Source organism: Chiloscyllium punctatum, chromosome 22, assembly GCF_047496795.1.
Source record: "Chiloscyllium punctatum isolate Juve2018m chromosome 22, sChiPun1.3, whole genome shotgun sequence".
Taxonomy (NCBI): domain Eukaryota; kingdom Metazoa; phylum Chordata; class Chondrichthyes; order Orectolobiformes; family Hemiscylliidae; genus Chiloscyllium; species Chiloscyllium punctatum.
Window position 1 is genome coordinate 85,332,088 of NC_092760.1, and position 144,179 is coordinate 85,476,266.

The window sequence follows — 144,179 nt, forward strand, 5'->3', positions numbered from 1 at the left end:
AACCTCACACTTGGCAGGGTTGAACTCCATCTGCCACTCCTCAGCCCAGCTCTGCATCATATCTAAGTCCCTCTGCAGCCGACAACAGCCCTCCTCACTGTCCACAACTCCACCTATCTTTGTATCATCTGCAAATTTACTGACCCACCCTTCGACTCCCTCATCTAAGTCATTAATAAAAATTACAAACAGCAGAGGACCCAGAACTGATCCCTGCAGAACTCCACTTGTAACTGGACTCCATGCTGAATATTTACCATCTACCACCACTCTCTGCCTTCGACCGGTTAGCCAGTTTTCTATCCAATTGGCCAAATTTCCCTCTATCCCATGCCTCCTGACTTTCCGCATAAGCCTACCATGGGGAACCTTATCAAATGCCTTACTAAAATCCATGTACACTACATCCACTGCTCTACCCTCATCCACATGCTTGGTCACCTCCTCGAAGAATTCAATAAGACTTGTAAGGCAAGACCTACCCTTCACAAATCCGTGCTGGCTGTCCCTAATCAAGCAGTGTCTTTCCAGATACTCATAAATCCTATCCCTCAGTACCCTTTCCATTACTTTGCCTACCACAGAAGTAAGACTAACTGGCCTGTAATTCCCGGGGTTATCCCTATTCCCTTTTTTGAACAGGGGCACAACATTCGCTACTCTCCAGTCCCCTGGTACCACCCCAGTTGCCAGTGAAGACGAGAAGATCATTGCCAATGGTACTGCAATTTCCTCTCTTGCTTCCCACATAATCCTAGGATATATCCCGTCAGGCCCGGGGGACTTGTCTATCCTCAAGTTGTTCAAAATGTCCAACACATCTTCCTTCCTAACAGGTATCTCTTCTAGCTTATCAGTCCGTTTCACACTCTCCTCTTCAACAATACGGTCCCTCTCGTTCATAAATACTGAAGAGAAGTACTTGTTCAAGACCTCTCCTATCTCTTCCGACTCAATACACAGTCTCCCACCACTGTCCTTGATCGGACCTACCCTCGTTCTCGTCATTCTCAGGTTTCTCACATACGCATAGAATGCCTTGGGGTTATCCTTGATCCTATCCGCCAGGGATTTTTCATGCCCTCTCTTAGCTCTTGTAATCCCTTTCTTCAGAGGGTCTTCGGAGGGTCGGTGTGGACTGGATGGGCCAAAGTGCCTGTTTCCACACTGTAGGGAATCTAATCTAAATTAATACAATATTCCAGTCCACCTTCACCAGTGTTTGGACTTTGAGCTAGCATGGATTTGGGAGAAACTGCCAAATAAACCTCGGAGATGTATTATACTGCATCCTGCCTGATTTGCAATGATAGTTTTGCTCTCCATACAGGATGTCATGCTCATTAATTCTTGAGCTGCCTCACTTCATTAGATTACTTGCGCAAAGAAACTTGCATTACATGTCTAGTTGGCACCTGTGCATGAATCCAATATCACTTCATTTTCCTTTTTAATTAGTCCATGATTTCCCCTTACTGTAATCAAAAGAAGACTGTTATATTTCCATAATCTCTGCGGGGATCTCATCCAGCTTGTTTACTCATGTAGCCAGCCATCTTAATATAAAGTCCTCTAATTAGCATGTAATAAATAATTAATGCTCTATTTAGAAACTCCATAGACCCTTCAGAGTCCATCTCATGTGAATAGGAACCTAATTTTATCATTACAGTGAATTTGATTTTGAGATCCACACTCTGAAAAAGGTATTACTCTAGAAATTTCTTTTTACACATCACTTAGGATTTTAAATCCTGTATTTTAAGCATCAGTTGTTTTGTTGGGTCTTAAAAGATTATGCAAAGTGTTTGCAAGTATTTACTGTTTTCCACAGAACTATAACATACTATTGAGAATGTGACTCCTGAAGAAGGGCTGATGCCCGAAACGTCGATCCTCCTGCTCCTTGGATGCTGCCTGACCTGCTGCTCTTTTCCAGCAACACATTTTCAGCTATTGAGAATGTGAGTCTCACAACACTGTGCAAGTATACTTATATCATAACTAAGCTTTTTTCTTATTTATTCGTTCGTGGGCTGAGGGTGTTGCCTATCCATAATTGCTCTTGAGAAGATAATAGTGAGGCTGCCTTCTTGAATTGCTTCAGCTTATTTGCAGTAAGGAGACCTTGCATTAGGGTGGGAATTCCAGGATTTTGTCCTGGTGACATTAGGAACGGCGTTACATTACAAGTTAGGATGGTGAGTGGCTTGGAGAGGAATTTGCAGGGGGTGGCGTTCCCAAGGAGGATGGAAGTTGTCATGGGTTTGTAGGAGCTTTGGCAAATTGCTGCAGGTGCTGTTTGCACATAGTACACACAGCCACCACAGAGTGTCAGTAGTGGAGGGATTGAACATGAGGTCACATAGAAACATCGAATACTGGAGCAGGAGTAGACCATTCAATACGATTGTGGTTGATCACACAAGTAAAAAGCCTGTTCCTGCCTTTCCCCCAAATCCGTGGATCCCTTTAACCCTAAATGCCAAATCCAATTCTTCTTGAAATCATACAATGTTTTGGCCTCAACTGCTTTCTGTGGTGGTGATTTCCACAGGGTCACCACTCTCAGGATGAAAAATATTTCTTCATCACACGCCAAAATCATACCCCCATACCCTTAGACCTTGACCCTTGGCCCTGGACAAACTCACCATTGGGAACTTCCTTCCTGCATCTGCCCTATCCAGTCTTGTTAGAATTTTACAGGTTTCTGTGAGATTATCTCCTAATTTTCCTGAATTCCAGTGAATATAATCCCAACCGATTTAAACTCTCCTCACATGTTAGATCTGCCATCCCAGGAATCAGTCTGATAAAGTTTTGCTGCACTCCCCTTATAACAAGAATATCCTTCCTCAAGATAAGGAGAACAAAATAGCACAGAATGCATTCTGGCATGCCGTATTACCAATGTCCTGTCCAATTGCAGGAGGGCATCCTTGCTCCTGTAATCAAATGCTCTCACAATGAAGGCCAATGTACCATTTGACTTCTTTACAACCTGCTGCATCTCAATGTTAAATACTAACTTTGTCTGTCTCTGCACAGATGTTTCCTGTCTGCCTGTGTCCTTCCAGCACCTTCGATCATATTTCTAGTGTATATGTGGTATTTTGCTGCTGAGTAGTTTATCTCTTTAAAACTTAAGAATTAATTGAGGTTTTATAGCATTCATCAAATGTCACTTTTGATTCTTAATTTATTCCAGCTCATTCAATCTTGCTTTACAAAGAAAATTGAAACATGTTCAAAATAAGAACATTGTTTTTGCTAGCGAGAATTGACTTGCTAGCTTGACAATTATCATCTGATCTCAAGTTCACCAATAAACAACCACGAAAAGCAGCCACTTTCTCCAAGAGTTTAATGCGTGGAAGCAAGTTGTTTTGTTTGTTTAGCAGCAAATAAAATAATTAACTGTTACATCGAATACTTAAACAACATTTTTCCCCTCAATCTCCACACACACACATGCACGCATATAAACACACAGATACACACACGTACACATGTATGCATATGAACACACACACACACAGATACACACACATATACACACAAATACACACATATACATAAACACACATTCACACACATACATATATACATATACACACATGCCTATCCAATGACCATTTAAATGCCCTTAAAGTTGACGAGTTTACTAATGCTTCAGGCAGTGCATTCCACACCCTACAACTCTCTGTGTAAAGAAACTACCTCTGACATCTGTCCTATATCTATCACCCCTCAATTTAAAGCTATGTTACCTCATGTTAGCCATCTTCATCTGAGGAAAAAGGCTCTCACTGTCCAATCTATCTAACCCTCTGATTATCTTATACGTCTCAATTAAGTCACCTCTCAACCATCTTCTCTCTAATGAAAACAGCCTCAAGTACCTCAGTCTTTCCTAGTAAGACCTTCCCTTCATACCAGGAAAGATCCTAGTAAATCTCCTCTGAATCCTTTCCAAAGCTTCTATATCCTTCCTGTGATGTGGTGACTAGAACTGCACACATTACTCCAAATGTGGCTGTACCCGAGTTGTGTCCAGCTGCAGCATGATCCCATGTTCCAAAACTCAATCTCTCTACCAATAAAAGCTAACACACCACATGCCTTCTTAACAACCCTATCAACCTGGGTGGCAACTTTCAAGGATCATGGCACATAGATGCCGAGATCTCCCTGCTCATTTATACTACCAAGATTCATACTTTTAGCCCAGTACTCTGCATTCCTGTTGCTCCTTCCAAAGTGAATCACCTCACACTTTTCAACATTAAACTCCATTTGCCACCTCTCAGCCCACCTCTGCAGCTTATCTATGTCTCTGTGTAACCTACAATATCCTTGGATACTATCCACAACTCCACGACTTTAATGTCTTCTGCAAATTTATTAACACATCCTTCTATGACCTCATCCAGGTCATTTATAAAAATGGCAAACAGCAGTGGATCCAAAACATATCCTTGCGGTACACCACTAGTAACTGAACTCCAGGATGAATATTTCCCATCAACCAGCACCCTCTCTCTTCTTTCAGCGAGCCAATTTCTGATCCAAACTGCTAAATTACCCTCAATCCCATGCCTCCACATTTTGTGCAATAGTTTACTATGGGGAACCATATATACCACATCAACCACTTTACTTCCATCCACCTGCTTGGTCACCTTCTCAAAGAACTCAGTAAGGTTTGTGAGGCACGACCTACCCTTCACAAAACTGTGTTCCTCTCTAGATGATCATAAATGCTATCACTTATAACACTTCCCAACACTTTACCCACAACTGAAGTAAGGCTCATTGGTCTATAATTACCAGGGTTATCTCTACTCCCCTTCTTGAACAAGGGGTCTACATTTGCAATCCTCCAGTCTTCTGGCACTATTCCTGTAGACAATGACAACATAAAGATCAAAGCTAAAGGTTCTGCAATCTCGTCCCTGGCTTCCCAGAGAATCTGAGGATAAATTCTATCCAGCTCAGGGGATTTACTATTTTTACCCTTTTCAGAATTGCTAACACCTCCTCCTTGTGAACCTCATTCCCATCTAGTCTAGTAGCCAGTATCTCAGTATTGTCCTTGACCACTTTGTCTTTTTCTAAAGTAAATACTGATGAAAAATATTCATTTAGCAATTCCATATCTCTTCTGACTCCATGCAAAACTTCCCAATATTATCCTTGATTGGCCCTAATTTTTGTTTGTCATTCTTTTTGTCTTGATATTCCTATAGAAAGCTTGAGGGTTTTGCCTGATTCTATCTGCCAATGTCCCTTCCTGGCTCTTCTTCGCTCCCTCTTCAGGTCTTTACTGGCTAACTTGTAACTCTTAAGCACCCTAAATGAGCCATCACATCTCATCCGAACATAAGCCTTTTTCTTCCTCTTGACAAGGGATTCAACTTCCTTAGTAAACCACGGCTCCCGCGCTCAACAACTTCCTCCCTGCCTGACAGGTACATATTTATTAAGGACTCGCAGTAACTGGTCCTTGAACAAGCTCCACATTCTAATTGTGCCCATTCCCTGCAGTTGCCTTCCCCATCCCATGCATCCTAATTCTTGCTGAATCGCATCATAATTGCCTTTCCCCCAGCTATAACTCTTGCCCTGTGGTATATACTTATACATTTCCATCACTAAAGTAAATATAACTGAATTGTGGTCACTATAACCAAAGTGCTCACCTACCTCCAAATCTAACACCTGGCCTGGTTCATTACCCAGTACCAAATCTAATGTGGCCTCACCCCATGTTGCCCCTCATACCAACTACCCTGTCACTCTCACTCTTATCAAGGACCATCTTTGCTATCCTTCCCTCTACATCTCTGGAACTATTTGGAGGCCTATAGAAAACTCCCAACAGGGTAACCTCTCCTTTCCTGTTTCTAATCTCAGCCCATAGTACCTCAATAGATGAGTCCTCAAACGTCCTTTCTGCAACTGTAATAATGTCCAACTGTAATAATAGTGTCAAACCATCCCCTCTTTTACCATTTCCTCTGTTCTTACTGAATCATTTAAATCCTGGAACCTGCAACAGCCATTCCTGATTCCGAATTGGCCACAACATTGAAATCCCAGATACCAACCCATGCTGCAAGTCCACCCACCTTATTCTGGATGCTTCTGGTGTTGAAGTAGACACACTTCAAATCAACTTCTTGCTTGCCGGTGCCTTCTTGAGATCTTGAAACCTTCGTTCTGACTTCACTACTCTCAACTTCCATAGATACTCGAACTACAATTTCGGTTCCCATCCCCCTGCTGAATTAACTTAACCTCACCCACTCGCCCAAAAAGCATTAGTGAAATACACCCCAGGATATCGGTATCCTTCTGGTTCAGGGAAGACCATCCTGTTTGTAGAAGACCCATCTACCCCAGAAAGAGCCCCTATCATTCAGGTATCCAAAACTCTCACTCTGCACCATCTCTGTAGCCACATGTTCAGTTCCTTCTCTTTCCCTGTTCCTCACCTTGCTAGCATGTTGGACAGGCAATAAAGCAGAGATAACAACTCTGTTTGTTCTAGCTGTAAGCTTCTACCTGAATTTCTGTCTTACATCCCCATCCCTTTTCCTACCTATGTCGTTGGTGCCTATGTGGACCACGACTTGGTGCTGGTCCCTCTCACCCTCAAGGATCCCAAAAACATGATCGAGACATCACGAACCCTGGCACCTAGGAGGCAACACACCAACCGTGAGTCTCTCCCTTTCCCACAGAACCTCCTGTCTTTCCCTAAACTATGGAGTTCCTAGTGACCAATGCTGTACTCCTCTTCACCTTCCCTGCCGAGAAACAGGAACAGACTCTGTGCCAGAGACCTGTGCCTCATTGCTTACCCCTGGTAAGTTGCCCTCCCAACAGTATCCAAAATGGTATACTTGTTCTTGAGGGGAACAGCCACAGGGAATCCATGTACTGCCTGCCGGTTCCATTTGTGTCCCCTGATGGTAACCCATCTATCTTTCTCTTGTACCTGAGGTGTGACTACCTCCCTGTAATTCCTCTCAATAAACCCTTCCATCTCCCGAATGATCCAAGGTTCATCCAGCTCCAGCTTCAGTTCCCTAACACGGTTTTTGAGGAGTTGGAGTTGGGTGCACTTCCCGCAGATGCAGTCAGCAGGGACACCACTGGTGACCCTTACCTCGCACATTCTGCAGGAGGAACATTCAACTGCCCTAACCTCTATCCCCCTTATTCTAAATTCCCAAACAGACTACTGAAAAACTGAAAAAAAACAGAAACTTGTCACCTTACCAGTCCGGCACCCAGAACCTTATTTTTGGGTTTTTTTTGCAGTCCAATCTCCAGGATATTATATCTCTGGCATTTTGAAGTTGGATTGTGTTCAGACAGAGAAGTAGGTGGAGTCTTTCTCTCTCATGTTAGGATCTCCCAATGTTGTTGACTATTATCGTTGGCTGTATGGATGACTTGAAGCTCCCTCAGTGATTTTCAGTGGAACTCTGTCTACAAGCAGTTTCTAGCTGATCTAAGACCAATAGTAAACATGCTGTTGCATCATATTGGACAAGCAGGAGGCTTGAAGAACACAGCAAACCAGGCAGCATCAGGAGGTGGAGAAGTCAACGTTTCGGGTGTAACCTCTTCCAGCCTCCTGCTTGTCAACCTTGGATTCCAGCAACTGCAGGATTTTTTTGTCTGTTACATCATGTTACCTCTACAGGTTCACACTGGTTTGAGAAATGAAGTGAATGATTGGATTGATTATATACCCTATTTTGTAGTGCTCATATTTTGAGAGTTTGAGACAGCCAGGATTAGATGCTTGTATAGTGATTGTAATGAGGTTAGCTAGGTAGACCTTATAGTATGTGAGTTCCCTGATTGGGGCTGTTAATCTGGTCCAATCAGGTATCTCTGACTACCAGATAAAAAGAGGAGTGTCAGAGATTTTGTTCACTCTGAGAGCTGGCTCTGAGGGAGCTGGATCAGTGTCAAGGACTCTCGACATGTAAATACAGAGTGACTTGGTGATGGGATACTGGCCTCTGTGGAGTTATTGCCCATTTCAATTTGGTAGTACCCTTTTGAATTAGGATTCAGGAAAAGGTACAGACTCAACATCAGTCAGGAATGTTTCTTTTGATTCAGCTTGAAATTGGTGTCAATCCACACAAGTCAGATGATCCTTGGGCAACCATCTTTTTCAACCATTTGCACTAAATTTTGAAACGCAACAATTGACCGCACATTCAGTACATAGAATACACAAGAAAATGTTATAATTTGTATGTTGAATAGACCTTGTGGAATTTGTTCACTTTTTCCTTCTAAATTTAGCATCTTTGAGAATGCAATAAGAAATCAGATGAGCAGATTAAAAATTTGTGCAAAATGAGTTTGCCTTAGTCACCAAACAGATGCCCAGTGGGATACTCATTGATCAGCAAGAGAACATTACAGTCAAAAATGCTTCCGGCTTGGCACTAACCTAATAGTTGTGAGAACTCCCTGTTGTGGCGATATAATCTATATGATTAGGTTGATGGGAAAACTGCAGGATCCCACTGACGGAGGGCTGAGTGATTGAAATGACAAATATTTCACACTTGGGACAATGTACGCAGATCATGATTTAATATTAAGAGGATTCCTGCTGTCACTTGTATGTCAGCAACTTCAAAAAGTGCCAGCATGAGTTCAGTTAAATGTTCCTTCTGCGTCTTCTCACACAATGTGCATCATTGATAGACAAGACATGGCCATGTGGTCTCACTCTCCCACACAAGCTGGGGCGAAGCACCATAATTGGATGTGATCCAGACATTCGAAATGACCTACTTGCAATAATTGATTATAGTTAAAACATCCAGCAGGGAAAGAAAATGCATTAAATTGGCACCTTTCACAACCTCAGAAAGTACCACTGTGCTGCAAAGTGAACAGAGCATATTTCTAGTTTGCTGCTGGTGTAATGTTAGGGACACAACTGCCAATTTGTATACAGTAAGTCTTCCAATTGAAGGTGGTATTGTTAAGATCATTGCTGTATTTGTTAGGGTACTGTAAATATTTGTACCTCATTCATATGACAAGCCAGTAATGATATTATTTAATTGAATGAAATTCTGAAATTTCTATTTGTATAAGAGAGCGAATTTTCATTCCAGTAACTTCCCATTTAGATGTAGATCATTCAGTGTTGTTGCACTTCAGTGACAAAGGAATACTAGGGACTTAGCACCAGGGCAGTAGTGTTAATGTTTGTTTTGAAATCAGTCTGACAGAGCATCCGTGACCCAATTGGTGCCTTTTGGAGCATCCCATCTTACACCCTGACCCTCTCTCCCATTCCTCAGAATACTTTCCCATTCCCGGAGACACTCTCCACTCCTTCAGACTCTTTCTTGTTCACCAGGACTCTATCCTATTCTCTGACGTTTTCTACCACTCTCAGAGACTTTATTCCACTCCCTGAGACTTTCTCCTCTCCCTCTCTCCTGCTCCCACAGAATATTATTTAAATAGAGAAAAACTATAGAAAGTTGCAACACAAAAGGACAGAACACAGGAAGGTAGCAGGGAATCAGGAAGGCTGATAGAATGTTAGCCCTTATTTCAAGAGGGGTGGTGGATAAGAGTAGGGACGTCTTACTGCAATTGTACAAGGTCCTGCTGACCACACCTGGAGTACAGTGAGCAGTTCTGGCCCCTTATTTAAATAAACATCTGGTTTCTTTGGAAGGAGTTCAGAAAATGTTCACTGGGTTGGCTCCTGGTACGGAGGGATTGTCTTACGAGCAAAGGATATACAGGTTGGGACTCCATTCACTAGAGTTTAGAAGAATGAGAGGTGATCTCACTGAAGAATGTAAGATTCTTAATGGATTTGACAGGGTAAATGCTGAGAGGATTGTCATGGGAGGGTATGGAACCAGAGGGCATAGTCTCAGGATAAAAGGGTGCCAATTTAAGACTGAGATGAGGAAGAGTTTCATCTCTCAGAGAGTTGTGAGTCTGTGGAGCTCCTTGCCACGGTGGGCTATAGGGTGCAGGATGCTTTTGTATATTAAAGGCTGAGATCAATAGATTCTTCATCAGTGATGGAATCAATGGTTATGAAGGAAGGGCAGGAAAGCAGATGTGAGGAACATCAGATCAATTATGATCCTATTGAATGGCAGAGCAGGTTTGAAGAGTTGAATGGTTTACTACTGTTCCTATTTCTCATGGACTTCTCATTTCTCATGAGAAAAACTCTTAAATCTGAAGAACAAAGCAGTCTGCTTGATGTGCATCCTATCCACCACCTTCAACATTTACAGTTCTCTGCCCTTGCCCAGTGACAATAGTAAGTACCATCAACAGGATATACAGCTCAATAAGAATCCTTCAACAACACTGTCCAAGCTCACAACACCTACCATATGGATGGATAAGGACAGCAGATATGTGAGAACACCACTCCCTGTAATTTCCCCTCCAAGTCACTCACCATCCTGACTTGGAAATATAGCACCATTCCATCACTGTCACTGGGTCAAAATCCTGAACTCCCTCTGTTGTGCATGTTCCAACAGTGTATGGACTGCAGCTGTTCATACAGACAACTCTGCACAGCCTTCTCAAAGGCAACTGGGGATGAACATGAATGTTAGCCTAATCACTGATGCCCACATCCCATGAATAAATAAAAATTCAGCCAGTTGAGCCCATTTTGCCATCCAATTAAGTATGGGATAATCTTTCTAGGAAGCCATCTCTGCGTTGTAGATTGGTGTTGCGCATCAGGACCCTATGGAATCCCCAATATAGAAGACTCCAAGAGAGTTTCACGAATAATTGAAGATTCCATTGGGCAATTCCCCACATGTAGAAGCCTTGAAAAGTATTCATTTGAATTAGAGAATGTGGAGCATTCTGCAGCAGTTAGGTAAATCACTGGTCATTAAGCATTAGACCATTAAAAACACCACTCTAAATCTGAATGAACCATTAAACTAATATCAACAACCATCCCCTCACTTCCAAACTTGATCCTAGCTTCCCCACCGTTAAATACAACAGCATTCCTGGTACCCAGCACACACCCTGGCATTCTCCAAGACTTGACCCTGTCCTTTTGCACCCCCCCTACCATGGGATCCACATCACACCCTCTTGGCAGACCCAATATTTCCCATCCACTATGCCCTACGTTAATCATTCCATCACTTATTTAGCACAAAGGCCACCTTGCACCTCCCACTTTACCCACCTGGCCCCCTACTTACCTGACACACCAGCACTTCCTACCAGGCACCCTATCACCCTAACCTCACAATACCATCATGTGGATAGCCTTTCATAGGGATGGTGACAGTGATATCAGTGATGCTGGGTCCTTTGCATAAGGTAGCTGAGAACTGAGAAAGGTGTTGTGGTTTGTCTTCCCCTGATGACCCTACCCTAGAGAGGCCCTATCAGAGTGGATCTGCATTTCTAAAGGATCCGTGATGAGAATCTCCTGTTAGAAATGCAGAGCTCTTTCTAAAAAAAAATAGGAGAGTGGCAATCTGTGTACCATTGCCAAGGCTCAGAAAGAAAATGTCAATTCAGCATTTCTTCAACATCAGGTTTTGGTGATGAGCTCCATTTGTAAAGCTGTGTTTAACGGGGCTTGAAGGTGTCAGCATAGCACCTGTGATTAAATAGCATCCTTTTCTTTAAAACATAAATCAAAACATTTATGTGTGCATTTGAATCTTGCCTTTGTATTTAATTGTATCATCAAAATAAGGGTAAGTTCCTTCTTTGATCATGGAAAGTTTAGCAATCAGACCTCAATTGCATGGTAGTAAACTACAAAAACATGATGCAATAATACAAGAAATAATGGAATAACTTAACTCAGTTTAAGTGGAAGAGTAGTATAGTGTTTGTTCTTGTAAAGTGGAGTTTGAACATATTAATCATGATGTCAGTGCTGATGTTAGTCTAATGTTAGCAGTGCAGAGAAACATTATGGGCATATAGAGAGGAGCAGCAAAGGGAATGGAGAGCTGTAATCAATAAAATGTATACCCAAGTGTAAATAAAGAGTTTACAGCACTCCAGAGAGTGAGAGAGCCTTACTCAAGTTAAAGACAAACTAGGGCTACATGGGACTGGGAACAGTGGCAGGGTAATTAGACAGTGAAATCTCAACAGGGTAAGTTTTGTCAGACCCGTCTTAGAAAACCCATGCAGAATAGACTCCATGAAGGGACAATTAGCAGACAAGGGCCTTTGGTGGAAATACGGTCCATAGCCTGATCCAAACAAACTGTGACATGGTTACCTCCGAGTTTTCTCAAAAGCAATCATCAGAGTCATTTCCTTCCAACAAAGGTTGAGAAAACTGTATACTGAGCAGATAGTCTAATCAGATAGATAATACATAAGTCATTATGGCTTCAGTGAACAAACCAAGGCTTGAATAATGCATACAAATACTGATCAAATTCTACTTTATATTCACTAGAGACCATCAATCTTAATGCTTTTGATTGTCCTTTCAAGTCAAAAATCTGACTTGGAAAGATTAAAAAGTACACAACAGTTTGGAGACTGTAACATTAACCAAGGATGACAGCAAGTATTATTTTTCTGACAGAAAACACGATTGCCCCCTTCCCCCCCCCGGGCCAACTATAGTACCACAGGAAAGGGACGGGGCTTAAAATTTCCTCCCTCTCTTTCTCAGGCACAGGAATTCTGATTTGCTCATACCTGGCCTCCTTGTTTAGATGTTTGGAGCATTCAGTCATAGGACAGGCCTTTCGACATCTCCTGTATAAGACTGAGAGATTGCTTGGCTGCAGAATGGGATCAGCTGCAACAGAGAGTGTTGCACCTACCATTGCTAAGAACTTTCAGCTTTTTCCTATCTTACATCCTATCTCATCTTCGTCCTGCCATGTGACATGATGAGCTGATGGAGTGACCCTGTGCTTGTTATTTTTCAACCTATTCATTTAGAGTTATAGAGATGTACAGCATAGAAACAGATCATTCAGTCTGACTTATCTGTGCTGACTAGATATCCTAAATTAATCTAGCCCCATTTGCCAGCATTTAGTCCCTATCCCTCCAAACCCATCCTATTCATATACCCATTCAGATGCCTTTTAAATGTGGTAATTGTACCAGCCTGCAACATTTCCTCTGGCAACTCATTCCATACACACACCACCCTCTGTGTGAAAAGTTGTCCCTTAGGTCCCTTTTAGATCTCTCCACTCTATGCTTTTGTGATGATGCCTTCACTTTAATAAGGTTATTTTGTCCTTTTTTTAAAAAGAGGTCATAAGATTGAGGTGCTGAACTGGCTATGAAAGAACCTAGCTTAACAATGATGTGGAAGTTGGACTGGGTGGGCAAAATTAACCTGGGCAACACCAAGGTATAGTCCAACAGGTTTATTTGGAAGTACAAGCTTTTGGAGCACTGCTGCATTATCAGGTAGCTAGTGGGACAGTGTCATAGGACACAGAACTTATAGTTTTCTATAATTTATAGTTTACTACAAGTTCTGTACCCTATGATCCTGTCCCACTAGCTACCTGACGAAGGGGCAGCACTCTGAAAGCATGCACTTCCGAATAAACCTGTTGGATTATAAGCCGGTGTGGTCTGATTGTTAACTTAGTTGTACAACTGCCAAGGTGTGGGCAGTTCTCCCAGTTCAGGTTATTGTAGTTTGGTTTAGTTTTAGCAGAGAGAAGCTGTTGGTAGTAGGCACAGAAGCTCCTGCAGAGAAAAGATTCCATGCTTCAGCAGATGATTCCTGGCTGACTTTTCTCTCTGAAATCTCTCCTGCCTGTAAGAATCCATGTTTGAATTTACCTTTTGCTGAGGGGTGTGTTTATGGGATATTACAGGAATTGGAACAACTCCTTAGTTATGTTTCGATATCCAATATGTTGAGATTTCAAATAGTTGCTATTCTAAATTCTGTTTTCTTTTGTTCAGATTTCAACTGTAGTGTTTAAATAAATTTTTTTTTGCTTAAAGTTGAGTGGTTTGATGGATCACACCCTGAATATCCACTTCACATCTGTTTTTAAAATAAGGAATGTTAGGGTCTAGACTACCTTCTTGAAATATTTTGAGGGGTATGGCCTGATCCATAACACTCTCTATTTTTAGACTCCCCTACCCTGGGAGGTTGACTATTCACCCCATCCATGCCCCTCTGATTTTATAAACCTTTATAATGTCACCCCTCAGCCTCCAGTACGCCAGGGAAAATAGCTTCAGCTATTCAGCCATTCCTTATATCTCAAACCCTCATTTTAACCCATCCCCTCACCAACTTCCTGCTCTCACATGCCTGAGATCAGCTGCCTATCCAGGAATGGCAAGAACAGGCAGCATCACTTGATGTGACACTCAGGATCACCAGCTCAAGAGGCAACGATTAAAGAGCATTATCGATTAGGAATCTGCACATGGTGCATTGCAGGTACGAGTGGGTTGCAGCCAAACCAGAGGGTCAGGACATTTCATGATACCATGTTTGGCAACAGTTATGGAGAGGGAAACATAGTTATCATTCCTAGTCCAGCATGACATTTCTTAAGAACTGGATCTGAACTTGTCTGAACAAGAGTCACACTGGACACAAAATGTTGTCTCTCTCTTCATAGATACTGCCAGACCTTCTGAGTTTCTCCAGCAACTTCTGGGTTTGTTTCAGCTTTCCAGCAGCTGCAATATTTTATCAGAATGTATTTTCAGCTTGATAGCAGGAGCCTGTTGGTAGTAAACACAACTTGGATGTTCCTCATCTGGACCTCTCTCTGAGCCACAAGCAAAATGACATCTGGAGAAACTGCTGAGGAGTTTCAGTGCATGTTTGAAGTTTATGGATTGTTGAGTTCATTAGCTGCTTTGACATGTTAAGCTTCTTTTAAATGGGAAATGGACTTCCACAGACATCTTCATTGGAAGAGAATGTGAATCTTTTGTGCTATGGTTCTGGTCCAGGTTTGGTTGACTGGGGCTTCAGGGGAATAAGTGAGGAGAACACATCTTGATAGGTTTGCTGTGATATGTATTTGAAATAACGGCTTTGCAGTTTGAGAGCCAGTCACATTCAAACATCCTCCCTGACTGGCACTGACTTGACTGTCGGAAAGGGTAAATATAACTTGCTGCTGGAATAAACCATCATAGCCTTCTCTCTCCGGAGCTATAAAACATAACAATAAAAGCAGGAGGAGGCTATTGGGCTCATCTGGTCATCACCAATATTGATTAAGATCATGCCTGCTCAGATCATTTCACCTTCCTGTCTACCCTTGATAACATTTCAACCCTCGCTTATCAAGAATGTACCAAACTCTGCGTTAAAAATAATCGAAGATTCTGGGCTGAAATTTAGCATAAATTGGCTAAGTGTAATTTTTGGTGGTGTTCATAGAGGCGTTCTCTCTGTTGCCGTGGATGGAAGTAACGGTCACTGTCAAGACCTTCCGGGATTCCTGATTAAAATTCCTTTCATGCATAGGGTCAACAACTGGCAGACTGCATCTGACCTGAAGAGTTTGTCTAATTTGTCCCAGGCACTTCAGACAGAGGGTAATTGGCATCTTGCTGTGCCATTGGGGACCAGATGTCACAGTGGGTTACTGCCTATGGAGCATGCTCTGAGCTGTCGGTGACTGTTGGAGGTCCAGAAGAACAAGTGATACATAGGAGTCAACAGGTCACTGTGTAATTTCAGAAGAGCAGGAAGGAGAATAGAAAGTATTGGGGGAGGTGACACCATAATTAGAAATTAAAACATGTTAATAAATATTAATGTGTGAGAATAGTCTTCTCAACATTCAACACTTGTTTGGAAATTGGGACTTTTCGCTCTCAATGGTGGATGTCTCCTTACTACTGACCTGGCACAACTTTCCCAACAATACCCATATCATAGAAATCCCCACAGTGCGGTAAGAGGCCAATCAGCCCATCGAGTCTGCACCAACTCTCCAACAGCATGCCTCCCAAACCCAGCCTTGACTCCTGTGTTTACCATGGCTAATCCATCTAACCTGCTCTGGACTGTGGGAGGAAACCAGAGCATCAGAAAATACCCACGCAGACATGGGAGTGAGTGCAAATTCCACACAGACAGTCATCCGAGGCTGTATTCAAACTCCGGTCCCTGGCGCTGTGAGGCAGCAGTGCTAATCACTGAGCCATTGTGCCATCATTCAGGAACTGGGAACATTCCACCCTCTGTTTCCACTGCCTTTTTAGGAAGCACTTCATTAAGATTACTGACCTTCAGTGAGAAATGAATTTTCCTCATTTTGATGTTAAACAGTTGACCCCATATTTGTAAACGATGACCCATTGTTCTAATTTCTCATACAAAAGGAAACATCCTCTCCACATCCACCTTGCCAAGACCCCTCGGCATCTTATATGATACAATTAAGTCACCTCTTAGTTGTGTAAACTTATTTGGACACAGGCGTAGACTTTCCTCGTGAAACAACCCTCATCCCTCAATCCAACTGTTAGTCTGATAAACCTTTTCTGACCTGCCTCCAGTGTATATACAGCTTTCCTTACATGAGGTGGCTAATACTTGAGATGTGGTCTCACCGCTGCCCTGTGTGACTGAAGGATAACCACTCTATCCAATTCCTCTTGCAATAAACAGCAATATTTTACCATCAAATTACATGTAGTATTGAAATGGTATCACAGCTCATTGAAGGAACATGAGGATGACCCATTGGCTCAATGGTCAGCATTGCTGCCTCACAGGTCCAAGGACTCAGGCTGAATTCCAGCCCTGGGCAACTGTCTGTGTGGAGTTTACACATTCTCCCCGTGTCTGTGTGGATCCCCTCTGGTTGCTCCGGTTTCCTCCCATAGTCGAAAGATGTGCAGGATAGATGGATGAGCTGTGGGAAGTTATAAGGGAGGGAGGGGTGGTGAGTTGGGGTTGGCCACTCTTTGGAGGGTCAGTGTGGACCTGACGGGTTAAATGGTCTGCTTCCACAATGTAGGAATTCTATGAATATCTAATTTTGTATTTCTTTTACTTATGAACTCTAACTGTTATCAACTCAATCTCTGTATTCTTTGTTCTCTGCTACCTTTCAGTTGGTATTTTGCCTGCTCTTCTGTGTGTATATTTTCATCTTTTCATGGACTGCGTTGTCACTGGCTGGGCCAGTATTTATTGCGGTTGCCCCAAACTGAGTGATGTGCCAGGACCATTTCGAAAGTGGTTCTGGTTTCTCATACAACTCAATCACACTAGAGGTTGGGAGAAGGGACTTCTTTTTATTTACACATTCACGGGAGGGAGATATTGCTGGCTAGACCACCATTTATTTTCCATCCTTAATTGCCCAGAAGGAGAGCTAAGAGTCAATTACATGGAAGCACATGTCGTCCTGACCAAGTAAGGTGAGTCCTGGATCTCTCCAGTGACTGACAATAAATTGACAAGAGACTGACAATAGATTTCCTCATCTAAAGGAAATTAGTGAACCATATGGGTTTTTAACCAATTACTTACAGACTTTTAAAAGTCTTGAATCCAAATTTTAAATTCCCTGCAATGATGCGATTTGAACCTATACCCTCAGAACATTAGCCTGCATCACTTTGGACAATATCACTACACCATCACCCTCCAGGCACATGATTCAGTAGTGCGGATATGACTTTATCTTTCAATGATTTTTTATATCTTGCCTGAGTGAGTTTTCATAATACAGGTAATACTCCCTCCTATTTCACTCAAGGAGTCAATTTGGCTTATATCTTTACACTCAGCTACACTTAATAAAGGACATACTTTAAACATTCAAACTATTAAAACCAGAAGAGACAAAGAGATGAGTCAGTTCACTCCTCCTAATCTTGTCTTAACAGAGTAAAACTGAATATAATGAAAGATGTCAAATCATTTTTGTGAACAGAAGTTATTGAACCACAACATTTGGAAGGATGTCAGATTTGGGCTTTGGAGGACAGAGGGAGAATTCAGTGTGTGATTTATCGCAAAGAAATAGGGTCTCAGAATTGAGTACTTATATAATAGCAGAAGCAAAAGTTCAAAATGAAACAGCACCAGCCATCAATTCTATTTTGAAGTATTTGACCTTGCAGTTTAACAGGACACAGGGATGAGAAATTCAGCTCCATTGAATCGAGGCTTTTGGTGTGCTGGGCCCAAAATGGAGTCCATGCCACATCATGTACAATTCTGATGCAATCTGCACAGGGCACTATTTTGACAAACAAGAAATGTCCTTTGCAAGTCTGACAGCATCTCTGGAGAGAAATCAGAGTTTACATTTCAGGTCCAGTGACCCTTCCTCAGCACTGCTCCAAAAGATTGTGATTTCAAATAAGTCCGTTGGACTTTAACATGGTTTCACATGACTTCCGACTTTGCAGAAGTGGGTACTGCAGATGCTGCAGACTAGAGTCAATTAGAGTGGTGCAGGAATGATTCCTGATGAAGGGCTTTTGCCCAAAATGTCGGTTTTCCTGCTCCTCAGATGCTGCCTGCCCTGCTGTGCTTTTCCAGCACCACTCTAATCTGATTTCTGACTTTGTCTACCCCTGTCCAACAACAACAGCACCTCCACATCATGGTTGTCTAATATCCCAGCATTCACCATTCTACAATTATCATCAAAGTGGGTCTAACGCTGGTCCAATGAAGCATGCTGGAGGGTATGACCACAAAGACACCAGGCATACCTAAAAATGAAGTGCTTTCCTGTGAAGCTACTTGTGTGCTAGATGGAGGAGGTAGCAAGTGATAGATAGGGTTTAGTTATTCACAGTCAATGTTCAGATCCAACCTCCGCAATCTTGCAACATCTAATCTTTAATGACAATTAAATAACTAACACAAAGTGGCAGGTTCATAAATATCCCCATCCTCAGTGATGTGGGAGCCCAAAATATCAGTGTGAAAGATAAGGCTGAAGCATTTGCATCAATCTTCAAATATAAATATCAAGTTGATGACCCATCATACACCAGGTAGACAGGATAGTGAAGAAGGCATTAGGTCAGCTTGTCTTTATCGGTCAGTTCATTGAGCATAGGAATTAAGAGGTTGTATTGTAGCTGTACAGGACATTGGTTAGATCACTTTTGGAATACTGGTTGCAATTCTAGTCTCCCTCCTATTGGAAGGATGTTGTGAAACTTGAAGAGGTTCAGGAAAGATTTACAAGGACATTGCCAGGATGGAAAGGTTTGAGCTAGAGGATAGGCTGAATAGGCTGGGGCTATTTTCCCTGGGGCATTGGAGTCTGAGGGGTGAACTTGTTGCAGTTTATAAAATCATGAGGGACATGGATAGGGTAAATAGACAAGGTCTGTACCCCATTGTAGGGGATTCCTGAACTAGAGGACGTAGGTTTAGGGTGAGAGGAGAAAGATATAAAAGGGACTGAAGGGGCAGCTTTTCCACGCAGAGGGTGGTGCATGTATGGAATGAGCTGGAGGAAGAAATGGTGGAGGCTGGTGCAATTACAACATTTAAAAGGCATCTGGATGGGTACATGAGTAGGAAGGGCTTGGAAGGATATATGCCAAGTGCTGGTAAATGGGACTAGACTAAATTAGGGTATCTGGATGGCATGGATGAGTTGGACTGAAATGTTTGTTTCTGTGTTATACATTCTATGACTTTATGACTTCTCCTGAGGTCAGAGATGCTAATTCTGAGCTAGTATGATTTACTCCACAAAGAATGAATAAAGGTATAGGCCCTGAAAAAACGTTGTCAACAGTATGACAACATATGTCTGAGTTGTTCAAAGACCACGGGGCAGCACAGTGGCTCAGGGGTTAGCACTGCTGCTTCACAGTGCCAGGGACCTTGGTTTGATTCCCACCTCAGACAACTGGCTGTGTGGAGTTTGCACATTCTCCATTTGCCGATATGGGTTTCTTCCAGGTGCTCTGGTTTCCTCCCTCAGTTCAAAGATGTGCAGGTCAGGTGATTGCCCATAACATTAGATGCATTAGTCAGGGGTAAATGTGGGGTGGGAAAATGGGTCTGTGTAGGTTGCTTTTTGGAGGTTGTTGTGGACTTGTTGGGCCAAAGGGCCTGTTTCCATACTGTAGGGAATCTAATCCAATCTAAAAAAAAGACCTACTGATCAGAGTTTAGGACCAGCATGTTCCAATAAGGAGGAAGGATAAGGATGGCAAGGTAAGTGACCGTTGATTAATGAGGGAGGTTAGGAATTTAGTCAAAAGTGAAAAAGAAGCATATTAAGGTTTCGGAAGCTAAATTGGTCAGGGCCCATGAAGAATATAAAGAAAACAGGAAAGAACTCAAGCAGAGAATTAGGAGAGCAGGAAGGGGCCATGAAATGACCTTGGCAAGTAGGGTTAGAGAGAATCCCAAGGCATTTTATACATGCATTAGAAACAAGAGGATAACATGGGAGAAGGTAGGAACACTCAAGGACAAAGGGTGGAGCTTGACAACAGAGGATGTGGGCAAGATTCTAAATGAGTACTTTGTGTAAGTATTCACCCAGGAGAAAGATATAGAGGATAGTGAGATCAGTGTGGAGCATAAGTGGTGTTTGGTCTCTTGAAGAGCATTAAGGTAGATAGGTCCCCAGGGCCTAATAGTATCTACTTAACTGAGAGAAACAAGAGAGGAGATTGCTGGGACCTTGACCAAGATCTTTATATTCTCGCTAGTCACTGGAGAGATCCCGGAGGACTGGCGAGTAGCTAATGTTGTTCTTCATTCAGGAAGGAAAATAGCTAAAATTCAGGAAACTATAGACCGGTGAGTCTCACATCAGTGGTTGGGAAGCTGTCAGAACGAATTCTTATGAAAAGGACTTACCTGCATTTGGAAAAGCATGGCCAAATTAGGGACAGTCAGCGTGGCTTTGTGCAGGGCAGGCCGTGTCTTACTAACCTGATTGAAATTTTTCATGGAGGTGACAAAGGTGATCGATGAGGATAGAATAATTGATGTTGTCTACATGGATTTCAGTAAGGCTTTCAACAAGGTTGCTCATGCTAGGTTCATTCAGAATGATCAGCCATGATCATATTGAATGGCGGTGCAGGCTCGAAGGGCTGAATGGCCTACTCCTGCATCTATTGTCTATTGTCTATTGTCTATAAAGATGCATGGATCCATGTGACTTGGCCGCGTGAATTCAGAATTGGTTTGCCATAGAAGACAAAGAGTAGTAATGGAAAAGTGTTTTTCAGGCTGGAGGTCAGTGACTAGTGGTGTTGCGCAGGGATCCATACTGGGACCTCTGCTGTTTGTGACATATATAAATTATTTGATTAAAAATGTAGATCGGTGGGTTAGTAAGTTTATCGATGATACAAAGATCAGTGGAGTTGTGGATAGTGTAGAAGGTTGTCAAAGGATACAGTGATATATAGATCAATTGCAGATATGGGCAGAGAAATGGCAGATGGAGTTTAATCCGGGTAGGTGTGAGGTGCTGCACTTTGGGAGATTAACTGTGTGGTTTTCCTTAACATTTGATGTCAGGACTCTGAACAGCATTAATGTGCAGAGGGATATCAAGGTCTTCATCCATAGCTCCCTGAAAGTGGCCGTATAAGTAGACAGGGTGTTAAAGAAGGCGTATGGCATGCTTGCCATTATTGGTTGGGGAACTAAGTGCAAGAGTCAGGATGTCATGTTTCAGCTTTATAAGAAATTGGCTAGGTCACACTGAGACTATTGTGTTCAGGTCTGTTCATTGCATTACAGGAAGGATGTGGAGGCTTTGGAGACGATGCAGAAGAGGTTTATCAGGATGCTACCTGGATTAGGGGGTATGAGCTATAAGGAGAGGCTAGAAAAACTTGGATTGTTTTCTCTGGAGTGGAAGAGGCTGAGGGGAGACTTGATAAAAGTCTATAAAGTTATGAGATGCATTGACAGAGTTGACGGTCAGAATCCTTTTTCCCAGAGTTGAAATGTCTAAAACAAGGGGGGCATTTAAGGTGAGAGGGAGTAAGTTCAAAGGAGATGTGAGGGGCAAGGTTTTTACCCAGAGAATGGTAGGAGTCCTGAATGCTCTGCCAGTGTTGGTGGTGGAGTCAGATACAATAGGGGTGTTTTGGGACTTTTAGATAAGCACATGAATAAGCAAGAAATGGGGGGATGTGGACCAAGTACAGGCAGGAGAGTTTAGTTTAATTTAGTGTCATGTTAAAACAGTATTGTGGGCCTAAGGGTCCTTTCTACAGTTCTATCTTCTATATATTATACTAGACTCCTGAACTTGGTCTGTTTTGAGCCAAGCTGTTCCATAACATCGACATCACTGGCGTTGTGGCAAATTACCCAGGCATACCCTGTCGACAGAAGGCAGAATAAATCCCATTCAAAACATTGCCATCTCTCAGCCTAATTTCAAACATTAGCAAAGTAAATTGGTCATTATCAGTGTTTCAAAATGTGGAGGTGCGGGTGTTGGACTGGGATGGACAAAGTCAGAGCTCACACGACACCAGGTTATAGTCCACCAGGTTTATTTGCACTCACAAGCTTTTGGAGAGTGACTCTTTTATCTGGAGCAGCACTCCAAAAGCTTGTGATTTCAAATAAACCTATTGGACTATAACCTGGTGTTGAGTGGCTTTGACTGAGTGTTTCAAAAGGCATTGTTCACATATAGCCTGCTAACGCATGCTCAATTTGATATCTTGGTAGGCTGCTTTCTTGACCCATTGTAGTCCATAGGAATAAGTACAACCGCTGTGCTGGTAAGGAGTGAGTTCCAGGATTTTGACCCAGTGATAGTGCATTGAGTTGTTAGGCCATTTCAGAGGGCATTTAAGGGTCATCCACACTGCTCTAATAGTGAATTCTCATGCAGGCCAGGTAGGTAGGGATGACCAACTTCCATTTAAACATGAACAGATTTGCAACAAATATTGGTCATAGATAATAAACAGCCCATAGCGCAATTCTTTTAGGCAGGCAAACACACGCACATATATAGCTACGTGCATATATACTCACAGACACACGTACACGCACACAGACATACAGACACACATATACACAGACACACAGACACACTCACACATGCACATATAAACACACATGCACATATATATGCACACAGACACTCCCACGCACACACACAGGCACACATAAACATGCACACAGACCCACACACACTCACACAAGCACACACAAACACACCATGTTTAACTCTCAGTGCCATACTGCATTGTAATGGAAGTTGAGAGACTGTCATTTTAATAGCAGTGAGGATGAAAGGGCAACAGTGTTCATAAAACTAAAACTTTGAAGTTTTGAAATACAAAACACATATGATGGTCCCAGAGGAAATTCCCCTAACTTGCTCAGTTGCTAAGCAAATTCCCCAGTTGCCATATCTCTGATTCTCCCAGCTTGGCTGTCATTTCTTTCATATCTTTTTCAGGCTGCTTCAGATAACACCAATCAAATGCTAGAGTCATTGGAGAATAGAATTCATAGGTTCTGAAATTGTGGCTAATAGGTTGCTCTCAGTGTGCTGTGTACAGAAGACTCTCATGTGTAGCTCAGAATCAAACATTGCAATTAACATTCATTTCATATTTTCTATAAAAAAACTTTAAGAAAATACATTTGTGCATGTTGAAAGTTTGAAAGGTTCCTTTAATAAGTTTAAGGTTGACTGAAAAATCAACTGCTCAAGATGAAACTCCTTCCAAGAAACAAAACAATCAAAAAGTCCAGGATAGATTCCAGGCAAGGTTGAAATGTGAAAGCATCTTCTAAGAATTAAGCATTGGCTGTCTGAATTTAATACCAACACTTCACAAAAAATTAGTGATCATGACTTTGTACAGATAATTACAGCAGTACCATCTCAGTGTATTGTGCTGCTTTCTGAACATTTTGTTTAAAACCACATCCTTAGTGAAATTGTATTGGTTGATTTGAACCTGAACTGTGTGGGTTATGGTGAGAACTTTGGGAAAATCAGGTGAGATCTCAACTAAGGCCCTTCTTGATGTTGAGTTCAAAAAGCGACATTTTCCAAGCAAGTCCTGGATGATGAGACAAGATTTTCACTAGGAAACACTAAGAGGTTTATTATCATGGACTATTGCTCATTATCAGCCTCATTTTAATCTCTTTGACTGGCAGTTTCCCAATTTCCCACCTGCCAGACAGAAACGAGACAGTGTCAATTCCTGATGCAAAATTCTGAGTGTGACTCCAGCTCATCGCTTGCTGCATTGGACCAACATCCTGGGCACTGGACACTAATATCTTAGGACACATTCCATGGGCAGCAACTGCACACATAGCCATTAGCAGTTGATGCATACCAGCCTCACTGCATCATCCAAACATAATTCCCATCCACCCACAGAATAGTTCTGCATGTTAGTCCTGTACTTTGGTGTGTACCAGCACCACTCATTGTACTGCTGCTGCAAGGATACTCTGTACACAGGGACACACACCCAGCTCATGGACAGGATTGGGGAGAATTGCAACACTACTCTCCCATCCTCTTAGCTCTCACTCACTTTGTGCCAACATTAACGTTCTCTATATCCTTGCCTCGCCTTTTGGTTGCTTGTTCCCTCAGCTGCGCCTTGAATGCACACAACACTTCTGCATTGCCTTGAAGAAGACTTATCCCTTCTTCAACTGTTGACTTCTCCACCTCCTGATGCTGCCTGGCTTGTTGTGTTCTTCCAGCCCCCTGCTTGTCTACCTTGGATTTCAGCATCTGCAGTTTTTTTGTCATAAAACTTGTTATGGCTGTCAGCAATGATTGGATAAGGGGGAGTAGACATTTTGCTTTACAGTACAGACCCACATCAGTGTTACAGCACCTTCCAGCCACCCAGTAAAAACCAAAGGCACTGCATGTCCTTAGTATCTCAAACTCTAAGGGCATGGTCCTGACACCACACCAGGGAGATACTGTTCAGACAGGGGTTCTGGAACAGCAGCATCCCCTCTGATATCAGTCCAACGTCTTGGGCATGGTCAGATAAACTTTCTAGGCCATCAGGGTCATAAGGTCATCTCATTACAGTCCGAAAGGATGAGTCACAGTCAGCCTTATGAGTCCTGTGTAATCCAGGGAATTGTGGGAAGACGGGCAGCAAGCTGGACAGGTATTAGTCAGAGGTTTGCTTCCTCATCATTCAGTTCTGTTCAGCTAAGTTACTCGAGTAGGGCATCCATTTGATCAGTTGGGAAGTTCACCAATAGACAGAGTCTGAGATTCACTATATGAGGAGGGACTGTGGTTTCCATCCATTATTCTGCCATTAAAATATATGTAATGGAGCTGAAAATGACTGCGGACATACCCAGAGTGATTCAGAAGTACAGATATTACCAATGTGCCATAAGAACCCCAGCATAGCCCCCTCCACTGGTGTGAATACAAGATGATTCATGATGCAATTCAATACATAATGCTGATTTGATGCCATTTTGGAGTTCCACTCTCCAAACTCTAGATAGAACTGAACAAATTGCTAAAAATCATGAAGGCTGCCCTGATCAGTATTATTTAGAGGAATCACGAACCACTTAGAATCACAGAGTCAGTGAGTCAGATAGTATGGAATCAACACTCTTCAGTCCAACTCATCCCTGTCAACCAAGATTCCCAAACTAAACTAGTCCCACTTACTTGCATTTGGCCCATATCCCTCAAAACATTTCCTGAGCATATACCTGTCCAAAAGTATTTTACATGTTAAACCCGAACCATCATCCACCACTTCTTCCGGCAGTTCATTCCTCATATGACCCACCCTCTATATGAAAATTTTACCCCTCAGGACCCTTTCAAATCTTTCTCCTCTTACCTTCAAAATATACCCCCTAGTTTTGAACTCTTCACTCTGGAGAAAAAAACCTTTGCTATTCACCTTATTTATGCCCCTCATGATTTTATGAACCTCTATAAGGTCACCCCTCAGCCTTGTATGCTCCAGTTTCATATTCTTGCTTCTAGCTGTTGTTTCTAACAATTGAGTGATTTTCCATCGATGATAGTGGTGCAGGAAGTGGTTTGCATGGCATGCAGTATGTTCATAGTGTCTTGCTGCTCAATCAGCTGGTTGCACGCAGAAGTAGGATGTCTACCTAGGAGAATGAACAGAAGCCACAATGGAGCAGGACCCACTGTTTGAAAGAAATAAGAAGGGGAAGGAAGAAGGGCTCCCATCGGAAGACTGTATTGACAGAGTATTTGGGCTTTTCCAGATCAGAAGGATGTAAGAACAAGTAGAGGTGGGTGAAATTAATTTAGCAAAACCCAAAAAATGTCAGATAATCACAGAACTAATACGGCACATAAGGATGCCATTTGACCCATTGCGCCTGCATCTGCTTTTCAAATGAACATCATTGCCTTGGTCAACCCCTTGCTCTTCATGCCTTCAGACTGTTTCTATCCAAATAACTACCCAAAGCCCTCTTGAATGTCTTAATTGAATCTGCCTCCACCACATTTTGGTTACTGACAAAAAAAACCTACAAATGCTGGAGTCTAAAGTAGACAAGCAGGAGGCTAGAATGCAGTGATACAGCAATACAGGCAGCAACAGGAGGTGGAGAAGTTGACGTTTTGGGTGTAACCTTTCTCCACTGTCTGATGCTGCCTGACTTGCTGTGTTCTTCCAGCCTTCTACTTGCCCACCACATTCCAGGCAGTACATTCCAGACCCTAACTACTCATTGTGTGAAGTTTAATTTTCTCACATCACCTTTGCTTCTTTTCCACATCATCTCAAATTGATGCCCTCTGGTTCTTGGTCATTTTACGAACAGAACAGCTTCTCCCTGTCTAGGCTATCCAGCCCACTCATGATTTTGAAAACCTGTATGAAATCTCCTCTCATCCTTCTTCTCTCCAAGGTGAGGAATCCCAACATCTTCAGTATATCATCATCACTGAGGTGAACTTCAGTAATTAAGTTCTCTAGCTTCTCCTCCAATGAGATAGAATCTCACCATCTTGAGCAACAGTTGCACAATTCTCTTTTGAATTTCAAAATGCTGCACCCAAAGTAGGAGATGTATTTTTCTATGGGGGGGGGGGGGGGAGGGGGATGGGGAGAGTGTGGAGGAGACAGTTACCATTTAGATCTTCTGACTGACTGAAAGGGTCAGAAGTCCTGAATCCAGTGGATGTAGAGCCAGCACTCCAGTTCTGAAGAAGAGTCACTGGATTTGAAACACAAACTCTGATTCTTTCGCCACAGATGCTGCCAGATCTGCTGAGTTTTTCCAGTAATTTCTGTTTTCATTTGAGAATCAAATGGCAGCTCAGGAAATTCGGCATCTCCTCCAGGACCCTCAGCAACTTTAACAGATGCACCATAGAGAGCATTCTATCTGGATGCAAAATGGTTTGGTATGGTAACTGCTCTGCCAAGATCATAGGAAACTACAGAAGATTGTATGCACAGCCCAGAACATCACCAGGAGCCAACCTTCCATCCATGGACTCCATTTACACTGCTCACTGTGCAGAAAGGCTGCCAACATCATCAAAGACCCCTCCTACCCCAATAATGCTCTCCTACAATTTCTTCCGTCAGGCAGAAAATACAGAAGCTTGAACACGTGCAACAACAGGTTCAAGAACAGCTTCTTCCCTGCTGTTATTAGACTGATGAATGGACTCTCTAACTTCAAATAATGTTGATCTTGTTAATGTTGATCTTGCCTCGCACATGCCCTGTGAGATATAACCTGTGTGCCTCTGTCCAAGTTTTTTATTAACCTTATGATCTGTACACCCTTGCTCACTATGATCTGCCTGTACTGCTCACAAACAAAGCTTTTCACTGTACTTAGGTATGCGTGACAATAAATCAAATCAATTCAAATCAGAATTAGAATCAATGTAACTTCAATTCTGACGCATGTAAAACCTGGCACAGAGTGTTGTTGTTTTGGTGAGTATGTCAGTTAGGTGAGGAAGAGAGGGAGCCGCCCAGTTACTTTCCTTCTTCCAATACTTCACCTACTAGACATTGGTTCTTACTCCACTAGGCTAGTTACCTGGTGAGTATCTGATTAAAAGTCATAGAGTCATAGAGATGTACAGCACGGAAACAGACCCTTCGGTCCAACCTGTCCATGCCGACCAGATATCCCAACCCAATCTAGTCCCACCTGCCAGCACCCGGCCCATATCCCTCCAAACCCTTCCTATTCATATACCCATCCAAATACCTCTTAAATATTGCAATTGTACCAGCCTCGACCATTTCCTCTGGCAACTCATTCCATACACGTACCACCCTCTGCGTGAAAATGTTGCCCCTTAGGTGTCTTTTATATCTTTCCCCCTCACCCTAAACCTATGCCCTTTAGTTCTGGACTCCCGACCCCAGGGAAAAGACTTTGCCTATTTATTCTATCCATGCCCCCCATAAACCTCTATAAGGTTACCCCTCAGCCTCCAACGCTCCAGGGAAAACAGCCCCAGCCTGTTCAGCCTCTCCCTGTAGCTCAGATCCTCCAATCCTGGCAACACCCTTGTAAATCTTTTCTGAATCCTTTCAAGTTTCACAACATCTTTCCGATAGGAAGGAGACCAGAATTGCACGCAACATTCCAACAGTGGCCTGACCAATGTCCTGTACAGCTGCAACATGACCTCCCAACTCCTGTACTCAATACTTTGACCAATAAAGGAAAGCATACCAAACGCCTTCTTCACTATCCTATCTACCTGCGACTCCATTTTCAAGGAGCTATGAACCTCCACTCCAAGGTCTCTTTGTTCAGCTACACTCCCTAGGACATTACCATTAAGTGTATAAGTCATGCTAAGAATTGCTTTCCCAAAATACAGCACCTCGCATTTATCTGAATTAAACTCCATCTGCCACTTCTCAGCCCATTGGCCCATCTGGTCCAGATCCTGTTGTAATCTGAGGTAACCCTCTTCGCTGTCCACTACACCTCCAATTTTAGTGTCATCTGCAAACTTACTAACTGTACCTCTTATGCTCGCATCCAAATTGTTTATGTAAATGACAAAAAGTAGAGGGCCCAGCACCGATCCTTGTGGCACTCCACTGCTCACAGGCCTCCAGTCTGAAAAACAAACCTTCACCACCACCCTCTGTCTTCTACCTTTGAGCCAGTTCTGTATCCAAATGGCTAGTTCTCCCTGTATTCCGTAAGATCTAACCTTGCTGATCAGTCTCCCATGGGGAACCTTGTCGAACGCCTTACTGAAGTCCATATAGATCACATCTACTGCTCTGCCCTCATCAATCTTCTTTGTTACTTCTTTAAAAAACTCAATCAAGTTTGTGAGACATGATTTCCCACACACAAAGCCATGTTGGCTATCCCGAATCAGTCCTTGCCTTTCCAAATACATGTACATCCTGTCCCTCAGGATTCCCTCCAACAACTTGCCCACCACCGACGTCAGGCTCACTGGTCTATAGTTCCCTGGCTTGTCCTTACCACCCTTCTTAAATGGGGGTGGCACCACGTTTGCCAACCTCCAGTCTTCCGGCACTTCACCTGTGACTATCGATGATACAAATATCTCAGCAAGAGGCCCAGCAATCACTTCTCTAGCTTCCCACAGAATTCTAGGGTGCACCTGATCAGGTCCTCGGTATTTATCCACCTTTAACTGTTTCAAGACATCCAGCACTTCCTACTCTGTAATCTGGGCATTTTGCAAGATGTCACCATCTATTTCCCTACAGTCTATATCTTCCATATCCTTTTCCACAGTAAATACTGATGCAAAATATTCATTTAGTATCTCCCCCATTTTCTGTGGCTCCACACAAAGGCCGCCTTGCTGATCTTTGATGGGCCCTATTATCTCCCTAGTTACCCTTTTGTCCTAATATATTTGTAAAAACCCTTTGGAATGTCCTTAATTCTATTTGCCAAAGCTATCTCATGTCCCCATTTTGCCCTCCTGATTTCCCTCTTAAGTATACTCCTACTTCCTTTATACTCTTCTGGGGATTCACTCGATCTATCCTGTCTGCACCTGACATATGCTTCCTTCTTTTTCTTAACCAAACCCTCAATTTCTTTAGTCATCCAGCATTCCCTATACCTACCAGCCTTCCCTTTCACCCTGACAGGAATATACTTTCTCTGGATTCTTGTTATCTCATTTCTGAAGGCTTCCCATTTTCCAGCCGTCCCTTAACCTGCGAACATCTGCCTCTATCAGCTTTTGAAAGTTCTTGCCTAATACCGTCAAAATTGGCCTTTCTCCAATTTAGAACTTCAACTTTTAGATCTGGTCTATCCTTTTACATCACTATTTTAAAACGAACAGAATTATGGTCGCTGGTCCCAAAGTGCTCCCCCACTGACACCTCAGTCACCTGCCCTGCCTTATTTCCCAAGAGTAGGTCAAGTTTTGCACCTTCTCTAGTAGGTACATCCACATACTGAATCAGAAAATTGTCTTGCACACACTTAAGAAATTTCTCTCCATCTAAACCTTTAACACTATGGCAGTCCCAGTCGATGTTTGGAAAGTTAAAATCCCCTACCATAACCACCATATTATTCTTACAGACAGCTGAGATCTCCTTACAAGTTTGTTTCTCAATTTCCCTCTGGCTATTGGGGGGTCTATAATACAATCCCAATACGGTGATCATCCCTTTCTTATTTCTCAGTTCCACCCAAACAACTTCCCTCGATGTATTTCCAGCAATATCCTCCCTCAGCTGTAATGCTATCCCTTATTAAAAATGCCACTCCCCCTCCTCTTTTGCCTCCCTTTCTATCCTTCCTGTAGCATTTGTATCCTGGAACATTCAGCTTCCAGTCGGCCCATCCCTGAGCCATGTTTCTGTAATTGCTATGATATCCCAGTCCCTTGTTCCTAACCATACCCTGAGTTCATCTGCCTAACCTATTAGGCCCCTTGCATTGAAATAAATGCCATTTAATTTATTAGTCCTACCTTTTCCCTGCCTGCCTTGACTGTTTGACTCACGTCTGTTCTCAGCTATACCAGTCTCAGATCGATCTCTTTCCTCACTATCTCCCTGGGTCCTATCCCCCCACCTTACTAGTTTAAATCCTCCCAAGCAGTTCTAGCAAATGTCCCTGCCAGTATATTAGTCCCCTTCCAATTTAGGTGCAATCCGTCCTTCTTGTACAGGTCACTTCTACCCCAAAAGAGATTCCAATGATCCAAAAACATGAATCCTTCTCCCATATACCAGCTCCTCAGCCATGCATTCATCTGCTCTATCCTCCTATTCCTGCCCTCACTAGCTCATAGCACTGGGAGTAATCCAGATATTGCTACCCTTGAGGACCTCCTTTTTAAATTTCTACCTAACTCTCTGTAATCTCCCTTCAGAATCTCAACCTTTTCCTTTCCAATGTCATTGGTTCCAATGTGGACAATGACCTCCTGCTGGACCCTCTCCCCTGGTTATCAATATTTCTAAAGCTTAAAATGCTGCAGAAGCTTGTGGCAGGGTTAATAAAATATGGAACAAAAGACACAAATATTTGAATCAAATAATTAATTCATTAAATGAAACACATTATGGGTGGCTGGATAGGTGATGTATCACAGCTCAGCGTGTGGTAGCTCCTGGATGCCAATATAATCCAGGGCAATCTGCAGTGTTTATGAGTGGAAGCCAGAATCCAGATAACAGCATCATCTTTCCAATAACAGGGTCTGGGCATCTGCTAAAGTCTGGAGACTGGTTGTTACCATTTAGTCTTGAGTCTGTGGCTCTGAGACTCAGAAGGGAAAGGGGGAGAAGAGGAGAGCGCTAGTTATTGGGGACTCTCTAGTTAGAGGGACGGACAGGCGGTTCTGTGGACAGGGGTGAGACTCTCGGATGGTTTGTTGCCTCCCGAGTGCTAGGGTCCGAGACGTCTCGGACCGTGTCTTCAGAATCCTTAAGGGGGAGGGTGTGCAGCCAGAAGTCGTGGTACACATTGGCACCAACGACATAGGTAGGAAGAGGGGTGGGGAGGTCATTCAAGAGCTCAAGGAGTTAGGCTGGAAGCTAAAAGCTAGGACAGACAGAGTCGTCATCTCTGGGTTGTTGCCGGTGCCACGTGACAGAGAGGCAAAGAATAGGGAGAGAGTGCAGTTGAACACGTGGCTGCAAGGATGGTGTAGGAGGGAGGGCTTCCAATATTTGGACAATTGGACTGCATTCTGGGGAAGGTGGGACCTGTATAAACAGGACGGGTTGCACCTGAACCAGAAGGGCACCAATATCCTGGGGGGTAGGTTTGCTAGCACTCTTCGGGGGGGGTTTAAACTAATTTGGCAGGGGGATGGGATCCGGACTTGTAGTCCAGCAAGTAAGCTAGCTGTGTGTCAGGATGCCCAAGACTGTAGGGAGGCTGTGGAGAAGGTAGCACTGACAGGGACTACGCGGACACAGAGATGGGCTCAAGTGCGTATACTTCAACGCAAGGAGTATCAGAAATAAGGTGGGTGAACTTAAGGCGTGGATCGGTACCTGGGACTATGATGTTGTGGCCATCACGGAAACATGGATAGATGAGGGACAGGAATGGCTACTGGAGGTTCCTGGTTACAGATGTTTCAGTAAGATTAGGGAGGGTGGTAAAAAAGGAGGGGGGGTGGCATTGCTAATTAGAAATGGTATAACGGCTGCAGAAAGGAAGTTTGAGGGGGATCTGCCTCTGGAGGTAGTATGGGCTGAAGTCAGAAATAGGAAAGGTGCAGTCACCTTGTTGGGTGTTTATTATAGGCCCCCCAATAGCAGCAGAGATGTGGAGAAACAGATTGGGAAACAGATTTTGGAAAGGTGCAGAAGCCACAGGGTCGTAGTCATGGGTGACTTCAACTTCCCAAATATTGATTGGAAGTTCTTTCGATCAAGTAGATTGGATGGGGCGGTGTTTGTGCAGTATGTCCAGGAAGCTTTTCTAACGCAGTATGTAGAGTGTCCAACCAGAGGGGAGGCCATATTGGATTTGGTACTCGGTAATGAACCAGGACAAGTGGTGGGCTTGTTAGTGGGTGAACATTTTGGTGATGGTGACCACAATTCTGTGACTTTCACCTTGGTTATGGAGAGAGATAGGTGCGCACAACAAGGTAGATTTTACAATTGGGGGAAGGGAAATTACGATACTGTAAGACAGGATTTGAGGAGCATACGTTGGGAGCATAGGCTGTCAGGGAAGGATTTGGTGGAAATGTGGAACTTTTTCAAGGAGCAGATACAACGTGTCCTTGATATGTATGTACCGATCAGGCAGGAAAGAGATGGTCGTGTGAGGGAGCCTTGGTTGACGAGGGAGGTTGAATGTCTAGTAAAGAGGAAGAAGGAGGCTTACATAAGGTTGAGGAAACAGGGTTCAGACAGAGCAGTGGAGGGATACAGGATAGCCAGAAGGGACCTGAAGAAAGGGATTAGGAGAGCTAAGAGAGGGCATGAAAAATCCTTGGCGGATAGGATCAAGGATAACCCCAAGGCATTCTATGCGTATGTGAGAAACCTGAGAATGACGAGAACGAGGGTAGGTCCGATCAAGGACAGTAGTGGGAGACTGTGTATTGAGTCGGAAGAGATAGGAGAGGTCTTGAACAAGTACTTCTCTTCAGTATTTACGAACGAGAGGGACCGTATTGTTGAAGAGGAGAGTGTGAAACGGACTGATAAGCTAGAAGAGATACCTGTTAGGAAGGAAGATGTGTTGGACATTTTGAACAACTTGAGGATAGACAAGTCCCCCGGGCCTGACGGGATATATCCTAGGATTATGTGGGAAGCAAGAGAGGAAATTGCAGTACCGTTGGCAATGATCTTCTCGTCTTCACTGGCAACTGGGGTGGTACCAGGGGACTGGAGAGTAGCGAATGTTGTGCCCCTGTTCAAAAAAGGGAATAGGGATAACCCCGGGAATTACAGGCCAGTTAGTCTTACTTCTGTGGTAGGCAAAGTAATGGAAAGGGTACTGAGGGATAGGATTTATGAGTATCTGGAAAGACACTGCTTGATTAGGGACAGCCAGCACGGATTTGTGAAGGGTAGGTCTTGCCTTACAAGTCTTATTGAATTCTTCGAGGAGGTGACCAAGCATGTGGATGAGGGTAGAGCAGTGGATGTAGTGTACATGGATTTTAGTAAGGCATTTGATAAGGTTCCCCATGGTAGGCTTATGCGGAAAGTCAGGAGGCATGGGATAGAGGGAAATTTGGCCAATTGGATAGAAAACTGGCTAACCGGTCGAAGGCAGAGAGTGGTGGTAGATGGTAAATATTCAGCCTGGAGCCCAGTTACAAGTCGAGTTCCGCAGGGATCAGTTCTGGGTCCTCTGCTGTTTGTAATTTTTATTAATGACTTAGATGAGGGAGTCGAAGGGTGGGTCAGTAAATTTGCAGATGATACGAAGATAGGTGGAGTTGTGGACAGTGAGGAGGGCTGTTGTCGGCTGCAGAGGGACTTAGATATGATGCAGAGCTGGGCTGAGGAGTGGCAGATGGAGTTCAACCCTGCCAAGTGTGAGGTTGTCCATTTTGGAAGAACAAATAAGAATGTGGAATACAGGGCTAATGGTAGGGTTCTTAGTCAGGTGGAGGAACAGAGGGATCTTGGGGTCTATGTACATAGATCTTTGAAGGTTGCCACTCAGGTGGATAGAGTTTGTAAGAAGGCCTATGGAGTATTATCGTTCATTAGCAGAGGGATTGAATTCAAGAGTCGTGAAGTGATGTTGCAGGTGTACAGGACTTTGGTTAGGCCACAGTTGGAGTACTGTGTGCAGTTCTGGTCGCCTCACTTTAGGAAAGATGTGGAAGCTTTGGAGAGGGTGCAGAGAAGATTTACCAGAATGTTGCCTGGAATGGAGAGTAGGTCGTACGAGGATAGGTTGAAAGTTCTCGGCCTTTTCTCGTTGGAACGGCGAAGGATGAGGGGTGACTTGATAGAGGTTTATAAGGTGATCAGAGGAATAGATAGAGTAGACAGTCAGAAACTTTTTCCCCGGGTACAACAGAGTGTTACAAGGAGACATAAATTTAAGGTGAAGGGTGGAAGGTATAGGGGAGATGTCAGGGGTGGGTTCTTTACCCAGAGAGTGGTGGGGGCATGGAATGCGCTGCCCGTGGGAGTGGTAGAGTCAGAATCATTGGCGACCTTTAAGCGGCATTTGGATAGGTACATGGATGGGTGCTTAATCTAGGTTAGAAGTTCAGCACAACATCGTGGGCCGAAGGGCCTGTTCTGTGCTGTATTGTTCTATGTTCTCTGTTCTATGTTCTATGTTCTATGTTCTACCTTTTCTATTTATGCAGTGAAAGATTATTTCACATTTTGAAGCCCATGCAGCACTTTTGAGCATCAATGGTATGCAGTGCTGATATACTAATTTGAATTACTAGCTCAATCACCAATGTAGGACTCAAGGAAGCTGCCTGCAGACATCTGCAATGCAACATTACATCATGGCAAGACCCATCACCATAGCATGAATCAGTATTCACTGATTGGATGAACTGAGTAAAACCCATTGATGAGACATGGGCTTTGCTGGTTGGCTGTTAGCTGTCAGTCATTTTGATTGTTGCATTCTCCATGGCAATACCTCTACTACTCAGTGTCCACTTGCCAACCAATCAGTACTCTTCTTTCATGCTGCCTTAGTATTGGTTTTACCCTTAAATTATGGGTAGAGCTGAGAAATAAGAAGGATGCAGTCACATTGTTGGGGCTGTACTCGAGGCCTCCCAACAGTGAGCGTGAGGTTAAAGAACAAACAGGTAAACAGATTATGGAAAGATGTAGATGCAACAGGGTGGTGGTGATGGGAGATTTTAATTTTCCCAACATTGACTGGGATACACTTAGTGTCAGAGGTCTGTATGGAGCAGAATTTGTAAGGAGTATCCAAGAATATTTTCGAGAACAGTATGCCAATAGTCCAATGAGGGAAGGGGCCATATTGGACCTGGTATTGGGGAATGAGCCAGGCCAGGTTGTAGAAGTTGCGGTGGAGGATTTCTTTGGATGTTGCCTGGTATAGAAGGTGCTAACTTTGAAGAGAGGTTGAGTAGGTTAGGATCGTTTTCATTTCAAAACAGGAAATTAAGGGGGGACCTGATTGAGGTCTACAAAATCATGAAGGGTATAGACAGTGTGTTTAGAGATAAGTTTTTCCCCAGGGTGAAGGATTAAATAATGAGAGGTCATGCTTTCAAGGTGAGAGGTGAAAAGTTTAAGGGGGAATACATGCTTTACACAGAGGTGATAGGTGCTTGGAATGCGTTTCCAGCAGAGATAATAGAGGCAGGCATGGCTTCTGGACAGATGCATGAGTAGGTGGGGAGCAGAGGGATACAGGTCCTTACGAATTGGGTGAAAGCTTTAGGCAGTGGATTTGGATCTGCTCAGGCTTGGAGGGCCGAAGGGCCTGTTCCTGGGCTGTAAATTTTTCTTTGTTTTTTTTTGTTCTCTTTGTTCTTAAATTGGCATTCTTGCAAATTGTTTTGATGATTGCAAGACAAGGAGCTTCAACAAAATGTATCTCTTTTAAGAACATAAGTTGGAGTAGGGAGTTCAGCCCCTTAATCCTGCCCCACCATTTAAAACAATCAGTGCCGATCTCATCTTGTCCTCAACTCCATTTTCTTGTCCACTCTCCATAACCCATCAACCCACTACTCATCAAAAATCTATCTATCTCCTCCTTAAATTTACTCAATGTCCCAGCATCCACCATAGTTTTTCAATAATACTCACGTTCTGAATGACCATATAACATTTTGAACCCCATTTTTGTTGAATCATTACCATCAGCATCATTGAAGGCAAACTTGATATACCTCGATCTTCTTTTGCTTCCAGTTCCTCTATTTCTACCTTCTGCCTGTTATGAAACAGACCTGACTACTTCAAAATATTTTAAGGAGGTAGCCTAAACTCTAACTTTTTCTTATTTTTAATGTCAAATATGAAGTGCGTGTTCCAGATGCAATGTGATTGGCCAAGTTACTCAATGATAAGCAAAACACAATTTATTTAGATACTGTAGTTAAAATACAATCAAAGAAAGAGGAATTTGGAATTACAACTCTGCTGAAGTGCATTACAGATAATAGATACAGTAGCTATTACTAATTAACCGTTCCAATATAGTAACATCCGTTAAACACACTCCTTGGTAAAAAAGGAAAATTCAGACATGGATTCTCACATTCAGTTCTCCTATCCAGGAGGAAATAAACATAAAGAGAAAATTCAGAGACAGTAGCAGCCAGGAGATACAGAAACTTCCAACTCTGTTGAGACCCCAATAGCTTCTAATTTTACTGAAAATCCAAAACCCAGAAATCCTAATCTGTGACAGCTGTCCACACTCATTCAGGCTGTATTAAAAAAAACCAAGACCTCACCAGCTGTTTACTCAAGTGACATTCAGTAGGCAGCTCAGCACCTCTCATTCAATCTCTCTCTTAAAAGAAACCAGGGCAAAAATAACTTCTTAAAGCTACAGCATCAGTACACATGGTATATTTATTATCATAGAATCCCTACAGTGTGGAAGACCATTCAGCCCATCAAGACCACACTGACCCTCCAAATAACATGCCAAGCAGACCCGCCCCATTCTTGTAACTCTGCATTTTCGATGGTTAATCCACCTAGCTTAGACATCTCTGGACACTATGGGCAATTTAGCATGGCCAGTCCATCTAGATTGCAGGAGGGAACTGGAAGACCCAGTGGAAACCCACGCAGACAGGAGGCGAATGCGTAAACTACACGCAGACAGTTGTCTGAGGGTGGAATCAAACTTGGAGGCCCTGGTGCTGTGAGGTAGCAGTGCTAACCACTGAGCCACAATGCTGCCTTTCAGCCACGACTTTAGCTTGAGATTTAGTGCATTTAAAATAGTGGATAAAAAGATTTTTTATGAATGCTTTAGACATTTATACATTAATACCTTAATGTAACTTAACAAACAAATGCTTTACAATAAACATTTCCTTGCAGATTTAATGCTTTCACGTAATGCCCTTACACCAAGTGAATTAGGAGATGAAAAGCAGTTTAGACTTTACTAAATTTATTCAGCCAAATAAAATGCCCTTGACATATTGTGAATGGCTTATTACAGTTTTACAGGAAACAGGAATTAGTTAACTATAACAAGTAGGATTGGAAATTAATAGATAACAAATAATTTCATGAATCAAATTGCCTGATCTTCTTGATGAGATTATTTGCAATATCGAAACGTTAAACAACCAGACAAATTAAATGTTCTTAAATGCTTTCTATCAGAAATAAAATGCATATTTCATCAATACAGCAGCCAAATGCATAATAGCAGTGAAATCACAGAATTGTACACATTAGAAATTAATCCAAATAAATGTTTAAATCCATTGCAACTGAAAACTTAACATAACTTGTCCAATTAGCAAAAGGAAATGGCTGTGTTTAATTGAACCAGCCTTTCCTTCTTGTTATCTCTATAATTCCACAGGAATGTAATATATTAAAGATTTACCAGTGAGGAAGTTTGAGCTGAGCTTTTGAGATCAAATCAGGACAATTTGTAATTACATGTTCTTCTCAGACAGTAATTATTAATCACACATCGAAAAAGTTTACCTCGTTCAATCAGCAATTACTGCTTTGTTTATATGGTTGTGTTCCAGTTTTGGAGACATTCATCTTGCTCACACATGCATATTCTTTATTGTCAGTATACATGGTAGAGCTGGCCCTTCACATCAGTATGCATATGCTGGCTTGAGTGGGAAAATAGGGCAGTTTTTGCTGAATAAGCAAAGGTTTTCTGAACGCACCCACTGCTCGAGAAATGAGGCCTGGATGATTTTTAACTCTTATACCTCATTTAAGACATCACCATTTAACTTCCAAATAGTTCTTTTTTAAATTAATTCATGAGATGTGGACATCGCTGCCTGGGCCCAGCGTTTATTACCCGTCCCTAGTTGCCCCTTGAGAACATGGTGGTGCTTCTTGAACCGCTGCAATCCACCGAGTGTGGTTTGACTCAATACCATTCAAGAGGGAATTACAGCATTTTGAACCAGCAACAGTGAAGGAACAGTGATATATTTTCAAGTCAGGATGGTGAGGGGCTTGGAGGGGAACTTGCAGGTGTTCTGATGTATCTGCTGCCCTTGTCCTTCTAGATGGAAGTGGTTGTGGGTTTGGAAGGTGCTCTCTGAGGATCTTTGGTGAGTATCCACAGTGCATCCTGTAGATAGTACTCACTGCTGCTAGTGAGCGTCAGTGGTGGAGGGAGTGAATGCTAGTGGATGTACTGCCAATCAAGTGGGCTACTTTGTCCTGGATAATGTCGAGCTTCCTAATTGTTGTTAGAGAACATCTAGGCAGGTGGGAGTATTCCATTACACTCCTGACTTGTGCCTTGTAGATGGTGGAGAGGCTTTGGGGAGTCAGGAGGTGAGTAATTTGCCTCAGTATTCCAAACCTCCAACCTGCTCTTGTAAGTACTGAGTTTAGAACATAGAACATAGAACATAGAAGAATACAGCGCAGTACAGGCCCTTCGGCCCTCGATGTTGCGCCGATCAAAGCCCACCTAACCTACACTAACCCACTATCCTCCATATACCTATCCAATGCCCGCTTAAATACCCATAAAGAGGGAGAGTCCACTACTGCTACTGGCAGGGCATTCCATGAACTTACGACTCGCTGAGTGAAGAACCAACCCCTAACATCAGTCCTATATCTACCCCCCCTTAATTTAAAGCTATGCCCCCTTGTAATAGCTGACTCCATACGTGGAAAAAGGTTCTCACTGTCAACCCTATCTAACCCCCTAATCATCTTGTACACCTCTATCAAGTCACCCCTAAACCTTCTTTTCTCCAATGAAAACAACCCCAAGTGCCTCAGCCTTTCCTCATAGGATCTTCCTACCATACCAGGCAACATCCTGGTAAACTTCCTCTGCACCCGTTCCAGTGCCTCCACATCCTTCCTATAGTATGGCGACCAAAACTGCACACAATATTCCAGATGCGGCCGCACCAGAGTCTTATACAACTGCAGCATGACCTCAGGACTCCGGAACTCAATTCCTCTACCAATAAAAGCCTAAAAGTTTATGTTCTGGATTCCGTACAGTTTCTGGTCAATGGTAACTCCAGGATTTTAATAGTGACACTACTGAATGTCAAGGGGCAGTGGTTAGATTGTTTCTTTTTGCTGATGTCCATAGCGACCAGGCAGGAGGCTGGAAGTTATAGTGAGTGGTGCGAATGTTACTTGCCACTTGTCAGCCCAAGCCTGGATATTTTCCAGATCTTGTTGCATTTGAATATGGACTTCTTCAGTGTCTGAGGAGTTGCGAATGGTGCTGACTATCATGCAACCATCAGCGAACATCCCCACTTCTAACCCTATGATGGAGGGGGATGTCACTGAAGCAGCTGAAGATGGTTGGACCGAGGACACTACCCTGAGGAACTCCTGCAGACATGTCCTGGAGCGGAGATGACTGACCTCCAATAACCACAATCATGTTCCTCTGTGCCAACTATGACTTGGACCAGTGGAGAGCCTGGCCTCCAATACCCATTGATTCCAGTTTTGCTAGGGCTCTTTGATGCCATACTCAGTCAAATACAGTCTTCATGGTAAGGGCTGCCACTCTCTCCTCTCCCCTCTATATTCAGCTCTTCTGCCCATGTTTTAACCAAGGCTGTAATGAGGTCAGGAGCTGAGTAGCACTGGTGGAATCCAAACTGGGTGTCACTGAGCAGGTTATTGCTGAGCAGGTACTGCTTGATAGCACTGTTGATGTCACCTTCCATCACTTTACTGATGACCGAGAGGATACTGATGGGACAGTAATTGGCTGGGTTGGAGTTGTCCTGCTTTTTGTGTATAGGATGTACCTGAGCAATTTTCCACATTGTTTCCTTATGGTAAGCAGTTGAAAATTGGTGCGAAAACAATTGAAAAAAATTGGAGAAACTTAACAGGTCTGTCAGCATCTATGGAAAGAGAACAAAAAAAATACTGCAGATGCTAGAATCCAAGGTAGACAAGCAGGAGGCTGGAAGAAAGGGTGGCACGGTGGCTCAGTGGTTAGCACTGCTGCCTCATAGTGCCAGGGACCCAGGTTCAATTCCTGCCTCAGGCAACTGTCTGTGTGGAGTTTGACATTCTCCCCATGTCTGCATGGGTTTCCTCCGGGTGCTCTGGTTTCTACCCACAGTCCAAAAAAGTGCCGGTTAGGTGAATTGGCCTTGCTAAATTGCCTGTAGTGTTAGGTGGGTTAGTCAGGGGTAAATATAGGGGGGGGGGGGGTGGATTTCTCTTCAGAGGGTTAGTGTGGACCTGTTAGATTACTGTAGGTAAACTAATCTCAAATCTAACGCAGCATCAGGAGGTGAAGTCAAAGAGAAACAAAGTTGATGTTTCAAGTCCAAGTTCTGAAAAGTCACTGGACCTGAAACGTTAACTCTGCTTTCTCTCCACAGATGCTGCCAGACCTACAAAGATTTTCCAGCAATTCCTGTTTTTGTTTCTGAAGTAGTTGTTGTTCTGAAGCAGGGTCACTGAGCTGTGCTTCCAACTGCGTTTCAGGAAGAGAGTTTTAATGACTATGGACCCTCTGAGAGAAACATATTCTCCCACTTTCCGCATTAAACAGGTCACAGAGATATAGAGACATTCAGCGTGGAAACAGGGCCATCTGTCCAACTCATCCACGTCGACCAAATTTCCTAAACAAAATGACTCCCACTTGGTTGTGTTTGGCCCATATCCCTTCAAAGCTTTCCTTTGCATGTAGTCATCCAAATGTCCTTTAAATGTTGTAACTGTATCTGCATTTATTACTTCCTCTGGCAGTGTATTCCACACACAGACCACCGTCTGTGTGAAAAAGCTGCCCCTCAGGTCTCTTTTAAAACGTTCTCCTCTCATCTTCAAAATATGCCCCCTAAGTTTGAATTCATCCTTCCTCAGGAAGATACCTTTGTTAGCCACCCTATCCACGCTCCTCATGATCTTATAAACCTCTGTATGGTCACCCTCAGCCTCCTGTGCTCCAATGAAAATGGCCCCAGCCTATCTAGCCTTTTCTTGTAACACAAACTCTTCAGTCCTGGTAAACTCATTCTATTTCTTAAAAATGACTGCTAGTTCTAGATTTGTCTATATAAAAAAAAATTCTTTCCACATTCAACCTCTCAAGATCCCTCAGGACCTTTTATGTTTCAGTCAAAACACCCTTTACTCTTATGAACTCTGTGGATTGAAGTCTCGCCTGTCCAATTTTTTTTCCTCTTAAGGCAATATATAATCTCTCCAGGTATTAGACTGCTAAACCATTTCAGAACTGCATTCCATGTGTTTATATCATTCATTAAAAAGTGTATAAATATTGCACTTGCAACATCAGATGTTGTCTCACCAATGCCCAATATAACTGTGCCTTTGCTGAGTAGCATTGTTGGTGAAATGACTGACCAACACTTATCATAGAATCACAGAATCCTTAAAATGTGTGAACAAGCCATTCAGCCCATCAAGTCCACACCCACCCTCCAAAGTGCATTCCTCCCAAACCCACTCCCCCATTCTATTCCTGTAACCCTATATTTCCCATGGCTAATCCACCTAGCCTACACATTCCTGGACACTATGGTTAATTTGGCATGGCCAATCCACCTGACCTGCACATCTTTGGACTGTGGGAGGAAACCAGAGCACCTGGAGGAAACCAATGCAGATATGAAGACAATGTGCAAATTCCCCAAACCTTGCACTGTGGCACTGTGAGCCATAGAGTCATATAAATGGAATCAGTCCCTTCCATTCAACTCGTCCATGCCCACCAGATATCCTAAACTGCAGTTGCACTGTAAAAAGAGGAGACACAAAGAATGGAAAGTATATCAGCACCAAGAGAAAAGATAAAGCAAAACACAAACAACCATCTGAATATGAAGATTGACTGGGAACTGAAAAGGCACATAAAATGGAACACACAGAGTGATAAAGAAACCATTGAAAGAACTAAAGACTAAGAAAAATCACTAGTCACAAGAAAATAAATCACTACATTTTGTTTTATGGTTAATATGTAAAAAAGCTAGTGTTCAATAATTTAGAAGCTGCAGTGTTTTAATTAAAAAGTGGGGTGAGAACAGTTGGCTGGAAATGCACAAATCTAATTGGTGGAAGTGTGAAATGTTCAATTGCATATTGGTTCAGAGCTCTGATAAAATATTTAGCTGCTGATAAGTTTAAAGAATCAAGCAAGCCTGGTAATCTTGCTCACTTAACCGTCTAACCAGAACAAAAAATGGTTTAAACTCTGAAGTGTAGCAAAAGACTTCCTTCAAGCCTCATCGCATGGCTTTTCGTTTCAATTGCTATTGCTGCACCTTTTCTCAGCATCACAGACGGAATAATATGTGACAGTCCAAGACTTCAGTATGAGCAGATTCAATCATGTATTAATTAAGCACTTTCAAATTGCAGGGATTAAATACCTGACAAAGACTGAAAATACAATCAAACAACAATGCCGGTGTTCTAAAACTAATTCTGATGCCATTGAATTCTACTTGAAGTACTTAAGAGTGCATTCAAATAGGATTTTAAAAGAGAACAATTGGTTCTGCATTGATTCCTGGGATGGCAGGTCTGAAGAGAGGCTGGATTGTTGAGGATTATATTCACTGGAGTTTAGAAGATTGAGGAGAGGTCTCAGAGAAAGCTATAAAATTTGAATAGGTTTAGATAGGGAAATGCAGGAAAGATGTTTCCAATGAGTGGAGAGTCCTGAACCAAGGTCGTAGTCTAAGGAAATGGGGGAGGCCATTTAGGACTGAGATGAGGAGAGATTTCTTCACCCAGAGAATGGTGAATCTCTGCAAATTTCTGCCACAGAAAGGGGTTAAGGTCAAACATTGAATGATTTCAACAAGGAGATAGGCAAAGTTCTCAGGACTAAGTGGATCGAAGGATAAGAGGAGAAAGCAAGAATAAGCAATTGAGTTGGATGATCAGCTGCAATCAAATTTAATTGGGGAACAGGCTCAAAGGGCGGAATGGCCTACTCCTGCTCCTATTTTCTATATTTGGAGATATCAGTGTTGGACTGGGGTGTACAATGTTAAAAATCACATAACATCAGGTTATAGTCCAACAGGTTTATTTGGAAACACTAGCTTTTGGAGCGCTGGTTGTAACCACCTGATGAAGGAGCAGCACTCAGAGCTGAAAGATTTGTTCTCTGACGTTTCGTCACCGTGCTAGGTAACATCATCAGTGAGCCTCTGTTGAAGCCTTGGTGTTCTGTTCTGCTTTCTATTCATTGCCTTGGTCTCTTAAAGTGGGTGATATCATTTCCAGTTCTGTTTTTGGGAAGTTGGTAAATGGGATCCAAATCGATATGTTTGTTAATGGAGTTCCGGTTTGAATGCCAGGATTCAAGGAATTCCTGTGTGTGTCTTTGTATAGCCTGTCCCAGAATGGATGTATTAACCTATTCCTGATGAAGGGCTTTTGCCCGAAACATCGATTTTCCTGCTCCTCGGATGCTGCCTGAACTGCTGTGCTTTTTCAGCACCACTCTAATCCAGAATCTGGTTTCCAGCATCTGCAGTCATTGTTTTTAACCTGTACTATCCCTATCAAACTAATGTCCCTCTTTGTCTGTGTGTATGGATTCTAGTGAGAGTTGGTCGTGTCTTTTGGTGGCTAGTTGGTGCTCATGTATCCTGGCGGCTAGTTTCCTGCCCGTCTGACCAATGTAATTTTATTGCAGTCCTTGCAGGGTATTTTGTATATGACATTTATTCTACTGGTTGTTGGTACAGGTTCTTTTAGATCCTTCATTAGGAGCTCTTTCAGTGTGTTGGTAGGTTTGTGGGCTACCATGATGGATTATAAACTTACCCATAGTGTAGATTAAGTGCAGGGATGTGTAGGTTTTGAGAAGATTTGTAGCTCAGGTTGAGGTTCTGAATGTAGGTTTGCTCGCTGAGCTGGAAGGTTCATTTTCATTCATTTCATCACCATACTAGATAACATCTTCAGTAAGCCTCCAGACGAAGCACTGACGTCATTTCCTATGGTGATGTGATTTCCAGTTCTTTTTCTCAGGGATGGTAAATGGGACCAAGTCAATGTGTTTGTTGATAGAGTTCCAGTTGGAATGCCATGCTTATAGGAATTCTCGTGCATGTCTCTGTTTGGCTTGTCCTAGCATGGATGTGTTGTCCCAGTTGAGTGGTGTCCTTCCTTATCTGTATGTAAGGATACTAGTGAGAGAGGATCATGTCATTTTGTGCCTAGTTGATGTCCATATATCCTGGTGGCTAGTTTTCTGCCTGTTTGTCTAATGTAATGTTTGTTACAGTTCGTGCACGGTATTTTGTAAATGACATTAGTTTTGCTTGTTGTCTGTATAGGGTCTTTCAACTTCATTAGATGCTGTTTTAGTGTGTTGGTGGGTTTGTGGGCTACCGTGATATCAAGGGGTCTAAGTAGTCTGGCAGTCATTTCTGAAATGTCCTCGATGTAGGGGAGATTGGCTCGGGTTTCTGGATGCATTTGTCTGCTTGTTTGGGTTTGTTGCTGAGAAATCAGCAAACAGTGTTTATTGGGTACCGAGTCTTGGAGGTTTGTGTGGTTTAGGTTTGTTAGCTGTGGGAATTGCAGGGTCATAGGTATAGGGTCAGGAGGTGAATCTGGACGGGATGTTCTTTGGAGGGTTAGTCTGGATTTGATGGGCTATATGGCCTGCTTCCACACTGCAGGGATTCTATGAAATAAAATTTTTGTGTGGAGCAGATCTGTGAGTCCTTTTCTATCACAGTAAAGGAAGGAAGTAATCATGGAGGATAAAGGTGAAGGGAAGCAACAGTAAATGACAGCAGCAGCCCAGGCATTCCCGAAAGGACAGAAAACAAAGGAAAATAACACTAAGTGTCTCTTAGTTCATCAAGCTTATGCAGATAGCCAGCTGACTCAAGCCCTCCATATCCAAAGGCACAAACTGACAATGATATATTGAGGAATGTTACATAACAGCATAACGTGGGAAAGGTGGTCATGTCTGAGAAGGGATGTTCGGGATATTGTTCAATCATAGGAAAAGCACACAATTTTGTCAACAAAATCAGCAGATCTAAGGATTGGAAGTTACTTAGATTTCAGTAAAGGACGACAAAGAGATTGATTAAGAAAGGGAAAATACAGTACAAGAGAAAAGTTGTGGGGAATATACAAAGTGATTGTAAAAACCTCTCTAGGTACGTGAAGGCAAATGTAGACCCCCTTATGGTCAGAAACAGGGGGTGTTATAATGGAGAACAAAGAGATGGCAGACCAAATAAGTACATATTTTGGTTCCATCTTCACAAAACAGGACACAGATGACGCTCTGATAATGTTAGAACACAGGATCTATTGACTGGAAGGATTTGAAAGAACTGGGGAGCACAGTCTAAAAATTAGACTTATGTTCAGAAGAGATGTTAGGAAGCTCTTCCACACACAAAAGGTTTTCGTCAGAGTAGTGCTGGAAAAGCCCAGCAGGTCAGGCAGTATCCGAGGAGCAGGAAAATCAATGTTTCGGGCAAGAGCCCTTCATCAGGAATAGAGACAGGAAGCCTCCAGAGTGGGGAGACAAAAAAAGGTGATAGGTGTTTGGAACTCTCTTCCACAACAGCAATGGATGCTAGATCAGTTGTTATGTTTAAATCTGAGATAGATGCATTTTTGTTAATTGAAGGTCTTTAGGAATATGGGAGTCAAGAATGTGGTGCTGGAAAAGCACAGCAGGTCAGGCAGCATCTGAGAAGCAGGAGAAAGGATATGGGCCGAAGGCAGGAGTGTGGAGTTCGGCTTCGGATCAGCCTTGATCTCATTGAGTGGCAGAACAGGATCGAGGGGCTGAATGGCCTACTCCTGCTGCTATGTTTCTAAATGACAGCAGAGAAAAACAAGTTGAGCCAGTCCAGCATTTACAAACCTGTACCCAAACAGGTTCAGCACCACAGGAAGTTTTAAAGACAATGTTGGATTGCGTGTCAGAGAGGGTACAGTCCAGTTAAATGGTATTCCCGGAACGTACAGTTGTTACATGGAAGGAAGACTTAAATGCAATCTGGATAGCATGGAATCATCTGGCATAATTCACTGCACAGATCAGACAGACTAGTGCAGTTCTATTTAACTGAAAGAAGGACAGTTTGCATCTGAAACTCCCAATCTCAATGCAAAGCTCATGCAATACAGAGAGGACTTCAGACACGTAAGTGTCCTCAGCATAAGCTGTTTGCACAAATTCAGCTTAGGAGAACAAAAGCATTACAGAGCATGAAAACAAAAAAAAAGAGAAGCTGTTAAACGAAATGGAGAATAGCTCAGAGGAGATCAGTCAGGAGAACTCTGCCTGATGAGACGCAGACTATGGAGAACAATTCTCGTTAGCAGAGAAAACCATTGGCGAGCTTAAGGACAAAGTGAGGTGGAGAGGTTAACAATTCATCTGCCTGAGCATTTGCTGCAGCAACTGTCAAATGGGTAGAGGTGGAGAAATTAGACATCAGTTTCTCTCCTATTTCAGGTTGTTGACCTTGAGTTGGAAGAAGTGAGAAAGTGAGGACTGCAGATGTTGGAGAATCAGAGATGAAAGTGTGGTGCTGGAAAAGCACAGCCGGTCAGGCAGCATCCGAGGAGCAGGAGAGGTGATATTTTGGGCATAAGCCCTTCATCAGGAATTGAAAGAAGTCAAGTTCAAGAAGGAGACTAACCAAAGACTCCATGCTACTGAAGCCAAGTATGAAAAGGAATGTGAGAATCTATACCACAATGTTGACATATGAGAAACCAAACAGAAACAGCAGAGAAGCAATGCTGCTTCAATACAAATGAGCCAAGTCTGCAGATATTATCACAATAACCACAGGCACATGGCATTGCAGCAATCCAGACACAAGCTGTGTTTGGAGATTATGCTATAATGCTGGTCTTAGTTTGTCTGAGAGTCCCCACCAGGACCTTGAAGTAAAAGGTATCATCACGCCTCATTTGGGTCACATTTAGATAAGACAAGAATACTGGTACAGTTGTCACCTTCCTCTTTAAATACAGAAAACTAATGCTTGTTCTAACGTGGTAGAAGAAAACCACTTCCCCAATCTAACTCCGAGAATCTCTTGTAGTTGACAAAATACAGTGAAATGCACATTAGCAACTAGTTACAGGTTAGATTGACAGTGCTACAGACCCTTTGAAGAAGACCAGATCTCACTAAGCTGTTCTACTCACAAGTCCAGATGAACTCATCATAGTGAATGGTACTTATGGTATTCCTCTGTATTAACCCTTTCAGAACCACATACAACAGGAACGTTATGTATATTAAATACAACTGCTAACTTACACAATAAGAAATATGTTTTTGCAAAGTAAAGTTACCTGAAACAAGTTTCCACCAGTCAGTCCGCAAGGAGCATGGTCAGTGTAAAGAAGATTTAAGCTGAGCATGTCAAAAATTGAGTGAGTGAAATTGGAAATTTGATTGAAAATGGGAATTCGATACAAAAGGGGACAGAGGTGCTGTGACGAGGGTTTATTGCATGCTCCTGATTGACCTACTGATAGAAACTTGGGTCAGATAACTTTATTTTGCGACAGTATAAGGGGTAATACTGAAAGGATTACTACTGAGGAATATCAAGCCAGCATCAAGTGACTGGAAGAGGATAAAAGATATGGATTAAGAGGCTAACTTGCACTGAGATAGCTGCCAGGTCAACAGACTGACAGGAGTGTAAAGACAGGAGCTGATCGGTGAGTAGGATTGATTAATATTTCACGACATTAAAGTAAAAGAACGACCTTCAATTTGCATTTTCTAGTGTTTTTCTTCTCTCTTTTATTAAAAATAGCTGCTTAGATACAAAATTGGTGTTTTTTTTTCTTTTATGGAAGGATATAATCACAGTAAATTTGCTGTTCTGAGGAAGGGACACAGATGCTGACAGACCTGCTGAGTTTTTTCCAGCAATTTCTATTTTTGCTCCTATGCCTCAGGCTAGAGTCCCCAATACTCATTGATTCCAACATTGGTTGGACTCCTTGATGCCACTTTCAAACAAATGTGGCTTTCATGCCAAGAGTTGTCGCTCTACTCACTCTCCCCACACCCCCACCCCCCCCACCACCCCCCAACACCTCTCCTCCAGAATTCAGCTCTTTTGTCCATGTTTGAACCAAGGCTGTAATGAGGTCAGGAGCTGAGTGGCCCTGGTGGAACCCAAACTGGGCATCACTGAGCAGGTTATTGCTGAGCAGGTGCTGCTCAGTAGGATGGTTGATGACACCTTCTATCACTTTACTGACTTTACTACTGATACGATTATGCAAGAATTAGGATGTATAGAATGGGGTAGCAAAATGCAGGGGGTGCAGACAATCGAAATGTGGAGCTGGTTTAAGGAACGGATATTACATGTCCTTCATAGGTATGTCCCTGTCAGGCAGGGAGGAAGCAATAAGATAAGGGAACCGTGGTTTACTACAGAAATTGCATCTCGTGTTAAGAAGAAGAAGGAGGTTATGTGTTGATGAGGCAAGATGGTACAGATGAGCCGATGGAGAGTAAAAGATCAGTTAGGAAAGATTTAAAGAAGAGTTAAGAAGAGCAAAGCGAGGACACGAGCAGTCTTTCACAAATAGAATAAAGGAGAACCCTAAAGCTTTCTATAGGTATATGAGGAATAAAAGGATGATTAGGGTAGGAATAGGGCCAGTCAAAGACAGAAGCGGGAAATTGAGTATGGACCCTGTGGAGATCGGAGAGGTGCTAACTGAATATTTCTCATTGTTGTTCACTCAGAAAAAGGAGACTATTGTAGAGGAGAAGAATGAGGTACGAGATATTAGACTAGAAAGGATCGAGGTTAGTTACAAACAGGTGTTATCAATTCTAGAAGGAGTGAAAGTAGACAAGGCCCCTGGGCCAGATGGGATTTATCTGAGGATTCTCTGGGAAGCTAAGGAGGAGATAGCAGAGCCTTTGGCTTTGATATTTGAGTCATCATTGTCTACAGGTTTAGTACCAGAGGACTGGAGGATTGCAAATGTTGTGCCCTTGTTCAAGAAGGGCAGTAGAGATGACCCAGGTAATTATAGGCCAGTGAGCCTTACTTCTGTTGTAGGAAAGGTTTTGGAAAGGATTATAAGAGATAAGATTTATAATCATTTAGCAAGCAACAATTTGATTTCAGATAGTCAACATGATTTCGTCAAGAGCAGGTTGTGTCTCACAAACCTCATTGAGTTTTTTGAGAAGGTGACCAAGCATGTAGATGAAGGTAGGGCAGTTGACGTGGTATACATGGACTTCAGTAAAGCCTTTGATAAGGTTCCATATGGTAGGCTGTTGGAGACAATGCAGAGGTGTGGAATTGAGGGTGATTTAGCAGTTTGGATTAGAAACTGGCTTTCTGAAAGAAGACAATGAGTGGTGGTTGATGGAAAATATTCAGCCTGGAGTCCAGTTACTAGTGGTGTGGCACAAGGATCTACTACTGGGACCACTACTGTTTGTCATTTTTATAAATGACTTAGACGCAGGCACAGGTGGATGGATTAGTAAATTTGCAGATGACACTAAAGTCGGTGGAGTAGTGGATAGTTTGGAAGCATGTTACAGGTTGCAGGGGGACTTGGATAAACTACAGAATTGGGCTGAGAGGTGGCAAATGGAGTTCAATGCAGCTAAATGTGAGGTGATGCACTTTGGCAAGAATAACAGGAAGGCAGAGTACTGGGTCAATGGAAAGATCTTTGCTAGTGTGGATGTGCAGAGGGTTCTTGGAGTCCATGTACGTAGATCTCTGAAAGTTGCCACCCAGGTGGATAGTGCTGTTAAGAAAGCATACGGTGTGTTAGGTTTCATTGGCAGAGGGATTTAGTTCTGGAGCCGCAATATCATGCTGTAACTATACAAAACACTAGTGCGGCCTCACTTGGAATATTGTGTACAGCTCCTGTCACCCCATTACAGGAAGGATGTGGAAGCATTGGAAAAGGTGCAGAAGAGATTTACCAGGATGTTGCCTGGTCTGGAGGGAAGATCTTATGAGGAAAGGCTGAGAGACTTGGGTCTGTTCTCATTGAAAAGAAGAAGGCTAAGAGGGGATTTGATATAGACATACAAGGTGATCAGAGGATTAGATAGGGTGGACAGTGAAAGACTTTTTCCTGGGGTGATGATGTCAGTCTGTACGAGGGGGCATAACTACAAATTGAGGGGTGATAGATTTAAGACAGATGTCAGAGGCAGAGTGGTAAGGGCGTGGAATGCCCTACCTGCTAATGTAGTCAACTCAGCCACATTAGGAAGATTTAAACAATCCTTAGATAAGCACATGGATGATGATGGGATAGTGTAGGGGGATGAGCTGAGAATAGTTCACAGGTCTGCGCAGCATCGAGGACCGAAGGGCCTGTTCTGCTCTGTATTGTTCTATATTCTATGTTCTATGTTCTATGTTCTATGTTCTATGTTCTAGACTGTTGGGGTGGTAACAGACCAGATTGGATTTGTCATACACAGCATGTATCTGGACAGTTTTCCACATCGTTAGGTAGATGCCAGTTTTATAATGTACTGGAAAAGCTTAACTATGGGAGCAGCAAAGTCTGGAGCACAAGTCTTTAGTACAATTGCTGGAATGTTGCCAGGGCCCCAGCCTTTACGTTGTCCAGTGCTTCCAAACATTTCACAACATCACATAAAGTGAATCCAATTCACTGAAGTTAAAAATCACACAACGCCAGGTTATAATCCAATAGGTTTAATTCGAAGCACTAGCTTTTGGAGCACTGCTCCTTCATCCATTCACTGAAGACTGGGATTTGTGACACTGGTGACCACTAGAAGATGCCGAGATGGATTATCCACTTGACACTTTTGGCTAAAGATTGCTGCAAATACTTCAGCCTTACCTTTTGCACTGATATGCTGGGCTCTTCCATTCTTGAGGATGGGGGTATTTGTGGCTGCTGAAAGGGCATCTTTGGTACAGCATCAGACTGCCCAGAGATGCACATGTTTTCCCAGGAAACAAGTGTTTTTTTTTTGCTGAGCTGAGATGGGATGAGCTCTCAACAAGAACATCTTGATGTTTGCACTTGACAAAGATAGATAATAGAAAAGTATATCTCGATACCTGGGGAAATCACGGTGATGATTTGTGGTTGTAGTTGTTGGTCTGTATTATAAATCAGAAGTTGCATTTTGAATTGGCTCTGCCGTTCAATGAGTAGATGAGGAATTGTGTGGTCTGCAGGGTAAAGTTAACGTGACATTTTTGTCAACGAGGGCAGAAGAAGTACAGTTTGTGAGTGTGGTGACAAGTGTTGGCAGGGAGACTGCAATGGAAGTTTTCTAAGAACAGTATTTTAATGCAAAGTGAATACATTGCCAGTGAGCTCCCTGTGAGGTTTCCTGACGCAAACCAGACCATCAAGTGTTGATAGGAATGAAACTGAGACTTACATTGCTGAATTCTTTCACATTTGAACCAACATTCTCACAAATTCCATTTGTACTCCCTACTGAATTGTTAAATTTGAGGAAGCAGAAATAAAACATTGTGCAAGAGTCGTAAGAATAATACCATGTGCCTTCAAATCAATGGGCTAGAAATTATTTGCATTTCAAACCCTAGCACCATTTAATGACCACTCTAGTTAATTAATGGATCCTGTGTTCTGATACATTGCCCTCAAAATTTAATATTTACACCGATTAAAAATTAATTGCTGTATCTGATTATAGATAATTTGAATAGTGAAGAACTGAGATAAGAACTCATAGAAGAGTCAGAATGTGACTTGTTGTCCCATGTAATCTGGAGAGACCAACAATACCACAAATGAACAGCCCTTCCAGCACTTTGCCCATAGATGTGTGTGCCTTCCATTGCGAGTGTGCTTCTTCAGTGTAATGGGTTTTTTGGCTCTATCACCCTTATAGGCCGGGAGTTTGAAATTCTCACCACTCCCTCGGTGATAAAGGTTTTCCTCATGATTCCTCTAAACCTTCTTCCCCTCACTGCCCCTGGTTTGAGATGGGAGTGAAACTTCCCTTGAATTGAAGATTTATAAACAGTGTTGGAGAGAAGTTGAAACTTCCTTTACGTTAAGACATTTCTAACTGTCACAGAAAATGCTGGAGAAACTCAACAGATATAGCAGCAACAATGGAGACCGAAACAGAGTTAATGTTTTGAGTCCAATGACTCTTCTTCAGAAGAGAAGGAGTTCTGAACTGTCATACTGCACTTGAAACATTAACATTGCTTCTCTCTCCAAAGAATCTGTCAGACCTGCTGAGTTTCTCCAAGCCTTTCTGTTTTTATTTCACATCTCCAGCATCCACAGTATGTTGTTAGTGTGTGTATATATTTATATGTAGATCTGTTTGTTTTTCTTCTCACTCTTTTATGTAGCAAACATCCATTCTGTTGTTACGGAGTATCTGCAGCCTCATATGAATATGTTTCTGTGATTAATCACCATGGTAACAAACTGTGAACAATAAAGTAACATTAGATTTCATTCTGGGATCTGATTTTTCTAATATTGCCATCAACTGAGACTATGTCAAAAGAGTCATAGAGATGTACAGCATGGAAACATCCTTCAGTCCACCTTGTTCATGCCAACCAGATATCCTTAATTAATCTAGGCCCATTTGCCAGCATTTGGCCAAATCCCTCCAAACCCTTCCTATTCATATACCCATCCAGATGCCTTTTGAATATTGCAATTGTACCAGACTCACCACTTCCTCTGGCAGCTCATTCCATACATGCAGAACCCTTTGTGTGAAAACGTTGCCCTTTAAGTTCCTTTTAATTCTTTCCCCTCCCACCTTAAACCTATGCCGTCTAGTTCTGGACTCCCCATCCCAGGGAAAATACCTTGTTTGTTTACCCTCTCCAAGCCCCTCATGATTTTATAAACCCCTATAAGGTCACCCCTCAGCCTCCGATGCTCCAGGAAAACAGCCCCAGCCTGTTCAGCATTTCCCTGTTGTTCAATCCCTTTAACCCTGGCAACATCCTTGTAAATCTTTTCTGACCCTTTTCAAGTTTCACAACATCCTACCGATAGGAAGGAGACCAGAATTGCATGCAATATTCCAAAAGTGGCCTAACCAATGTCCTGGACAGCCGCATCATGACCTCCGAACTCCTATACTCAGTGTACTGACCAATAAAGGAAAGCATACCAAACATCATCTTCACTATCAGGTCCACCTGTGACTCCACTTTCAAGGAACAATGAACCTGGACTCCAAGACTGACAGATAGATATCCTTGAGAATGGTCATACAGTGATGGTGTCAAGGTCTTGCCATTTATACACTTATAGTACTTTTGAATAGAAGGAAACTGTACTTACCAACCATGAGCAGACACTGGTTTCATCCAGGATGGAGGTCACTGTGTGAGAGAGTGTGAAAGCTCACCCAAGTGATTCAGCATGACCTGCATCTCCTTATTCAGCCAAATCATACCTTCAGGTTCCAAATACATTTTTCCCGGAGAAATGTCAGGGCAGGATCAACTCATTTTATTGCAACTTTGATTTCCTTTGTACCATTCTGTTCATCGCCTCCTCATTCTGTATTGGGAGAGCAGAAAGGACATTCCCCAGAGGGAGGTATGCATGGCTCCACAATGAGCTGCTCCCCACAGGTTCCGTCACTCTCGGATTCTGTAATGCTGCCGAAGAGCTCATCAAAGGAGGAAGAATCGCTTCTACGGCAGATCTGAGCAATTGGTAGAGTGTGGACAGTGCTTCAAAAGGGTCACACTCACTGGATAAAACCCTCCAGTTTCAGCAAACTACATGGAGTGAGTTTGAGTTCTCACCGCACCGAGAAAAATAGAAACCTGCGCCCTGCATTCGTATAGCGCCTTTAGTACAGTAAACCATTCCAAGGTGCTTCACAGGGAGGGATTTACAAACAAAACTTGTCACAGTTGTACGTGCAGGTATGAAGAGAAGATATTAGTTGTGAAGAAGCGTCACCGGCCCGATATGTTATCTCTGATTTTTCTTCACAAATGCTGCCAGACCTGCTGAAGAGGTGGGTTTTCTAGAATAAACCTGTTGCACTATAACCTGGTGTTGTGTACTTTTTTACCTTTGCCCCACCCCTGTCCAACACTGGCCCCTCCACATCTTTTAAAGCAGGCCAGAATGGGGAGTGTGGCACAGAGATAAAGGGAGTGCCTTCCAGTGTTTAGGGCCCAGGCAGCTGAGGGCATAGTTGCCAAAGTTGGAGAGCAGTGTGTCAGGGAGGACAGATTGCAGGAGTGCAGAGCTACCTGAGGGTTGCATGGGTGGGAGAGGTTATAATGATAAAGAGAGAGAGAGAGAGGCAAGGTCACTGAAGGATTTGAAAACACACATGAGAATTTTGAAATCAATGCTGAAGTTTGATAAAGTTGGCAATGACTTTAGGGAAGCTAAAGGTTTAAGGTTAATGTCACTGCATTAATACTCTGGTAATATGCTTGGGACATGGATTTGAACCCACTGCAGCAAGTGGTCAAAGTCATATTCACTAAAAATCAGAAATAAGATGCACTCCTAATAGTGACCACGATTAGAGAGTTAGAGTGATGTCCAGAACAGTAATAAACGCTTTGATCCGACTTGTCTATGCTGACTAGCATATCCTAGATTTGTCTACTCCCATTGGTCAATACTTGGCCCATATCCCTCTAAGCCCTTTTTATTTTTATACCCATCCATTTGCCTTTTAAACATTGTAAATGTACCAGCCTCCACCATTTCCTCCAGCAGCTCATTCCATTGATCAGATAAAAACCCACTGATCCATCTTAATCTTTTTTTTATAGTGAAGGAACTCTGACATCCTTACCTGGTTTGGCCAGCATGTGACTTCAGGTGCAGAGCAAAGTGATTTGAATTTTGTCTGCTGTCTGGGCAATTCGGGAAAGGCAATAAGTGCTGGACTAGCCAGTTGCACCTACGTTCCACGTGAATTGCAAAAACACAGGTCAGTGAATGAAGGACTGATGACAGAACAGATCTTCATGTGAGTTAGCATATGGCCTGCAGAGTTCTAGGCAAACCTGCTTTAGCAAAGGGTAATAGGTGTAAGGCAGTGAAGAGAACCTAACAATTCAGTCTGCACTGCAGTGCAATTTGCAGCTCCAGCAACTAACGAGAATATTGATTTGCCAGAGGTTCCTCTCCTGAAACAGAAGCAATTTTGTAAGAGAAGCAAAAGAGCTTTAACTCTCAGCTTACAGATTTTATTTAAATCTTTGTATTTGTTCATGGGCTGTAGTAGTTTCTGGCTAAGCCAGCATTTATTGACCCTCTCTAATTGCCTTGTGGAATGAGGTGATGAGCGATACTCTTGAACTGCTACAGTTGTTGGAGCGTAAGGACACCCCAACAGTGCAGTCATCTTTCCTTCCAACCCCTGCCTCCAAGGACCATACATAGCAGTGACCTCCAGAACTAGAATCAATACCATGATCGACATGTCATCGCTGTGACTGGTGTGGCAACAATGCAGAACGCTAGAGTGTCCATGCGCATGCAATCACAGAGCTTACAGGGAACATTGGAGGGCACATCAGGAATTTTGACTCAGTGAATTTGAAGGAACGGTGATCTAATTCCATACCAGAATGACGTGTGGCTTGAATGGGATGTGTAGGTGGTGGTGTTCCCATAAATCTGTGGCCCTTGTCTTCTTGGTTGAACGTGTGAGGTATTACCCAGTGCAACAGCAACTTGACAGAGTCTGCATTATTGAGGAAACAGAAAAATCAAAGTTGATCTATTGCCTAAACAATTCACATCCTGGAGTGAATTAAAAACACAAGCTCAAGCACTGAAAATTTTTCTTTGCTGTCAGGTTATCAATTTTATATTCACCAGTTCACTGGTGGGTTTATTGAATAGCAAAATATAACTAATTAAATGAAAATGATTTTCTTTTTCCAAGTCATTGCGCAAAATGCTCTCTTCTATGAAGCATGTGTAATTTCTGTGGTGTTCAAAAAATTGAAACGCAGAAAGGTATCCTGCATTTAGCAAGAAACATCATTCTTATACTTGTTTTCAAAGCAAATTTATTCTGTTGATTCCCCATTTAAGATTGTAACAGCACTTAGACCCAGATTACTTTGTTAACCATGTCAGTTTGCATGAAAGATACTGCTAAGGAAATGCTGATAAGGAATTTTCTGTTTTCAGAGGCTAAGCTTTCGCAATCATTCGTAAATATTTTAATGGACATTTTTAAAACAATCTGTTTGTAAATACTACTACACACTTATAGACCTGCAGGACTTGAACATACGTGCTGAAAACAAAGAAACGTTAAAAGTCACAGCAGGTCGGGCAGCATCAGCTAAGCAAGCTAACTACTTGAGTCTAGATGGTGTGAAGTGTGGGGAGTACAGCATTTATGCAATAGTGGTTCGGGGCATGGTGTGCTGGGCTGGAAAGGCTGCTGATAGTTTCTCATCCTGGAAACGTTCTTGCAAATCACTTCTGCACTCTCTCTGATGCTTTCTCTCCTTCCTATCATTTGGCATGCACAACTGTGCACAATATTCCAGCTGATGTCTAACACATTATTCAAATTCAACACCAACTCCTTGATGTTGTGCTCTAGCTGTTAAAATGCTAACACGTACATAGGCATAATTTTTTCCAGTCTTGGAACTGAATATATTTTGCTGCGTCCAATAATTTACAATGATAAATGGGTACAGAGGAGTAACAGTACCTGCTACATGGAAACCCTTTGAGTCCTGTTTTAAGAGGTCTTTCAGAGACATATTAACTGTTACAAGCTGTGACATTTTGCTGTTTTTGACAAGCAATACATTTTGATGGCTGCTAGAATTATGGAGCCATATGGCTTTTTTCTGAAAAGAAAATCCCAAACAATGTTCAGTTGAAAAGAAATCACAATGTTAACTTTGCAGCCAATGAGATTAGTACCCCTGATGATTATAAACCTTTCACAATATTTCATTAATTGTCATCCGTTTAGTTGCTATCAATAAGACAAATCCTGGAGCAGTACATTTTTTTGCTAACAACGCAAATGAAACATAGGTCAGTGTGATCACTATAAATGACTTCTCAAAATATATTGTAAGGCCAACATTTATTGCCTACCCTTAACTGGTTTCGTGAGCTGGTGGTGAGCCACTGCAGTCTATATCGTAGGAGAAAGTGAGGACTGCAAATGCTGGAGATCAGAGTCCAGAATGTGGTGCTGGAAAAGCACAACAGGTCAGGCAGCATCTGAGGAGCAGGAGAATCGACCTTTCGGGCATAAGCCAATCATCAGGAATGTCTATATAGTATCCTAGGCTCAACCATCTTCAGCTGCTTCATCAATGATCTTCCCTCCATTATGACATCAAAAGTGGGGATGTTCACTGATAATTGTACAATGTTCAGCACCATTTGCAAAACTCAGATATTGAACAAGTCCATGTGCAATCGAAGCAAGATCTGAGCAGCATCCAGGGTCAGGCTGACAAGTGGCAAGTAACATTTGTGCCACACAAATGCCAGACGATGACCATCTCTAATGAGAGACAATCTAACCACCATCCCCTGATGTTCGATGGTAATACCATCACTAAATCCTGCACTATCGACATCTTCAGGGTTAACATTGACCAGAAACTGAACTGGACTTAATATATAAATGCTGTGGCTACAAGAGAAGGTCAGAAGCTAGAAATACTGCAGCAAGTAACTCACCTCCTGACTCCCCAACACCTGTCCACCATCTTGAAGGCACACAACATGGAGTGTGAGGGAATATTCCCATCTGCCTGGACAGGGGCAGCCCCAACAACACTCAAGGAGCTTGACATCATCCAGGACAAAGCAGCCCACTTGATTGTTACCAAATCCATAAACATCCACTTCCTCCACCACCGACACTCAGTGCACTGCAGAAATTCACCAAAGATCCTTAGAAAGTACCGTCCAAATCCATGCCCACTCTATCTAGAAGGGTAAGGGCAGCAGATATATAATAATAACACCACACACAAGTTCCCTTCCAAACCACTCACCAAACAGACTTGGAAATATATCACTTATCCTTTACTATAGCTGTCTCAAAATTCTAAAATTCACAGAAAACAGTGGATGTATCAATAGCATATAGACTGCAGCAGTTCAATAAGGCAGCCCAACACCTTCTCAAGAGTAACTAGGGACAGGGAATAAATGTTGGTCAGCCAGTGACACCCAAGTCCCATGAGTGAATAAGAAGAAAATTCCATGTGGTGTAGCACCGCAGTGGTATTGTGGATTTTTCATATCACAGTGATGATGAAGGAACATAAATACAATCACATGTCAGGATGGTCTGTGACTTGAAGGGAAATCTGCAGGTTGTGGGGTTCCCATGAATTTGTTGATATTGTCTTTCAAGCTGTTCAAGATTGTGGTTTTGGAATGTGCTGCCGAAGAAGCTGTGACAAGTTGATGCAATTCATCTTGTGTATAGGAGGCACTTGGTGCCATTGTTGATAGAGGAAGTGAATGTTTACATTAGTGGACAGGATGCTGCTTTGGCCTTGATGATATTGATCTTTTCGAGTGTTGTTGGGGCTGCATACATTCAGGAATCCTGGTACAGTCCTGACCTGTGCCTTGTAGGTGATGGGAAGAGAAGGGTGTATGCTCAAATATAGAATTATACGCCACAGAATACCTAGCCTCTGACTTGTTCTCAGAACAACACTGTTTGGTAAAATGCATTTCTGCTCAATGGTAATCTCCAGAATGTTGATGGTGGAGGCTGCAGCAATTGTAATGCTGTCGAATATCTACAGGATGTGTTTAAACCTAGACATCTGTTATGTTGAAGGTAGTCATTTTATGATACTTTTGCTCAAGGCTGAAATTTGTCGAGGTTTTGTTGTGTCCATGCACTGACTGTTTAACTGAAGAGCTGTGGGTGGAACTGGCTACTGTGCAATCATCAGAAAACATTCCCATTTTGGTCCATTTGAAGAAGCAATTGCAGATAGCTGGGGCTTGGACATTGACATTAGAACCTCCTGCAGTGATGTCTTAGGGCAAAGATGATTCTCCCTCAGGATATGCAATCGTTATCCTTTGTACTAGGTATAACTCTTGCCAATGGAGAGCTTTCCCTCAAACAACATCATTCAGAACAAGCACCTTATTTAATCATTATCATATTACAGTAGTGAGCCCATCTGCTTCATGGCAATTGACTGCATTATTTTAACACAAATAGTTTTTTAAAAAAAAACATTTGCTCAGTACTGCAGGAAGTCCGGACATTATGCAAAGAGCTGTGTATGTGCAAGTTCTTTCTTCATGTAGACTGATAACCACAAAGTAAAGAGCTTGTCTGAATAATGATGAAATATAAAATAAACACCCTGAGCATAATTCATGATGCTTCTCAAAGTCACAGTGAGCTGTTTTTGAACCTGTTCTGTCTACAGTTTCCTCTGTCACTTTCCCTTTTGTATTATCATTTAGAAACATAGAAAACAGGAACAGTAGGCTCCACCTCCTCCAAGACTTCAGTTTCCCCGGCCCCCAACTCCTCATCTTCACCATGGATATCCAATCCCTCTACACCTCCATTGCCATGACCAGGGCCTCCAAGCCCCCATTTCTTCTTCTCCCGACGTCCCTAACAGTACCCTTCCACTGACACTCTCATTCGTTTGGCTGAACTGGTCCTCACCCTTAACAATTTCTACTTCGAATCCTCCCACTTCCACCAGACCAAAGGGGTAGCCATGGGCACACGTGTGGGCCCCAGCTATGCCTGTCTCTTTGTTGGCTATGTAGAGCAGTTGATCTTCTGTAATTACACCGGCACCACTCCCCATCTCTTCCTCCGCTACATTGATGACTGCATTGGCGCCACCTCGTACTCTCGTGAGGAGGTTGAGCAATTTATCAACTTCACCAAAACATTCCACCCTGACCTTAAATGTACCTGGAACCAACTCTGACACCGCCTTCCCCTTCCTAGACCTCTTCATCTCCATTAATGATGACCGACTTGATACTGACATTTTTTACAAACCCACCGACTCCCATAGCTACCTGGATTACACCTCTTCCCAACCTACCTCCTGCAAAAATGCCAACCCGTATTCCCAATTCCTCTGCCTCCACCATATCTGCTCCCAGGAGGACCAGTTCCACCACAGAACACACTAGATGGCCTCCTTCTTTAGAGACCGCAATTTCCCTTCCCACGTGGTTAAAGATGCCCTCCAACGCATCTCGTCCACATCCCGCACCTCCGCCCTCAGACCCCACCCCTCTAACCGTAACAAGGACAGAACATCCTGGTGCTCACCTTCCACCCTACCAACCTTCACATAAACCAAATCATTTGCCGATATTTCTGCCACCTCCAAACAGACCCCACCACCAGGGATATATTTCCCTCCCCACCCCTTTCCACCTTCCACAAAGACCGTTCCCTCCGTGACTACCTGGTCAGGTCTACACCCCCCTACAACCCACCCTCCCATCCTGGCACCTTCCCCTGCCACCGCAGGAACTGCAAAACCTGCACCCAAACCTCCTCCCTCACCTCCATCCAAGGCCCTAAAGGAGCCTTCCACATCCATCAAAGTTTTACCTGCACATCCACCAATATCCTTTATTGTATCCATTGCTCCCGATGCAGTCTCCTCTACACTGGGGAGACTGGACGCCTCCTAGCAGAGCGCTTTAGGGAACATCTCCGGGACACCCGCACCAATCAACCACACTGCCCTGTGGCCCAACATTTCAACTCCCCTTCCCACTCTCCTGGGCCTCCTTCACAGCCACTCCCTCACCACCAGATGCCTGGTGGAAGAACGCCTCATCTTCCGCCTCAGAACACTTCAACCCAAGGGCATCAATGTGGACTTCAACAGTTTCCTCATTTCCCCTTGTCCCACCTCACCCCAGTTCCAAACTTCCAGCTCAGCACTGTCCCCATGACCTGTCCTACCTGCCTATCTTCTTTTCCACCTATCCACTCCACCCTCCCCCCACGACCTATCACCTTCATCCCCACCCCCACTCACCTATTGTACTCTATGCTACTTTCTCCCCACCCCCACCCTCCTCTCACTTATCTCTCTACCCTTCAGGCTATCTGCCTGTATTCCTGATGAAGGGCTTTTGCCCGAAACGTCGATTTTACAGCTCCTCGGATGCTGCCTGAACTGCTGTGCTCTTCCAGCACCACTAATCCGGAATCCATTCAGCCCTTTGAGCCTGCTCTGTTATTCAATATGATCATGGCTGAGCATCCAACTCAGTCTCCTGTTCCCGCTTTCTCCCATATCCTTTGATCCCTTTAACAATAAGAATTATATCTAAATTTGAAAGAGGGCAGAAAAGATTTACAAGGGTGATGCTGAGATTGAAAGCTTTGAGCTGTACAGAGAGGCTGAATAGGCGAAGGCTGGTTTCCCTGGAGCATTGGAGGCTAAGGGGTGACTTTATAGAGGTTTATAAAATCATGAGGGACATGGATAGGATAAATAGACAAGGTCTTTTCTCGAGGTCAGGAGGGTTCAAAACTGGACGGCATAGGTTTAGGGTGAGAGGGAAAAGATTTAATTGAGACTTAAGTGGCAAATTTTTCATGCAGAGGGTGGAGCATTTATGGAATGAGCTGCCAGAGGAAGTGATGAAGGCTGGCACAATTACAACATGTAAAAGACATCTCGATGGGTATATGATTCAGAAGAGTTTAGGGGGACTTGGGCCAATTGCTGGCAAATGGGACTAGATTAATTTAAAATAACTGGTCAGCATGGACGAGTTGGACCGAAGAGTCTGTTTCCACCCAGTTCATCTCTATGACCCTCTGACAACAAGAATTTAATTTTGAACGTCCTGTTGCATTGGTGAGGGCATATATACGGTCAACAAATAACAGGATTTCACAAGTCTTGCCATTAGCGATTTACTGTCTGTAAGCCTCTCTTAAAAACACCACCCTCATTTGTCACGACCTCTTTTCCATCCTGCTCAGGCAGTCAGCAAGTTGTAAGTTGATGAGGTGTGACTGTTAAAGTCAACACAAACTCCCTACTATTATTCCTGGACAGGTCAGGCGCTTGCTTTGCTTAGACTCCATCAAGAAAAAATTAAATGGAGTCTAGTGCTTGTATGGACGAGATGAAGCTGTGACAACCCATTGTAAAGAAATTAAACAAGTTAATGAAAAGCAATTGAAGAGTTAAGCTAATTTAGTTAAAAGTAATTACTTTACATGAAATGCGTTATATCCAGAATTTGATTCAGTGCCAAGAAGCCCGACACAGAAGAGTGTGGTTAGTGACTTGGGAGAGCTACCAAACATCTGGGATAAAGAGAAACAGGAAAACAATATAAACCACAAACCTTCGTGAAAGAAAGGGTATAACCAAATAATTTATAAAAGATTTGCTTTTATAGATACACAATGAACAAGCACATACTGGATTAGTGGTGCTGGAAGAGCACAGCAGTTCAGGCAGCATCCAACGAGCAGCGAAATCAACGTTTCGGGCAAAAGTTCTTCATCAGGAATAAAGGCAGTGAGCCTGAAGCGTGGAGAGATAAGCTAGAGGAGGGTGGGGGTGGGGAGAGAGTAGCATAGAGTACAATGGGTGAGTGGGGGAGGAGATGAAGGTGATAGGTCAAGGAGGAGAGGGTGGAGTGAATAGGTGGAAAAGAAGATAGGCAGGTCGGACAAGTCAAGGTGACAGTAACTGAGCTGCAAGTTTGAAACTAGGATGAGGTGGGGGAAGGGGAAATGAGGAAGCTGTTGAAGTCCACATTGATGCCCTGGGGTTGAAGTGTTCCGAGGCGGAAGATGAGGCGTTCTTCCTCCAGGCGTCGGGTGGTGAGGGAGCGGCGGTGAAGGAGGCCCAGGACCTCCATGTCCTCGGCAGAGTGGGAGGGGGAGTTGAAATGTTGGGCCACGGGGCGGTTTGGTTGATTGGTGCGGGTGTCTCGGAGATGTTCCCTAAAGCGCTCTGCTAGGAGGCGCCCAGTCTCCCCAATGTAGAGGAGACCACATCGGGAGCAACGGATACAATAAATGATATTGGTGGATGTGCAGGTGATACTTTGATGGATGTGGAAGGCTCCTTTAGGGCCTTGGATAGAGGTGAGGGAGGAGGTGTGGGCACAGGTTTTACAGTTCCTGCGATGGCAGGGGAAGGTGCCAGAATGGGAGGGTGGGTCGTAGGGGGGTGTGGACCTGACCAGGTAGTCACGGAGGGAACGGTCTTTGCGGAAGGCGGAAAGGGGTGGGGAGGGAAATATATCCCTGGTGGTGGGGTCTTTTTGGAGGTGGCGGAAATGTCGGTGGATGATTTGGTTGATGCGAAGGTTTGTAGGGTGGAAGGTGAGCACCAGGGGCGTTCTGTCCTTGTTACGGTTGGAGGGGTGGGGTCTGAGGGCGGAGGTGCGGGATGTGGACGAGATGCGTTGGAGGGCATCTGTATCCGTTGCTCCCGATGTGGTCTCCTCTACATTGGGGAGACTGGGCGCCTCCTAGCAGAGCGCTTTAGGGAACATCTCCGAGACACCCGCACCAATCAACCAAACCGCCCCGTGGCCCAACATTTCAACTCCCCCTCCCACTCTGCCGAGGACATGGAGGTCCTGGGCCTCCTTCACCGCCGCTCCCTCACCACCCGACGCCTGGAGGAAGAACGCCTCATCTTCCGCCTCGGAACACTTCAACCCCAGGGCATCAATGTGGACTTCAACAGCTTCCTCATTTCCCCTTCCCCCACCTCATCCTAGTTTCAAACTTGCAGCTCAGTTACTGTCACCTTGACTTGTCCGACCTGCCTATCTTCTTTTCCACCTATTCACTCCACCCTCTCCTCCTTGACCTATCACCTTCATCTCCTCCCCCACTCACCCATTGTACTCTATGCTACTCTCTCCCCACCCCCACCCTCCTCTAGCTTATCTCTCCACGCTTCAGGCTCACTGCCTTTATTCCTGATGAAGGGCTTTTGCCCGAAACGTTGATTTCGCTGCTCGTTGGATGCTGCCTGAACTGCTGTGCTCTTCCAGCACCACTAATCCAGTATTTGATTTTCAGCATCTGCAGTCATTGTTTTTACCTTAATGAACAAGCACAGCCTGTTTCTCTCTGCCACAGAGTTAAATTACAGGGCAACACATATACATCAGACTCACACAAACATAGAACAGCCATATTAAGACAAAATAAAACTGAGCTGAATTGAGATGGAATTCCTGTTTGAGACAAGCCATCCTAAAGCAATTGTACTAGATTGAGAATATGGCTTTCCTTCAATCTATTTGAATGTATGTCCTATGATACAGTGTGCATTATTACAAAGCAATTTAAACTTGATTCTTACATTAAATATTCATATCCATTAGGATGAGGATGAGAAGAAATTTGTTCACTCAGTGCATGGTGAGCCTGTGGAATTCTCTGATACCGAAAACAGTTGAAACATCAATGATTTCAAAAAGGAATTAGATTTGGTTTATGGAGCTAAAGGGATCAACAGGCATGGGCAGAAACCAGGTACTGAAATGGACGATAAGCCACGATCATATTGAATTGGTTGAGTAGACTTAAAGAGCTAAAGGGCTTCAGCCTACTCTTATTTTCTAGGTTTCTAGAAACATGTAAAGAAGTGTTGTGGTCGCATACTTAAAACCTCTTGAGACCAAATCTAGATAACAATATTCTATCATTCTATGTAAGGATTCCAAGTCCTGTCCTTTTATCTAATTCACTGTGGGATGTGGATGTCACTGGCTGGACCCAGCATTTATTGCCCGTCCCTAGTTGCCGCTTGAGAAGCTGGTGGTGAACTGCATTCTTGAACCACTGCAGTCCATGGACTCAAGGTAGATTCACAATGGCCTTAACAGAGACAGTTCCAGGATTTGACCCAGCGATAATGAAGCAACAGCAATATATTTCCAAATCAAGAAAATGGGAGGCTTGGAGGGAAGCTTGGAAGTGGTGACGTTTCCATGTATCTGCTGCCCTTGTCGTTCTGGATGGAAATGGTTGTGGGTTTGGAAGATGCTGTCTGAGGATCTCTGATGAATTGCTGCAGTGCATCTTATAAACGGTATGCACTGATGCTACTAAGTGTCAGTGGTAGAAGGAATGGATACCTATGGATGTTGTGCCAATCAAGCGGGCTGCTTAGTCTTGGATGGTGTCAAGCTTCTTGAATATTGTTGGATCTGCATCCCTTCAGGCGAGTGGGAAGTATTCTTGTGTCTTGTGTCTTGTAGATGGTGTCCATGCTTTGGGGAGTCAGAAGGTCAGTTATTCACTGCATGATGCATCCATTGAAGATATTTGCAAATTCTTAGCCTTATCTTTTGTGCTTAGCTGCTCACATATCATTGAGAATGGGGATTGTGTGGAATCTCCTCCTTCAGTGAGAATTGTCTACAGCCATGCACAGCTAGTTGTGGCAGGACTGCAGAACTAAGATTTTGGCTGTCGGACCACCTAGCTCTGCCTATTACTTGCTGCTGATGCTGCTGGGCACACAAGTAATCCTGCTGGGTAACTTCACCAGGTTAATGCATCATTTTCAAGTTTGCTTCCTGCTGCCCTTAAATTGCTCTTCTGCAGTCTTCATTGAACCAGGGTGGATCTCTGGCTTGATGGTAATAGTACAGTGAGGCATATGCTGGGGCATGAGATTGCAGATTGTGTTGGAGTATGATTCTGTTGCTGCTGATTACTCACAGCCTTAAGATGAGATGAGATAAGATTCCCTACGGTATGGAAACAGGCCCTTTGGTCCAACAAGTCCACACCGACACTTCTGAAGAGTAACCCACCCAAACCCATTCCCCACCCTATATGTACCCCTGACTAATGCACCTAACACTATGGGCAATTTAGCATGGCTAATTCAGCTGACCTGCACATCTTTGGATTGTGGGAGGAAACCGGAGCACCCGGAGGAAACCCACGCAGACACGGGGAGAATGTGCAAGCTCCACACAGACAGTCGCCCGAGGTGGGAATTGAACCCGGGTCCCTGGCGGTGTGAGTCAGCAGTGCCAACCACTGAGAGACTGTGTCGCCCTATTTAGGAAATACATAATATTACCAAAGAGTCTGCGTGGCTCTAATCTCTTTGTCATGCCTGACAAAGAGATTAGAATTTGCTGAAGAGGTATGAAGCTGTTCCATTTTTAAATTTTATGACTAATATTTGTAATTCTAATGGAAGAAGCATGTAACTTTTTATTGGCTATACGTGCAATTTTCCTCTGGACAGCACCTTCCAAACCTATGACAAGTACCATCTACAAGGACAAGAGCAGCAAATACATGGGAACACCACCACTGGCAAGTTCTCCTCCAAACCACTCATAGTCCTAATTTGGAAATATATCACTGTTAAACTGTTAGTGTCGGTGGGTTAAAATCTTTGAATTGCCTCCGTCATGGCATTTCAGGTGCACTACAGTGCAAAGATGAATTGAATTGAATTTATTGTTATGTGTACCGAGGCACAATGAAAAGCTTTGTCTTGCGAGCAATACAGCGAGCGACAGCAATCATTTAAGCAGACAGCTTACCATCACCTTCTCAAGGGGCAACTAGGGACGGGCAATGCATGTTGGCCCAGCCAGTGCATCCCACGTCCTGTGAGTAAATGTTTAAAAAGTGATTGATGCCAGAACATGCTGCTAAACTTAAACCTGGGTTTGACAGAGTGGAGTTCAGTGAAACAACTCAGAGATATAAGTCATATGGCAGAATGACAGTATCCTCACAGAATAGCAGATCAATTTCAGGTGGCTAAAGACCCTCAGGATGACGTGTTGCATGTACCTGCTATCCGTGTCTTTCCAGACAGTGAACATTGTGGAATACTAAACAGTTGCCTAATGAGTGAGACAATGCCTTTGACCCTGAACAACCCAATAGAGTAGTCCACCACCATCATCAATGATGTGTAATGGATCAGAGCTGGACAAATGACTGCTGCTTTCGCTCTGCAGTGGATAAAATAGACAGAAGTGGGTACTGCAGATGCTGGAGGTCAGAGTCAAGATTAGAGTGGTGCTGGAAAAGCACAGCAGGACAGGCAGCATCCGAGGAGCAGGAAAAATCGACGTTTCAGGCAAAATCCCTTCATCAGGAATATGCAAGATATACCATCTTACAATCACAGTGTACAATTTAGGATGAACACACACGTTTTCCCAGCAGTGCGTTGAACCAAATCATTGTATGTGGAGATGTTTTCATACTGGGGACTTTAACTATTTCTTGCCACGCTGTGCCATTTGCATGACTACTTGCAAAGCAAGCAGAGTCTTTTCTCAATTGCCTCTTTTCAGCTTGGCAACTTTATGAAGCTTGAAACAAAAATAGCCCTGGTGTGTAGCTGTTTTTCCACATCCTTTTCCAGGTGATGCCAGAACTAACTTATTGCATTCAGACCATCATGAAAGTTGACGCTAGCTTCCCTTTGGAGCCAATTATTTATTTTTGCTCATCCAGCTCCATTTCACTAGAATTTATCTAAATGATTTGGATGTGAACATCGGAGGTAACATTAGTAAGTTTGCAGATGACACCAAAATTGGAGGTATACTGGACAGTGAAAAAGATTACCTCAGAGTACAACAGGATCTTAATTGGCTGGAGTGGCAAATGGAGCTTAATTTAGATAAATGCAAAGTGCTGCATTTTGGAAAGACAAATCAGGGCAGGACTTATACACTTACTGGTAAAGTCCAAGGGAGTGCTGCTGAACAAAGAGACCTTGGAAGTGGAGTTGCAGGTAAATAGGATAGTGAAGAACGCATTTGGCATGCTTTCCTTTATTGGTCAGAGCATTGAGTACAGGAGTTGGGAGGTGCATAAGACATTGGTTAGGCTACTATTGGAATACTGGTCTCCCTGCTATCAGAACGATGTTGTGAAGCTTGAAAGCATTTAGAAAAGATTTACAAGGATGTTTCCAGGGTTGGAGGGTTTGAGCTATAGGGAGAGGCTGAACAGGCTGAGGCTATTTTCCCTGGAGTGTCAAAGGCTGAGGGGTGACCTTATAGAGGTTTATAAAATCATGAGGGGCAAGGATAGCGTAAATAGACAAGATCTTTTCCCTGGGGTCAGGGAGTTCAAAACTAGAGGGTATAGGTTTAGGGTGAGAGGGAAAAGATTTAAAAGGGACCTGAGGGGCAACTTTATCACTCACAAGGTGGCGCATGTATGGAATGAGCTGCCAGAGGAAGTGGTGGAGGCTGTTACAATTACAACATTTAAAAGGCAACTGGATGCGTATATGAATAGTTAAGATTTAGAGGGAAATGGGCCAAATGCTGGTAAATGGGACTAGATTAATTTAGGATATCTGGTTGGCATGGACAAGTTGAATTTGCACACTGTACATCTCTGTGACTCTATGACTGACTTTCTCCTTGTCACATTCCCTTAAGCACTTGGTGAGCTCTTTACTGTCACCTGCCTTCAAGGCTCCTTTTGCCATCCTGAGAATTAGAGCAGCATTTGCTATCTGGGAAGCAGAATACTGTGAAATGCAACCGCACAGTTGTTATATTATTGGTCTTTTATAAAACATTCTGAAATAACATTTTGGAAAATGAGTACAAATCCTACCACTCTGTTTGAATGATCTGGAGATTAAAGAGAAAGCTGGTTATCGGTAAAGTGACTGTGATTGATTGCCGTTATACACCCACCTGTTTTACTAATGTCCTTGAGAGAAAGGAATCTGCTATACATACATAATTTGACCTAATAATACTCACATATCAGGGACGAAAGGATATGTGGAGCCATTTCAGACAATGTAACCACGGTTACTGTTTCCTGATAGGATAAACAGTAAGATGGTAAGAAGTGGTGAATGGTAATGGAAGTTCCTCATTGGCAGAATGGCTGTAAGAACTGGGACGGCCAGTTCGTGTTTTTCTCCCATCAACCTCCAGAATGTGGAAGACAACATCCACGATATCAAGGTGAAATTATAAAGGATTTTGGAATGGGTTAAAAAGTAGTTTAGAAGTCACAGTTCCTACTGGAACCAGTGGCCAATTAATGTTCAAGGAAATGATGAATTATGCAGTAGAACATCATCTCTAGACTACATCTGGACCCAGATGTTGGAGGCGATGGGGAGGAAATGATTAGAAATCTCAACATGAGGCTCCAAGTTAATATGAAATGGAAGTTCTCAAATGCCTGAGATATTATTTGTAATTGGGATGGTCTTCACAAAAACTAGAGAGTTTTGTGTCCTTGAGAAAAGTGTAAATGGGAAAAAATTGCAGATTACTTAGAAAAGTAGAAAAAAATAGATCATGTTGTGAGGCAAGAACAGTGAGGATAAGACCACTTGGTTAAATGGACCGTGTTACAGTCAGACCTGGGTTGAGGATTCCCAATTTATTATGGTTCCAATGAAAATCCCAGACTGTCAATCTCCCGGGTGAGGGGGGGAATAAACTGACTTTCTTTATCAATCATCCTCTTGGTTAGTTGCAACAAAGTTAGTTTTAAAATGATCCCTTTCTTTGTGAATATGTTTCCCAGACCCGATGAACTTACTTTTAAAAGCGTCAATTTAACCAGGCTTTCTTGAATTAAAAACGATGGAACGTTTCTTGATTTCTTCTGTTGGGTGACTAAAGATGGGAAATAACTGATGGCCTGCCATGCCTCATGGATGAATAAAAAGAAATGAAGTGGAAGAAGCATTAGTCGGAAAATACATACACACAGATTAGAAATAAGGTTGAGTCCTAAAAGATAAATTATAAAAAAAATCTTATTTCAGTTTTTGAATTGTTCATAAAGAACAGGCAGTAAAATATTGCAGCCGTTGGTAATGCAGGTATTAGCGGACTTGATGATGTTGTTTGAAAAGTTGGTTTGATGATCCATAGCTTTGTGGTCTGTTGAGAGTCTACAGTTCTGATCCTTTCTGACACTGAGTAGATTCCAACATTCAAGATCAGAGTCTTCATTTCCTTTTGCCTGAACCAGTTGACTTCTACCACCAATGGTTAGAGAGGATCTTTAGCTGCAACAGAGGGGTGGCTAGACAATAGATCCTTGACCGTGACCCCACAACACACTTGTGTTTGAGCACAGGTTGGCATAAATGAGAAAATTCATCCCTACCAGCACACTTCAACAGAATTAGCATTGGTTTTCAAAGCCATTTGAATACACGCACGAATAAATTCAAGAATAGCTTCTTCCCCCCTTTATCAGACTTTTGAACAAACCTATCAAATGTTAACATTGATTTCTCTCTCTCTCTACATTTTCTCTGCAGCTGTAACACTGCATTCTGCACTCTATTCTGCAACCATAATGCACTTTGTATGGTATGAGCTGCCTGTATAGCCTGCAAAACAATACTTTTCACTGTCTCTTGGTACATGTAACAACAATAAATGAATCAATCAATTCCCCCCCTTTCACTATCACCCCTCCTCCTCTAACTTTCCTGTTTTAAATTTAAGGAAGGTAAGTTTTACGGAGAAAAGAAGTGTTTGACTGCAGCAAATACTAGAGGGAGGAAAAGACAAATATGGGAATGATGTCTAGTTTACTCCTCAAGTGGAAAATCACAAAATCTATTCAGAGCCTGGGACACAATCCTCAGCGGCATGCTCATAACCCAACAGGGAATCACTCGCCTCTCTCCATCCCCACAGCCACATGACATCACAGTCAAGACTGTCCTGAGCTGTCTCTCAAACTCCCATTGGTCAATACTTGGCCCATATCCCTCTAAGCCCTTTTTATTTTTATACCCATCCATTTGCCTTTTAAACATTGTAAATGTACCAGCCTCCACCATTTCCTCCAGCAGCTCATTCCATTGATCAGATAAAAACCCACTGATCCATCTTAATCTTTTTTTTATAGTGAAGGAACTCTGACATCCTTACCTGGTTTGGCCAGCATGTGACTTCAGGTGCAGAGCAAAGTGATTTGAATTTTGTCTGCTGTCTGGGCAATTCGGGAAAGGCAATAAGTGCTGGACTAGCCAGTTGCACCTACGTTCCACGTGAATTGCAAAAACACAGGTCAGTGAATGAAGGACTGATGACAGAACAGATCTTCATGTGAGTTAGCATATGGCCTGCAGAGTTCTAGGCAAACCTGCTTTAGCAAAGGGTAATAGGTGTAAGGCAGTGAAGAGAACCTAACAATTCAGTCTGCACTGCAGTGCAATTTGCAGCTCCAGCAACTAACGAGAATATTGATTTGCCAGAGGTTCCTCTCCTGAAACAGAAGCAATTTTGTAAGAGAAGCAAAAGAGCTTTAACTCTCAGCTTACAGATTTTATTTAAATCTTTGTATTTGTTCATGGGCTGTAGTAGTTTCTGGCTAAGCCAGCATTTATTGACCCTCTCTAATTGCCTTGTGGAATGAGGTGATGAGCGATACTCTTGAACTGCTACAGTTGTTGGAGCGTAAGGACACCCCAACAGTGCAGTCATCTTTCCTTCCAACCCCTGCCTCCAAGGACCATACATAGCAGTGACCTCCAGAACTAGAATCAATACCATGATCGACATGTCATCGCTGTGACTGGTGTGGCAACAATGCAGAACGCTAGAGTGTCCATGCGCATGCAATCACAGAGCTTACAGGGAACATTGGAGGGCACATCAGGAATTTTGACTCAGTGAATTTGAAGGAACGGTGATCTAATTCCATACCAGAATGACGTGTGGCTTGAATGGGATGTGTAGGTGGTGGTGTTCCCATAAATCTGTGGCCCTTGTCTTCTTGGTTGAACGTGTGAGGTATTACCCAGTGCAACAGCAACTTGACAGAGTCTGCATTATTGAGGAAACAGAAAAATCAAAGTTGATCTATTGCCTAAACAATTCACATCCTGGAGTGAATTAAAAACACAAGCTCAAGCACTGAAAATTTTTCTTTGCTGTCAGGTTATCAATTTTATATTCACCAGTTCACTGGTGGGTTTATTGAATAGCAAAATATAACTAATTAAATGAAAATGATTTTCTTTTTCCAAGTCATTGCGCAAAATGCTCTCTTCTATGAAGCATGTGTAATTTCTGTGGTGTTCAAAAAATTGAAACGCAGAAAGGTATCCTGCATTTAGCAAGAAACATCATTCTTATACTTGTTTTCAAAGCAAATTTATTCTGTTGATTCCCCATTTAAGATTGTAACAGCACTTAGACCCAGATTACTTTGTTAACCATGTCAGTTTGCATGAAAGATACTGCTAAGGAAATGCTGATAAGGAATTTTCTGTTTTCAGAGGCTAAGCTTTCGCAATCATTCGTAAATATTTTAATGGACATTTTTAAAACAATCTGTTTGTAAATACTACTACACACTTATAGACCTGCAGGACTTGAACATACGTGCTGAAAACAAAGAAACGTTAAAAGTCACAGCAGGTCGGGCAGCATCAGCTAAGCAAGCTAACTACTTGAGTCTAGATGGTGTGAAGTGTGGGGAGTACAGCATTTATGCAATAGTGGTTCGGGGCATGGTGTGCTGGGCTGGAAAGGCTGCTGATAGTTTCTCATCCTGGAAACGTTCTTGCAAATCACTTCTGCACTCTCTCTGATGCTTTCTCTCCTTCCTATCATTTGGCATGCACAACTGTGCACAATATTCCAGCTGATGTCTAACACATTATTCAAATTCAACACCAACTCCTTGATGTTGTGCTCTAGCTGTTAAAATGCTAACACGTACATAGGCATAATTTTTTCCAGTCTTGGAACTGAATATATTTTGCTGCGTCCAATAATTTACAATGATAAATGGGTACAGAGGAGTAACAGTACCTGCTACATGGAAACCCTTTGAGTCCTGTTTTAAGAGGTCTTTCAGAGACATATTAACTGTTACAAGCTGTGACATTTTGCTGTTTTTGACAAGCAATACATTTTGATGGCTGCTAGAATTATGGAGCCATATGGCTTTTTTCTGAAAAGAAAATCCCAAACAATGTTCAGTTGAAAAGAAATCACAATGTTAACTTTGCAGCCAATGAGATTAGTACCCCTGATGATTATAAACCTTTCACAATATTTCATTAATTGTCATCCGTTTAGTTGCTATCAATAAGACAAATCCTGGAGCAGTACATTTTTTTGCTAACAACGCAAATGAAACATAGGTCAGTGTGATCACTATAAATGACTTCTCAAAATATATTGTAAGGCCAACATTTATTGCCTACCCTTAACTGGTTTCGTGAGCTGGTGGTGAGCCACTGCAGTCTATATCGTAGGAGAAAGTGAGGACTGCAAATGCTGGAGATCAGAGTCCAGAATGTGGTGCTGGAAAAGCACAACAGGTCAGGCAGCATCTGAGGAGCAGGAGAATCGACCTTTCGGGCATAAGCCAATCATCAGGAATGTCTATATAGTATCCTAGGCTCAACCATCTTCAGCTGCTTCATCAATGATCTTCCCTCCATTATGACATCAAAAGTGGGGATGTTCACTGATAATTGTACAATGTTCAGCACCATTTGCAAAACTCAGATATTGAACAAGTCCATGTGCAATCGAAGCAAGATCTGAGCAGCATCCAGGGTCAGGCTGACAAGTGGCAAGTAACATTTGTGCCACACAAATGCCAGACGATGACCATCTCTAATGAGAGACAATCTAACCACCATCCCCTGATGTTCGATGGTAATACCATCACTAAATCCTGCACTATCGACATCTTCAGGGTTAACATTGACCAGAAACTGAACTGGACTTAATATATAAATGCTGTGGCTACAAGAGAAGGTCAGAAGCTAGAAATACTGCAGCAAGTAACTCACCTCCTGACTCCCCAACACCTGTCCACCATCTTGAAGGCACACAACATGGAGTGTGAGGGAATATTCCCATCTGCCTGGACAGGGGCAGCCCCAACAACACTCAAGGAGCTTGACATCATCCAGGACAAAGCAGCCCACTTGATTGTTACCAAATCCATAAACATCCACTTCCTCCACCACCGACACTCAGTGCACTGCAGAAATTCACCAAAGATCCTTAGAAAGTACCGTCCAAATCCATGCCCACTCTATCTAGAAGGGTAAGGGCAGCAGATATATAATAATAACACCACACACAAGTTCCCTTCCAAACCACTCACCAAACAGACTTGGAAATATATCACTTATCCTTTACTATAGCTGTCTCAAAATTCTAAAATTCACAGAAAACAGTGGATGTATCAATAGCATATAGACTGCAGCAGTTCAATAAGGCAGCCCAACACCTTCTCAAGAGTAACTAGGGACAGGGAATAAATGTTGGTCAGCCAGTGACACCCAAGTCCCATGAGTGAATAAGAAGAAAATTCCATGTGGTGTAGCACCGCAGTGGTATTGTGGATTTTTCATATCACAGTGATGATGAAGGAACATAAATACAATCACATGTCAGGATGGTCTGTGACTTGAAGGGAAATCTGCAGGTTGTGGGGTTCCCATGAATTTGTTGATATTGTCTTTCAAGCTGTTCAAGATTGTGGTTTTGGAATGTGCTGCCGAAGAAGCTGTGACAAGTTGATGCAATTCATCTTGTGTATAGGAGGCACTTGGTGCCATTGTTGATAGAGGAAGTGAATGTTTACATTAGTGGACAGGATGCTGCTTTGGCCTTGATGATATTGATCTTTTCGAGTGTTGTTGGGGCTGCATACATTCAGGAATCCTGGTACAGTCCTGACCTGTGCCTTGTAGGTGATGGGAAGAGAAGGGTGTATGCTCAAATATAGAATTATACGCCACAGAATACCTAGCCTCTGACTTGTTCTCAGAACAACACTGTTTGGTAAAATGCATTTCTGCTCAATGGTAATCTCCAGAATGTTGATGGTGGAGGCTGCAGCAATTGTAATGCTGTCGAATATCTACAGGATGTGTTTAAACCTAGACATCTGTTATGTTGAAGGTAGTCATTTTATGATACTTTTGCTCAAGGCTGAAATTTGTCGAGGTTTTGTTGTGTCCATGCACTGACTGTTTAACTGAAGAGCTGTGGGTGGAACTGGCTACTGTGCAATCATCAGAAAACATTCCCATTTTGGTCCATTTGAAGAAGCAATTGCAGATAGCTGGGGCTTGGACATTGACATTAGAACCTCCTGCAGTGATGTCTTAGGGCAAAGATGATTCTCCCTCAGGATATGCAATCGTTATCCTTTGTACTAGGTATAACTCTTGCCAATGGAGAGCTTTCCCTCAAACAACATCATTCAGAACAAGCACCTTATTTAATCATTATCATATTACAGTAGTGAGCCCATCTGCTTCATGGCAATTGACTGCATTATTTTAACACAAATAGTTTTTTAAAAAAAAACATTTGCTCAGTACTGCAGGAAGTCCGGACATTATGCAAAGAGCTGTGTATGTGCAAGTTCTTTCTTCATGTAGACTGATAACCACAAAGTAAAGAGCTTGTCTGAATAATGATGAAATATAAAATAAACACCCTGAGCATAATTCATGATGCTTCTCAAAGTCACAGTGAGCTGTTTTTGAACCTGTTCTGTCTACAGTTTCCTCTGTCACTTTCCCTTTTGTATTATCATTTAGAAACATAGAAAACAGGAACAGTAGGCTCCACCTCCTCCAAGACTTCAGTTTCCCCGGCCCCCAACTCCTCATCTTCACCATGGATATCCAATCCCTCTACACCTCCATTGCCATGACCAGGGCCTCCAAGCCCCCATTTCTTCTTCTCCCGACGTCCCTAACAGTACCCTTCCACTGACACTCTCATTCGTTTGGCTGAACTGGTCCTCACCCTTAACAATTTCTACTTCGAATCCTCCCACTTCCACCAGACCAAAGGGGTAGCCATGGGCACACGTGTGGGCCCCAGCTATGCCTGTCTCTTTGTTGGCTATGTAGAGCAGTTGATCTTCTGTAATTACACCGGCACCACTCCCCATCTCTTCCTCCGCTACATTGATGACTGCATTGGCGCCACCTCGTACTCTCGTGAGGAGGTTGAGCAATTTATCAACTTCACCAAAACATTCCACCCTGACCTTAAATGTACCTGGAACCAACTCTGACACCGCCTTCCCCTTCCTAGACCTCTTCATCTCCATTAATGATGACCGACTTGATACTGACATTTTTTACAAACCCACCGACTCCCATAGCTACCTGGATTACACCTCTTCCCAACCTACCTCCTGCAAAAATGCCAACCCGTATTCCCAATTCCTCTGCCTCCACCATATCTGCTCCCAGGAGGACCAGTTCCACCACAGAACACACTAGATGGCCTCCTTCTTTAGAGACCGCAATTTCCCTTCCCACGTGGTTAAAGATGCCCTCCAACGCATCTCGTCCACATCCCGCACCTCCGCCCTCAGACCCCACCCCTCTAACCGTAACAAGGACAGAACATCCTGGTGCTCACCTTCCACCCTACCAACCTTCACATAAACCAAATCATTTGCCGATATTTCTGCCACCTCCAAACAGACCCCACCACCAGGGATATATTTCCCTCCCCACCCCTTTCCACCTTCCACAAAGACCGTTCCCTCCGTGACTACCTGGTCAGGTCTACACCCCCCTACAACCCACCCTCCCATCCTGGCACCTTCCCCTGCCACCGCAGGAACTGCAAAACCTGCACCCAAACCTCCTCCCTCACCTCCATCCAAGGCCCTAAAGGAGCCTTCCACATCCATCAAAGTTTTACCTGCACATCCACCAATATCCTTTATTGTATCCATTGCTCCCGATGCAGTCTCCTCTACACTGGGGAGACTGGACGCCTCCTAGCAGAGCGCTTTAGGGAACATCTCCGGGACACCCGCACCAATCAACCACACTGCCCTGTGGCCCAACATTTCAACTCCCCTTCCCACTCTCCTGGGCCTCCTTCACAGCCACTCCCTCACCACCAGATGCCTGGTGGAAGAACGCCTCATCTTCCGCCTCAGAACACTTCAACCCAAGGGCATCAATGTGGACTTCAACAGTTTCCTCATTTCCCCTTGTCCCACCTCACCCCAGTTCCAAACTTCCAGCTCAGCACTGTCCCCATGACCTGTCCTACCTGCCTATCTTCTTTTCCACCTATCCACTCCACCCTCCCCCCACGACCTATCACCTTCATCCCCACCCCCACTCACCTATTGTACTCTATGCTACTTTCTCCCCACCCCCACCCTCCTCTCACTTATCTCTCTACCCTTCAGGCTATCTGCCTGTATTCCTGATGAAGGGCTTTTGCCCGAAACGTCGATTTTACAGCTCCTCGGATGCTGCCTGAACTGCTGTGCTCTTCCAGCACCACTAATCCGGAATCCATTCAGCCCTTTGAGCCTGCTCTGTTATTCAATATGATCATGGCTGAGCATCCAACTCAGTCTCCTGTTCCCGCTTTCTCCCATATCCTTTGATCCCTTTAACAATAAGAATTATATCTAAATTTGAAAGAGGGCAGAAAAGATTTACAAGGGTGATGCTGAGATTGAAAGCTTTGAGCTGTACAGAGAGGCTGAATAGGCGAAGGCTGGTTTCCCTGGAGCATTGGAGGCTAAGGGGTGACTTTATAGAGGTTTATAAAATCATGAGGGACATGGATAGGATAAATAGACAAGGTCTTTTCTCGAGGTCAGGAGGGTTCAAAACTGGACGGCATAGGTTTAGGGTGAGAGGGAAAAGATTTAATTGAGACTTAAGTGGCAAATTTTTCATGCAGAGGGTGGAGCATTTATGGAATGAGCTGCCAGAGGAAGTGATGAAGGCTGGCACAATTACAACATGTAAAAGACATCTCGATGGGTATATGATTCAGAAGAGTTTAGGGGGACTTGGGCCAATTGCTGGCAAATGGGACTAGATTAATTTAAAATAACTGGTCAGCATGGACGAGTTGGACCGAAGAGTCTGTTTCCACCCAGTTCATCTCTATGACCCTCTGACAACAAGAATTTAATTTTGAACGTCCTGTTGCATTGGTGAGGGCATATATACGGTCAACAAATAACAGGATTTCACAAGTCTTGCCATTAGCGATTTACTGTCTGTAAGCCTCTCTTAAAAACACCACCCTCATTTGTCACGACCTCTTTTCCATCCTGCTCAGGCAGTCAGCAAGTTGTAAGTTGATGAGGTGTGACTGTTAAAGTCAACACAAACTCCCTACTATTATTCCTGGACAGGTCAGGCGCTTGCTTTGCTTAGACTCCATCAAGAAAAAATTAAATGGAGTCTAGTGCTTGTATGGACGAGATGAAGCTGTGACAACCCATTGTAAAGAAATTAAACAAGTTAATGAAAAGCAATTGAAGAGTTAAGCTAATTTAGTTAAAAGTAATTACTTTACATGAAATGCGTTATATCCAGAATTTGATTCAGTGCCAAGAAGCCCGACACAGAAGAGTGTGGTTAGTGACTTGGGAGAGCTACCAAACATCTGGGATAAAGAGAAACAGGAAAACAATATAAACCACAAACCTTCGTGAAAGAAAGGGTATAACCAAATAATTTATAAAAGATTTGCTTTTATAGATACACAATGAACAAGCACATACTGGATTAGTGGTGCTGGAAGAGCACAGCAGTTCAGGCAGCATCCAACGAGCAGCGAAATCAACGTTTCGGGCAAAAGTTCTTCATCAGGAATAAAGGCAGTGAGCCTGAAGCGTGGAGAGATAAGCTAGAGGAGGGTGGGGGTGGGGAGAGAGTAGCATAGAGTACAATGGGTGAGTGGGGGAGGAGATGAAGGTGATAGGTCAAGGAGGAGAGGGTGGAGTGAATAGGTGGAAAAGAAGATAGGCAGGTCGGACAAGTCAAGGTGACAGTAACTGAGCTGCAAGTTTGAAACTAGGATGAGGTGGGGGAAGGGGAAATGAGGAAGCTGTTGAAGTCCACATTGATGCCCTGGGGTTGAAGTGTTCCGAGGCGGAAGATGAGGCGTTCTTCCTCCAGGCGTCGGGTGGTGAGGGAGCGGCGGTGAAGGAGGCCCAGGACCTCCATGTCCTCGGCAGAGTGGGAGGGGGAGTTGAAATGTTGGGCCACGGGGCGGTTTGGTTGATTGGTGCGGGTGTCTCGGAGATGTTCCCTAAAGCGCTCTGCTAGGAGGCGCCCAGTCTCCCCAATGTAGAGGAGACCACATCGGGAGCAACGGATACAATAAATGATATTGGTGGATGTGCAGGTGATACTTTGATGGATGTGGAAGGCTCCTTTAGGGCCTTGGATAGAGGTGAGGGAGGAGGTGTGGGCACAGGTTTTACAGTTCCTGCGATGGCAGGGGAAGGTGCCAGAATGGGAGGGTGGGTCGTAGGGGGGTGTGGACCTGACCAGGTAGTCACGGAGGGAACGGTCTTTGCGGAAGGCGGAAAGGGGTGGGGAGGGAAATATATCCCTGGTGGTGGGGTCTTTTTGGAGGTGGCGGAAATGTCGGTGGATGATTTGGTTGATGCGAAGGTTTGTAGGGTGGAAGGTGAGCACCAGGGGCGTTCTGTCCTTGTTACGGTTGGAGGGGTGGGGTCTGAGGGCGGAGGTGCGGGATGTGGACGAGATGCGTTGGAGGGCATCTGTATCCGTTGCTCCCGATGTGGTCTCCTCTACATTGGGGAGACTGGGCGCCTCCTAGCAGAGCGCTTTAGGGAACATCTCCGAGACACCCGCACCAATCAACCAAACCGCCCCGTGGCCCAACATTTCAACTCCCCCTCCCACTCTGCCGAGGACATGGAGGTCCTGGGCCTCCTTCACCGCCGCTCCCTCACCACCCGACGCCTGGAGGAAGAACGCCTCATCTTCCGCCTCGGAACACTTCAACCCCAGGGCATCAATGTGGACTTCAACAGCTTCCTCATTTCCCCTTCCCCCACCTCATCCTAGTTTCAAACTTGCAGCTCAGTTACTGTCACCTTGACTTGTCCGACCTGCCTATCTTCTTTTCCACCTATTCACTCCACCCTCTCCTCCTTGACCTATCACCTTCATCTCCTCCCCCACTCACCCATTGTACTCTATGCTACTCTCTCCCCACCCCCACCCTCCTCTAGCTTATCTCTCCACGCTTCAGGCTCACTGCCTTTATTCCTGATGAAGGGCTTTTGCCCGAAACGTTGATTTCGCTGCTCGTTGGATGCTGCCTGAACTGCTGTGCTCTTCCAGCACCACTAATCCAGTATTTGATTTTCAGCATCTGCAGTCATTGTTTTTACCTTAATGAACAAGCACAGCCTGTTTCTCTCTGCCACAGAGTTAAATTACAGGGCAACACATATACATCAGACTCACACAAACATAGAACAGCCATATTAAGACAAAATAAAACTGAGCTGAATTGAGATGGAATTCCTGTTTGAGACAAGCCATCCTAAAGCAATTGTACTAGATTGAGAATATGGCTTTCCTTCAATCTATTTGAATGTATGTCCTATGATACAGTGTGCATTATTACAAAGCAATTTAAACTTGATTCTTACATTAAATATTCATATCCATTAGGATGAGGATGAGAAGAAATTTGTTCACTCAGTGCATGGTGAGCCTGTGGAATTCTCTGATACCGAAAACAGTTGAAACATCAATGATTTCAAAAAGGAATTAGATTTGGTTTATGGAGCTAAAGGGATCAACAGGCATGGGCAGAAACCAGGTACTGAAATGGACGATAAGCCACGATCATATTGAATTGGTTGAGTAGACTTAAAGAGCTAAAGGGCTTCAGCCTACTCTTATTTTCTAGGTTTCTAGAAACATGTAAAGAAGTGTTGTGGTCGCATACTTAAAACCTCTTGAGACCAAATCTAGATAACAATATTCTATCATTCTATGTAAGGATTCCAAGTCCTGTCCTTTTATCTAATTCACTGTGGGATGTGGATGTCACTGGCTGGACCCAGCATTTATTGCCCGTCCCTAGTTGCCGCTTGAGAAGCTGGTGGTGAACTGCATTCTTGAACCACTGCAGTCCATGGACTCAAGGTAGATTCACAATGGCCTTAACAGAGACAGTTCCAGGATTTGACCCAGCGATAATGAAGCAACAGCAATATATTTCCAAATCAAGAAAATGGGAGGCTTGGAGGGAAGCTTGGAAGTGGTGACGTTTCCATGTATCTGCTGCCCTTGTCGTTCTGGATGGAAATGGTTGTGGGTTTGGAAGATGCTGTCTGAGGATCTCTGATGAATTGCTGCAGTGCATCTTATAAACGGTATGCACTGATGCTACTAAGTGTCAGTGGTAGAAGGAATGGATACCTATGGATGTTGTGCCAATCAAGCGGGCTGCTTAGTCTTGGATGGTGTCAAGCTTCTTGAATATTGTTGGATCTGCATCCCTTCAGGCGAGTGGGAAGTATTCTTGTGTCTTGTGTCTTGTAGATGGTGTCCATGCTTTGGGGAGTCAGAAGGTCAGTTATTCACTGCATGATGCATCCATTGAAGATATTTGCAAATTCTTAGCCTTATCTTTTGTGCTTAGCTGCTCACATATCATTGAGAATGGGGATTGTGTGGAATCTCCTCCTTCAGTGAGAATTGTCTACAGCCATGCACAGCTAGTTGTGGCAGGACTGCAGAACTAAGATTTTGGCTGTCGGACCACCTAGCTCTGCCTATTACTTGCTGCTGATGCTGCTGGGCACACAAGTAATCCTGCTGGGTAACTTCACCAGGTTAATGCATCATTTTCAAGTTTGCTTCCTGCTGCCCTTAAATTGCTCTTCTGCAGTCTTCATTGAACCAGGGTGGATCTCTGGCTTGATGGTAATAGTACAGTGAGGCATATGCTGGGGCATGAGATTGCAGATTGTGTTGGAGTATGATTCTGTTGCTGCTGATTACTCACAGCCTTAAGATGAGATGAGATAAGATTCCCTACGGTATGGAAACAGGCCCTTTGGTCCAACAAGTCCACACCGACACTTCTGAAGAGTAACCCACCCAAACCCATTCCCCACCCTATATGTACCCCTGACTAATGCACCTAACACTATGGGCAATTTAGCATGGCTAATTCAGCTGACCTGCACATCTTTGGATTGTGGGAGGAAACCGGAGCACCCGGAGGAAACCCACGCAGACACGGGGAGAATGTGCAAGCTCCACACAGACAGTCGCCCGAGGTGGGAATTGAACCCGGGTCCCTGGCGGTGTGAGTCAGCAGTGCCAACCACTGAGAGACTGTGTCGCCCTATTTAGGAAATACATAATATTACCAAAGAGTCTGCGTGGCTCTAATCTCTTTGTCATGCCTGACAAAGAGATTAGAATTTGCTGAAGAGGTATGAAGCTGTTCCATTTTTAAATTTTATGACTAATATTTGTAATTCTAATGGAAGAAGCATGTAACTTTTTATTGGCTATACGTGCAATTTTCCTCTGGACAGCACCTTCCAAACCTATGACAAGTACCATCTACAAGGACAAGAGCAGCAAATACATGGGAACACCACCACTGGCAAGTTCTCCTCCAAACCACTCATAGTCCTAATTTGGAAATATATCACTGTTAAACTGTTAGTGTCGGTGGGTTAAAATCTTTGAATTGCCTCCGTCATGGCATTTCAGGTGCACTACAGTGCAAAGATGAATTGAATTGAATTTATTGTTATGTGTACCGAGGCACAATGAAAAGCTTTGTCTTGCGAGCAATACAGCGAGCGACAGCAATCATTTAAGCAGACAGCTTACCATCACCTTCTCAAGGGGCAACTAGGGACGGGCAATGCATGTTGGCCCAGCCAGTGCATCCCACGTCCTGTGAGTAAATGTTTAAAAAGTGATTGATGCCAGAACATGCTGCTAAACTTAAACCTGGGTTTGACAGAGTGGAGTTCAGTGAAACAACTCAGAGATATAAGTCATATGGCAGAATGACAGTATCCTCACAGAATAGCAGATCAATTTCAGGTGGCTAAAGACCCTCAGGATGACGTGTTGCATGTACCTGCTATCCGTGTCTTTCCAGACAGTGAACATTGTGGAATACTAAACAGTTGCCTAATGAGTGAGACAATGCCTTTGACCCTGAACAACCCAATAGAGTAGTCCACCACCATCATCAATGATGTGTAATGGATCAGAGCTGGACAAATGACTGCTGCTTTCGCTCTGCAGTGGATAAAATAGACAGAAGTGGGTACTGCAGATGCTGGAGGTCAGAGTCAAGATTAGAGTGGTGCTGGAAAAGCACAGCAGGACAGGCAGCATCCGAGGAGCAGGAAAAATCGACGTTTCAGGCAAAATCCCTTCATCAGGAATATGCAAGATATACCATCTTACAATCACAGTGTACAATTTAGGATGAACACACACGTTTTCCCAGCAGTGCGTTGAACCAAATCATTGTATGTGGAGATGTTTTCATACTGGGGACTTTAACTATTTCTTGCCACGCTGTGCCATTTGCATGACTACTTGCAAAGCAAGCAGAGTCTTTTCTCAATTGCCTCTTTTCAGCTTGGCAACTTTATGAAGCTTGAAACAAAAATAGCCCTGGTGTGTAGCTGTTTTTCCACATCCTTTTCCAGGTGATGCCAGAACTAACTTATTGCATTCAGACCATCATGAAAGTTGACGCTAGCTTCCCTTTGGAGCCAATTATTTATTTTTGCTCATCCAGCTCCATTTCACTAGAATTTATCTAAATGATTTGGATGTGAACATCGGAGGTAACATTAGTAAGTTTGCAGATGACACCAAAATTGGAGGTATACTGGACAGTGAAAAAGATTACCTCAGAGTACAACAGGATCTTAATTGGCTGGAGTGGCAAATGGAGCTTAATTTAGATAAATGCAAAGTGCTGCATTTTGGAAAGACAAATCAGGGCAGGACTTATACACTTACTGGTAAAGTCCAAGGGAGTGCTGCTGAACAAAGAGACCTTGGAAGTGGAGTTGCAGGTAAATAGGATAGTGAAGAACGCATTTGGCATGCTTTCCTTTATTGGTCAGAGCATTGAGTACAGGAGTTGGGAGGTGCATAAGACATTGGTTAGGCTACTATTGGAATACTGGTCTCCCTGCTATCAGAACGATGTTGTGAAGCTTGAAAGCATTTAGAAAAGATTTACAAGGATGTTTCCAGGGTTGGAGGGTTTGAGCTATAGGGAGAGGCTGAACAGGCTGAGGCTATTTTCCCTGGAGTGTCAAAGGCTGAGGGGTGACCTTATAGAGGTTTATAAAATCATGAGGGGCAAGGATAGCGTAAATAGACAAGATCTTTTCCCTGGGGTCAGGGAGTTCAAAACTAGAGGGTATAGGTTTAGGGTGAGAGGGAAAAGATTTAAAAGGGACCTGAGGGGCAACTTTATCACTCACAAGGTGGCGCATGTATGGAATGAGCTGCCAGAGGAAGTGGTGGAGGCTGTTACAATTACAACATTTAAAAGGCAACTGGATGCGTATATGAATAGTTAAGATTTAGAGGGAAATGGGCCAAATGCTGGTAAATGGGACTAGATTAATTTAGGATATCTGGTTGGCATGGACAAGTTGAATTTGCACACTGTACATCTCTGTGACTCTATGACTGACTTTCTCCTTGTCACATTCCCTTAAGCACTTGGTGAGCTCTTTACTGTCACCTGCCTTCAAGGCTCCTTTTGCCATCCTGAGAATTAGAGCAGCATTTGCTATCTGGGAAGCAGAATACTGTGAAATGCAACCGCACAGTTGTTATATTATTGGTCTTTTATAAAACATTCTGAAATAACATTTTGGAAAATGAGTACAAATCCTACCACTCTGTTTGAATGATCTGGAGATTAAAGAGAAAGCTGGTTATCGGTAAAGTGACTGTGATTGATTGCCGTTATACACCCACCTGTTTTACTAATGTCCTTGAGAGAAAGGAATCTGCTATACATACATAATTTGACCTAATAATACTCACATATCAGGGACGAAAGGATATGTGGAGCCATTTCAGACAATGTAACCACGGTTACTGTTTCCTGATAGGATAAACAGTAAGATGGTAAGAAGTGGTGAATGGTAATGGAAGTTCCTCATTGGCAGAATGGCTGTAAGAACTGGGACGGCCAGTTCGTGTTTTTCTCCCATCAACCTCCAGAATGTGGAAGACAACATCCACGATATCAAGGTGAAATTATAAAGGATTTTGGAATGGGTTAAAAAGTAGTTTAGAAGTCACAGTTCCTACTGGAACCAGTGGCCAATTAATGTTCAAGGAAATGATGAATTATGCAGTAGAACATCATCTCTAGACTACATCTGGACCCAGATGTTGGAGGCGATGGGGAGGAAATGATTAGAAATCTCAACATGAGGCTCCAAGTTAATATGAAATGGAAGTTCTCAAATGCCTGAGATATTATTTGTAATTGGGATGGTCTTCACAAAAACTAGAGAGTTTTGTGTCCTTGAGAAAAGTGTAAATGGGAAAAAATTGCAGATTACTTAGAAAAGTAGAAAAAAATAGATCATGTTGTGAGGCAAGAACAGTGAGGATAAGACCACTTGGTTAAATGGACCGTGTTACAGTCAGACCTGGGTTGAGGATTCCCAATTTATTATGGTTCCAATGAAAATCCCAGACTGTCAATCTCCCGGGTGAGGGGGGGAATAAACTGACTTTCTTTATCAATCATCCTCTTGGTTAGTTGCAACAAAGTTAGTTTTAAAATGATCCCTTTCTTTGTGAATATGTTTCCCAGACCCGATGAACTTACTTTTAAAAGCGTCAATTTAACCAGGCTTTCTTGAATTAAAAACGATGGAACGTTTCTTGATTTCTTCTGTTGGGTGACTAAAGATGGGAAATAACTGATGGCCTGCCATGCCTCATGGATGAATAAAAAGAAATGAAGTGGAAGAAGCATTAGTCGGAAAATACATACACACAGATTAGAAATAAGGTTGAGTCCTAAAAGATAAATTATAAAAAAAATCTTATTTCAGTTTTTGAATTGTTCATAAAGAACAGGCAGTAAAATATTGCAGCCGTTGGTAATGCAGGTATTAGCGGACTTGATGATGTTGTTTGAAAAGTTGGTTTGATGATCCATAGCTTTGTGGTCTGTTGAGAGTCTACAGTTCTGATCCTTTCTGACACTGAGTAGATTCCAACATTCAAGATCAGAGTCTTCATTTCCTTTTGCCTGAACCAGTTGACTTCTACCACCAATGGTTAGAGAGGATCTTTAGCTGCAACAGAGGGGTGGCTAGACAATAGATCCTTGACCGTGACCCCACAACACACTTGTGTTTGAGCACAGGTTGGCATAAATGAGAAAATTCATCCCTACCAGCACACTTCAACAGAATTAGCATTGGTTTTCAAAGCCATTTGAATACACGCACGAATAAATTCAAGAATAGCTTCTTCCCCCCTTTATCAGACTTTTGAACAAACCTATCAAATGTTAACATTGATTTCTCTCTCTCTCTACATTTTCTCTGCAGCTGTAACACTGCATTCTGCACTCTATTCTGCAACCATAATGCACTTTGTATGGTATGAGCTGCCTGTATAGCCTGCAAAACAATACTTTTCACTGTCTCTTGGTACATGTAACAACAATAAATGAATCAATCAATTCCCCCCCTTTCACTATCACCCCTCCTCCTCTAACTTTCCTGTTTTAAATTTAAGGAAGGTAAGTTTTACGGAGAAAAGAAGTGTTTGACTGCAGCAAATACTAGAGGGAGGAAAAGACAAATATGGGAATGATGTCTAGTTTACTCCTCAAGTGGAAAATCACAAAATCTATTCAGAGCCTGGGACACAATCCTCAGCGGCATGCTCATAACCCAACAGGGAATCACTCGCCTCTCTCCATCCCCACAGCCACATGACATCACAGTCAAGACTGTCCTGAGCTGTCTCTCAAACAACATACCCCTCTCCGCCTGGAAGAGTTGCTGCCCCATGGGACTCTCTCCCAGACACCCACACAATGCACTTCCGCAGCTATCCCCAACTGCATCTTCCAAAATAAAACACATTTTGGAATTACAAGCCCAACACATCCAGAGTGCTTTGAGGTTCTGACCATGGACATGGCAACAGAACAGAATCAGCAACCGTGATAAGAAATCTGTTTACAAAGCTATATAGCCTAAGAAATACAGCAAATAACTTCTAAGTATGATCTTAGGTGGTATGGTGGCTCAGTGGTTAGCATCACAGCCTCACAGCACCAGGGATCCAGGTTCAATTCCAGCCTCAGGTGGCTGTCTGTGGAATTAGCATATCCTCCCCGCGTCTGTGTGAGGGTTCTTTGGTTTCCTCCCACAATCCAAAGATGTGTAGGTTAGGTGAACTGGCCAAGCTAAATTGCCCATGGTGTTCAGGGTTAGGTGCATTAGTCAGGGGTAAATGTAGAGTAATAGGGTAGGGGAATGGTTCTGGAGCTGTTACTCTTCAGATGGTTGGTGTGGACCTTTTGGGCCGAAGGGCCTATTTCCACAGTGTAGGGATTCTATGATCAGCTGTAAAACAATGTGTTGCCGCAGATGTGGAAGCCTGGCTATACACTGAGATTGATTGTAGGTGAATGTTACAGACCATGGAATCTTTAATAATGTTGAAATTTAAAGGAGAAGCAACATAGATAAGTCACAGGGAAAGCATTAGAAAGACAGTTATTTATAAGGGTGATCAGGCAGAGGAAACAATATGAGGAGAGTCATGGAAAAGTAAAGATGCGAGACTTGTCAGATGCCATCAGTAAATGGATCCATTCAGAGATCAGGAAAGCATGTTGAACAAATAATCTAACCGCGATGGGAGATTTAATTTTTATGAACATGGAATCAGAACAACCCAAGCATTGAAAGCAATGAATTGTTGGAAGACATTTGGCACAGACTTCAAGAACAAAATGTATCTGAATTGATGAGGGAACAGACTATACTGATAAGTAGTAAAGTGGAATTAGTTTAAAATCTGGTGTAAAGGGAACATCCTTTAGATAGTGGTTTTGATTCGATTGATTTTGATACCGAGCCACAGGAAAAGGAGGACAAAGAAGAAAAAGTTTCAAATTTAAAGCAGATTTTAAAGGGAAAAGAACTGAATAACTGAAATAAATGCTGGAATGAGGAAGATGTGATTGGAATATGGAAATGATGTTTAGTTGTCTTGAGTCTTGATCAAACTTGATTTGTTGTGCTGTAGTCAGGTTAGAAAAATCAGGTGGTTTTACTGTCCTTGGAAAGGGTATAGTGCAAATCACCAGAATATTGCAGAAGAGTTTAAAGGTTTAAATGATGAGAACAGGTCTTTACAGACTTGTTCTTACAGGTATGACCCTCTGTGTATGATCCCTTGCACGTATGCCCCTTCATTTTGAGGGGACTTGAATATAAAAGCAGGGATGTATTTCTGAGGCTCTATAAGGCTCTGGTCAGACCACATTTGGAGTATTGTGCATTGTTTTGGCCGCCATATCTCAGGAAGGATGTACTGGCCCTGGAGCATGTCGAGAGAAGCTTCACGAGAATGTCCCAGGAATGAAAAGCTTAACATATGAGGAACGTTTGAGGACTCTGGGTATATACTTGATGGAGTTTAGAAGATTGAGGGAAAATCTGATTAAAATGTACAGAATACTGAATGGCCTGGACAGAGTGGATGGTGGAAAGATGTTTCCATTGGTTGGAGACACTAGAACCCAAGGGCATAGTCTTAGAATAAAGGGAAGACCTTTTAGAATTGAGATAAGGAGAAACCTCTTCAGCCAGGGAGTGGTAAATCTATAGAATTCATTGCCACAGAAGGCTGTGGAGTCCAGGTCATTGAGTATATTTAAGATGGAGATAGATAGGTTCTTGATTGTCAAGGGATCAAGGGTTACAGGGAGAAAGCGGGAGATTGGGGTTGAGAAACGTATCAGCCACGATTGAATGGTGGAGCAGACATATTCAGCTGAATGCCTAATTTCTGTTCCTATGTCTTATGGTCTTATGGTCCCAATGTGTATGATGCTATGTTTACAAAATTGAAAGGGATGTGATTGATGCATTTGAGATAATGCAAATTCAGTAATGAAAAGATAGAGAAACAAACACTCGTGCTGAAAGGATCCAGAACAGGAGTGAATAATTTTGATGTAGTTTTAATTTTCAGCTAGCCCATTTAAGAATAAAATCAGAAAGGACTTTTGGTTCACACAGAGGATAATATAAGTCTGGAGATCACTGACCACAAAGGCAGCAGATGCTGGGTCAATTCAAAATATCAGATCTCAGGTTGACAGATTTTTGTTGGATGAGGTTATAAAAGCATTTGGAACTAAAGCAAATAAATACAGTTAAGGTGGAGAACCTAACCATCTCCCTGAGTCATTCAATAATACATCTTTATATCGATGGTACCCTCCATTGTGTCATTTGGCATATCACCGAGACAGACTTTGAACAGATATGACAACTAAAAACTAGGCTTCCATAAGGTGTTGTAGGCCTTAATCTGCAGCAGAATTGTATTAAACTGCAATCTGTGACCTCAGGAGACGGCATATCCTTGGACATTCCTATTACCATCAAGTCAATGATTGACTTTGGTTCAATGAAGAGCGCAGGAGGGCATACAACATGCTGCTCAATCGTATCCACCAATGCCTGCAGGAAGAACGCTTCATCTTCCGCCTTGGGACCCTCCAAACACATGGCATCAACGTCGATTTCACCAGTTTCCTCTTCTCCCCACTCCCCACCTTATCCCACCTTCCAACTCGGCACAACCCTCTTGAACTTGCCCCACCTGTCCATCTTCCTTCCCACTGATCTGCTCTATCCTCCTCTCTGAACTGCCATCATCACCCACCACCTGCATCCACCTACGCCTTCGTAGCTACCTTCTGCCCCTCCAGTCACACCCCCCCCCCATCCCATTTATCTCCCAGCCACCTTGGGTACCCCCCCTCCCCTCTCCCACAACCCACATTCCTGATGAAGAGTGGATGCCTGAAGCATTGACTCTTCTGTTCAGTTGGTTGGATGGCTAGTTTGTAATACTGAGTGATACTAATAACATGGGTTCAATTCACACACCGGCTGGGATCAGCACGAAGAATTTTCCTTCTGAACCTCTCACCTTACCTGATGTGCAGGATATTCAAGAAGCTTGAAGATGTTAATATGAAGCTTTGGTCAACTGTTTCCAGACTCCTTCTAAAGCTTGTTTGGGTTAACGTTTTTAAAACTTTCCAGAGACAAAAGAAAAACTATCAACATTACTGTGCTCGTACTTTGACTGGGGTGGACAAGGTCAGAAGTTATATGATGGCAGGTAGAAACTCAGCAGGTCTGGCGGCATCAAAGGAGAGAGAAATGGAATTAATGTTTTACGTTGCAACTGGGCAGGTTTGTTTTTAAATCACAAGCTTTCGGGGCGCTGTTCCTTTGTCAGGTGAAGCGGCAGCTCTCTGAAAACTTGTGATTTCAAATAAACCTATTGGATATGGGAGAAAGTGAGGACTGCAGATGCTGGAGATGCTGTTGAATTATAACCTGGTGTTGTGTGACTTCTGACAATAACATTGACATTGCCAGGGGCACTCAGATCCTATGGATGATAAAGCCACACTGTTATGGGCAGCACAGTGGCACAGTAGTTAGCACTGCTACCTCACAGCGCCAGGGACCTGGGTTCAATTCCCACCTCAGGCACCTGTCTGTGTGGAGTTTGCACGTTCTCCCTGTGTCTACGTGGGTTTCCTCCGGGTGCTCCGGTTTCCTCTCACAGTCCAAAGATGTGCAGATTAGGTGAATTGGCCATGCTAAATTGCCCATGGTGTTAGGTAAAAGGGGAATGGGTCTGGGTGGGTTGCTCTTCGGAGCGTCAGTGTGGACTTGTTGGGCTGAAGGGCCTGTTTCTACACTCTAAGTAATCTATTGAATTGCTTGGTGGAATAGATTTGAGGGAGTGAATGACCTATTTCATTTGTGTGTTCCATTGTTTTTGCATGTTCTTACTCTGATGCTGATGTTGTTAATTCTTTCCTGTGTTATGCTGGGAGCTGGAAAGCTATACAGTTGAACTAAATCAACAGAAAAAGGCCTACTGTCACCTTTTTGGGACAGTAAGGCATTCAATAATAGCAGCAAACCCATCCCATCCCTAGGTATGTGCAACAGAGCATGGTTTGAGAAATGACCCTAAGTGCTGATATTGTGTGTGAGCAGCCCCACTGATGATCCATGGGTGATGCCAGCACCATCCCCAACATTGACCCCAGTTCCAGAAGTGGTTGCCATGCAAAACTTCCTGAGGTCAGTGTCGAAGAAAAGAAAACAAGTAGCAGGAACGCTGGTCAGCACAATTGATCGCAACCTCCATTGCTGCTCTGAGTTAGTCTGACCCCACAGCTTAAAGCAGGCTTTCCAAATATTTTTACCAACGTGCAGTACATGGCCCTCCAACCTGTTGTTATGTTTATAATCATATAATTATACACTGCACATACTTATTGATTTTTTTTTCAATCTTTTGTCCTATCTAAAATAAATTACTAAATGTGTGTGAAATTATTTCTTGACATGGGAAAATCCAAATGACAGAAGTGCTAACAGAAACTGCTGGAGAAGCTCAGTAGGTCTGGCAGCATCTGTGGAGAGAAATCAGAGTTAATGTTTTGGGTTAAGTGACCTATCCTCAGCATTTGGAGTTCTTTCATTTTTCTATGTAATTTTAGGCAGTTCAGGGGTGATGTTGAGGAGCAATTCATTCCGTCAAATTTAAAATTTTATCTCAAAGTTTAAGAAATCCTGGTATGTAATTGAAATCACATTATATTTCAGCTAGAATTTAATTGGACAGCGTAAATAGATAATGATCTATTCTAGTACATATTCCTGCTTTCCAGTAGCACTAAACATAAACTGAAGGAAAAGCGATGCACAATGCAATGATTCAAGAGTATAAAGAAAGAAAAGCTGTGGGAGTAGAACAAGAAATAGGAACAGGGGTGGAACAAATGATCCACCAGCCCTGCATTGTCAAGCATTGTCATAACTCATCGTGAGTTTAAATACCACTTTCCTGCCCACTCTCTACCTCCCTCAATTCCCTGAGAAAGCAGTTATGTCACACAAAAGTGTACTTTTAATAACAATATGGAAAGCACACCTCCAGTTTGGGCAAGTGTCAAAGGTAAATGGAACAAGTTATAATATTTTTAGGGACAGAATAGGAAGGTGATGAAAGGATCTTATTGATAGAGGAAAGATACCTGCTGTAATGAGGGCTGATAGCTGTCCTCAGGTAATCTCAGTCAATATGTACAGCACGAGCCAGCATGGTGGTGGTCTCATGTATCTGCTAGCATTGTCCTTCTAGATGAATGTGGTTGTGGGTTTGGAAGGTGCTCTCTCAAGATCTGCAGCGTATCCAGTAAATTTCTGCAGCGTATCCAGTAGATAGTACACACTGCTACTACTGAGTGTTGGAAGTAGAGGGGTGCTTGATTGTGGATGTGGTGGGGGAGGACCCAGAAATGATCATTAGCATGACAGAGGTCATGTTGGGCAAGGTAATTGGGCTAAAGGTAGATGAGTCTCCTGGCCCTGATGGAATGTACTCTATAGGACTAAAAGAGATGGCGGAAGAAATAACAAGTGCACTTGTGGTATTTTTCCAAACTTTGGTGGACTCTAGGGCAGTTTCGGCAGATTGGAAAACAGAAAATGGGATGCCACTGTCTAAAAAAGGGGATGGAGAAAAGATAGGTAACTAATGGCCCTTTAGCTTAACTTCTGTAGGAGGGAAAATGTTTCAATCTATCATCAAGAAAGAAATAGCAGACGTCTGGATAGAAATTATCCCATCAGGCAGATGCAGCATGGGTTCATGAAAGGAAGGTCATGTTTAACTAACTTACTAGAATACTTTGAGAATATATGAGTACAGTGGACAATGGGGGACTGGTGTATCTAGATTTCCAGAAGGCATTTGACAAGGTGCCACGCAAAAGGCTGCTGCAAAAGATAAAGGTGCACAGTGTTACAAGCAATATATTAGCCTGGATAGGGGATTAATTAACATACAGAAAGCAGAGAGTGGGAATAAATGAGTGTTTTTCTGGTTAGCAACCAGTGGCTAGTGGTGTGCCTCAGGGATCAGTTTTGAGACTGCAATTGTTTACAGTTTATACAAATGACTTAGATTTGGGGACCATGTGTAGTGTGTCAAAGTTTGTAGATAACACCAAGATGAGTGGTAGAGCAAAGTGTGCAGAGGACACTGAAAGTCTGCAGAGGAATATAGATAGGTAAGTGAGTGGGCAAGGGTCTGGCAGATGAAGTAAAATGTTGGTAACTTTAAGGTAATCCATTTTGGTAGGAATAACAGCAAAATGGACGTTTATTAAAATGGTGAAAAATTGTAGTATGCTGCTGTGCAGAGGGACCTTGGTGTCCTTGTGCATGAATCACAAAACGTTGGTTTGCAGGTACAACAGGTAATTAAGGTAAAAGGAATATTGTCATCATTGCTGGAGGGATGGAGCTTAAAAGCAGGGAGGTTATGTTGCAGCTGTACAAGGTGCTGGTGAGGCCACACCTGGACTACAGTGTACAGCTTCAGTCTCCTTACTTGAGAAAAGATGTACTAGCACTGGAGGGGATGCAGAGGAGGTTCACTTGGTTGATTCTGGCGTTGAGAGGGTTGGTTGAGGAGGAGAGATTGCATTGACTGGAACTATACTGATTGGAATTTAGAAGAATGAGGGGGGAGTCCTATGGAAACATATCAAATTATGAAGGGAATAAATAAGATAGAAGCAGGGAGGTTGTTTCCACTGGTGGGTGAAACTAGAACTAGGGAGCATACCTTCAAAATAAGGGGGAGCAGATTTAGGACTGAGCTGAGGAGGAACGTCTTCACCCAAAGGGTTGTGAATCTGTGGAATTGCCAGCCCAGTGAAATGGTTGAGGCTACCTCATTGAATGTTTTTAAGGCAAAGCTAGATTTTTGAACAGTAAAGGAATTAAGGGTTATGGTGAGTGGGTGGGCAAGTGGAGCTGAATCCATGAAAAGATCCAACTAGCAACATTTAAAAACATTTGGGTAGGTACATGGATGGGAAAGGTTAAAAGGAAAATGGGCCAAATGTGGGCAATTGGAACTAAATGAGTAGGATCCATGGCATAGACCAGCCTGGGCTGAAGGGCCTGTTTTCACACTGTTTTACTCTATTATTCTATGACTCTATGATCTTATTGAATAGAGGAATAGGGTTCAACGGGCCAGATGGCCTTCTCCTGCTCCTATTTCTTATGCTCTTATGAAATGGACTGCGTTTTCCTGGATAGTGTCAAGTATTTTGAGTTTTGTTGGAGGTGTATTCTATCTTTTAATCTTTAAAAAAATTAATTAGCACATAAAGTTACTTTTGGAAGACCAACACATTAGTCTTCGAAAGTCGCGAACCAGTGAAATATCACAATCGGAAAATCATAGAAACATGACTGTGATCTCACTAATGTTTGCTACATCATCACAAATAAAAATACCGCATTTTTAATTTTCTCAGTTAGGGTCATGAATAAAAGCAATAAGGTATTGCTGTGCTCAAACCAGAGATGAAAGAGATTTTAGTATTGTCTTTGCTGTTGCTGAGTGCACCCATAGCAATATAAAAATGATGATGTGAATTCAAAAGTACCTCTGTCAATTCTGCTCAGTCAGACTACTAATGGGAATTGAAAAAGAAATCACACTGCCATTTGATCTTCTCCATTTCTAAATAATATAAACATGATGATAATGCAGATGGGATTGTCTCCATTTTGCCCAAATATGTTTATTAACTGTGCTGTTAAATTTTTATTCTTTGGTATTCTGTCTTCAATTCAATCCTCTGTCAGATCAATTATTTTTAAATCCTTTAATTATCAATTCTTTATTTACACTTCATTTCAGACATAGTGCTGCGTTTATAGAAGTTACAAAACACCTCCCAGCTTATACATAAACATTTGCTGGAAAGACAGAAACATTAGCAAAGCTTTTGTTTTCTTTTGTACTCATCAGGGAAAATGCAAGAATGCCAAATGTTATGCATCACAACAATTTCTATGATAGTGGGAAGGATACTGGTTTGATTGGCAGGTCAACTTCAATTGGCTAAGGCATCACCATGGAATAGAAAGAGGCTCCCACAGCTTTCTAACTGTTAGAATTAATCAGCAAGTACTGCCAGAAGTAGAATTACTTCTGAGTGATTTTTTTACATTATCCACAGGATGTGGGTGGGACTGGCTGAACTATACTTTATTACCCATCCCAAGATGTCATTGAGAAAGTAATGGTGAACTGTGTTCCATTTGGTGCCGTTAAGAAGGGAATTCCAGGATTTTGACTCAGTGATACTGAAGGATGGACAATATACTTCCGAATCGTGATGGTGAGTGGCTTGGAGGAGTCTTGCAGGTGGTGGGGTTCTGATGTGCTTGCTGCCCTTGTCCTTCTATCTTGGAGGGACCATGGGTTTAGAAGATGCTGTCTAAAGAGCCTTGATGAACTTCTGTCTCTAGTAGACTACATACTGCTCCTACTGAGCATCAGTGATGAAGGGAATGGATGTTTGTGGATGTGCTGCTTTGTCCTGAATGTTGTCAAGTTTCGTGATATGGTCATAAGCTGCGCCGGCAATGAATTTCAAATAATCTCTATGGACCTTGGAAAATGGCTCATTTACATTTTCTAGAAGTGATAACTGTTGTGTCGAAGTTTATCAACTAAAGAGAAGAAAGATTTAAAAAATACATGAGGGGCAAGTTCTTAACACAGAGGGTGGTTCACATGCGGAATATACCTCCTGAGGGAGTGATGGACATGGGTGATGTTGCAACATTTGGGTAAGTACATGAATAGGAAAGGCTTGAAAAGATAGGGGCCAGGAGCAGGCAAGTGGGATTAGTTTAGTTTGGGATTATGTTCATCACGGACTGGTTGGACTGAAGGGTCCGTTTCTGTGCAGTATGATTCCATGTCTCTGTGACAAGGCATAAATATAGCCATCAATCTGATTCCAGTCTCTGTTTATTCCTGATGAGATGTTTTACTTGTGTGTTACAGGAGGATCTATTTCAGAGTGGTGGGGAATAAACTGACAACCTAATTTCCTACGATTGTGCTTTCTAACAGCTCTTTCTAAAGAATGCGTGACAGCACAGACCAGCTCACTCCCATTTGCATGGAGTCTATTTCAAATTCTATCTGATTGTGATCTACAAATGCTTTTTCAAAGTCAGGTTCTTAACCTTGAGTAATGCGTAATATGGTACATTTCCCAAAGCCATATTTGAAAATCTTCTCATAGTGTTGCTTGTCAAAAAAAAAATTCAAGTTAGACAAGGAGAAGATCTATATTCAAGTTCTTACTTTTGTGCACAGTTCCCTTACAAGTTTTCTATTATAGCAGTCATAGGTATATTTACAGCATGGTACATTTCCATAGGTGATTTTCATTTTCAAGTTGGCAATGGACGTTTATAATGGTAATGCAAATGTAGAATGCAGTGCTTTAATGTGGATATTCAACTGCATCTGTAGTCCATTGTCCCTGTGCAGCAACCATACCTTACCTGGAACTATAACTTCTCCCAATGCTCAATGCCACATGAGCTTGGCTAACATTAGACAAAGTCAAGAATGTGTGATGCTGGAAAAGCACAGCAGGTCATGCAGCTTCTGAGGAGCAGGAGGATTGATGTTTCAGGCAGGAGCCCTTCATCAGGAATGAGGCTGGGAGCCTCGGAATGGGGCGGGGGGATGTTGGAGAAATAAATGGGAGTGGGGTGGGATTGGGGAGAAGGTAGTTGAGAGAGGTGCTGGTAAAGCACAGCGGGTCATGCAGCTTCTGAGGAGCAGGAGAATCAACATTTCGGGTGGGAGCCTGTGTCAGGAATGAGGCTGGGAGCCTTGGTGTTGAAGAGATAAATGGGAGGGAGGTATGGTCCTTATTGTAAATGTGACGATGAAGTCCTCAGCCTGCCATCTTCATTTATTTTTGAAATTGGTGGTGCAGTGTATTGGACACCAATGTGACAATGGTTCAAGACAGTTCATGGGAAAGTGACAGGGGAATGGCTCATAACATTTAGTAGGCTGTAAATCATGTTGAGTATTGAGGTCTTTATTCTGAAAGACAGTTTGAAGGAGGCTGTGTTGGTGTAATTCCCTGTAGTACAGCTTGTTTTTTGCGTCCAGGGATGGTTTTAAAAAAAACTCATTCTGGAATGAAGTACACAATGAATCATAATTATTATGACAGAAGAAGTATAATTGAAGTTTGCACCTCGATTAATAATGCAACTTAACGGCTATGAAAAGACCTGTAAAATCAGGAAATTAGCCCAAAGTCCTGCTGCAGTCTTACGATAAGTAAAACATAATGAAAAAAGAGGAGCTGACTACAGCAACAAAGCATGCTGTGAAGCAGAACTGTGCACTGTTACTTCAATGAGGAACAGAAGAAAAGGAAAATATTTTCTCATTGATACAGTTACGATGAGTGTGAAGCAAGATGTACACAAATAAAATACATCTTTTTAATTTTTATTTCTTCATTGACATTTGGCAGATGATACTTACAGTTGGGTGCAAAGAAATGTGTTGGGAAATGCCTGACTTTTCATGGATTATTAACAGTCTTTCATTCCACACAATCCTCACGCCTTGAGCTGGAATATTAAGTCAGTGACTCATCGCTCATGTTTTATTCCAAAAGGAACTGCTCTAAAGAGTAGCACTTACCCTTATGGATACAGTCCTTGAACTGGCACCATAACCATCACCAATTACGAGTCATCCACTACTATCTGCACTTCAATTACATTTTAAATTTGATGTGAAATAAAGTCAGTCACAAAGAGATTGCTATTTCAAATGATTCCATCAAAATAGATTTTCCTCTCAAATTTGTTGGAAGTGACTGTTAACATCCAGACTTTCAGATGACCTAGATTCAATATGGTCAGCATAGATTCCAGGCTTTCTTAAATCTGGATATGAATTACTGCAGCACATTTGCAGGATGTACAAACCTGTTCATTATATTCTTTCCAAGCGTTTTATCCCCATCGTTCTTCCTTCACCTGAGATATGGAAACCACGACTATGGAGATTAAAGCAATTTAATTCACCAGCAGGGAATTAGTCAGTGTACACCAATGTTTAAGTCAGCCATCACTGGTCTTGTCCAAATACAGCTAAAAGACAGAAAATGGTTGATATGCCACTGCAAATGTCAACCACATAAATATATCAAAGGCACCATAAAGTAACTACAATTGCAAAGATCTGACACCACAGGTCAAAGTTTCATGCGGCTGATGGAATCTGATCCTTTGCAAGTGGAATAAGATTGAATGTGTCATTTTCACCTCACCCAAGGAGAAGTCTTGTTCTGGACTGAGATGCGTTACACTGACTGGAAATTCCTGTTATAGCCTCTAAGATTCCATTTTCCCCATGACATATTTAATTCATTTGCACCATTACCACAAGTAACATACTGCAATTCCAACAGTTAAGAATGTTAATTTTAATTGTGTGCAGGTAACTTTGTCAAGCTGTATTTAATTAGATCCTTTACTGGAATACTAATTATTGTCGAAAAAGAATTATTTTCAGACATGTTCTGGAACATTTGTATTTGTGAGATAAAGAAAGCAAAAAAAGCCAAGCAGTCACCCAGAACTGAGCTGTGCAATGACAAAACCAGATAAGAAGAGCTCATCATTGTTTAAGGAACCTATAATGCCACTCTAGGCTTTGTCTTTGTTTGTTTCTTCATGTTGCTAAGTACACGTTACATTTTGGAAACTCTGTTTCAAGATGACATGAGGCTTTAATTAAGGAGTTGAAGTTGCTCTCTGTGATATTGGGGAATCAATGCTCGTGTTTGTTTTCCATTCTTACTATTACAGCCAGCACTGACTGTCCATCTCTAGTTTTCTTCAGAAGGCTGTTGCTGCTGAGCCCATATCTTGACCTTCTGTGGTTAAGGTTTCCACACAGTGTTGCTGGGGAGAGAACCAAAAATTTGACTCAATGTCAATGAAGGAATCACATAATACATGCCCAACTGAGGGAGCTACATATCTCAGAGAGGAATTTGGAGGTAATGATGTTCCCAGATCTTGCCTTCTACTCCCTCTGGAGGAGACCATGATGGGTTTAGGAGTTAAGTTATAGGGGCCTTGCCAAGTTGCTACAGAATATTTTGTAGGCTGCATGGGTGGCACCAGTGGGGGAACAGCGAGTGAAAGTTTCCAGTTAGTAGATGGACTGCTGATTAAGTATACATCTCTGTCTTGAATGGTCTTACACTGGTGTGCTGCTCCTCTGGCTACTGTGATAAATAGGCATTGGTTCAAATGGAGCTCGTTATTATACAAAGCATCAAATGCAAATATCACTTTGCACAATTTCACCCATCAATAACTTACACAATTGCACAATAATTAGCTAACTCAGTCTAAGTCTTAAAGAAATTTCAGTTACATCAGTCTGAATTATTCATATCACTGGAAAATTTATTACAAGTATATTAATTAGGCAGAATGGGTTCTGTGCTTAACTATGCAGTATGTCCTAGTTATATCAAGGATGCTGGATTGAGTATGGTCTACAAACAATGGCTCTTTAGTTACAATGACAGTATTATACTTCTCGTCAGCATTACTCACGACAGTTCTAAAACTCAATGCACATGTCATCTTTAAAAGGAAACAGTGACTTGAATTTCTAAGCTTCATGACCATCAGACATTTCAAAGCACTTTACTGCCAATGATATACTTTTTGAAAGGTGGACTCTGCAGTAATGTAGAAAATACAAGTTAATTTTCACCCAGTCAACTGTGGCCCGATAATGACCAGACCTTTGTGATGCTGATGGAGGAATAAATATCACCCAACAGCCCATGAAAATCTTGCCTGTTCTTAAAAAATAATATCACGTGATCTTTTCCATCCATCTGAGGGAGCACAATTTCTTTTTTATATGAGTGGTGGTTAATGTCCACGTTCTATCCATTCTACCATTGTACACATAGTCTATGGATGGCTAGAAGATGTTCCACTCTAGCTTTTGAAGAGACTAGATGTATCTGCACCACCCTTAATGTCTCAGTAATTTCGAGTGACCAAATGTACTAATTGCTATTATGCATTAAACCATCTTATTGAGCTTGCACAGTGTCTGTCCCTGTAAATACTCCATGATGGTATATCCTATGCTGTACTGATTCTTAGGATATGGGCATCGCTGGCTGAGCCAGCACTTATTGTCTATCCTGAATTGCCCTTGTAAAGGTGGTTTTCAGCTACCTTCTTAAACTGTTACAGTTCACTTGCTGTGGTTGATGCAATGCCTTTAGGAAGACAGCTCCAGTAATTTTTTAACCCAGCAACACTGAAGCAACATTGATATATTTTCTTAGTCAGGATGGTGAGTGGCTTGGAGGGGAACATGAAGATGACGGTCTTTCTATGTTGGTACCAAACTTGTTCTCCTCGATGGAACTGGTGGTAGGTTTAGAAAGTGCTGTCAAAGGACCCTAGAGAATTTCCTCTACAATTAATCACTAAACAGGCTCCAAACAAAACAATGATCAAGGAGGATTAGTGGCAGCGAATAATCCCAGACAATCCTGCTCCAGTGCCACATGCTGGTGGAAGTGGTAAATGTCAGGATGGTCATCTGGCAAAGTATAACAGGGCTTCAGTTTAACATTTCTCGACATTGGAAAGACAACATGTCAAATACAGGGCTGTCCCATAGCACTGACCCTGGGTGTCAGTACAATGCTGCAGTGGAACTCAAAGCCACAACCTTCTGACTTAGAAACGAGAGTGTGATCAGATGCCTCAATCGATGCAAATGCATCAACATGTGAGTGAGAATGGAGAGTAAGAACACAGACTAATATTAATAGAAAGTGTGGTGCTGGAAAACTAGATCAGGTCAGGCAGCATCTGAGGAGCAGGGGAATCGACGTTTTGGGCGTACGCACTTCATCAGGATTGAGGCCCCACCCCTGATGAAGGGCTTATGCCTGTAATGTCGATTTTCCTGCTCCTCGGATGGTGCTTGACCTGCTGTGCATTTCCAGCACCACTCTCTCAACTTTGATCTCCAGCATCTGCAGTCCTCACTTTCCCCTAACATTATTAGAAATCAGCAGAAGAGTGAGACATTTCATTTCTGGGATGTTCGGCTTGCTATTGTGTCAGATTTGTAATCTGTGTGGTCTTGTTTGCACTCTTAATTAGATGCCTCAAATTAATGGTGAGTTTCTAACATTACTGATATAAATTTGGCATTGAAATTTAACATTGCTACAGCAGTATTGTTACTGATATAAAGACACAATCAGTTACTGCTGCAATTATGTTTGTACTGTAGTTTCAGTAAATCTCTGGAGTGTGATTGCTCATCTTAATGTTAATAAATTGATTGTGCATTATGAAATTAGGTGCTTTATGTAGGAATATGAAGCTTCAATTTAATTTAGAATTATCACTCCAATTATGCATTAACTGTTTGCATCCTTCACCGAATCAGATCTAGTTTGGCATGTGGGCTGTTGTGTGTTCAGACAATTATAACAACCAACACTTGACAGATTTTTTTAGCAAGTTGGGATGACATAACCAAACAGCATATTTAATTAGAACACTCAGTAATTGAACCATGATTTATAGCAAAAATAATGCAATGTGTCCCTGAACTGTACGTATTAGAATACAACAGAACTTTTGACCATTATTCCATGAATGAAATTGCTCAAGTTAATGCTTAATGCCAGTAAATGTCAAGTGGTAAAGTGGAATTGCTTTCCTTATTGTAGCTTACTTTAAAAGACCATCTGTATGAAGTTCCCTGAAAACATATAGATGATGCTGGTGAGCTACGATTCAGATTGGTACCTTCAGATAGTTTTGGAAAATTTCTTTGAATTTTTAATTCACTCATGGGATGAGGTTTTCACTGGATGGGCCACTATTTATTGTCCACCTCCTCAATTGCCTGAAGTTGAGAGTCAAAGTTCTGTGGAAATTTGAACCAAAATGTATAAAATGAAAGTAAGATGCCATAATTCCACTTTCTCATAAGTGAGAGGCAACTGTTGGTAGTTTAACCTGAGGGTCACCACACCTCATGCAAGGGATCAGGTTGAGAAGAAGGGTCTTTCACAGTACCCTCACCAGTACAGGAATTGAACCTGCATGACTAGTATCACTCTATTTTGTAAACCAACCAAGCTAACCGACCCTCCATATAGAAGACAATACAACACCTTTGACTAATGGACATTCAAAAATAATCAGAGGGTGGAAATTAGTAGAGACAATCAGCGCTCCATCTGGTTGGAGAGTGGAGAGGAACCTCACATTTTATGGAAGACCCAGGCCTTCCATTATCAGATCCACCCTATTATGTCAAGTTCAACAAACACTAATAACCTGATGAGAAAGCAAAGAGAAGCTTGTATATGAAGCTAAACTACTAGAAGCACATCACACCAAACTGAAAAGAAATTACAAAACTTTTGTCTATATGTAAAGGCGATTAACTCAAATAAAAATAGTTCTCTTAAAAGCAAAGACAGAGATGTTATTGAATGATTTAAAAACCTCATAGGTGCAGGCTCGAATTTTGTGGATTCAGTTAGTCATTTGCTATTACAGAACTTGAGTACGACTGAAAAAGTACACTTTCAGATGAATATTTTAATCTTACACTCATCCAGGTAATTTGCAAGAATATCAATTCAAGGGAAAACTCTATGGGTACATATTTATAGACTGCATGATGGGAAACTACTGATTAGTAGGCAAATGGACTCTTTATGAGGAACATTACATGAAAAATGCACCAATTAATGATGATTAGTAAAAATGCCAGGCTTAATTTAGATTTTAAACAAAGCATGTCGGCTTTGATTGGTCATGACATTGTTTTTGGAAATGAACCAATCAATGACTGTGCCTGCAGACTATCTATTCCTCCTTCTTTCTGACTGCAATGGACAGGGTATGCAGTCATATAGGGAACTGCCAGTACACACAAATGTGTTTTACTGTCAACCAAACTGACAATCCTAAATTGTTTGTTAGCATTATTCTTTGCATACTCAGGATTATCCAGCAAATGGTGTCCAGTTTCAGAATCACATCTAATGTTGAAACACTGGGTTGTGGGGGTTATGTAAGCATGGGTCAGCCAATATGTGTCTTGTTTTAAGCAGCTTAAAGGACATACTGTTTGATATGATTCGCCAATCTTTGGGACGTATGATCTAATAGCTGGCATCACACTGACGCTGAAATTCATTTATTACATTTCTCATTTATGGGATTGTGCACGGAGGTATAGCTAAAGGTGAATGGTGCTTGGTTAGCTGGACAGCTGGATTACAATGCCAAGTGATGCTAATGGCATGGATTCAATTCTTGCACTGGCTGAATTTACCAAAGACAGTCATAGAGTTATACAGCACAGCAACAGATCCTTCAGTTCAACTCATCCTAAACCAATCTCGTCCCATTTTCTCCATATCCCACTAAATACTTCCTGTTCACATACCCATCCCAATGCCTTTTAATGGTATCCACCTCCACCATTCTGTATGGAATAAGCTTCCTCTGGCAGCTTATTCCATACACACACCACTCTCTGCATGCAAAAGTTGCTTCCTAGGTCCCTGTTAAATCTTTCCCTTCTCACCTTAAACCAATGTCCTCTCATTTTGGACTTCCCTACCCTGGGAGAAAAGATCTCATCTATTTATCTGATCCCATACCCCTCATGATTTTATAAACCTCTGAAAGGTCACCCCTCAGCCTCCAATCTCCAGGGAAAACAGCTCCAGACACAGAGCATCTCCCCATAGCTCAAACCCTCCAAACCTGGCATCATCCTTGTCAGACTTTTCAGAATCCTTTCAAGTTTAACAACATTGTTCCTATAGCAGGGAGACCAGAATTGAAAGGAGTATTCTAAAAGTGGTGTCACTTGTACAGCCACAACGTAACGTCCCAACTTCTATATTCAATGCAGTAACCAATAAAGGCAAATGTACCAAAAATCTTTCTCACCACTCTGTCTAACTGTGACTCCACTTTCAAGAAACTGTACACCTAACTCTCTCGAAGGCATAGTTATTAATTTTATAAGTTCTGCCCTGGTTTGCCTTACCAAAATGCAACACTTCACATTTATCCAAATTAAACTCCATCTGCCACTCATTGGCTCATTGGCCTATCTGTTCAAGGTCTGTTGTACTCTCAGATAAGGAGAAAGTGAGGACTGCAGATGCTGGAGATCAGAGCTGAAAATCTGTTGTTGGAAAAGCGCAGCAGGTCAGGCAGCATCCAAGAAGCAGGAGAATCGACGTTTCGGGCATGAGCCCTTCCTGAAGAAGGGCTCATGCCCGAAATGTCGATTCTCCTGCTTCTTGGATGCTGCCTGACCTGCTGCACTTTTCCAGCAACACATTTTCAGCCCTGTACTCTCAGATAACCTTCTTCACAATCTATTACACCATCAATTTTGGAGCCATCTGGAAACTTACTAATTATATCTCCTGGATTCACATCCAAATCATTTATACAGATGACAAAAAGCAATGGACCCAGCACTGATCCCTTTTGCACATGGCTGGTCACAGGCTTTAGTCTGAAAAACAACCCTCTACCACCACCCTCTGTCTCCTACCTTCAAGCCAATTTTGTATCCAGTTGGCTCGTTCGCTGGATTCCATGTGATCTAACCTTGCTTATCAGTCTACCATGCACTACCATGTTTAACACTTTGCTGAAGTCCACAGACAATGTCTACCATTTTACCTTCATCAATCTTCCTTGTTGCCTCTTCAAAAAGCTCAATCAAATTAATGAGACATGATTTACCACACCCAAAGCCATGTTGACTATCCCTCATCACTTGCAATTCCAAAGCATGTAAATCCCATCTCTCAGAATCCCCTCAGACAAATTACTCACCAGCAACCTAAGGCTTATTGGACTATAGTTCCTTGGCTTTTCCTTACAGCCTTTTTAAAATCATGGCACTACATCAACCAACCTCCAGTCTTCCGGTACCTCACCTGTGGCTGTTGGTGATACAAATATCTCTGCAAGGGGTCCAGGATTAACTTCCCTAGCTTCCCACAAAGTTCTGAGATGCACCTGATCAGGTCCCGGAGATTTATCCATCTTTATGCGGTTTAAGATATTCAGCACCTCCTCTTGTGTCATTTGGACACTTTTCAAGACATCACTATTTACTTCCTCAACTAGTCTAGCTTCTATCTCTTACTCCAAAGATAATACTGATGCAAAATATTCACTTTGTATCTCACCCTGTCTTACAGTTTCACACATACTCGGCCTTGTTGATCTTTAAGGAGTCTTATTCTCTCTCTTGGTACTCTTTTGTCCTCTTAATGTATTTGTAGAATCTCTTTGGATTCTCCTTAATCTTATTTGCTAAAGCTATCTCATGTCTCATTTTGCCCTCCTGATTTCCCTCTTATATTCCTCAAAGGATTCACTTAGTCCTGGTTGTCTATACCTGACATGTGCATCCTTCTTTTTCGGAATGACAGCCTCAATTTCTCTCATCATCCAGCATTCCCTACACCTACCAGCCTTGCCATTCGTACTAACAGGAACAGTCTCTGAACTCCCACTTTTGAAGGCCTCTAACTTTCCAACCGTCTCTTTAACTGTGAACAGCCTCCCTCAATCAGATTTTCAAAGTTCCTGCCAAATATGTTCAAAATTCACCTTACTGCAGTTTGGGAGTTCTCAACCTTCTCGACCTTTCACCTCTGCTGAAGCATGGTGCCCCTCAGCTTAATCCACCACAAGTAATCTCTCTCAAATGAGAGAGCAAACAGATGGTCCACTTGTGCTGTTTATTTTATAACCGAGGGAACAGATCATTTGCAATATTATTGTAGAATAGAAAAGGTTTGGGTGACCATGGCACCTCCTCATATTTTAAAGTTCTTTTATAATTTTTTTTTACCTCACTCCACAGATGTCGCTTGACTTGGTGAGTAGGTCCAGAATATTCTTCTTTCAGGTTGCCAACATCAGCGGTATTGATTTTTGGTACACTGAGCAATGGACATGCTGTTTTACTTCATTTCTTAGTTCAAAGATCCCTCTTCAGGATTACATTCCACTCGTGTCTTAATTTTAATTTTAAAATGCATCTGAAAAGCACATACATTTTTAAAGAAAACCACAAAGTCTATTCAGTGTTCAAAGAAAAATCTTTCCTGTCAGGCAGCTCCTTGAGGAAATTGTTTGTTCTATACCAGGGATTTCCCTGTTGATTAGGCATATCTCAGTCAAAAATATGGCATATTCTGGAATTATTTTAGAATTATTTTTCTTTTATGTCGCAAAATGCTTCCCTCAATTCAATTTTATTTTGTTATATTAAACATGAATTTAGGTTCTCAATGCATTTTTATCACGGCTTATTTTCAAACATGTATTAAAGATTGTCTGGATAATCATATACTGAGGTATTTTGTACTACAGAATGTAATATTCAAAGAAGACACAACTTGCTGAAGCTGTTAATCTTGCACTTAGCATAAAATTCTCAATAATTTGAGGGGGAACCCAACACTTATGCTGAATGAGAGGAGAATGATGATTGGTTGGAAATTGGATTCTGATGCGAAGAGGTGCTGCCATGGATAATGATAACTGACAGATACTGACAGATGTTGTTTCAATTTTAAACCAGGCACTGATCAGAGCATTGCTTCGCTATACCCCCACCCCCCAACCCGTCCATCAGAAAAGAACCAGAGAAAGGCACCCAACTGTTCTGTTGAGTTGATGGAGATGCAGCATGCACAAATGTTCTCTCTGTCTGCAAAGAACAAGATCCTGTGCATTAACATGTATATGGCTTCCAGTAATTCCACCAACTCAGGTACTGGCACCTTGGTGGGCATTTTCTCTTGGTTAGAATCAGGAGCACCTGCTGGTGAGTCAAATCTCTGCAGTCGGTCCAGGAAGAAATGCCTAAAATCACTGGCATTTGGAGGAGTGCCAGAGACCAGGGTACCCACTCAACCCCAGAGAGGCCAGCATTCCAGAGTGTAAGCTAGTGATCTGAACACCACCTCTATAGAGTGAAGACCACTGCCCTTCTCTCATCAGCATGGCATTCCATGGAAGATAAGGGTGGCACGGTGGCTCAATGGTTAGCACAGTTGCCTCACAGCGCCAGGGACCTGGGTTCGATTCCCACCTCAGATGACTGTCTGTGTGGAGTTTGCACATTCTCCCTATGTCTGCGTGGATTTCCTCCAGGTGCTCCGAATTCTTCCCACAGTCCAAAGTTGTGCAGGTCAAGGAATTGGTCATGCTGAATTGCCCATAGTGTTAGGTGCATTAGTCAGAGGGAAATGGGTCTGGGCCGGTTACTCTTTGGAGAGTCGGTGTGGACTGGTTGGGCTGAAGGGCCTGATTCCACACTGTAGGGAATCTCATCTAATCTAGAAGCGATAATGACTTTCTGCCACTTAATATGAGCACACTGTACCAGAGTGGGGAAGGTGATAACTGAATGGTATTATTGCTAGACTGTTAATCCAGAGACTCAGGTAATGTTCTAGAGACCTGAGTTCAAATCCTGCCACAACAGAATTTGAAAGCCAATGATTAAAAATAAAACTGGAATGAAGATTCCAATGATGATCACAAATCCATTGTCGAAAATCATCTGGTTCATGAATGTCCTTTTGGGAAGGAAACTTTCATCATTACATGGGCTGGCCCGTGAGATTCCAGACCCTCATCAATGTGGTTGACTCTAGACTCTCTCTGGGTAATTAGAAATGAGCAATAAATGCTCCCTCAGGCAGCGGCACTCTCATCCTGTGAGTGAATAAATAACAAAAACATCGTAGCCAAGGAGATGGTGACAGTTGATGACCTTGCCTCCTACAGTAACCCTTGTCCTCCCATGATCTATTACCTTCCACCCTTATAGGTTCAGTCACCTACTCTTCACTATTATTGTTTCCTTTGAATCCCAGCTTTGAAACTTCCAATCTGTGCGATTGAATTCCCAAGTGATCCAATGGAGCACTGACCCTGATAACCCCTCTTCTTTCAAGGAACAGATCTCCTGAACTGAAATAAAGTTCTGACTGGTGTCTAACCCAAGCACTGACTGATCTCTGTGTAGCTCTCCAACCAACTTACCATAACCTCTGGACTGATGATACTGAAGCTGCGGGGCTGATCATATTCCACTCCCCAGACTGTCATGATGGGAACCCCCAACTCTGATCAACTCAAGCACCCTTGTCAGACAATGCCCTTGATTTACTGTACCTGTATTTCCTGGCTGATGATAATCTCCCTTGACATGATTCAGAACTCCTCCCCTTAGACTTTGAGACATGGCTGTTTACTTGACGCACATGCAATGTGTTTGCTGCATTAGTTGGTACCACATGCTGTAGGTAAAAACAAGGACTGCAGATGCTGGAAACCAGAGTCTAGATTCCAGTGGTGCTGGAAAAGCACAGCAGGTCAGGCAGCATCCGAGGAGCAGGAAAATCGACATTTTGGGCAAAAGCCCTTCATCAGGAATAGAGGCAGGGTGCCTGCAGAGTGGAAAGACCACATGCTGTAGGTCTGACGTGGTGTCACACAGCACCATGTCCATTCACTTGACTGTTCGGCACTCACAGCCATAACATGCTGCCTGACTTTGTGTCTATGCTAAAAGTAAGGCAAGATGGAAGAATGTTGAGCCCTCAAGCTTGGATTGAGGCAGACATACTGAGGGACACAAAATGAATAGGTGATAAGAACACAACCTAAGATCCCTGAGATGGACCTTGGTCCAAACCATGAAATGCGTACCTGCCCCTGTGTTGGCCTGACAGTAGCATTCCAATACAAAGTTGGTGTGCTCCAAAGGGCACTATTGAAGCGCATTGGAAAAGAGTAAGAGATAGAATATGATGATGTGGTGAGGTTGGGTCATGTCTGATGCCAGTCATCTTTGTGGTTGGGGATGTTATGGACAGTCGCTGCCCAGGGAGTGTCAGATATTGGGAACGGCTGGGCAAGATGAAGGGCCAGAGGAGCAAGCAGCGAGCCAGAGCTGCCAGATACCTGTTACAGCTCTCGTGCTGGGAATTCTTGCTGCCTGGATTTTCTCCAGCATGTTGGAAAATAGCAAACTATGCAAATCTTTAAGAGGGAGATAGATAGGTTCTTGAGTATTGAAGGAATCTAGGTTTATAGGAAGAAAGCAGGAGAATGGGGTTGAGAAACTTATCAGCCATGATTGAATGGCAGAGCAGACTCAATGGGCTGAATGGTCTAAGTTCTGCTCATAGAGTCGTAGAGTCAAAGAGATGTACAGCAAGAAAACAGATTCTTCAGGCCAACTCACCCGTGCTGACCAGATATCCAAAGCTAATCTAGTCCCGTTTGCCAGCACTTGACCCATATCCCTCTAAACCCTTCCTATTCATATACCCATATAGCTGCTTTTTAAATGTTGTAATTGTAACAGGCTCCACCACATTGCGTGGCAGCTCATTCTATGCATGCACCAACTTCTGCATGAAAAAGTTACCCTTTAGGCCCCTTTTAAATTTTTTCCCTCTAACCCTAAAATTATGCCTTCTACTTCTGGACTCCCCTACCCCAGGGAAAATACCTATTTATGCTATCCATGCCCACCATGATTTTAATAACGTCTATAAGGTCAACCCCTCGGCCTCTGATGCTCCAGGAAAAATAGCCCCAGCCTATTCAGCGTTTCCCTGTAGCTCAAATCTTCCAGCCCTGGCAATATCCTTGTTAATCTTTTCACAACATTCTTCTGATAGGAGGAAGACCAGAATTGCATACAATATGCTAAAAGTGGCCCAACCAATGTCCTGTACAGCCACAACATGACCTCCCAACACCTGTGCTCATTACTCTGACCAATAAAGGAAAGCATACCAAATGTCGTCTTCACTATCCAATCTACCTGCGACGCCACTTTCAAAGTTTATGGTCTCATGGTCTTATGATAATAATGAGACATTAATGCTCCCAGATTGACCTCTCACTGCTGACTGAACCTTCTCGTGGTTCAAATCTTGGGTGCAAAATCCAACTTTTGCCGCGAATCTAAGGGCATGATGGCTCAATGGCCAGCTCAGCTGCCTCACAGCGCCAGGGACCCAGGTTTGATTCTAGCCTCGGGTGACAGTCTGTGTGGAGTTTGCACATTCTCCCCGTGTCTGTGTGGGTTTCCTCTGTGTGCTCTGCTTCCCTCCCACAATCAAAAGATGTGCAGGTTAGGTGTATTGGCCATAGGAAATTGCCCATAGTGTCCAGAATGTTCAGTCTAAGTACATTAGCCATAAGAAATGCAGGGTTATAGGCTTGGGGTGGGTTTGGCTGGATGCTCTTCAGAGGGTTAGTTTGGACTTGATGGGCTGAATGGCCTGCTTCCCCACTGGACGTTTAATTGCCGTGTCATTGAAGGGCAGAAAAATTTCACCTTACCAATCCAGGCCTCTGACATACTCATCCAGTAAAATAATCAAGGCATTAATGTACCTTATCTTGGTTAATGATACCAAATAGAGATTTTAATTGGTGCCATCAAGCAATAAATACACAGCATGCTAACTATGCTTTCGTTGCAGTAGATGTTTGAGACATTCAAGCAAGTACAATGAACAGTCAGGTAGCTTCAAGTAGTTAGCTTTGCATTTCCAGTAAGCTGATTTGTAAAAGGAACATTTCACTGCTAAATATCCATCAATATCTAAAAGTTGCTGTAATCAAAGGGGAAGAGGTTAACAAAATGTGGTTAATGCATTCTAGTATAATCTGCGCAGAGCTGTAATGTCTGCAGTTATTCCTGGTGATGATGCCTCTGCCCGTTAATGTCGGTATTAAGTTCAGGGATATAAAGATAATTAAACCTAGTTAATTACTTCATCCTTTTCTCCTGAATGAAGGATCCTAGTGTGTGTGTTTCACATCTATCCAAAGAATAAACAACTAAAACAAAATGAATACTTCGTTCTCGCAAAGCTCTGAATCACTCCTGAACTGAAGACGCACAAAAAGACTGGGTACCCAATGAACACAGTCCGCTGATTTCTCAGCAACAGACCCAAACAAGCAGACAAAACACATGCAGAAACCCAAGTCACTCTCCCCTACATCAAAGACAGCTCAGAAATGACTGCCAGACTACTCAGACCCCTTGGCATCATGGTAGCCCACAAACCCACCAACACTCTAAAACAGCAGCTAATGAACTTGAAGGACCCTATACAGACAACGAGCAAAACTAATGTCATTTACAAAATACCGTGCAAGGACTGTAAAAAACACTACATTAGACAAACATGCAGAAAACTAGCCACCAGGATACATGAACACCAACTAGCCACAAAAAAACATGACCCTCTCTCACTAGTATCCTCACATACAGATAAGGAAGGACACCACTCGACTGGGACAACACATCCATCCTCGGACAAGCCAAACAAAGACATGCACAAGAATGCCTAGAAGCATGGCATTCCAGCTGGAACTCTATCAACAAACACATCAAGTTAGACCCCATCTACCACCCCCTGAGAAAAGGAACAGGGAAGTGACTTCACCACAGGAAATGACATCACCAACCCAAAGAAACCCTAACATATAAATAGAAAGCAGGAAGTTTCAGCATTGCTTCACCTGAGGCCTACTGAAGATGCTACCTAGTAGGGTAACAAAATAACTGGCAATGAACCTTCCAGCTCAGCAAGCAAGCCTACATCTAGAACCTCAACCTGAGTGACAAATCTTCTCAAAACTTACTAAGGCACATCTGAATTGAGAAGTACAGTGTTTGCTGTTGTAACAGCTTCAAGACAATAAAGACATTGTTTTCCTTTGTTCATTCATGAGAAAGTGGGTGTCAATGTATGGAGCAGCATTTATTGCCCATCCCTAATTGCCCAGAGCACAGTTGAGCGTCAGCCATATTGCTGTGGGTTAGGAGTCACATGTAGACCAGACCAGGTACAGATGGCAGATTTCCTTCCCTAAAGGACTTGAGTAATCCAGATGACTCTCTACAACAATTGACAGTGGTCACATGGTCAGCAGTGGGCTACCATTTTTGACCAGTTTTTCTTAATTGAGTTTGAATTCTACTTTCAGGTATAGTGGGATTCCAACCCATGTCCTTGCAAGGATTGCCTGGGTGACTGGATTAATTATCCAATGCCATTATCATGACATCACCACCTCCCCATATGCAGACAGAGGCTTCTATGTAAGATTTTATCACAAAGGCATGCCACATGGAAGAGAATGGACACTGAGGTGGAGAGTCAGTTGAAAAGATTGAAGCATAGAGTTGAATGGCACTATGTTCCAGAAACATAATAAATAGGAGCAGGATAGACCATTCAACCACTTGGAGACTGCTGTATGATTCAAAATTATCATAGTTGCTCATCCAACTGTATGCCCTGTTCCTAGTTAGCTCGAAGAACTAGATTTAACCCTTCCTTCGAAATATTCAATGTTTTGGCTTCAACTGCTTTCTGTGGCAAAGAATTCCATAAGTTCCCCACTCTCAAGGTGAAGACATTTTACTTCATCTCAGTTCTAAATGGCCTACCGTGTACCTTTAGGCTGTGACTTGGAGTCCTCAGTCAATGGGAACATCCTTCCTACATTTAGCTTATCTCGTGCTGTTGGAATTTTATAGCTCACTTTGAGATTTCTCCTCATCCTTTCAAATACCATTGAACATGTTCCTAATTGACCCAGCATCTTTTTTTATATCCTGGCATCCAGGAATCAGGTTAGTGCTTTGAAAGGCTGGTCATAGCATTAATCAACTCCAGCCTCCCCACTATTCTTGACCCACTCAAATTTGCCTATTGGACCAACAGATCCATGTCAGATACCATATCAGTTGCCCTTCACTCCTCCCTAGAACATCTTGACACCAAGACCAAGATACATAAGAATCCTACACATTGACTACAGTTCAGCGTTCAACACTATTAGCCCCTCAAGACTGATTACTGAACTTAGCTCCAATCTCTGCACTGGATCCTCAGTTTCCTGACCCACAGGCCACAATTGGTGAAGATTGGGAACAATATTTCATCCTCACTAACACTCAACACTGGAGCCCCCCCAGGGGTGCGTACTCAGCCCCCTACTGTACTCACTGTCTACCCATGACTGCATCGCCAAATACCAGACTAATGCCATTTACAAGTTCACTGATGACACCAACATAGTCGGTCGAATCTCAGATGGCGATGAAACAGACTAGACAGGAGGTGGTAGACCTGGAAAAATGGTGCACTGAGAACAACCTAGCTCCCAATACTAGCAAAACCAAGGAATTCAATATTGACTTTTGACAGGATGTTACTCACGCCCCCTACACATTAACAGCACAGAAGTGGAACGAGTGGAGAGTGTCAAGCTCCTGGGAGTGGTCATCAACAACAAGCTTTCTTGGACTCTTCATGTGGACGCACTAGTTACAAAGGCCCAACAATGTCTCTTCTTCCTCAGGCAGCTGAGAAAATTTGGCATGATGGCAAAACCTTTGCCAACTTTTATAGGTGTGCCATCAAGAGCATTCTGTCTGGATGCACGACTACCTGGTATGGCAACTGTACCATTCAAGATTGGAGATGGTTACAGAGAGTGGTGAACTCAGCCCAGACAATCACAGATGCCAGCCTCCCATCTCCAGAATCCATCTACCAGGCCCACTGTCAAGGAAAGGCCGCAAGCATTCTCAAAGATCCATCCCACCCTGGCAATGTTTTTCTACAACCTCTACCATCGGGGTTGAACACATGCACCAGCCGGTTTCGTAACAGATTCTATCCTACTGTTGTTAGAATACTGAATGGACTCTCAAACTCATAGCATTTGCCTGTACATGTGCTTTTGTTTTTGCTGCTGTTTGCCTATTATTTACCTATCTATGCTATTTAACTATGTGATCTGCCTGTTTTGCTTGCAAGACAACTGTTCTGCCCAGTACCACAAGAAACTACAGAAGGTTGTGCGCACAGCCCAGACCATCACACAAGCCAACTTTCCATCCATGGACTCCATTTGCACAGCTCACTGCCACAGAAAGGCTGCCAACATTATCAAAGACCCATTGCACCCTGGTGGTAATGATGCTCTATAATGTCTTCCATCAGGCAGAAGATGCAGAAGTCTGAACATACACATCTGCAGGTTCAGGAACAGCTTCTTGCTGGCTGTTATTAAACTGATGGACTCTTTAGCCTCAAATAATGCTGACCTTGCTAACCTTTCTAGTGCACACCCTGTGTATTTAACCTGTATGCCCTCTGTCTAAGTCTTTTTACAACCTCTCATCTGTACAGCCTTCCTATGATCTGCCTGCACTGCTCTTAAACAAAGTTTCTCATTGCATTTCTCTTTCTGTGATTCGAACCCGGGACCTCTGGCATCGCGACAGTACAGCAAGCCCGACGTCAGAATCATACCTCTAGACCAATGAGCCACATGCCAGCTTTTCATTGTATTTTGGTACATGGGCCAATCAATCAATCTACTCTTTGTTTCCTGTCTGCCAACCAATTCTCCAGAGTATAGAATGAGAGGGGATCTCATTGGTATGTATAAAATTCAGAGAGGGTCTGAAAAATTATATATTGAGAGGTAGCTCACCAGACTGAAAGGTCCAGAATTAGGGATCATTGTCTTAAGATAATGGGATGACCATGTAGGACTGAGATGAAGAAAAAGTTCTTCACATATTGCTTTGGAAGCTTAGTCATTTGAGTATATTGAAGATTGGTTTTCAAACACTAGGGAAAATAGGGAATAAGTGAAGGCGACAGACTTACATATCACTTATTATACGAATTTGAGGAACAGGTCTTGAGGGACTTAGGGTCTATTTCCATCCTTGAGGCACAAAAGGATGTGGTGAGCACACAGGAGAAATACTAATAGATGATGGAGGGAGATCCAGAGGATAAGTCAAAATTCATCAAAGGCTCTGATTTTGGTGGAGCCAAAGTATAAATTATTGTCTGCACAGAATATCAAAATTAGAGAGTGAAGAGGTTATTGAATCATAGAGATGTACAGCATGAAAACAGACCCTTTAGTCCAACTCGTCCATGCTGACTAGATATCCTAACCTAATCTAATCCCATTAGCCAGCACTTGGCCCATATAACTCTAAGCTCTTCCTATTCATATACGCATCCAGATGCCTTTTAAATGTTGTAATTGTACCAGCCTCCATCACTTCCTCTGGCAGCTCATTCCATATATGTACCACCCTCTGCATGAAAACATTGCCGCTTACATCCCTTTTAAATCTTTCCCCTCTCACCCTAAACTTATGCCCTCTCTTTTTGAGCTCCCCCACCCCAGGGAAAAGACTTTGTATATTCACTCTATCCAAGCCCCTCATGATTTTATAAACCTCCATATGGTCACCCCCTCAGCCTCTGATGCTCCAGGGAAAACAGCCCCAACCTATTCAGCTTCTCCCTACAGCTCAAATCCTCTAACCATGGCAATAGCCTTGTAAATCTTTTCTGAATCCTTTCAAGTTTCACAACATTATTCTGGTTGATGTGTGTGGTTTGAGACTGAGGAAGTGAAACTATTCTGGGATTTGAAAAGAAGGAGAAGGATTTCAAATTCAGTGAGTTTGAACACAGTTCTGGTGGGGTTGATAGATATGTAAGATATGTAGGCAATGAATATGTCGAGTGTTGTGGTAGTTTAATAACCAGATTTTTGTTCAGCAATTGCAGATTTTATTTTACAAGCATATTCAAGGAGACGTAATTGGCAAAATCCACCAAGATATGTTTGATGCAAAGTTAACATGAAATTTAGTGTCTTAGTTTTCACATTTCACTCCAATATCTATTCAGTTCATTTGTCCATTGACTATATCAGTATTTACATCACACATCCTTGTCAATGAACAGGGCTATGGATATTCTGTAAATGCCCCTTTCATATTCTCATTAGCTCTGGGACATTTGAAATCACTATGAACTGAACAATATCTCCTATCTGTTCTCTTGCCACTGATATCCCAAGCTGTAACGATCATTATATTTTATTACCTCTATTCTTAACTAGATTTGCAAGACAAAGCTATACTTGATGCAGCTAGGTGGGCTATTTGCCCATCATGCCTACACGCACAGCTCCAATAAAAACACACTGATCACGGACAGCAAACAAACACTTAAATTTACAGCTGTGACCCTTTTTAAATTCGTTCGGGGAATGTGGACATCTCTGATTGGCCAGGATGTTAGCCATCCCTAGTTGCCCTTGAGAGGGTGGTGGTGAGCTGTCTTCTTGAACCACTGCAGCCCACCTGATGTAAGTTGACCCACAATGCCATAAGGGAGGAAAATTCCAGGATTTTTAACCAGTGACATCGAAGGAATGGTGATATGTCTCTAAATCAGGATGGTGAGTAGCTTGGAGGGGAACTTGCAAATGGTGGTTTTCCAATGTGTTTCCTCACTTGTCCTTCTGACTAAGGACCTTTGGTAAATTTCTGCAGTGTATCTTGTAGAGGGTATACATTGCTGCTACTGAGCATTGGTGGTGGAAGGAATGGCTGCTTATGGATGTCACGCCAATCAAACAGCCTGCTTTGTCCTGGATGATGCCAAGCTTCCTGAGCGTTGCTGGAGCTGCACCCATCCAGGCAAGTGGGGAGTATTCCATCACACTCCTGACTTGTGCCTTGTAGATGGTGGAGAGGCTTTGAGGAGTCAGGAGATGAGTTACTCACCACAGAATTCCTAGCCTCTGACCTGCTCTTGTCGTCATTGCGTTTATGTGGCGAGTACAGTTTAGTTTCTGGTCAATGGTACCCCCAAGGATGCTGATAGCGGGGGATTCAGTGGTGGTAACACCATTATCAAAGGGCAGTGGTTAGAGTCCCTTTTATTGGACATGGCCATTTGTGTCGTGCAAATGTTACTTGCATCATTCAGGCATTATTCAGATCTTGTTGTGTTTGAACATGGACTCACATTATCACCCACAAATAGTTTAGACCGGCTCTTAACTTCAAACCCAAAATCCAATGCGTGACCAAGATGGTTCCAATCTCCTCAATATTGTTCAACTCTATCCTTATGTAGACCTCACTGTCACTAAAGCCCTTATCTGTGACATTGTCACTTCAGGGTTAAATTCCTCCAACAGTCATCTCGCTATCCTGACAAAAACAACACAATTCTGTCCTAAGTCCTGTGATGTGAGGCAACTGATTAAAGTTGATATTTACCTGCATATTAATAGCCTTAAAATAGACAAATGCAGCCATGAGCCTTTTTAAGCATGATGGGAAATGAAGCCAATCCTGCAGCTGTAATGGGTATTCGAGACTGCCCTTGACTTTCTGTGCTGTGTTTCCCCCAGTGAAGCCCTGACTTCACCTAGGACTGCTGATAACTAAAGCAAGCTTCCCTCATTTGTGACTGTACCAACAGTAAGACAAAACAATCATAGTATGATCCTGGCATTTTTGGCTGATGGGGTAAAATCAGAAAGACAAGACAAAGCAATGCAAAGTAAGGATGCTGTGAGCATCCAGGTAGTCCCTGAGTGCTAAGATAGCAAGCTGAGATGCAACCTGGTCTAGTCTATGAGTTGGGTGTGTGTCTCTGTGTGCACAATGGGCTTGGCTCCATAGACAGGAGTGTGGAGTAATAAGAACAGTGTGGACTTGGTGAATGGTGAAAGAGCCTGGAGATGGGTTCAGTGGCCTCCACCTACTCTCAATTAATTTATTCATACGTGCTTGTAGGAGGTTGGTTCTCAGGTGAACTTGAAGTTGGACTTGTTTGGGAAAATCTCCAACTTCCTTAATAGCTACATTAACTGAGTGACATTCTGAAAGCCTATCTGTCTCTCGAAAGCTGATTCTTGCTGTTTTGAAATCCGGCAGCAAACATCGCTGTCTCGCTATGTGATCTCCTTCAAGTCCAAAGTCATTTTCTAAATTCTGGATCAATACAAAACTATGCGGTTGGCTTGTCATATCGCTAGACTTTGAGAAAGTCAAGAGCGTTATGTTTAGATGAGAGTCATTCCCAAAACAATGAAAGGTCAATTGAATCTATTTCAAATTCATCTAAAACCCAGTGAGTTTCAATGACCATGCTGAGAAAACAACTTTGAGTTGTTTAGTGTGTTACAGCTCTTCTGAAAAATCCATATTAGATTAGGTATTTGCCTGAGTCTCAGGATGAAATAGATAGAGCTAATAGTGCTGTGGTCATTTTAACAAACCCATTTTTGTTTAAAATTTTGAAGTATTGTTTGAATGTTCACTCCATAGTGAGCATGACATTAGTCATAATGAGAATACAAAATTAAACAGAAGGTAATAAATTATTTGAGATGAATTGAGTTTGTTTTACAAGATGTCATGTTTTCAGACAAGTCTTTACTGAGTAAATTGTGGCAGAGATGTGTAACAACTATATGCACTGTAATGATAAGGACTTGCTCAACTGCAATTGAGAAGCTAGAATTTACTAATTTTAATTGTATCATAAAAGTTAAATGCTTCTCCATGGACAGGAGCAATAAGAAATCTATCTCTGATCCTCCTATCTTAAATCTCATCTGGTGTACCCCTCTTGATGAAATATGCACCATTACACATAGCCTTGAGATGGAATACACCCAGGCCTTGTTCAGCATAGCCAGTCTCTTGAAATTTTTTCTCAAGTACAGTATGGGAACAGGCCCTTCAGCCCAGCAAGTCCACACCGACCCTCTGAAGAGTAACCCACCCTGACTCATTCCCCTCCCTGTATTTACCCTGACTAATGCACCTAACACTAGGGGCAATTTAGCCTGGCCAATTCACCTGACCTGCACATCTTTGGACTGTGGGAGGAAACCGGAGCACCCAGAGGAAACCCACGCAGACACGGGGAGAATGTGCAAACTCCACACAGACAGTCAGCTGAGGCTGGAATCGAAACCAGGACCCTGGCGCTGTGAGGCAGCCGTGCTAACCACTGAGCCACCATGCTGCCCCCCAGGCCGACCTCAAGAATGTGTCTCCAACATGCCATCAACATGTATCTAGTCCTAGCAGAGGCCCAATCATCCTGGACCATGGTTACACTACCATTAAAGACACTTACCGCTCCTTCCCCCGCCCACATATTGGAAAATCAGACCCTTGGGCTGTGCTCTTTTGCCCAGCTTACAAGCAGAAACTGAGGCCTGAAGATCCAGTACAGGAAGTGCTAGTCTGAGGTAATGGACGAGCTTAGAGTGAACACATGGAAATTGACTGGCCTGGATGGAGTCTGTGACCTGAGTGGACCAGCTTAGAGTCAGTGGGCTGGTCCATACTTAAGAACTCAGTGGCCAATCTAAAGGATACAAATATTATTAGTAAGTGTGTAGAGGGCTGTGTGCCAAAGAATTTAATCTGGGTGTTGCACAATCGAAAACCATAGATGAACCGGGAGATCTACTATCTACTGAAGTCCAGGTCTGAGGCATTCAAGTCAGGGGACCCTGACCGATACAGGAAATTTAGGTATGACATTTGCAAAGCCATCCGTGATGCCAAGAGACAACACCAGACTAAACTAGAGTCCCAGACTAACAGTGGCAAGGCGAACACGATATAATGGGCTACAAAGTGAACTCAAGTAGAATCGTTGTCAACAATGCATCCGTCCCCAAAAAAGCTCAATGCATTCCATGCTCATTTCGAACAGAAGGTCAGTGAAATTATGTCACCTGCCCTGACAGCTTCTGGTGCACCTGTACTGTTATGAAGTTGAAGGCATGTACTGTACCTTTAGGAGAGAGTGAATGTTGTTCTAAACTGAGAGATTGCAAGCACCTGTGTATATGACTGGATGGCAGTCCCAGAGTGTACTGGAGAATTGAAAATATGTAATATTTGGCTGTGAAATGGATATCTGAGTTTTGGTTGCTGTTTTGACAACAATCCAAATTTAACCAATCAGTGTAAATTATGCCCCAGGATGCTAAAACCCAGTCAATTTATTGTTGAAAATATTGTTTTGCCAACATCAAACCAATGAGATTATCCAATGTTGAGAGGGGTAGAAAATGTGAACCTTTTAAAAATTGGTCAGAGAAAGCTACTACCATTGATACAGAAATGGCTCGAGATCTAACATCTTGCTCTCCAAGAAATTATGAAATGCTCTCTATCAAAGGTAGCTTTTCATATAAAACACACTCACAGTGAAAAGAAAGACGACCCAGGGATATCTTCAGCTGGAAGAAGAGAAACACAGAAGACGACAGCAGCAGTGTGGTTTTGAAATTAAGTTGATGTAATTTTATAAGTGTCTTATTGGAACAGCAAATTGTTATAGAGCCTAAGCCAGATAATTAGCAGTTAAGAGAAAGATGGGCTTAGAATTGTTAATTGTTTAATGTTCACTTTTAGCGTTAAAAACGAAATTGATGTTATTTCCTTTAAATTGTGTAATTTGGGAATTCTCTGACAGTCATAGTTTAACAGATTACGAGACGAGGTGAGTTTTTCTGGATTTTGTTTTAATTAACCTCGGTATCGTAAGAGTACTCACAGTCACTGCCACAGATTTCAGATCAGACTTACCGAGAGTGGACCCATGGAAATTGACTGGCCTGGATGAAGTCTCCGACCTGAGTGGACCAGCTGGTAGGTATATTCATGACTATCTTTTAGCCTCTCCTTACTCTGTAAGGTTCCGACCTGTTTCAAGAAGATCACTGGCATCTCGGTGCCAAACAAAATACAGGCAATGTGCCTTAATCATTATCACTCAGTGGCTTTAACATCCATCATCATGAAGTGTTTCAAGAGGTTAGTAATGGCACACATCAACTCCAGCTTCCCAGATTGCTTGATCCACAACAATTCACTTACAGTCACAACAGGTCCACAGTAGACACCAGCTCTCGGTCCTTACACTTATCCCTGGAACAACTGGGTAAGAAGAACACCTACATCAGACTCCAAAGTTTTGACTTCAACTCCGCTTCAACACCATCTCCAAATTCCGGGACTTACCAATCATCCCCCCTACAACTGCAGACAGCAGTCAATAAAGATAGGCAACAGCTCCTCCTCCACAATAATCTTCAACACTGGTGCCTCACACAGCTGCGGACTCAGCCCCTCACTATACTCCTTATACACTCACAGGACTGTGTGGCCAAATTCAGCTCTAACTCCATTTACAGATCTGCGGATGACACCACTGTAGTGGGTGGTATCTCAAGTTACAATGAGACAGACTTCAAAGAGGTAGAGAGCTTAGTGGCATAGTGTAAAGACAACAGGTCTCTTCCTCAATGTCAGCAAAATGAAGGAGCCAATCATCAACTTCAGGAAGTGGAGTGGAGGTCATGCCCCTGTCAGTATCAATGGTGCTAAAATGTAGGTGGTTAAGAGCATCAAGTTCCTCGGAGTAAATATCACTAAAAATCTGTCCTGGTCCATCCACATTGCTGCTGCTGTGAAAAAAAACCAATACCTTTAATTCCTCAGGAAGCTAAGGGAATTCAGCGTCTCCCCAATGACTGTTAAATTGGACATCCTATCCAGATGCATCACAGCTTGGTGTGGCAACTGCTCTGCCCAAGACCACAAGAGACTGCAGAGAGTTGTGAACGCAGCTCAGTCCATCACGAAAACCAGCCTTCCATCCCTTGACTCCGTTTACATTTCTTACTGCCTCGGGAAAGCGGCCAACATCATCAAAGACCCTCCTGCCCCTGTTATACTCTCTCTCTCACCCTCTTCCATTGGGCAGAAGATACAAAAGTTTCAAAACACATACCAACAGATTCAAGAACAGCTTCTTCCCTACTATTATCAGACTTCTGAATGGACCAATTGTGTATGAGAGTTGATCTTCCTTTGCACCTTCTCTGTAGCTGTGAAACTACATTCTGCATTCCCTTCTATTATCCTGTAATATACATATAAAATATAATTTGCCTGGGTTGCATACAAAACAATATTTTTCACTGTATCTTGTTACGTGTGTCAATAATAAAATAAATCAAAAATCCGAGTTATAAATGAACTTTTCCAGAAGCCAAAAAGCAGATTTTGTGGCTTATTTGGAGAGCAGTGCTAGAGGTGAAAGGGTGGAGGATCACTCAGAAAATAAGGGATTTGACTGCTATTTAAAATGCTCTGAGTACTCTTCACGACTTCTGTAGTATCTTTTTCTGCTGATATTTGATGTTGGCATCTCATCTGATCATGGCTGTTACTTCTTTATCAACTTAAAGTTCATTTCATAAATCCAATTTCAACTAATTAATGCTTTAAGTCCAGAGAAATGGCATTTAGAGTGAATCAATTTTTAATCACAATTTGAGGATATCTGACAGCTCCTGCCTTCTCTGTCCTCTTTAATGAGAGGCAGTCTTATCTGGTTCAGTGTCCTTGATCTGAAAGGGAGAGAAAAAAAAATGACTTTTGGCAATTTTGAAATGGCTTCATCTGTGAATGTGTGTGCATTTCCTTGCTACAGCTATTTTATATAAAATTTAACTTGTCCTCTGGGGTCTCTGCTACGTTAAGGCCTATTTCTCTGCTCAGACTGCAAAATTATTTTTCTGCACACATCTCAAAAACATAACCACCGGCTTCATCTGGAAAAATGGTACGCATTCAGAATCATTGCATACTGTAGATGGAGGAAACCTACAATTAGTGGCAGAGAAAATTGGAAGGAGGAAGCCACGGTGAGGGGATGTTTGAAATAACAAAATATTAAAGGGTGAATCTGTGGGAAGCAACTTGAAGAGCCATGAATCATTATTGTGAGTGGTTTTGCACATTTACTTTGACAGCTCAGCCATGATTGAATTGAACTTTGGAACTGGCTTAAGAGACTGATCTACTCCTTCTCTTGGGTCCATGACCCTGTTTTCTGATCACCAGAGAAGGGTGCAGTTCAAAACTTGCAAGTTTTCTCAGTTAGTGCCAGCTTTCGAATTAAATTTATTGTCACGTGTACCGAGGCACAGTGAAAAGCTTTGTCTTGTGAGCAATACAGGCAGATCACAGAGTTAAGTAGCATAGATAATAAATAATAGGTAAACAGCGGCCAAAACAAAAACACAGGTACAGGCAAATGCAAAGAGTTTGTGAGTCCATTCGGTATTCTAACAACAGTAGAGTAGAAACTGTTTTGAAACCGACTGGTGCATGTGTTCAGACTTCTGTACTTTTTCCTCAATGATACAGGTTGTAGAAAAACATTGCCAGGGTGGGATGGATCTTTGAGAATGCTGGTGACTTTTGCTTGACAGTGGGCCTGGTAGATGGATTGTATAGATGGGAGGTTGGCCTTTGTGATTGTCCGGGCCGAGTTCACCACTCTCTGTGACTGTCTCCAATCTTGAATGGTACAGTTGCCATACCAGGTAGTAATACATCCAGACAGGATGCTTTCAATGGTACATTTATAAAAGTTAGGAAGGGTATTTACTGTCATGCTAAATTTTCTTAGCTGCTTGAGGAAGAAGAGACATTGTTGGGCCTTTGTAACCAGTGTGTCCACATGAAGAGTCCAAGAAAGCTTGTTGTTGATGACCACTCCCATAAGCTTGACATTCTCTGCTCATTCCACTTCTGTGCTGTTAATGTGTAGGGAGGCATGAGTAACAGCCTGCTGAGGTCAATAATGCATTCCTTGGTTTTGTCGGACATTGAGAACTAGGTTGCTCTCAGTTTTCCATTTTTCCAGGTCTTCCACCTCCCATCTGTTGTATGTTTTGTCGTCATCTGAGATTTGACCAACTATGGTGGTGTCATCAGCGAACTTGTAAGTGGCATTAGTCTGGTATTTGGTGATGCAGTCATGGGTATACAGTGAGTACAGTAGGGGGCTGAGTATGTACCCCTGGAGGGCTCCAGTGTTGAGTGTTAGTGAAGATGAAATATTGCTCCCAATCTTCACCGATTGTGGCCGGTGGGTCAGGAAACTAAGGATCCAGTTGCAGAGAGTGAGGCTTAGTCTGAGATCACTAAGTTTAGTAATCAGTCTTGAGGGGATAATAGTGTTGGAGACTGAACTGTAGTCAATGAATAGGATTCTTACATAGTTGTTCTTGGTGTCAAGATGTTCTAGGGAGGACTGAAGGGCAAGTGATATGGCATCTGACATGGATCTGTTGGTCCGATAGGCAAATTAGAATGAGTCAAGAATAGTGGGGAGGCTGGAGTTGATTAATGCCATGACCAGCCTTTCAAAGCACTTCATGACCACGGAAGTTAGAGGCACTGGGCGGTAGTCATTGAGACATGCTGCATGAGCCTTCTTAGGCAGAGGGATGATGTTGTCCCTCTTGGAACAGGCAGGGACAGTGGCCTGCTGCAGCGAGAGCTTGAAGATGTCCGAGGAGACCTTTGCCATATGGAAGAATCATATACAGAATTCCTCCCACCCCAACCCTTCCTTCTCCCCAGAAGTCTTTAGACCTCCAAATATGTACCCCTTATACTTTGAGACTGGCCTTTTGCTCACTGCGCAGTGTTGTATTTTATGTTTACCTGCGTCTGGTACATGGGGCAGATGTGAGATTGACAAAATACAGGGCATTACAGCAACAGATTCATTGCCTATTGACTGACCATTGCTGGCAAGCTGGAGATAGTGAGGACTGCAGATACTGGGAAGTCAGAGTCGATAAAACGTGGAGCTGAACAAAGCACAGCAGGTCAAGCAGCATCAGAGGAGGAGGGGAGCTGATGTTTCGAGCAGGACCGTACAAGCTGCTTGGCTTTGTCTCTGCTGTGAACATCAAGGAAGATCTGTGATACTTTCAGGTCCAGCTGAGAGGCCACAGTTCAAAAAGACAAGGCAAGGTGAGGATGCTGTGATCTTCAAGGTAGGTGCAAAGTGAGTGAGTGCGAGGTAGCAAATGAGCAGCTCTAAGATGTTGGTGGGACTTGGAAAACACAACTCATCACTTGCTTCTCCAGGTCTCCGTTTTAAGGTCCATTCACCATCATGTCATTGCAAGCTCCATCAACATTGACAGTCTCCACCCTGTGTGCATTGAAGTCAGCATCAGTGAGGTACAAAGCGTCACCACATTGTCATGGTCAGCCTCCAATAATGCACTTTGGGACATCTCTGCCACACTCTGGAGTTCATGGACATCACAATGCTCTTGCCAAGTCACTTTGTGCACAGGGACACACGATCATCTCATGTACCTGTACAGAATGCATTTTATGGCTCTTAGCTCACTTTCTTAGTTTGCGCCCTTTCTGGACTTACTTCCTGCTTAAAGCATATCAGCATTGCCTTGCTATTTAGCATATTTGCCATTGCCATTGTCACCACAACGTGAGCTTAAAGGATCATTGCATGGCTGGTTTGATGTACTCCCTAACTCAGACACAAGGCTAGATACCTTGTTACGATTGTCTGCATTGAAATTTGATGGAGGTGGACATGTTGCTTCAAGGCACCAGGCTGTGTCAATTTCACCCCCCTAGCATGTCGACGTTGCAAACACACTCCACTGCTTCAGGCAAATCACCATGTCCGAAGGTCTAAGGTGAGCGATCTTTGGTGAAATACATTACATTCCTCTCAGATGTGGAGGTGCTGGTGTTGGATGAGGGTAGACAGGGCAAAAACTCAGACGACACCAGGTTATATTCCAACAGGTTTATTGAAATCTCAAGCTTTCTGAGCTTTGCTTCTTCCTCAGGCATGGTAAGGTTTCAAGTAAATCTGTTGGACTATAACCTTGTGTCGTTTGATTTTTGATCTACTCCTCTCAAAAGTGTGCAATACCACTGACCTGTGACTTTGTCTTGGTCCAGGCAGACTGTGTCTGCTACTGTGTTCTCCTTCAGCCATCCACAGGAGAGAGGACGTCTCTCCTCTCCACCACCCTAAGTATGATCAACTGTGTGCTCCTTTCCCTGGAGCAGGCTTAGATTAGATTACTTACAGTGTGGAAACAGGCCCTTCGGCCAAACAAGTCCACACCGCCCCGCCAAAGTGTAACCCACCCATACCCCTACATCTACATCTACATCTACATCTACCCCTTACCTAACACTACGGGCAATTTAGCATGGCCAATTCACCTAACCTGCACATTTTTGGACTGTGGGAGGAAACCGGAGCACCCGGAGGAAACCCACGCAGACACGGGGAGAATGTGCAAACTCCACACAGTCAGTCGCCTGAGGCAGGAAATGAACCCGGGTCTCCGGCGCTGTGAGGCAGCAATGCTAACCACTGTGCCACCGTGTCCTCTTCCTCACTGGGACATCTCAGGGATAACACTGTTGGAGCTGCAGAGGACAATAAGCAGCAACTGAAATGGTGCATGGCTGGGTATGGCAATATGGCACTGGTGGAGGAACTGGTGAAGGGTCCAGCAGTGTTGAGGACATCTACCTTCCCTGAAAACAATAACTGCTGGAGATCACAGCAGATCAGGCAGCATCAATGGAGAGAGAGCAAGCTAATGTTTTGAGTCTGGATGACTTTTCATCAGAGCTGATGTGGAATGTGGAGGGGATTTATCCAAGAGTTGGGAGAGGGTTTGGGGGATATGGATGTAGGGTGCTGGTGGAGAAAAGATGTCGCCAGTTCAGGTTAGGTGATCAGAAAGTGAGAATGACAGAACAATGGTGTGTCCAACTGCCAGACTGGAAAGAGAAGGGAGTCCCACTGCAGTAAATTATCTCCAGTCAATTGCTCCTCCCTTTTTGCTGCATGACTGAACAAGAAGGATGTGGGCAGCCTGTATGCAGACTTTCTTGGGGAGCAACAGAGAATTCCGTGAGAAATGTCACCATTGGCCATAGCAGGAAACTATCCTTGAAGCTCCCCAGAAATAATACTTAGCCAACAAGTGCAGGGAAAGGAAAGGGAAAATGCAGCTCATAAAACTCCTTCATCTTTGTAAATTTCAAAAAATGCACTTAAGTAAAATACTGTGAGCATTCAGGATTTCAGAGATCTGATCGAGGGCAGAACTTTGCTTGTAATTAATAATGGCTTGCATAGCTATATATTTGTAGTAAGGTGATTTATATATATATATTATATATATATATAGCTGTTGTTTATTTTTATATACAAGTAAAGATATGATTACTTCACCACTGCCTCTGTCAAACCAGGCAATATAAACAGCAACAATGAAAATTCGGAATTCTGCATCATAAATATGTAGTATACTTGTATATCAGCATGGAGAAAAACAAAAGGTTTCAGCTCAGGCACTGATAATGCTCAGTAGCCTGGGCTACTGGCTGTATCTCTTACTGTTACTTCAGCTCCATGACCCTCCTGGGTTCAATAAACCTCTGAAATTGTGTCTGCTGATGATTAATTGCTTCGAGAGTGAAAAAAAAATTGGCAGTGTTAGAATGGGGTATGAGAATGATTCGATTTTAATTGTTTTCATAATTAAGGAGGATATTGTTTGACCAAGCTTCTACTTAACATTGGATGAAAAATGTAAACAACACTAAACAGTGGAATATCGTCACCCAGTGTCGTATTTTTTAACAATACCTGGGGTAGTGTTTGGTGGATACTGAATGATTTTGAATTTTGACTAAAGGCAAAATCCTTTGGATGTTGGAAATCTTAGACACACTCAGAGAATGCAGGAGGAACTCAGCAGGTCTGGCTGTATCTGTGGAAAGAGAGGAACAGAATTAACATTTCAAGTCTGGTACAACTTCTTCTGTGGTGAAGGGTATGCTGATTGTGAGGATGTGAAGAAGTTTTATACAGTTAATGGAAGGGTTCTAAGGAGTGTTTCTGAACAAAGAGACCTAAGATTCAGTTGCACAGTTCCTTAACAGTGGAATCACAGGCAGACAGGGTGGTGATGAAGGTATTGTGATGATGAAGGTATTTGGTATGCTTGTCTTCATTGGTCAGAGCATTGAGTAAAGGCATTGGGAGGTCATGTTGTGGCTGTACAGGACATTGGCAAGGCCATCTTTGGAATACAGTGTGCATTTCTGGTCTCCTTGCTATAGGAAGGATGATGATAAAATTGAAAGAATGCAGAAAAGATTTGCAAAGATTTTGTTGGGATTGGAGGGTTTGAGCTGCATGAAGAAGCTGAGTAGGCTGGGATTATTTTCCCTGGAACATCGGAGGTTGAGGGTGATTTTATAGAGGTTTATAAAATTATGAGGGACGTGGATAAGGTGTATAGCCAACGTCTCTTTCCCAGAGTGGAATAATCCAAAACTAGATGGTATAGTTTTAAGGTGGGAGGGGAAAGACTTAAAAGGGAGATGGGCAACATATTCTTGGAGAGGGTGGTGCATGTATGGAATAATTTGCCAGAGGAAGTGCTGGAAGATGGTACAATTACCTAAGAATGTAAGAACTAGGAGCAGGAGTAGGCCATCCGGCCCTTCGAGCCTGCTCCATCATTCAATAAGATCACGGCTGACCTTTTTGTGGCCTCAGCTCTGTTTACCTGCCTTCTCACTGTAACCCTTAATTCCTTTATTGTTCAAAAAATTATCTATCTTAGCTTTAAAAATATTTACTGAGGAAGCCTCAGCTACTTCACTGGGCATGGAATTCCATAGAAGCACAACCCTCTGGGTGAAGAAGTTCCTTCTCAATTCAGTCCTAAATTTGCTCGCCCTCATTGTGAGGTTATGCCCTCTTGTCTTAGTTTTGCCCACCAGTGGAAACATCCTCTCTACTTCTATCCTATCTATGCCCATCATAATTATATATTTCTCTAAGAACCCCCTCATTCTTCTAAATTCCAATGAATATAATCCCAGTCTACTCAGTCTCTCCTCATAAGCCAACCCCCTCAACTCCGGAATCAACCTGGTGAACCTCTGCACCCCCATTAGTGCCAGTACATCATTACAACAGTTAAAAAGGCATCTGGATGGGTATATGATGAGGAAGAGTTGAGAGGGATATGGGCCAAATACTGGCAAATGGGATCAGATCGGTTTGGGATATCTGGTTGGTGTGGGTAAATTTTACTGGAAAAATAAAGGAGTACTTACAGTAGCAGTTGCTGAATGTTTTGAAGGTTCTTATCAATAACATTGTTGGGAGCTTCACAGGGTTCACTTTTTGAGAATCAATCTGCACCAGGAGAGATTTAAATTAGTTTTTGAATTTGAAAATAATAGAATATAGCTTCAAATCAGAAATAAAAAGCTTCCTAAAAAGCTTTTGACAAACAGTTTCCTATTGATTTTGAACCTAAACCCTTTACATGTGTAAAATGTTCCATGCTTTTCAGTTATATCTTCTGGCATGCTTTGCCTTTTTGACCAACTGTTTGCCAACTTATATCAATGTTTCTGATCAATACAAGTGCATTGTTTCACTGACCCGAGTAAAATCTGATTTGCTGATCAAGCTGTCCTCAGCCATATCAAACTGAAATAACCAGTGTTTCAGTTAAGTGTTATTGCACTGTGACATGACGCTAAAGATCAAACAAGAAAATGGGAAAGCTACAGGACGTAATTGATATCTGCTGCTTACCTACCATAAATAAGTTGTGGTAAAATCAATTTTTTTGCTTCTGTCTGCTATGTGCGAAAGCACTTGTGGGAAATGGCAGTTCATCAGCTGGAGATAGAGATATTTGAAACGTTGAATGTTCTATGTGTTGATGCATTGGATTCTGCCCTAGGAACTGGGTTGTATCCCTATAGCTGGTAGGTGGGGATGGGAAGGCAATTAATACGTCACTCCTATCAGTTCAAGAGCACAATGAGTGAAGGAAAAAGGCCAGCTCCATGCAGCTGAAGTGCTGTTTACAGGCTCTCAGTGGCTAGGAACATTATGATGACCCAGAAACCTTTTGATGAAGTCCAAGTTAGAGCTGCAAATGCATTTGAAGGTTGGTGGTTTTGTGTTGATGGGCAGCAGGGGCTCAGGGAAGCTATTGGGCACTTATCAGCTCAGTGGAGTTCAAAATAAGGTGTTTGTTAGAGAGCTGACAGGCGGGCTAAGAAAGACCTGTAAGAAGTATTTATTAATAAAGCCAGCAATTTTGATGAAGGAATGCCAGTGGTGTCCTGCTGACTCTAGCTAAAGAGTTAGATTCATGCCAATGGTTGGATCCCGTTGTGTGTAATGTTTTATTTTATAGAATACACAATCTAAGGAGAAGAGGTTGAACAACTTGGAGTTACAGAGTCATAGAGTCACAGAGATGTACAGCACAGAAACAGACTCTTCGGCCCAACTCATCCATCCTAAATTAATCGAGTCTTATTTGACAGCACTTGGCCCATTTCCCTCTAACCCCTTCTTATTCATATACCCATCCGGATGCCTTTAAAATGTTGTAATTGTACCAGCCTCCACCACATCCTCTGGCAGCTCATTCCATACACACACCACCCTCTGCGTGAAAAAGTTGCCCCTTAGGTCCCTTTTAAGCCTTTCCCCTGTCACCCTAAACCTATGCCCTCTAGTTCTGGGCTACCCCACTCCAGGGAAAAGACCTTGTCTATTTATCCTATCCATGCTCCTCATGATTTTATGACCCTCTATAAGGTCACCCCTCAGCCTCCAACACTCAGGGAAAAGAGCCCCAGCCTGTTCAGCCTCTCCCTATAGCTCAATCCCTCTAACCCTGGCAACATCCTTATAAATCTTTTCTGAACCCTTTCAATTTTCACAACATCATTCCGATTGGAGTGAGACCAGATTTGCACACAACATTCCAAAACTGGGCTAACCAATGTGACTTCTGCCACCACCAGCGCCACTCACCTGCATTCTGCTGACACGCCCCCCCGACAGATCACACTGTCGCCATTCCCGGCCCCCAGAACCCTTAGGGGAACACCACCCCTGCTCATGACTCCACCCCCATTCCCCCCACCATCATACCCATTCCAGTTACTGGCTCCGCCCCCACTCCCAGCACCAGACCCACACCAGATCCTAGCTCCCGGCCCTGCCGAGTTTTCACCATCCCTCCAGACCTTCCCCTCATTGAGGATAAACGATCCGTCCTCAGCAAAGGACTCACCTTCATCCCCCTTTGTCCACACATCAATGAATTTGATCCACGCTGTGACGTCGAATACTTCTTCCGCCGCCTCCGCCTCCGAGCTTACTTTCACAAATCAGGACTCCCGCCCACCTTCCGAGGACCCCTTCGCCCACCTCCAACACACTGCATCCACCTGGACACCCCGCGCTGGCCTATTACCTGCCCTCGACCTCTTCATTTCCAACTGCCGCCGGGACATTAACCGCCTCAACCTGTCTACCTCCCTCCCCCACTCCAACCTCTCACACTCACAACGCGCAGCCCTCCAATCCCTCTGCTCCACTGCCAACCTCACCATCAAGCCAGCGGATAAAGGGGGCGCAGTGGTAGTCTGGCGCACTGACCTCTACACCGCTGAAGCCAAACGCCAACTCGAGGACACCTCTTCCTACCGCCCCCTCGACCATGACCCCACCCTCCATCACCAAACCATCATCTCCCAGACCTCACAAAACCTCATCACCTCAGGAAATCTCCCACTCACAGCTTCCAACCTCATAGTCCGGGAACCCTGCACTGCCCGGTTCTACCTCCTTTCCAAGGTCCACAAGCCTGACCACCCTGGCCGACGCATTGTCTCAGCATGCTCCTGCCCCACTGAACTCATCTCTACCTACCTCAACATTGTCCTATCCCTCCTAGTCCAGGAACTCCCCATATATGTTCAAGACACCACCCACGCCCTCCACCTCCTCCAAGACTTCCGTTTCCCCGGCCCCCAACGCCTCATCTTCACCATGGATATCCAATCCCTCTACACCTCCATCCACCATGACCAGGGCTTCCAAGCCCTCTGTTTTTTCCTCTCCCGACATCCCCAACAGTACCCTTCCATCGACACTCTCATTCGTTTGGCCGAACTGGTCCTCACCCTTAACAATTTCTCCTTCGAATCCTCCCACTTCCTCCAGACCAAAGGGGTAGCCATGCCCACACGTATGGGCCCCAGATCTCCCTGTCTCTTTGTTGGCTGCGTAGAACAGTTGATCTTCTGTAATTACACTGGCACCACTCCCCACCTCATCATCCGCTACATTGATGACTGCATTGACGCCAGCTTGTGCTCCAGCGAGGAGGTTAAGCAATTTGTCAACTTCACCAACATCCTGACCTTAAATTTACCTGGACCATCTCTGACACCTCCCTCCCCTTCCTGGACCTCTCCGTCTCCATTAATGACGACCAACTTGATACCGACATTTTTTACAAACCCACCGACTCCCATAGCTACCTGGATTACACCTCTTCCCACCCTACCTCTTGCAAAAATGCCATCCCGTATTCCCAATTCCTCCGCGTCAGCCATATCTGCTCCCAGGAGGATCAGTTCCACCACAGAACACACTAGATGGCCTCCTTCTTTAGAGACTGCAATTTCCTTTCCCACGTGGTTAAAAATGCCCTCCAACGCATCTCGTCTACATCCCGCACCTCCGCCCTCAGACCCCACCCCTCCAAACATCACAAGGACAGAATGCCCCTGGTGTTCACCTTCCACCCTACCAACCTTCGCATAAACCTAATCATCTGCTGACATTTCCGCTACCTCCAAAAAGACCCCACCACCAGGGACATATTTCCTTCCCCACCCCTTTCCTCCTTCCGTGACTATCTGGTCAGGTCCACGTCCCCCTACAACCCACCATCCAATCCTGGCACCTTCCCCTGCCACCGCAGGAATTGCAAAATCTGCGCCCACACCTCCTCCCTCTCCTCCATCCAAGGCCCAAAAGGAGCCTTCCACATCCATCAAAGTTTTACCTGCACATCCACCCATGTCATTTATTGAATCTGTTGCTCCTGATACGGTCTCCTCTATATTGGGGAGACTGGACGCCTCCTAGCAGAGCGCTTTAGGGAACATCTCCAGGGCACCTACACCAATCAACCACAACGCCTTGTGGCCCAACATTTCAACTCCCCCTCCCACTCTGCCAAGGACATGAAGGTCCTGGGCCTCCTTCGCCGCCGCTCCCTCACCACCAGATGCCTGGAGGAAGAATGCCTCATCTTCCGCCTCGGAACACTTCAACCCAAGGGCATCAATGCGGACTTCAACAGTTTCCTCATTTCCCCTTCCCCCAGCTCACCCTAGTTCCAAACTTCCAGCTCAGCACTGTTCCATGACTTGTCCTACCTGCCTATCTTCTTTTCCACCTATCCACTCCACCCTCCCCCCCGCCCCCGACCTATCACCTTCATCCCCTCCCCCACTCACCTATCTACTCTATGCTAGTTTCTCCCCACCCCCACCCTCCTCAAGCTTATCTCTCCACACTTCAGGCTCTCTGCCTTTGTTCCTGATGAAGGGCTTTTGCCCGAAACTTTGATTTTACTGCTCCACGGATGCTCCACGGATCTATTTCCCCATTCTATATCTTCCATGTTCTTCTTCACAGTAAACACTGATGCAAAATATTTGTTTAGTATCACCCCCATCTTCTATGGCTCCCCATATAGACTGGCTTGTTGATATTTGAGAGGTCCTATTCTTTCCCGAGTTACCCATTTGTCCTTAATGTATTTGTAAAAACCCTTTGGATTCTCCTTAACCCTATTTGCCAAAGCTATCTCATCCGTGGCATTCTCCTTAACCCTATTTGCCAAAGCTATCTCATCCGTATCTCATTCTAGCACCACTGATCCAGAATCTGGTTTCTAGCATCAGCAGTCATTGTTTTTACCAATGTCCTGTACAGCTGTAACATGACCTCCCAACTCCTATACTCAATGGCCTGACCAATAAAGGAAAGCATACCAAATGCCTTCTTCACTCTCCTATCTACCTGTGACTCCACTTTCAAGAAATTAAGGTTTCTTTGTTTAACAACACTCCTCAGGACCTTACCACTAAATGTATAAGTCTGCCTGATTTGCCTTTCCAAAATGGAAAACTTCATATTTATCTAAATTAAACTCCATCTGCCACTCCTCAGTAAATTGGCCTATCTGATCCAGCTCTTGTTGTACTCCGACGTAACCTTCTTCGCTGTCCACTGCACCTCCAATTTTGGTGTCATCTGCAGACTTACTAACTATGCCTCTGATGTTCACATCGAAATCATTTACATAAATGACAAAAAGTAGTGGACCCAGCACCGATCCTTGTGGCACTCCATTGGTCACAGGCCTCCAGTCTGAAAAACAATCCTCCACCACCACCCTCTGTCTTCTACCTGTGAGCCAGTTCTGTATCCAAATGGCCAGTTCTCCCTGTATTCCATGAGATCTAAACTTGCTAACCAGTCTCCCATGATGAACCTTCTCGAATACATCACGTTTTGCCCTCATCAATCCCTTACTTCTTCAAAAATCTCAATCAAGTTTGTGAGACATGATTTCCCACACACAAAGCCATGTCGACTATCCCTAATCCATCCTTGTCTTTCCAAATACGCATACATTCCCATCCCTCAGGATTTCCTCTACCACCGACATCAGGCTCAATGGTCTGAAGTTCCCTGGCTTGTCCCTACCACCTTTCTTAAGCCAACCTCCAGTCTTCCAGCACCTCACCTGTGACTATCGGTGATACAAATATCTCAGCAAGGGGCCCAGCAATCACTTCCCTAGCTTCTCACAGAGTTCTAGGGTACACCTGATCAGGCCTTGGGAATTTATACACCTTTATGCATTTTAAGACATTTAGTATCTCTTTTTCTGTAATTTAGACATTTTTCAAGATGTCATCATCTATTTCCCCATTCTATATCTTCCATGTTCTTAGAACATAGAACATAGAACATAGAACAATACAGCACAGAACAGGCCCTTCGGCCCACGATGTTGTGCCGAACTTCTATCCTAGATTAAGCACCCATCCATGTACCTATCCAAATGCCGCTTAAAGGTCGCCAATGAATCTGACTCTACCACTCCCACGGGCATCGCATTCCATGCCCCCAGTTCTTCTTCACAGTAAACACTGATGCAAAATATTTGTTTAGTATCACCCCCATCTTCTATGGCTCCACATATAGACTGGCTTGTTGATATTTGAGAGGTCCTATTCTTTCCCAAGTTACCCATTTGTCCTTAGTGAATTTGTAAAAACCCTTTGGATTCTCCTTAACCCTATTTGCCAAAGCTATCTCATGATCCCTTTTTGCCCTCCTGATTTACCTACTGCCTTTATACTCTTCTAAGGATTCACTTGATCTATCCTGTCTATGCCTGTCATATGCTTCCTTCTTTTTCCAAACCAACCCTCAATTTCTTTAGTCATCCAGCATTCCCTACACCTGCCAGCCTTTCCTTTCATGCTAAAAGGGATATGTAGTCTCTGGACTCTCGTTATCTCATTTCTGAAGGCTTCCAATTTTCCAGCCGTCCCTTTACCTGCGAACGTCTATCCCCAGTCAACTTTTGAAAGTTCTTGCCTAATATGGTCAAAATTGGCCTTCCTCCAATTTAGAACTTTAACTTTTGGATTCTGTCTATCTTTTTCCATCACTTTTTTAAAAATAATAGATTAGTGGCAACTGGTCCCAAAGTGCTCCCCCACTGACACCTCAGTCAACTGCCCTGCCTTATTTCCCAAGATTGGGTCAAGTTTTGTACCCTCTGTAGTAGGTATATCCACACACTTAATCAGAAAAATTTCTTGTACAAACTTAACAAATTTCTCTCCATCTAAACCCTTAACACTATGGCAATTCCAGTCTATGTTTGGAAAGTTAAAATCCCCTACCGTAACCACCCTATTATGCTTACAGATAGCTGCAATTTCCTTACAAATTTGTTTCTAATTTCCCTCTGACTATTGGAGGGTCTATAATATAATCCCAATAAGATGATCATCCCTTTCTTATTTCTCAGTTCCACACAAATAACTTCCCTGGATGTATTTCCAGGAATATCCTCCCTCAGCACAGCTGTAGTGCTATCCTTTGTCAAAAATGCCACTCCTCTTGCCTCTGTTTCTATCCTTCTTGGAGTATTTGTATCCTGGAACATTAAGCTGCCAATCTTGTCCATCCCTGAGCCATGTTTCTGTAATTGCTCTGATATCCCAGTCTCATGTTCCGAACCATGGCCTGAGTTCATCTGCCTTCCCTGTTAGGCCTCTTGCATTGAAGTAAATGCAGTTTAATTTATCAGTCCTACCTCATTCGCTGCGTAGTTCTTGCCTGCCCTAACAGTTTGACTCGCTTGTTTTACCAACTGAAGCAGTCTCAGATTGATCACTTTCTTTACTACTTCCCTGGGTTGCACTCCCCACTCCTTACTGGTGTAAATCCTCCCAAAAGCTCTGGCAAATCTCCCTGCCAGTATATTCGTCCCCTTTCAATTCAGATGCAATCCGTCCTTCTTATACAGGTCACATCTACCCCAGAATAGATTCCAATGATCCAATAATGTGAACCCTTCTTCCATGTATCATCTGCTCCATCCTCCTTTTCCACCCTGACTAGCTCATAGCACCAGGAGTAATCCAGATATTACTACCCTCAAGGACCTCTTTTTTAAATTCCTGGCTAACTTCCTATATTCTCCTTTCAGAATCTCATCCTTTTCCCTTATGTCATTAATTCCAATGTGAACAACAACCTGCTGCTGGTCCCTTTGCCCTCTGAGAATATTCTTCACTCTCTCTGAGATATCTTTGATCCTGGTACCAGGGAGGCAACACACCATTCTGATTTCTCACTATTGGCCGCAGAAACGATTGCCTGTGCCTCTGACTAGAGAGTCCCCTGTCACAATCACTTGGAATCTGACATCCCCTCATTACATTAGAGCCATTCTCAGTACCAGAAACTTGGCTGTTTGTGCTACATTCCCCAGAGGGTCCATTAGCCCCTACATTTTCAACAGCATACTTATTTGAGATGGGGATAGCCACAGAGGACTCCAGTACTACCTGCCTCCCTCTCCTACCTGACTGTATCTGCAACTTTTCTCCCTTCCTATAATTGTCACCCATCACACCCCCAGCTCCTGTAAATTCCTCATTGCCTCTAACTGCCGTTCCAACAGATTCATATGATCGAATAGGATTTGCAACCAAACACACTTCTGCAGACATAATAATCAGTAGCATGGAAACTCTCCCTAAACTCCCATATCCAACAGGAAGAGCAAATCACTCTGCTAAAGGTCATCTTTGCACCTTAACAATCCACAGACCCAGAAAATAGCAGTCTTACTGCTGTAAAATACACTGCTCCTGGCTAACTTAGTATCTATGTTTTATATTTTTAAATTTTAATCAAGAGGCAGATCTCAATAAAACACATGGGGGACTCTAACTTTCCAAATGTTGACTGAAAATACTGTAGTTCAAGTTCTATAGATGGGTCAGTTATTGTCTAATGTATCCAGGAAGGTTTCCTGACACAGTATGTAGACAGGCCAACAATGGATGAGGCCACATTGGATTTGGTACAGGATAATGAACCAGGCCAGGTGTTAGATTTGGAAGTAGGTGAGCACTTTGGTGATAGTGACCACAATTCAGCTATGTTTACTTTAGTGACGGAAAGGGATAGGTATATATCGCAGGGCAGGATAGATGGGGAAAAGGCAATTATGATGCGATGAGGCAAGATTTTGGTTGCATAGGATGGGGAAGGAAAATGCAGGGGATGGGCACAATTGAAATGTGGAGCTTATTCAAGGAACAGCTACTGCATGTCCTTGACAAGTATGTACCTGTTAGCTAGGGAGGAAGTGGTCAAGTGAGGGACCCATGGTTTACTTAAGAAGTTGAAGCTTGTCAAGAGGAAAAAGAAGGCTGATGTTAGGATAAGATGTGAAGGCTCAGTCAGGGCACTTGAGAGCTACAAGTTAGCCAGGAAGGACCTAAAGAAAGAGCTAAGAAGACCCAGGAGGGGAAATGAGAAGTCGTTGGCAGATAGGAACAAGGAAAATCTTAAAGCTTTCTATAGGTATGTCAGGAATAAAAAAAAGGACGAGAGTAAGATTAGGGCCAATCAAGGACAGTATTGGGAAGTTGCACGTGGAGTTAGAGGAGAGAGGAAAAGCGCTAAATGAATATTTTTTGTCAGTATCTCACTGGAAGAAGACAATGTTGTCAAGAAGAATGTTGGGATACAGGCTACCAGACTGGACAGGATTGAGGTTCACAAGGAGGAAGTGTTAGCAATTTTGGAATGTGTGAAAATAAATAAGTCCCTTGGACTGGATGGGATTTATCCTCAGATTTTCTGGGAAGCCAGGGAGGAGGTTGCAGAGCCTTTGGCTTTGATCTTTATGTCATCATTGTCTACAGGAATAGTGCCAGAAGACTGGAGGATAGCAAATATTGTTCCCTTGTTCAAGAAGGGGAGTAGAGACGAACCCTGGAAATTATAGACCTGTGAGCCTTACATTGGTGGTAGGTAAAGTGTTGGGAAGGGTTATAAGAAATAGGATTTATAATCATCTAGAGAGGAATCAGTTGATTAGGGATAGTCAACACAGTTTTTTTCAAAGGTAGGTTGTGCCTCACAAACCTTATTAAGTTCTTTGAGAAAGTGACTAAACAGGTAAATGAAGGTAAAACGGTTGATCCAGTGTATGTGGATTTCTGTAAGGTATTTGATAAGGTCCCCACGGTAGGCTATTGCACAACATACGGAGGCATGCGATTGAGGGTGATTTAGCAGTTTGGATCAGAAATTGGCTAGCTGAAAGAAGACAGAGGGTGGTGGTTGATAGGAAATGTTCATCCTGGAGTTCAGTTTCTAGTGGTTTTACGCAAGGATCTGTTTTGGGGCCAGTGCTGTTTGTCATTTTTATAAATGAAGTGGATGAAGGATGGGTTAGTAAAATTGTGGATGACACTAAGGTCAATAGAGTTGTTTATAGTGATGAAGGATTTTGTAGGTTACAGAGGGACATAGATAAGCTTCAGAGCTGGACGAAGAGATCGCAAATGGAGAAAAGTGTGAGGTGATTCACTTTGGAAGGAGTAACAGGAATGCAGAGTACTGGGCTAATGGTATGACTCTTGGTAGTGTAGATGAGCAAAGAGATCTTTGGAGTCCAGGGACATAGATCCTTGAAAGTTGCCACCCAGGTTGGTAGGGTTGTTAAGAAGGCATACAGTGTGTTGGTGTTTATTGGTAGAGGGATTGAGTTTTGGAGCCATGAGGTCATGCTGCAGCTGTACAAAACTCTGGTGTGGCCGCACTTGGAATATTGCATACAGTTCTGGTCACTGCATTATAGGAAGGGTGTGGAAGCTTTGGAAAGGGTTCAGAGGAGATTTACTCTGATGCTGCCTGACATGGAGGGAAGGTCTTATGAGGAAAAACTGAGGGATTTGAGACTGTTTTCATGAGAGAGAAGAAGGTTGAGAGGTGACTTAATTGGGACATATAAGATAATCAGAGGGTTAGATAGAGTGGACAGTAAAGCCTTTTTGCTTGGATGGTGACGGCTAACATGAGGGAACAAAGCTTTAAATTGAGGGGTGATAGCTATAGGACAGATGTCAGAGGTAGTTTCTTTACTCAGAAAGTTGTAGGGCATGGAATGCACTGCCTGAAGCAGTAGTAGAGTTGCCAACTTTTAGGACATTTAAATGGTCATTGGATAGCTATATGGATGAGAACAGAATAGTGTAAGTTAGATGGGCTTTAGATTGATTCCACAGGTCGGCCCAACATCAAGGGCCAAAGGGTCTGTACTGCGCTGTAATGTTCTTTGTTTTATGTTTTATGTATTAATGGAAAGGGAATGAAGACTTCAATTGATGATTAATATTGCAAGTTCATTTTTTTTTTCCCTTCATTCATGGGGTTCGGATGTCAGTGGCTGTGTCAACATTTACTGCCCAGAGAGTAGCTGGGAGCTGACCACATTGCTATGTGCCTGGGGTAACATATCGGCTGGACCAGGCGAGGGCAGAGTGGGAGGCATGGTGGCACAGTGGTTAGCACTGCTGCCTCACAGCACCAGGGACCCGGGTTCAATTCTCCGCCTCAGGCAACTCTCTGTGTGGAGTTTACACATTCTCCCTGTGTCTGCGTGAGTTTCCTCCAGGTGCTCTGGCTTCCTCCCACAGTCCAAAAATGTGCTGGTTAGGTGACTTGGCCATGCTAAATTGCCTGTAGTGTAGGGGAATGGGTCTGGGTGGATTGCTCTTCGGAGGGTCAGTGTGGACTTGTTGGGCCGAAGGGCCTGTTTCCACACTGTAAGTAATCTATTTCCTTTTTGACCAGAATTTAATGAACCAGATGCACTTTTTTCCTGAGAATCATCAATTGTCATCTTTAGACTCTTTCCACTTGTTGTATTGAATTCAAATTCTACCATTTGCCATGGCGAGATTCAAATCCAGGTCCCCAGAACATTACCTGGGTCCCTGGGATTAATAGTCCAGTGATAATTCCACTCCCCAGTACCATTCCCCATTTATTACCTAATCAGAGCTGAAAACCTATACAGTGCTCTTCTAGATGGCGAAAGAGGGGTCAATTGTTGGATAATGTATGCCAAAAATTGGGCTGACAAGCTAAAGTAGGTGTGTAAGGACGATGCAAGTTAGATCATTACAGAACACCGTGACAATGGTGGCAAGGTGGCTCAGTACTTAGCATTACTATCTCAAATGTCTGGGACCTGAGTTTGATTCCAGCTTGTGGGGAGTTTGCATGTTCTCCCTGTGTCTGTGTAGATTTCGATTGGGTACTCCAGTTTCCTCCCACAGTCCAAAGATGTGCATGTGCAGTGGATTGCCCATGCTAAATTGTGTTCATTTTGCCTAGGGATATACAGCTAGGTAGACGAGTCATGGTAAAGATGGGGTTATGGGGATAGGGTGGGAGTGCTGGGTTTGAATGCGATGGTGTTCAGAGGGTCAGTGCAGACTTGATGGGCTGAGTGGCTTATTTCTGCACTGTTGGGATTCTATGACAACAGGCCAATAGGGAGTAATAGCTACAGGCAGTAGTATTACTGGAAGAAAGAGATATGTTTTTGGACAAGAGTTTATTAGAATACTGATTGCTGTATCACAAATTGTTATTAAAACAGAGACTATTTCATAGCTGGAAGTGGAATTGAGTATGATTTGCCAGAAAGGAAGAAATAAAGGAAGACGGAATTGGTGCACTTAGGTCCAATAAATTGTCACCAATTATGGGCTCTTCCTGTGTTGCAAATTAAATGAATTCTGATAGCAATATGTTGTGTCTATTTAGCATACTTGCTTGCAGAGTAAACAGATGCTACTACAGAAAATGCAACATTCACAATCACTGATGAAGGACGATGGATTGTTAGAATTCATTCAATATCAAAAATCTGATTTCCCAGGGTAAAGAAAAATAAATCTATCCTTGAGCTAAAACTCATTCTGGCAATGAGTATCAACCTTTATAATATTCCATACTAGCTTCCTGCTCCTTTATTGTTTGGGGTTATTCTTTGAAACTTATCCATGTTCCCATCAAATGTTCATTTCACTGATAAATTATGTACAAAGACAATGCTTTAAATATTTCTGTCTGTTTGTGTGATTTATGCATCAAACAACAAATTCCTGGAACTTGCTTCTCCAGAATTTTCTACTTCCTTGAATCCTTAACCATTGGTGTGTTGAGTCTTGTAGCTTTGAAAAATGTGGCACTGGTCAGATAACAAGTAACCCTGTCGTCTACAAAACTAAGTCATCCACTTGCCCTTCACTTTTCTGACACTGAGTGTTGCACACCTCACCGTCCTCCCTTCGATAAACGGGAGCAGATCCATCTCAATCTATTGTTGACCTCCCTTTATAAATTTGCCCTTGTGACAAAGAGAAAGTAAATTCCTATATAAGTGATGCTCTCAACAATATGCAGTAACTGCTTTCCCTGATCTTCCTGAATTATATTCCCATAATAAAGGTGCTGATAAGCATCGTTTAGTAGAAATGCAGAAAACAATTGTGTTCTGGCCATTGTGATTCTGTCTCCAGAGAGTGGGGGAGGCTGTGTCATTAAATGTTTTTAAGGGTGCAGTCGACAGATTCTTGAATAATAAGGGAATCAGAGGGTATAGAGTCTGGATGTAGCAGGGGTTAAGGAAAAAATAGGCCACATTGACACCAGAGATGGTTAAAATCAGAAATTTGATTATGTGCAGGAGTGAAACTCTGAACTCTCTTGAAAAATTGTTTGCAAGATTTATTTGTATATGATTTCTGACGAATCAAAGATCTGTCTATCTCAGCCATGAATACATTTAATGATCCAGATACATCGGCTGTCTACAGGAAAGACTTCTAAATGAGTACATTCCAATTAAGTGCTGTAAATTCCAAGGTGTATTTTCTCAATCTACTCAACCTCTTCTCATAAGACTTGATATCAGCCAAGTGAACTTTCTCTGGACTGTCTCCAATGTTAGCATATCTTCCCATAGATAAGGAGCCCAAGAGTGTTCGCAATATTCCAGTCATGGTCTGACTAATGCCTTGTATAATTTTAGCAAAACCTCCATACTTTTATACTCCATTCCCATTGAAATAAAAACCAAAAGAACTGCAGAAGCTGTAAATCAGAAACAAAAACAGAAGTTGCTGGAAAAGCTCAGCAGATCTGTCAGCATCTGTGGAGAGAAATCAAAGTTAGCGTTTCGGGTCCAATGACCCTTCCTCAGAACTAGTCCCAAAACATTTACTCTGATTTCTCTCTACAGAAGCTGCTAGACCTGCTGCGCTTTTCCAGCAATATCTGTTTTTATCCCTTTGAAATAAAGGCTAACGTTCCATTTACCTTCTCGATCACCTGCTGGACTTGGATGCCAGCTGTTTGTTATTCAAGGGCATGGAGTCCCAAATCCCGTTGTTCTGTAGCTTATTGCAGTCTTTTTCCATTTAAATAATGTTCAACCCTTCTATTCTTCCTGCCAATGTGGATAATCTCACATTTTCGCACATTGTATTCCTTCTGCTCATTTGTTTAAC